The sequence below is a fragment of the Martes martes genome (assembly GCF_963455335.1).
Source record: "Martes martes genome assembly, chromosome: 18".
NCBI classification, from domain to species: Eukaryota; Metazoa; Chordata; class Mammalia; order Carnivora; family Mustelidae; genus Martes; species Martes martes.
Window position 1 is genome coordinate 38,926,176 of NC_137906.1, and position 136,254 is coordinate 39,062,429.

A 136,254-nucleotide genomic window follows, 5' to 3' on the forward strand; every position below is an offset into this window, starting at 1 on the left:
GAGGCTTAACCCACTGAGCCACCCAGGCACCCCCAACTTTGTTCTTTTTCAGGATGGTTTAGGCTGTTCTGGGTTCCTTCTGTTTCTAGGTGTCATATTCTAAATTTTTAAAAAATATTTTATTTATTGATTCATTTAGAGAGAGAGAGAGAGAGAGACTGGGAGGAGGGGGAGAGGGAGACAATGTCAAGTTGACTCTGCACTGAGTGAGTGCAGTGTAGGACATGGGCTGGATCTCTCCACCCCCAAGATCATGACCTGAGCAGAAATCAAGGGGCTGAAACTTTTTGTTTTTTTTTAAGATTTTATTTATTTATTTGACAGAGAGAAATCACAAGTAGGCAGAGAGGCAGGCAAAGAGAAAGGGAGAAGCAGGCTGCCCGCTAAACAGAGAGCCTGATGCGGGGCTCGATCCCAGGACCCTGAGATCATGACCTGAGCCGAAGGCAGAGGCTTAACCCACTGAGCCACCCAGGTGCCCCTCAAGGGGCTGAATCTTAACAGACTCAGCCACCCAGGAGCCACTCTTTTCAATCCTTTTGAAAACAAATCTCTATTTTAAATTTTACATCATTGATGGGGCGCCTGGGTGGCTCAGTGGTTTAAGACTCTGCCTTCGGCTCGGGTCATGATCCCAGCGTCCTGGGAAGTGGTTTAAGCCTCTGCCTTCGGCTCGGGTCATGATCCCAGCGTCCTGGGATCGAGCCCCACATCGGGCTCTCTGCTCAGTGGGGAGCTTGCTTCCTCCTCTCTCTCTGCCTGCCTCTCTGCCTACTTGTGATCTGTCTGTCAAATAAATAAATAAATAATCTTTTTAAAAAATTTACATCATTGAGAAAACACTGCACAGCAATTATTTTCGTGGGTATCTGCCTTTTCACTAAACTCTACATTGTAAACCACCCCCTATTGTTATAGTATTTCTATACCATTGGCTACACAATTTAGTTCTTTTTTTTTTTTAAGATTTTATTTATTTATTTGACAGAGAGAGATCACAAGGCAGAGAGGCAGACAGAAAGACGGAGAAGCAGGCTCCCTGCTGAGCAGAGAGCCCGATGCGGAACTCGATCCCAGGACGCTGGGATCATGACCTGAGCCGAAGGCAGAGACTTAACCCCGTGAGCCCCCCAGACGCCCCTAGTTCTTTTCTTGGTGGACGTTGCGGTTCTAAATCCCGCTATTACAAATACTGCCGCGTGGCTGGCTTTCTTCCTAACATTTGGGAAATCTGGGTGAAGAGCAGATAGGAATGTTTTTGTTTTTGTTTTTGTTTTTTTTTAAGATTTTATTTATTTATTTATTTATTTATTTATTTATTTATTTGACAGGGAGATCATAAGTAGGCAGAGAGGCAGGCAGAGAGAGAGAGAGGCAGAAGCAGGCTCCCCGCTGAGCAGAAAGCCCGATGCGGGGCTTCATCCCAGGACCCTGAGATCATGACCTGAGCTGAAGGCAGAGGCTTTAACCCACTGAGCCACCCAGGCACCCCCAGATAGGAATGTTTTTACACGTTTTGCAATTTTCCCATAGGTGTGAAATTATGATAACAAAACGGCAGACAGGGGTCCCTGGCTAACACAATCGGTGAGGGGCTGACTCTGGATTTCGGCTCAGGTGGTAGATCTCAGGATCCCGCGAGACCCAGCCCCTCCTCCCTGGCCCACCGGCCCCTCCCTCGCCCACCAGCCCCTCCTCCCTGGCCCACCGGCCCCTCCCCCGCCCGCCGGCCCAGCCCCACCCACAGCCCCCCCGCGCGGGACGCCTGCGGCTCTCCGACCGCCTGGTGCGGTGGGGACCCAGACTACAGCGCGGAGCTGCTTTCCTGGACACTTGGCGGCAGGCGGCCCGAGCGGCCCCAGCATCAGCTCAACTGCCGCCAGGTGGCCCCTCACCGGCCCCAGGCGCGGGGACGCCCCCGCCTCCACACGGCGCCCCGGGCCCTCTGCTCACCGCGACCCTTGCCAGGCCCGCGGGGACCCCTCGATCCGCCCGCTCCCCTTCGCCGGGCCGGAGCCCGCCGCCCTCCGGCTGCGCGACCTCAGCCTTTGCGGAGCGAAGACGCTGCCCCTCTCCAGAAGCCCCCGCTGCCCCGACCCCCCCGCCCCTGCGCCTCCCCGCTGTTGCCCTCCAGCTGCTGCGGGAAGTACCGCAGCCCCCGGCTCCGGGCGGCTGCAGGTGCGGGTCTCGTGGGGCCGGCCGGTCCTCCGACGCCCGGCCCCTCTCTGTTCTCCGCCCGCCCCAGACCCGCAGGGACGGCTCAGGGACCCAAATTCACAGAGACCCCTGCTCGGGGGCGCGAGAGCTTCTGTCGGGGGGAGCGGGCGAGCCGCAGTGGGAACCGTGAGGGGAGGGCTGTTGCGTGGGCTGTTACAGGCCGTGCGTGCGACGGGGAGATGCGACCCGGGGATGCGACCCGGGGGAGGGGGCGCTGCAGGTGGTTGCGCGGGAACCCTCGGGGCTCGAGCGCCTACGCCCAGCGCTGCGGAAGGCAGACGGGAGCCGCGGCGCGCCGGTTCGGCGGGGGAGGCTGGGGGATCGCAGCCTCCGGGCCGCGCGCGCCCCCTGCCGGCCGCCGGCCGCCGGCCGCCGGCCGCCTCGGCCCCGGTGCGCGCGGCGCAAACGCCCGGAACCAGCGCGCGGAGGCCGTGCTCACCCGAGACGCGGAGCGTGCAGCGGCTGTCGCACTTACGACGACCATCTTCTCGGTGACAGCGCCGGCGCCGGGGGCAGGGACGCTGGCGGCGGGCCCTTCCGGCCGCGGGGAGCATGGGAGTTGGTGGTCCTCCCCGTGCGCCGCGGTCTCCCTTCTAGAGCTTCGTCCCAGGAAAATCCGGGGCAATTTACGGGATTGCTGACCAGCTGGAGAGGACCGGGTGCAGCCGGCGGCAGGTGTGCGGGATGCATGGGCTCCCGTCCCCGTAGCGGCGTGCTGCAGTCCGTAAAACCGGGTTGGAAACACATTCGTAATGGATTAAGAGAAAATGACCTGGATCATCCCAGTTTTCTGAATATGAAAAATATCATAGGGGCGCCTGGGTGGCTCCGTGGGTTGAGCCTCTGCCTTCGGCTCAGGTCATGATCTCAGGGTCCTGGGATCGAGCCCCGCATGGGCTCTTTGCTCAGCAGGGAGCCTGCTTCCCCCCCTCCCCCCCCCCGCTTGTGACCTCTCTCTCTTTCTGTCAAAGAAATAAATAAAATCTTTAAAAAAAAAAGAAAAATATTATAGACTTATATCTAGATGAGTTACTGGAGATATCTGTAATATATTTTTCATAATCAGTATGTATTTATTTCAATGAACATGAATTACCCTTTTTTTTTTTTTCAGCTTGAAGACCAATACATTATGTCTGGAAGGAAGTGTATAGTCATCCTATTTACCTTTTTTTTTTTTTTTTTAAGGGGAGGGGAGAAGGGAGGGTAGGGGAGAGGATCTTCAGCTCACTCCACGCCCGGTGGGGCTCCATCTCATGGCCCTGAGATCATGACCTGAGCTGAACAAACGGAGCCTCACAGGTGCGCTGACTCTTGACTAAGTCCCCTTCGTTCTATAATGAAGACCCCCCCCACGCACAGTGCAGAGACCCAGCGCGTACGTCACTCTGTGACCTCTGAGGATCTTCTGCTCTAACATCTGAGGGAACCACTCTTCACAGGAACACATCAGCTCTCCTGATTGCTGACACTGTCCCTCCCAGATGGGACAACCGGTCACTGACCCAGCGTCAGGTCTTGCCAGCACCGCGACCTCCCCTATCTCCTCTCCCTTAAGGCTGTGGTGGCTTCCTTGCCAGCCTTTCAGAGCCCACGTTGGTCGTTTCCAGTCGGTTCCCTTCACGGTGCCTGAGAGCTTTGTAAAGTGAGGCTAACCCTGTCCCTTATCTGTGTAAATCCTTCCCCAGCCTCCCACTCCCCATCATGAGCCTGGAATCCTCCCTATGGGCTCCAAGCCCCCAGACTCAGAGCCACTGCCCACCATGTCCTGCCAGTGGCCAGGACAGCAGGGACAGCAGGCCCAGCCGCACCAAGTCGCCCCTAGCCAGCCCCCCCCCTCACGCCTTCTTCACTCTGCCTCCAGGGGGCGCCCCCCCACCAACTCCTCTGGCATTCTTGTCCTCTGACCACCAGCCCACCAAGGGGATGACCCAGAGCCACAGGAAAGGAGAACCGTGGTGGGGAGTGGGAATCTATTTAAATATCAAATGAAGACAAAGGAACGTTTCAAACGATGGTTACAGAATATAAATGTAACAACCGCGCTGGAGGGATACAGGGATAACCGACCGAGGAGCTGGGCCAGGAGGGGGCTGAGGAACTCACTTTGCCTAAGAGGGGTCCATAGATACAGGCTAAATTCGGGAAAATGATGTTCAAAAACGTAAGGCCTCTGGTCTCAACTTTTTAGAAATAATCCATCTGTTTCCTTTGCCTGATGGCAGTTTTCACAAAACGAAGACCATGCAAGGTGAGGGAGGCTGAACGAATCCTTTCCTGTTGGGGGGGCCTCCAGGGGTGACACCCAAGGTGAATGGAGGGGAGGGGCTCAGGTGCCCAGGAATCTCAGCCCCCAAAACACCCAGAAGGAACATGGTAGGGGTATCATATACTTCTGTCGGGATCTGCCTGCCATACTGCAGGCCCACACCCTCCCTGGCAGAACCCCGGGCAGCCACGAACACAGGCCCCCATGAGGGGTGGGGGAAGCTGTCAGGTGGTGGGCTTCCTGGAGGAGGCGAGCCTCCTGATGATCCGGCACCAGCAGGCTGAAGCCTCCTGGGAACAGGCCTGGGAGGGACGATCAGGGAGGGGCCAGAAAGCCTGCCCAGGGGCTCAGGCCTGGGGGTCCCACTGTCCCCCTTTCAGACCAGGAGCAGCAGGAAGGGGAAAACTCAGAGACCCTACCTAGTCTCTGGGCCAGCGATGGCTCTCCAGGCGGAGGGGCTGGGGTCCTGGGAAAGGGCCCTGGGAGGGCTGGTGGGGTTGCAAGTGGGGTCTCAAAGGACCACAGAAGGGTTTAAAACCTGTCCATAATGGGACCTAGCATATAGCTTCTTTGATCCTTTTTGAGGTTTGGTTGTTTTTTTTTCTGTTTATAAAAGTAATTTATGCTTGATTTGGAAAATATTACACAATGTCTGAGAGTGAAAATCAGTTGCAACTGGGTCCCCAGCGGAAGTCACAGCCAAGTTCACTGACCCAGTAAGGGCATACCCGTGCTTGTCAGAGTTACAGGAGCGTGTTGGGCATGACGGCATCTGCGGTGGGCTCCTCCCCCACCACCTCGGTCCTGGGGGCAGACTGCCCTGCCAACCTTCCATCTTCTTTTCCATCTGGAAGAGAAAGGAGTGGGTCAGGCTGGTGTCCAAGGAAAAGGGCGGGTAGGGGGGGCGACCCAGGGCCTGAAGCTCTCAGCCCAGCCGGGGATGTTGTGGGATGCTATTGGCTGACTTTCAGAAATCAGAGCTGATTTCAGAGACATGCTCCCCACGGCCACCAGCCCAGGGACAAAGAGGCTGTTAAAGTCATTTCCAGGGAACTTTGGGCCAGATCTGGGCTGAGAATGAGAAAGCCACTGCTACCCCCACCACCCGGCCAGGAATGGTGTAAGAGGTGGGAAAGTCTGGGGACCAGGCCTGGAGGCAGACGCAGGGCGACAGGCTGACGGGGCTGTTCACTGCCCAAGAGCACCTGCCTAGGGGAGTCTGCGGGGCTGAAACGGAGTCCTTGCTCTGCCCTTCAGCCCTCTAGCTGAGGACAGGTGGCTTCGGTGCCAAGGGGCTGGGCGGGTGGGTGGGGCCCACGTGGTCCAAGAGCCCAGGCGGATCTGAGAAGTGTGCAGAGGTCTGAGACGGGGTGGAAGGGACCAGGGGATGGCCCACCCCCCAGCTCCCGGAGAAGAACGGGCTCTGGCCTGGCGCTCCCTGCTCCAGCCTCTGCCGCGAACAGCTGGTGGCCTCAGAGTGGTGACTTAGCTCTGTGAGCCCCGCCTCCGCACAGATCATGGGGCCCGCTCCCTCCACCCCTGGGACTGGTGGGAGGCAGCAGGCGCACTGGGAGCAGGACTGGCCAGCAGGAACACTCAAGGGTGAGCTGGACGGGCTGCAGCGGGGCCTCCAGCTCTGGGGGGATGGAGTCCCCCGACTCCTTGAGCGTAGCTCCCGTCTAGCAGTTGAGGGAAGCTGTGGGCTCCCTTGGGTCCCCCGAAAGTCCAGGGGAAGCTGTGGGCTCCCTTGGGTCCCCCGAAAGTCCAGGGGACGCTGTGGCGCTGCCCCCCCAGTACTTCAGACCGCTCACTCCTACACTTCCATCAGCACGTGGGTCCCCCTGCACTGCCCAGGCCGAGTGCCCTGGCTGGCTCCAAGGGGGCCACCTGTTCACAGGCAGCAAATGGTGGTTTTATGGTCCCCGTCTCCTCAGGGCCCAGCAGACCCCATTTCCAGCTGGGAAGAAACCCAGCTCATCTCTTCCCCAGCCACGGGGCAGCCCCTCCCTTAAGCACCCCTCAGGACCCACGCTCAAAGAATGCATCCATGTTCCAGTGTCGCCTGCAGGAAGCCGCGGCAGGGGGTGGGGGGGGCGGCCGCCTGGGGCCTCAGAGACACATAAACACGTAAGGGCAGAATGGACAGAAATAGGCCCAGGATCCACACAGACACACCTGGAGGGATACACAAGCTCACCCTCCCAGGCCAATCCACACACAGACACACGTATGTGGAGGCCTACAGACACACAGGCCCTACACTGAGGTGTAGTGTGGACAACACGTGCACGCCATCCAGAGCCAGCCCGGCCTCCGGATCCCAGGCTCCCGGGTGTCGGGGGACTTCCGGCCCCGGGAAGGTCTCACACCGTGCGCGCTATGACCGCCCGGGGCCTCACCTATGTCCAGCTTGCTGCGTTTCTGCTCAGGCTCCTGGGGGGGTGCCTCGATGGCCCTCTGAGCCTCAGGATGGATCTTGAGGAGGGCTCTGGCGAGGGTGGCAGGGGCGGGCACCCCCAGGGACATGACGCAGTGCACTCCTTTGCGCTTGGCCCCTGCCACCTTGGCACTGTCCTTAGAGGCCGTCAGCAGGACCAGTTTGGAGAACTTTCTGGGCTTCCTGGGTGCAGCGGGGACGACATCTGTGCTTGGCTGAGAGGACTCCGGGGACGGCTCCTGGCCAGACTTCACACTCTCGCCCTCTTGCTCGCTGGGCTCCGGCAGGGGCATTCTGGGATGATGAGTTGTCCCCGAGACCACGCTCAGGACCCAGCAGGTGGAGTTCTCGTCCTCCTCCTCCTCCTCCCTGCTCGGGAAGCTGGCAGTCCAGGGGCTCCGTCCTAAGGAAGGAGGCAAAATCTATGAAATGCAGAGCCAGGAGTCGGGTCGAGGGGGTTCCAGAGCCCGACCCCACACAGGACCTGGTGTGCCTCGTCCAGGATGACGATAACTGGCCTTCTTGAGCACCAAGCTTCATAGACCAGCACGCGGGTCATGGGCTCAGGTCCTGGACCCTCCCAGGATACCCAATGTCCCACCTCCTGACACTGTGTCACAGGGAGACCGAGCCGGGCACCCGCGGGCGCTCTGCAGACCACAAAGGGGACGCCTGGCTCCGAGAGGTGGGATTGTCTGGACTCACAACCTGATCTGTCCCCCAGCCTGGGCCGGAGGCCCTGAACCATGCAGCACTCGAGAGATGCCGGGACGCCCGGAGGGCAGTGACCTTGTACCTGAGCCGGGGCTGGCGCTGCCTCAGCTGGGAGGGGACGGGACAGTAGAGGTGTGCAGAGAATCCACAGTCACTCCAGGATCCTTGGATTCTGGGCTGGAGAAGCAGAAAGGACGTGTTACAGGGGCCCCTGGCAGGGCAGTGTGGAGTGGACTTTTGTCTGGTGGGGGCACCTGAGTGGTGGGCAGATGGCAGGGTCTTTCTCAGCGTACAGTGTTTGCCCAGAAACAAGACCTCATCCTTAGCAGGCATCTCCCCCGCCCTTCTCGGTACCCCAGCAACGGCAAGGCTCACCGATACCTACCGGCCCCCGACCCAGTTTATCAACCCAGTTTACGGTCCTCACCGTTTCCTGGAACCCTTCCCAACACACATGGCCTGAGGGGGCCATGCCCCGATTTCCGAAGTTTTCCAAGACCCCATCCATGAGAGGAGTCAGGGGTGCGATGCCAAAGAGGGATTAGGGTGCCTTGTCCCCTGCAAGCCCTCATCCCCAGTCCCTTGGCCACTAGACATAAAAGCAGAGACCTCTTGGGCTGTGACAGACATGGAGACCCGCCCCCACGGTGGGTGAGCCCTCAAGGAAATCCACCTGGTAATGGGTCACCTGACCAAGGCACCCCTGGGATCAGTGTCTCTGTATCCTTCTTGTCCCCAGCCCCCCAGTTCAGCCCTAGGACAAGCCAACCTCTGCTTCCCCAGCACAGTCCTTCCCTGCCCTGCCCATCCTGTCCCCCAGTGTGACATAGCAGTCCTGGAGGAACATGGGGACCAGCCATAGAAAAGACACCGCCAAAGCCTCCCCTGCTAGAGCCGCTCTGGGCAGAAAAGTTGATGGCGGAAGCCCCAGCCCAGGCCGTCCGACCCAACCCACACACAGATCGGCTTCAGGGCACATCTTCTAGAGCCAGCCCGCTCTTCCGGCTTGCAGGCTCCCCCTGGACCTGGGGATGCAAGCCCGTAGCGTTGGACCCCTTCCTCACACCATATACAAACATTAACCTTAAAATACTCTTAAGGAAAAAAAGGAGAGAGAGGAGTAAATCGTCATGACCTTAAATCAGGCAAAGCTTTCTTCAACATGACATGAAAAGTACATGCGACCAAAGAAGAAAGAGATAAACCGGCCCCCACCAAACTTTAACACTTTTGTGGGAGGACACCAGAGGATACCATCCAGAGGCTCCAGACAGCCGCAGAGTGGGGAAGAATTTTTGCAACTCCTTTTTCTGATGAGCGAATCGTATGTGGAATTTATGAAGAACTCTTACAACTCAGGAACAAAAAGACCAATAACCCAATTTAAAAATGGGCAAAAGCGCTGAATAAGCCTTTCTCCGAAGAAGAAATACAAATGGCCAGTAAGCATACACGATGCTCAATGTCGTTAGTCGTGAGAGGAACACCGGGTAAAACCACCATGACATACCGCTTCACACCACCAGGATGGACATAATAAAACGAACACACACACCCACCCGACAAAACAAGTGTTGGTTTGGATGAGGAGAAACTAGCAGCCTCCTACACCACCAATGGTGGGGATGTCAGCGGCTTCTCGAAACACTGAGCACAACGTTACCACGTGACCCAGCAATTCCCCTCCAGGCACACGCGTAAGGGAACCAGAATCAAGCGTTCACATAAACACCTGTCCACGAGGGGCGCCTGGGTGGTGCAGTCATTTAAGCGTCCGGCTCCTGGTTTTGGCTGGGGTTATGATCTCGGGATTGTGAGATCGAGCCCACATCATGCTCTGTACTCAGAGCAGAGTCTGCTTGGGATTCTCTCTCATTCTCCTTCTGCCCCTCCCCCCTACACTCCCCCTCTCTCTCTGAAATAAATCAAATCTTAAAAAAAAGTTTGTTATGGGTACCTGGGTGGCTCTGTCGTTTAAGTGTCTACCTTTGGCTCAGGTCGTGATCCCGGGGTTCTGGGATCAAGTCCCGCATCAGGCTCCATGCTCAGCAGAGAGCCCTTCTTCCTCTCCCACTCCCCCTGCTTGTGCTCTCTCTCTCTCTCTCTCTAATAAATAAATAATCTTTTAAAAAGCTGTACATGAATGTTCACAGTAGTATTAGTCACCGTCACCAAAAAGTGGAAACGATTCAATTACCCATCAACACCTGAGTGGATAAAAGATGGCCTATCCATACAATCGAATATTGTTTGGCAATTAAAAAAAATTATGCTACAACATGGGTGAACCTTTAAAAGATTATGCTGAGACAAAGAGGCCAGTCATTAAAGACCATGTAGTTGGGGCGCCTGGGTGGCTCAGTGGGTTAAAGCCTCTGCCTTCAGCTCAGGTCATGATCCCAGGGTCCTGGGATCTAGCCCCGAGTCGGGCTCTCTGCTCTGCAGGGAGCCTGCTTCCCTTCCTCTCTCTCTGCCTGACACTCTGCCTGCTTGTGATCTCTGTCTGTCAAATAAATAAATAAAATCTTTAAAAATAATAATAAATAATAAATTAATAAATAAAAAATAAAAAAGACCATGTAGTATAGGATTCCATGTACATAAAATGACCTAGAGACCAGACAATCCGTAGAGTGGAACTATCTGTCCTTGGAGACAGTAGCTGTGTGGTGGGATGGGGGCAGGGGGCGGGCGGGGGGGGGGGAGCAGGAGAATGAGGAGTGGCTGCCAGCAGGGAGAGCTTCTTCTTCTAAAACAGACCGTGGCGATGATTGCGCAACTTTATGAATACATCAAAAGCGGCTGAATTGTACCTGGTGAGAGAGGGAGCTCCACAGGATGAGAATTAGCTCCATAAAACTGTTAGATATTAGGAAAAAGGGAAATGAAGTCTACAACCAGTGGTCCCCCAAATTCACCATGAACAAATGCACACTCCGGAACCACTCCCCCCACCACCCCCACTCGAGGTGTCTGGAGACGGGCTTGAGAACCCACATTTTTTTTTTTTTTTTACCAATACCCCATTTGGCTCTGATACTTCGAGAGCCATAGGCCCTTCTCGTGGGAAGTCTGTAATTGCTAGTTCACAGGCTGAACTTTTGTCCATCTCTCCATGAACAGGAGCAGACATGTCCTTCTGGCTGGATCAGCCTCTTTTCTGGAGTCATCCTTCCAGCAATTTTCTAGGTGTGGAGGGAAGACCTGAAAGGTATCTATTTTAAGCCTAATATATATTTTTTGAAAGCTAAATTTCACTCAGTGAAAGCTCCCTGAAGGAACAGAATTTTCATTTTATTTTTTAATAAGAAAATAAAATAAAAATAAAACACAGGGGTCACAACCCTGAGATCATGACCTGAGCTGAGATCCAGAGTTGGACGCTTAACCAACTGAGCCACCCAGGCACCCCGAATTAACAGAGTTTTTTAAAAGCGATGTAGAAATGAATTAAAAAGAGCAAAGGTATTAATAGTGCACTCCCCTCACTTGACACCCTCCCCCTAACTGTGAAATCCCATGGTTTGAAATCACCATTGACCTCCAGTCACCCACTCATCCTAACCCGATGTCATGACATGGGTCTGCACAAAGCCGACCCAGAAGTGTCAAGATGGCTCAGTGTGAACCTCAAATCATACAATGTTAGGAACTGGCAGGAGGCCCTGAGACACTGGGAAGCAGAATCATGGCTTAATGGTCCTAATCCCTGGAACCTACAGGGCAAAGTCTTCAGATGGCATGAAAGTTACTGAAGCAGGAGAGCAGCTTGGACAACCCTGGTGGGTCCAATCGCAAGGGTCCTAAAAAATACAAGAGGAAGGCAGAAGAGAGAAGGAGAAAGCAGGATGGAAGCAGGGTCAGAGAGCCTGGATGGTGCGGGCTTCGAAGGAGGAGGGAGGGGGGGAGTGGCAGGCTTCCTACTGAGGCGTCCAGGAGGAAGAAGACTAAGAAGCACATTGTCTCTCCTGGAGCTTCCGGGAAGGGACATGGCTCAACGGGTATCTGGTTTTGACCCCATGAGACCCACATCAGACTTCAGACCTCCAGAACTATAAGACTGTTACAAAGCTGTGTCACTTAAGGCCACTAAATTTGAGATTATTTGTTACAGCAGCAATAGGTAACTAATACAAAGTCCGATCCCTTGTTCCTGAGACTCTGGAAGGCGTGAACTCTGCCTGGCCACTGACGAGGGCTCAAGAGAAGTACCTCCACACATATGGGAGGAAAATGCCACCAACATCCACCAGCATCTGTGTCCTCACCACGACAACAAACCTGTTACCCTCTCCCGGCTGGTTCCCCATGTGTCATGGGAACAGTGGCAAATTTGGCAGGGGTTCTGAATAGCAGGTAGGCAAGGGGATGCTCTTAGCCAACTCCTGGGGGTGCTGGCAGCTGTGCCCCAGATCATCGCTGTCCCACGCGGCTCCCAGAGGACTGTCTGTGACCGGGCTGCTGGTGGGATGATGGGACCACTCAGGTGCTCCAGTACACATCCTTACAGGGAGAGTCTCAAGGCAGCAGTGATCCAAAAAAGGTCAAGGGCTGCTAGTCTGTGGTCCACAGGGGAGACCCTGCCCACCGTGGGAATTTCAGGTAATGCCCCCTCCTTCCCCTCAGCGCCCTGGCCCTTGGGTAGCTGTACTCCTCGCACATTGTAATTTGTCATCAGACCTGTCCGTGCGGTACCCAAATGGCCCCTCCCCCACGGTTAGTACCAACACCTCGTCAGCAAGCCTCCGGGGGGGTCCCCCCCCGCCCCTATATCTCACAACTCCAACTGCCAGAGTGGGACGAGGCTGAGGGTGGCTGCTGGGAGGGGGACAGTACTGGGTGTGGTCAAGGAAAGGCAGACCAGTGCTGGCACCCTTGACTGGGGGCGTCAGGGCTCAGTCCGGAGCGGGGTGGGATGGGGGAAGGAAGAGCCAGGAGGAAGGAGGCGGCCTGAGCTCCCGGACGCAGAGCCGGGTGACCCCCCTCCCAGCATCAGCAGCCCTCGGGACCCCCGGGAGGGCTGGGCACGCCGTGGGGCCCGGGACCCTCCCTGGCCGGCTGGGGCCCGTCCTCACCGGGCACGGCTGGACGGCGGCGGCAGCAGAGCCCTCCCTCTCCGGCGACCGAACCACAGCAGGTCCCGCAGCCTCCTGCTTGGGGACACGCCTCGGTTCGGGCCGTCACCTCAAGCTGGGGTCACCGAGCGAGCATGCGCAGCAGGGCTGGGCGGGGGCATTCCTTGGGCGAATTTCGCCGCTCCGGGTCTTCGCCGCGCGGAGCCGAACTGGCTCTCTGACCAATCCGCGTGCGGGGGCGGGGTCACGGCTCGCGAAGGGGGCGGGAGCAACCCGGGTTTGGACGGCAGCGCCCGGGGGCGGAGCGCCAGCGCGCGGCCGGCCTGGAATCCAGCGCTGGGCGGGGCTCTCCCGGCATCAGAGGGTGGCTCTGACTGAGACCCCGGGGTTCTCCCGGGGTTTGACGCCTGCTAGCGGCGAAGGAGATCAGAGCTTTCGTTTAAAGGCCTCGATCGCGCCTGTCACTTGCCTGAGCGAGCGCAGGCTGTCGTGCTCAGTGACACCGCTGGCTCCGCTCAACCCAACGTCCTCGACGCAGCCCCTCCTCCCTGGCCCACCGGCCCCTCCCCCGCCCACCAGCCCCTCCTCCCTGGCCCACCGGCCCCTCCCTCGCCCACCAGCCCCTCCTCCCTGGCCCACCGGCCCCTCCCTCGCCCACCAGCCCCTCCTCCCTGGCCCACCGGCCCCTCCCTCGCCCACCAGCCCCTCCTCCCTGGCCCACCGGCCCCTCCCCCGCCCGCCGGCCCAGCCCCACCCACAGCCCCCCCGCGCGGGACGCCTGCGGCTCTCCGACCGCCTGGTGCGGTGGGGACCCAGACTACAGCGCGGAGCTGCTTTCCTGGACACTTGGCGGCAGGCGGCCCGAGCGGCCCCAGCATCAGCTCAACTGCCGCCAGGTGGCCCCTCACCGGCCCCAGGCGCGGGGACGCCCCCGCCTCCACACGGCGCCCCGGGCCCTCTGCTCACCGCGACCCTTGCCAGGCCCGCGGGGACCCCTCGATCCGCCCGCTCCCCTTCGCCGGGCCGGAGCCCGCCGCCCTCCGGCTGCGCGACCTCAGCCTTTGCGGAGCGAAGACGCTGCCCCTCTCCAGAAGCCCCCGCTGCCCCGACCCCCCCGCCCCTGCGCCTCCCCGCTGTTGCCCTCCAGCTGCTGCGGGAAGTACCGCAGCCCCCGGCTCCGGGCGGCTGCAGGTGCGGGTCTCGTGGGGCCGGCCGGTCCTCCGACGCCCGGCCCCTCTCTGTTCTCCGCCCGCCCCAGACCCGCAGGGACGGCTCAGGGACCCAAATTCACAGAGACCCCTGCTCGGGGGCGCGAGAGCTTCTGTCGGGGGGAGCGGGCGAGCCGCAGTGGGAACCGTGAGGGGAGGGCTGTTGCGTGGGCTGTTACAGGCCGTGCGTGCGACGGGGAGATGCGACCCGGGGATGCGACCCGGGGGAGGGGGCGCTGCAGGTGGTTGCGCGGGAACCCTCGGGGCTCGAGCGCCTACGCCCAGCGCTGCGGAAGGCAGACGGGAGCCGCGGCGCGCCGGTTCGGCGGGGGAGGCTGGGGGATCGCAGCCTCCGGGCCGCGCGCGCCCCCTGCCGGCCGCCGTGGCAGGGGTGTCTTAGGTCGCGTGCGCAGGGGCACGGAGCTAGTCAGTTCGTCCGGTCGTCACCGGAGTACTCCTGTTTATTTTTTCTTTTTTAAAGATTTTATTTATTTATTTGACAGACAGAGATCACAAGCAGGCAGAGAGAGAGAGGGGGAAGCAGGCTCCCCGCTGAGCAGAGAGCCCGACGCGGGGCTCGATCCCAGGACTCTGGGATCATGACCTGAGCCGGAGGCAGAGGCTTTAACCCACTGAGCCACCCAGGCGCCCTAGAAGGGCCTCCTGTTTAGACGTCCGACTTCGTTTCATCGCAGTGTCGCTCCTTGACCTACTCCGAAGTGGCACGGATTTAGCCACCAGGCTTTTTTGAATTATTTATAAATAACAGTGAAGCAAATGTGAAGTGAGTCGAGTGTTCATCGAGTGATGAATGATAAACAGATGTCTGTGCGTACAGTGCAGTGTCATTCAGCCAAAGGACGAATCTTGCCTGATTCCACTGACAATCGGTAACTCCATCTAGACACGAAGTGTATTAGTGGTTGCCTGGGGCTGGGGCGGGTTGAAGGGACTCACGGACTGTTAATGGGTGTGGACTTCCATTCTGGTGTGATGAAAATGTTTTGGAATTAAATAATGGTGAGGGCCGCATAGCCTTGAGAATACACGGAAAATCACTGAATTGGCGGCACCTGGCTGGCTAAGTGGAGGGACCTGTGATGCATTTCAGGGTCCTGAGAGCTGCACGGTTGGGGGTAGAGGTTACTTAAATAAATAAACTTTGGGGCGCCTGGGTGGCTCAGTGGGTCAAAGCCTCTGCCTTCCGCTCAGGTCATGATCTCAGGGTCCTGGGATCGAGCCCTGCATCTGGGGCTCTGCTCAGCAGGGAGCCTGCTTCCTCCTCTCTCTCTGCCTGCCTCTCTGCCTACATGTGATCTCTCTCTCTGTCAAATAAATAAATAAAATCTTTTAAAAAAAATAAATAAGTAAGTAAACTTTAAAAACCAAACAAAACCTTGGAGGGGTACCTGGGTGACCCAGTATGTTGGGGACTGCCTTGGGCCCAGGTCATGATCCCAGAGTCTCAGGATCAGTCTGCACTGGGGGCTCCCCACTCAGTGGGGAGTCGGCTTCTCCTTCTGACCTTCCCTCATCCCATGCTTTCTCTCTCAAATAAATAAATAAAATCCCTTTTAAAAAAACTTTATTTATTTGACAGAGAGAGACACAGTGAGAGAGGGAACACAAACAGGGAAAGTGGGAGAGGGAGAAGCAGGCTCCCCAGTGAGCAGGGAGCCCCGCAAGGGGCTTGATCCCAGGACCCTGAGACCATGACCCAAGCCAAAGGTAGATGCCTACCAACTGAGCCACCCAGGCGCCCCTAAATAAATAAAATATTTTTTAAAAGGGGCGCCTGGGTGGCTCAGTCAGTTAAGTTTCTTTGGCTCAAGTCATGATCCCAGCGTCCTGGGATCAAGCCCCCTGTGGGGCACCCGGCTCACTGGGGAGCCTGCTTCTCCCTCTCTCCCTCTGCCTGCCACTCCTCCTGCTTGTGCTCTCTCTCTGTGTCAAATACATAAAATCTTTAAAAGAAAAAAACCCCGGGGCGCCTGGGTGGCTCGGTGGGTTAAAGCGTCTGCCTTGGGCTCAGGTCATGATCCCAGGGTCCCGGGATCAAGCCCCACATCGGGCTCCCTGCTCAGCGGGGAGCCTGCTTCCTCCCTTCTCTCTCTCTCTGCCTGCCTCTCTGCCTACTTGTGATCTGTCTGTCAAATAAATAAATAAAATCTTTAAAAAATAAATAAAGAAAAGAAAAAACCCCACTGAATTGTACACTCTAAAATAGTGAATTTAAAGCATGTGATTTAAATCTCTTTTTTTATTTAAATTCGATTTATTAACATATATTATTAGTTTCAGAGGTAGAGTTTAGTAACTCATCAGCTGCATGTAACAGTGCTCATTCCATCACCCAGTTACCCCATCCCCCCACGCCCCTCCCCTCCAGCAACCCTCAGGTTGTTTCCTAGACTTTCCTAGTCTTTCACAGTTTGTCTCCCTCTCTGATTTCATCTTCTTTTTCCCTCTCTCCCCCTATAATCCTGTTTTGTTTCTTAAATTCCACATGAGTGAAATCACTGGTATTTGTCTTTGACTGACTAATCTCACTTAGCATAATACCCTCCAGATCCATCCACGGCATTGGAAATGGCAAGTTTTTTTGATGGCTGAGTAATATTCCATTGTATACATACACCACACCTTCTTTATCGATTCATCTATGGATGGTCATCTGGGCTCTTTCCATAGTTTGGCTACTGTGGACATTGCTGCTATAAACATTGGGGTGCAGGTGCCCCTTTGGATCCCTACATTTGCATGTTTGGGGTAAATACCTAAGAGTGCAATTGCTTGGTCATAGGGTAGCTCTGTTTTCAAATTTTCAAAGTTAAATCTCAGTTTAAACAGAAGACATGAACAATCAAAATGGCAGCTTCATTAAACCTGCTCCCTCAAAAATGGGTTTTTACTGGGTAGGTGGATGGGAGAACGGATGAAGAAAATAAAAGATCAGAGGCACAAACTTGTGTTTGTAGGTGCTGAGCATGAGAGGTACAGCACGAGAAACACAGTCAATAATGTCGTAAGAATGTTGTTCTTTGCTTGTTGGGGCACCTGGGTGTTTCAGTCAGTTGGGCGTCTGCCTTCAGCTCAGGTTGTGATCCCGGGGCCGTGGGATTAAGTCCCCTCTCCCTTCTCCCTCTCTCTCTGCTTGTGCTCATGTTCTCTGTTGAATGGGTAAATAAAATCTTTTTAAAAATAAATAATAGGGGCGTCTGGGTGGCTCAGTGGTTAGGCCTCTGCCTTCAGCTCGGGTCGTGATCCCGGGGTCCTGGGATCGAGCCCCATGTCGGGCTCTCTGCTCCTTGGAGAGCCTGCTTCCTCCTCTCTCTCTGCCTGCCTCTCTGCCTACTTGTGATCTCTGTCTGTCAACTAAATAAATAAAATCTTTAAAAAATAATAATAATAAAATAAAATAAAAATAAAAATAAATAATAAAAAAAAAAAGAAAAAAAGTTGCTTGGTGACACTGAGCATAGGTATCCTGGTGAGCACTAATGGACGGAATTGTTGAACCAATATAGTGGACATGTAAACTAATATAACATTGTGTGTTAATTATATTTCAATTTAAAAAAAAGAACGCAGGATGTAGAGTAAATAAGGTGGACTTGGGGACGCCTGGGTGGCTCAGTTGGTTAAGCAGCTGCCTTCGGCTCAGGTCATGATCCCAGCGTCCTGGGATCGAGTCCCACATGGGGCTCCTTGCTTGGCGGGGAGCCTGCTTCTCCCTCTGCCTCTGCCTGTGCTCGCTCTCTCTCTCTCCCTCTCTCTCTCTGACAAATAAATAAATAAAATCTTAAAAAAAAAAAAAAAAATAAGGTGGACTTGGGATGTCAACCACAACACTTAGTTGTATGACCTTGGCCAGCAACTAATCTTTATGAGCCTTAATTTCTTTAAAAGAAACTAGAATTTTTACTTTATGAGGGGATGTTGTGAGGATTCAGTAAGATTCGTATAAATCGTTTAGCACATGTCTGGCACAAAAAGGGCTCAATAAGCGTTAACCTCTAACATGCCATATGTAAATACATCTCTTTTTTAATCTTGTATCCTGTGAGGCTGTTATTATTGGCCCATTTTATGTGTGAGCAGATGGAGTCTAAAAGAATTTGAATTAAGCTGATCATGGTAAGAGAGCTAATGATAGGCAGAGTCAGAAAATAAACCTGGGGAAAAACCTAGGTTTATCTAGCTAAAAAAATGTTTTGCACATCCACAATTTCATTTATGTATTATTTTTTTTAAGATTTTTTTTTAAGATTTTATTTTCCAGGGTGCCTGGTTGGCTCAGTGGGTTGGCCTCTGCCTTAGGCTCAGGTCATGATCTCAGGGTCCTGGGATGGATCCCCCTACCCACCCACCCCCCCCACATCGGGCTCTCTGCTCAGCAGGGAGCCTGCTTCCCCTCCCCCCTCACTGCCTGCCTCTCTGCCTACTTGTGATCTCTGTCTGTCAAATAAATAAATGAAGTCTTCAAAAAAAATTTTATTTTTCAGGGGCACCTGGGTGGCTCAGTCCTTAAGCATCTGCCTTTGGCTCAGGTCATGATCCCAGGGTTCTAGGATCAAGCCACAGGTCGGGCTCCCTGCCTGGCAGGAAGCCTGCTTCTCCTTTTCCTACTCCCCCTGCTTGTGTTCCCTCTCTCGCTGTGTCTCTCTCAGTCAAATAAATAAAATCTTTAAAAAAAAAAAGATTTTATTTTTCAGTTATCTATATACCCAACATGGGGCTTGAACCCACAACCTGGAGATGAAGAGTTGCCTGCTCTACAGCCTGAGCCACCTGGGTACCCATCAATTATTTTACATAATTACAGTTTTTAAAAAGATTTTATTTATTTATTTGACAGAGATCACAAGTAGGCAGAGAGGCAGGGAGAGAGAGAGGGGGAAGCAGGCTCCCCGCTGAGCAGAGAGCCCGATGTGGGGCTCGATCCCAGGACCCTGAGATCATGACCTGAGCTGAAGGCAGAGACTCAATCCACTGAGCCACCCAGGCACCCGTATAATTACATTTTAAATACTGGACAGCGAAATTAAATCTCTTTTGTTCTTTGATTTTAGATGTGCATTTTCTGCATAATTTCATTATCCATTTCACACTGAAATCACTAATTGTTTAAACAATACTTACAAAGGTAGTGCTCGCTTCGGCAGCACATATACTAAAAAAAAAAAAAAAAATACTTACAAAGGTCACTGATTTATTTTCTGTTGATCCTGACCTTATTGGACTCAGTGGCCACTGGCTGCACTGTGCAGTTTTCAGTCAGATGTTACATGTGTTGAAAAAGTCATCCTCAGGGTGCTTGGGTGGCTCAGTGGGTCATGATCTCAGGGTCCTGGGATTTAGCCCCACATCCGGCTCTCTGCTTAGCAGGGAGCCTGCTTCCTCCTCTCTCTCTGCCTGCCTCTCTGCCTACTTGTGATCTCTGTCTGTCAAATAAATAAATAAAATCTTTAAAAAAAAAAAAAAAAGAAAGAAAGAAAAGAAAAGTCATCCTCTTTCCATAGACAAAGAAGGGATGTGAACTCCAGCTGGTGGGCTGATGGAATCAAATTACCAATGTGCCTTAAATTCAGGCACACGTATTCACATGAAAGGGTTCTCATTCCTAATGTATTTAGTTTCAATCTGGGGATAAATATAGCTCGAATTTTTGTTGTTGTTTTTTTTAATAGCTTGAAATTTAAGCCAAGCTATTGTTGATGTGCAAGCTAGCAGATGAGGCCGCACACCATTCAATTTCCTGGTTGATATTTTTCAAATCATGCAGGACGGATGAAAATTTGGGGTCATGTGATTTAATGCATATATGATTTAAATTGCTAATGTTTGTAAACATATTATCATTGCTGTGATTGATTAGTGGAGGCTAAGGAGACCAGACACGTAAACGCCTTGTTAACATAGGTTAGATCCTGGACCAGAGAAGGACATCGGTGGAAAACCTGGCAAAATTTCAGTGAAGTTTAGATAAAGAGTGGTGCCTGGGTGGCTCAGTGGATTAAAGCCTCTGCCTTCGGTTCAGGTCATGATCCCAGAGTCCTGGGATCGAGCCCCACATCGGGCTCTCTGCTCAGCGGGGAGCCTGCTTCTCCCTCTCTCTCTGCCTGCCTCTCTGCCTACTTGTGATCTCTGTCAAATAAATAAATAAAAACTCAAAAAAAAAAAAAAGAGTGGCTCGGTAATTAAGCATCTGCCTTGGGCTTGGGCCATGATCTTGGGGTCCTGGGATCAAGCCCCCTGTTGGGCTCCCCACTCCACAGGGGGTCTGCATTTCTGCCTCCCTCTGCCCCTTCCCCACTCACATGCACACTCGCCCTCTCTCTCTCTCTTAATAAATAAACCTTTAAAAAGTTTAGTTAGGGACGCCTGGGTGGCTCAGTTGGTTGAGCAGCTGCCTTCGGCTCAGGTCATGGTCCCGGCGTCCTGGGATCGAGTCCCACATCGGGCTCCTTGCTTGGCGGGGAGCCTGCTTCTCCCTCTGCCTCTGCCTATGCTCCCTCACTCTCTCTCCCTCTCTCTCTCTGACAAATAAATAAATAAAATCTTTAAAAAAAAAAAAGTTTAGTTAAAGGGACTGTATCACTGTTCATTCCTGTGGTTAATTACACTGCTCTGTTAGACTGTAGTGTTAGAAAAAACGGGGTGAAGGATGGAAGTCACGTGCACCCCACCCTACCCCAGCCTGCTGCGGGCCGCCCCCGAGCTACTCCCAGGCCTGCTCTGACCTACTGCAGGAGCCCGTGGTCTCTGCAGCAGTGGGGCCCACGGCAGGAAACACACAGAGGGCTGCAGTGCAGACCCTGTGGGCGGGGGGGGACACACAGTCACGCCGGGGTGACCACACGATCAGACAGGGAGGGGGCTGTTGGGGCTCAGAGTCCCAGGCTGATGGGGGCAGGAAGCAGAGAAAAGACAGGGACCCCTGAGAGAGCCTGTCCCTCCAGCTCAGCGGGAAGAGCGGGCTCCAAGGCAGATGCCGGGGCTGCTGCACCCTCCTCGGTGACCAGCTGGCGGCCTCAAGGTGGGGACTTGGCCGCTTCAAACCCAGCTTTCCGCAGGTCCTGGGGACCGCCGCTCCACCCCAAGGCTGGTGGCCTGCGACAGGTGGCCCACCTGGTGGAAAGACTCACAAGGCGAGCGGGGCTGCTGCCGAGGGGACGCCAGGCTCTGGCCGCAGGGTCCCTCGGGCTCCCCTAGCACGGCTCTGGCCAGGCCTGGGGCCCCCCAGCAGGGCTTGGGAACCAAGGGGTCCCTTGGGTCACCCAAGAGCGCCTGGCCTATCGCTGTGAATGCCCTATCCTGGGGGTCCCGGGGTCTCAGCCCGGGGAGACGCGATGCCCCTCCGCACAGGCCCCCTGTGGGCCTTCGGTCATCCCAGGTGCGCCTGCTCAGCAGGGGAAATGACCAGGGCCCTGGGATCAACGCTGGGCGTGGCCAGGCCTGGCTTAGCGTGGGGGACCTCTTGGGTCGCACCATGGTAACAGCCACCTCGGGGACTCCTCCTGCCGCCATCATCCCAACATGTCAGAGCTCAGCCCCATGGGAGGACACCCCACACTGTCTTCCTTCCTACACACTCCGATCTCCTAGACCCTGGGTGTTCCCCAAAGGCCAAGACCAGGTGTCAGCCTTTTAGCATGAAGGGCGCACCTGGACAAGAGATCAGGGTGCTGGCAGTTCTGGAGCCTGCGCTGCTGCCCCAGGCCCATTCTGGGGTGTGGGGGGATGTGCTGTGGGGGTCCCATGACCTGCTGGGCCTCTGACTGCAGGCCTGGGGGTACTCAGATGCCCCTCAGGACTCTCTGCAGGGGGACCCACTGCCTCACAGCCCTCAGGCCCAAGTACACCAGGAGCTCTGTACCCACCCCACATACTATTCTGGGGCCCCGGGAGGGGTAAGGGGGCGGTAGTGGCAGAAGGCGGGAGCCTGAGAGGAGGGAGGTCTGCCTCTCCTGCCTAGGGATGGTGACCACTTCTCCTGGGGTCAGCTCCCTGTCCCCTGACCTATCTGGGGAAACTGGCCTCGGAAACTCTAGTGGCTGCCAACCCGTTCCCCTCCCTTCTACAGCCACCCGCTGCCCCCCACAGCTTGTAGCCTGAGGCTTGGCCGGTGGGCCCCTCTCCTCGGCTCCCTGGGTCATCTGGGGACACCCGCCAGTGTGGTGTGTCCCTGCTCACTAGGCAGTTTCCTCTAGCTGTTCCTAACCCTGACATCCTCCCAACTCACCCCTCCCAGCGGGCATGGGGGGAGGCAGCCTCAAGGGGATGGTCTTTTTTTTTTTAAAGATTTTATTTATTTATTTGACAGACAAAGATCACGTGTAGGCAGAGAGGCAGGCAGAGAGAGAGGGGGAAGCAGGCTCCCCGCTGAGCAGAGAGCCTGATGCGGGGCTTGATCCCAGGACCCTGGGATCATGACCTGAGCCTAAGGCAGAGGCTTTAACCACTGAGCCACCCAGGCGCCCCAAGGGGATGGTCTTGATGAGGAAGCAGAAGGCCAGCTTAGCACAAAATATGAGCTGATACCCTGCAAACCCGCCCCCCCACCTGCCAGGTTGGATACTTGTGACATTCCTCAGGTGCTGCCCTAAGCTGCCCTAAAGCTAAGAGAAAAAGAAACCAATGGTTATCTTGTGGACGTTACAGTCCAATCAAGACCGGAGTCTCCCTCAATTTCCAAATGTCTTAGTGATTTACAAGAAAAAAGCTTTCTTATCAGTAACCTGACTTCCAGAAGGAAACTCCCAACTGTTTCAATGTTCATATTGCCGTGCTAGAGGGAAAAAACTACTTTTAACTCTGACAATGGCCAGGCCTCCACTATCTTGTGGGTCCTCTTTAGCAGAACGTGGGACTCGATCCCAGGACCCTGGGATCATGACCTGAGCTGAAGGCAGCGGCCCAACCAACCGAGCCACCCAGGCATCCCAGGAAAGTTCTTTTTGAGAACCTCCCTTTTCCTTACGTTCCCCCAACTCCCAAGTACAAGTACAAGTCACCCCTTGCAACCCCGCAGCTCTTTCTGACCACGAGTCCTGTCCCTTTAATAAAACCAGCTTTTTGCACCAAAGTCGTCTCCAGAACTCTTTCTTGGCTGTAGACTCCGGACCTCACCCCACCAACCTCACCTACCTCAGTGGGCGAGCAGGTGAGGTGGCTGGCGTGGGGGGCTGGGCGCAGAAAGGACCACCTCAGGCCCTCCCCCTGCTGACACTCCCTGCCCAACTCGGCCCCCCACCAGCCAATTCCAGGCACACAGTGCAAGGCCAGGACGTCCCAGCTGACCACGCTCCTCACCCCTGCATCCCCTCACCCCTTCTCTCTTCCACCTAGGTCTCCCTTGGCTGAACACCCCCTCCAGACGCCACCTCCCGCCCCAGAGACCCTGCTCATTCCCTGCAACAGGCCCCCCCACCCCTCCCCGTCTGGATGGAGCTGGTCTCCCGCCCTGATGCCCTGCCAGGCCGCCCGTTGTCACCTTGAGAAGGGCGCCGAGCTCCCTCCCCACAAGTTCCCTCAGACTCTGGCTGGGCCAGACCCAGAAAGGGACTTGGGCTCCTCCCTCCCGGAGCTCCTTAGAAAAGCAGGGGTTTTGTCCTTTCTCGTGCTCTGAAATGAAAGCAGCTGGAATGTTCCCAGTGTGTCAGACAACCAAGAACTCCACGTGTGAGTGAGGCAGAGCGCGACAGGGGGCTCCTGGGCAGGCTCACCAACACGGCTGCAGGTGAAGCCCCAGGCAGCGGGCCAGGTGCTGGAGATGCTGTAATACTGGCCATCTCAAACGTTCTCTGAGCTCGTTGTACAAACCCGGCTTCAGGTCCGGCCCGTGAGTCCAGTCCCTGTCTCCCAGTCTGCAGCCCCAGCCCAGTATTCAATATAATCCTTGGAGTCAAAGTTTTTTTTTGGAGCCAAAGTTTTTAACTAAAGACCCTTTCCTCGGGAGTTTGCGACCTAGAGCCTTCAGTCCTGGGAGACTTCCTGGAGGAGGTGACCTTGGGCCTGGGAGGGCAATGACTGACATGCCCCTTAGCAATGACCATCAGGAAATTTTAAGGAAGAAAAAGTGTCCTTACTTTCTGGACCTGGAGGTTCCTTAGCACACCTGGGGGCCACGGAGTGAGGTAGCTGGGAAGGAGGCAGAGGGAGGAGGGACGGGGGAGAGAGAGAATGAGAGAGAGACAGCACGAGAGAGGGTGCTCATAGACAGGCCTGGGGTTGGGGAGTAAGGGCCAAGGATTTTGCAGACTCCCTCTATTGCTGAATTTATAACATAAGGGCAAGAATTTAAAGTCAGGTGAGGGGTGGCCCGAATGGTGGGCTACTGAAGCCAAACTCTGAAACAGAAGCTCAAATGGGAGGCTGAGTGGGGTCGTTTTCTAGGGTGGCCTGTAACACGTTTATTCGAGATGGCCTTTGAGGTCGTGCCTCTTTGAAAGCAATCAAAGTTTCAGTCAGGCACTTGCATCACAACAGAGGAAAAAGCCCATCAGGGCTCACGCTCTGATCCACACTCGATCGCCCCCAACTCAGCTACTGGGGTGGCTGGCTTGCTGCAAGTAGGGTCAGCACGTTGCCACGCAGAAAATGCATTTCCACATAGGATTATGGTAGCAAATCCTATAAAAATTATAGGGGCAGTAGTCTGGAATGTCGTCTGTAGCCATTGTCCCAAACTTGGGAGGGCCTGGGGCTATGAAAACAGGCCGGTCAGGTCGTCCTGGGTGGGGGTGGGGGGCAGCTCAGGGGATCTGTTCAGGGATTTGGATAACACTACGAGATATTTTATTTTAAAGATTTTATTTATTTGACAGAGATCACAAGTAGGCAGAGGGGCAGGCAGAGAGAGAGAGAGAGAGGGGAGGAAGCAGGCTCCCTGTTGAGCAGAGAGCCCAACATGGGCATGGGGCTCGAACCCAGGACTCTGGGATCATGACCTGAGCTGAAGGCAGAGGCTTTAACCCACTGAGCCACCCAGGTGCCTCCACTGCTCTTTTAAGTCGGCTTTGCTGGAATCTTTCATAAGAAATCTCAGATTGAGGGGCGCCTGGGTGGCTCAGTGGGTTAAGCCACTGCCTTCGGCTCAGGTCATGATCTCGGGGTCCTGGGATCAAGTCCCACATCGGACTCTCCGCTCAGCGGGGAACCTGCTTCCTCGTCTCTCTCTCTCTCTCTCTGCCTGCCTCTCTGCCTGCTTGTGATCTCTCTCTGTCAAATAAATAAATAAAATCTTAAAAAAAAAAAAAAAAGAAATCTCAGATTGAACTTGGAAAAGCCTTTCCAGGCTAAGAAGCCAAGCCAAGAACTTTCTGTCCGACTTCACCTGGAAAGCCTACAGATCTGGGTGAATTCCTTTCTTCTTCAGGCTAAGAAGCCAAGCCAAGAACTTTCTGTCCGACTTCACCTGGAAAGCCTACAGATCTGGGTGAGTTCCTTTCTTCTTAGGTTCCTGGGCCTGTCAGGAGGCCGCCTTCCTTACTCACATGATATGGCTGTTGGGAATTCCCTTAGCAAGGTTATCAGGCTGATTTTCCCAAGGGTCTTTATTGGCTCCATAAAGTCAACCTTAAGTTCCTAAAGCTATCTGTTCATATCTGAGTCTACGCACATCTTTCTCAAATATGAAATTCCAGTCAAAGCCTTGGTGATATGACCAGTGTTTCCAGTAGTGTCCTGAAACAAGGGGAACAGATTCTTTTTTTTTTTAAGATTTTATTTATTTATTTGGCAGACAAAGATCACAAGTAGGCAGAGAAGCAGGCAGAGAAGCAGGCAGAGAGAGAGAGAGGAGGAAGCAGGCTCCCCACTGAGCAGAGAGCCCGATGCAGGGCTCGATCCCAGGACCCTGAGATCATGACCTGAGCTGAAAGCAGAGGCCTTAACCCACTGAGCCACCCAGGCACCCGGTCATAGCTAGTTTAAGAGGTTTCCTTAAATCTGGAAAACAAAAGATTAAAGAACCAGCAACATTTCAAACAAAAGCATAAAAATTTATAATCATCCCCATCAGTTCCGTCAGTCCCCTGAAATTAATTCCTGTTGATCTTGATCTTTTGCTGATGATGTTAGGAACCTAGGTTTTCTTTCGAGTTGTGTAAATTCTTTCACAGGTGAGTGATGTGATCTCAATTATCAGAAACCTGTATTCTAGAGAGCTGGTCGGTCCTTTCCAGGAATTTCTCTGAAGATGAAACAGTTTTGCAAAAGCATCCGAGTACAACAATAACTTTCTGTTTATGACAAAAGACTTAAAAACTGCACGTTTGAAGATCTGATGAGAGTTTGTTACAAGGCAATTGACAAGAAAATTTGGTTATTTTTGTGACATACAACATTTTAAGACGATAACTGGAATACAGACTGGTAATATACATCAGATTTTTAGGAGTTTCATATAATTTCTGGAAAACATATATTAATAACATACCCATATAAGGATATTAGTAAAGAACTTATAGCATAATTTTTTATAAAATCTTTATAAGCCACCCAGGCACTCCTAAAGCCTATTTTTATTTTTTTTAATTTTTTTTAAACACTATTGATATCTTTCTTTTTAAGATTTTACTTATTTATTTGACAGACAGAAATCACAAGTAGGCAGAGAGGCAGGCAGAGAGAGAGGAGGAAGCAGGCTCCCTGCGGAGCAGAGAGCCCGATGCGGGGCTGGATCCCAGGACCCTGGGATCATGACCTGAGCCGAAGGCAGAGGCTTTAACCCACTGAGCCACCCAGGCGCCCCTGTAAAGCCTATTTTTAAAGATTAAAAAAATTGGGGGTGTGTACCTGGGTGGTTCAGTTGGTTAAGCATCTGCCTTTGGCTCAGGTCATGATCTCAGGGTACTGGGAGGAAGCCCCATACCGGGCTGTCTGCTCAGCAGAGCGCCTGCTTCTCTCTCTCTCTCTCTCTGCTCATGCTCTTTCTCAAATAAATAAATAAAATCTTAATTTTTTAAAAATTAATCTCTACACCTAATCTGGAAATCAAGAGTGGTAGTCTCCGGAGACTGAGCCAGTCAGGCGCCCCAAGCCTATTTTTAAAACCCTTATAATAGCCATTCCATTTTTAGCCAACTGGACCATACAAGATCTCCTGCCCCCCAATTTCTCTCTCTCTTCTCAACTTTTTTTTTTTTTAATTTTTTAAGATTTTATTTATTTGACAGACAGAGATCACAAGTAGGCAGAGAGGCAGGCAGAGAGAGAGAGGAGGAAGCAGGCTCCCTGCTGAGCAGAGAGCCCGATGCTGGGCTCCATCCCAGGACCCTGGGATCACAACCTGAGCTGAAGGCAGAGGCTTTAACCCACTGAGCCACCCAGGCTCCCCTCTTCTCAACTTTCTATGTGCATAGTTTGTTCTTTATTTTCCCCTTTCTCATTCTGAAATAATCAGCTTTACTTTAGGACAAAATTACTCTTGGGACACGTGGCTGGCTCAGTCGATGGAGATTGTGACTCTTGATCTTGGGATTGTGAGTTCGAGCCCCACGTTGGAATCAGAGATTGCTTAAAAACAGGGCCAAAAACCCGGAAAAAAAAAACAAAACAGGACAAAATTGGGGCACCTGGGTGGCTCAGTCAGTTGAGCATCTCCCTTTGGCTCGGGTCATGATCGTGGGGTCCTGGGATTGAGCCCCACATCGGGCTCCCTGATCAGCAGGGAACCTGCTTCTCTGTCTCTCTCTGCCTGCCTCTCTGCCTACTTGTGCTCTCTATCTCACTGTCAAGTAAATAAATTAAAAAAAAAAAGACAAAATTACTTTCTTTTTCCTTATTATTTCCAGTAGTTTAAATGGCATACGGTAACTAAGTTCTTAATCCTTAGAAAACTTAATTTCTACTGCAAACTAAGAAGTATGCAATTGTGAACTGCTACACAGTATCTCTTATTTATTTATATATATTTTAAAAGATTTTATTTATATAACACAGAGAGAGATCACAAATAGGCAGAGAGGCAGGGAAGCAGGCTCCCCACTGAGCAGAGAGCTCGATCCCAGCACCCTGAGATCATGACCTGAGCCAAAGGCAGAGGCTTAACCCACTGAGCCCCCCAGGCAGCCCATACACAGTATCTCTTAGATTGTCAAACTTATGGCCTTTGTCATGTTTTCCCTTTGGTGTGGCCACTGGTTTCCAGGTGCAAGGCTCCACGACTCTTCTGGTTAAGGACGCGTAGTCCGGGCGTGGCCACAGACTCGTCTCCTGTCCTGCTCACCGAGGGGCACCTCTTCCTTGCGCTTTCAGCCCTAGCCTCCCCTTGGGCAGGGCCACCAGCCTTGTGATCCAGCCACCCTAGCTCTCCTCGGCCTTGAGATGTGGAGCACCGTCACGCACATTAAGTCAATTAAGGCCTTTATAATTAGTGGTCTCATCATCTCGGCAGACCACAGGGCCTTGATCACGATCATCGGATAATTATGGCAGCTGTGACCTTTTGGGGTTGGATCCTGCAGGCAACACATGACAGAGGCAATTTGCAAAAACACAAAACAGCATGAACCACTGCCAGCAAGTGGTGCAAGTTTTCCAGGTGGCGCTCCCCACCCGAGCGAGTGAGAAGGCCAGGCGGCTGCAGGTGAAGACATTCCCCTCAGCGGAGCGCAAAGGCCATCACGCAACCTGCCAGCTTCCGTTGTTCCGGTTGCTACGCGTGTGGGTCGGAGCTGATCAATGCCCAGTGTTGTGGCTGCACCAGCCCTTGAGGTTCTTACCGTGATGCAAGATAGTCTCCGGCCACCACCCATCAGGAGCCTGCGGGGTGGGGGGAGGTTTATTCCCTCAGGACCAGGAAATCATAAACACCCCTGGGGCCATGCAGCGCCGTCTCTAGGCTCACAGGCCTGGGGTTCTGCTTTGGCTGGGTCCACGGTGCAGGGGTGCAGGCCTCGGGGGTTTGAGCTTACTCCTTATTGCTGAATTTAAAACACAGTTGGAGGAATTTAAAGCCAGGGGGCAGGGGGCATGGAGAAGTCGTCAGGGTCAGTTACTGAGATCAACCAAACTCTAAGCCTCAGCTGGGGGAGGTGGCCTGGCTCATTAATTCGGCTGGAACCGTGTTTGAGATAACCGGGTCTTTTTTATTTTCCCAAGCGGTGCCACTTTGAAATGGATGCTTTGTCAGGCACCTGCATTACCAAACCAAACCAAAGCGGGCTATCCCCGCTGACACTACAGAAGCATGTAGGTTTTCCCCATCTTTTTGTATTAGAAATTGTGCCGACAGTGTACTTGGAAGCTCTCCTCAGCTGGACCTTCAGCCGCAGGCAACTCTGCGGCCCCTCCAGCAAGTGGTTCCCTAGTGGCTCTGGGGGCTCTGCAGGGCGGGGCTAAGGTGTTGCCAGGTGGTGGGAGGCCATTTTGTATTTTCTAATTTTATAAGTGATGGGATTTGGCTGATCTTTCACCTTTCAGTGTTGTGTTTTTTTTTTTTTTTTAAGATTTTATTTATTTACGAGAAGGAACACAAGCATGGTGGGGGGCAGCCGGAGAGGGAGAAGCAGGCTCCTCGCTGAGCCTGATATGCGCCTGGATTCCAGGACACAGGAATCAGGATCTGAGCCACCCACTCGCCCTCCCGGTATTTTTAAATACAAAAGTGCTATACCTGATAGTCATAATTCACCTGAATTTTCATAAAACAATCCTAAGAAAATAAAGTTACTGCTTTTATTTCATTTTTTAAAAAAGATTTTATTTATTTATTTGACAGAGAAATCACAAGTAGGCAGAGAGGCAGGCAGAGAGAGGGGGAAGCAGGCCTTCCCGATGTGGGGCTCAATCCCACAACCCTGAGATCATGACCTGAGCCAAAGGCAGAGACTTAACCCACTGGGCCACCCAGGCGCCCCTTCATTTTATTTTTTAAGTTTATTTTATTTTTTTTTAAGTGATCTCTCTACCCAACATGGGACTCAAACTCACCACCTGGAAATCAAGAAGTGCATACGCTTCCAACTGAGCCAGCCAGGCACCCCTAAAGTTATTGCTTTGATTTGATTTATGTATTTTTAATTTTTTTTAAAGATTTATTTGAGAGAGAGCAAGCACGTGGTCACATTTGAGCAGGGGGAAGGGAAGAGAGAGAATAATCCTCCAGCAGACTCCCCAGGTAAGCGTGGACACCCATGCAGCATTCAACCCCAGGACCCCGAGATCACAACCTGAACAGAAACCAAAAGCCAGATGATCAACCTACAGCCACCCAGGTGTCTGAAGTTATTGCTTTTAAAGCTGCAGAAACTCCCAAAGTTTAGACAGTGTTCATTCGAAGGAGTGGTGGGGGGACAGTACGGACCCGGGCCAGGGCGTGCTGCACAAAGGCTGCCACGTGCAGCAAAGGAGGCAATGCCCCAGACGCTGCAGACTGGGACTGTCCCTGCGGCCTGCGCCAGGACTTCCCCGGTCGGGCTCCATTAAAATTAAAAACCTTTGTGCATGAAAGGATACTATCAAAACAGGAGAAACAACCCACAGGATGGGAGGAAATAGTCACAAATCAGAAATCTGATGAGGAATTAATACCCATGATATATAAAGGACTCCTATAACTCAACAGTAAAAACAAAACGAGCCTCCCCCCAAAACCAAAAAACCCATTTAAAAAAATGGACGAAGGACAAACAGACATTTCTCCAAGGAGATATTCAAATGAACAAAAAGCACAGGCAAAGAGCCCCTGAGTCCGCAGAGAAATGCAAATCGAAGCCGCAAGGACACCCACTGGCATGGCCGGAGTGGAAAAGACAGATGGCAAGTGTCATGAGGGTGTGCAGCCTGGGACCCTCGTCTGCTGCCGGCGGGGATGTGAAACGGTGCGTCCCCAGGGGAAACCAGTGTGGTAGTTCCTCAACAAGTTCAATGTAGAGTTCTGTATTGCTGGGTCACCTAATCCTAGCTGCACACCCAAGAAGTAAAAACACGTGTCCACACAAAATTGTATGCCGGCATTCATAGAATTATTCACTATAGCCACAGTGTGGACACCCAAACGCCCATCAGTGAATGACCGGACACACAGTGTGGTCGGCCCGTGCAATGGGATGCGTCGGGCCGTGAGAAAGAATGAGATTCCTGACACCCGCCACGACGCGGACAACCCTTGAGAACACGATGCTAAATGCAACGCGCCAGACACAAAAGGAGAAACACGGTGTGATTCCATCCATGGGGTACCTAGACAGGCACACTTATAGGACAGAAAATAGAAGAGAGGTTACTGGGGCTGGGGGAAGGAGGAAGAGAGGAGTTATTGTTAACAGGGTCAGCGTTTCAGTTCGGATGATGAAAAAATTCTGGACACAGATGGTGGTGATGGCTGCAAGACACTGTGACTGGCTTAAAGGCACTGAACTGGATGCTAATGGTTAACACGGTATATTTTATGTACATTTTACCAATATACTGAAATATCGTTTCTCACATTACGGTAGCAGAATTTGGAAAGTACAGCAACCCATTTTGCTGGCGAGGCTGTGGGAGAGCAGGCCTTCTCATATTCTGCTTCTGGAAGGAAGCTGTCATTACCAAAAAAAAATAAGTGTCCTTACCTTTTTTTTTTTTTCCCTTTTTTTTTTTAAGATTTTATTTATTTATTTGACAGAGAGAGAGATCACAAGTAGGCAGAGAGGCAGGCAGAGAGAGGGGGGAAGCAGGCTCCCTGCTGAGCAGAGAGCCCAATGTGGGGCTAGATCCCAGGACCCTGAGATCATGACCTGAGCTGAAGGCAGAGGCTTTAACCCATTGAACCACCCAGGCGCCCCAACCTTTTCTTTTTTTTTAAGATTTATTTATTTTACCACCTAGGTCTACTCACCCACTGTTCCTTGCACTGGCTGAGTGACACAGAGAGAGAGAGAGAGGCTGTGTGTGTGGATAGTTGGCCGACAGAGGAACAGGCAGAGAAGTGGACCCACCACTGGTGGGGGTGGGGAGGAGCCTGCCTGGGGCATAACCCTGAGATCAGGAATCAAGCCAAAATCGGGAGTTGAATGCCCAACCCACTGAGCCATCTAGGCACCCCCTGTGTCTTTACCATTAGCCTTAGCAATGCTAATTCCAGAAATTTACCTTGAAGGTACGTCCTCAACAACATGAAAATGCCTCTGACCTGGTTACTCATGGCAGCTTGTGATCACAAAATCCTGGAAACAATTTGGATGTTCATACAGGGAAGCGCAGTTGAATGAAAAATCCATCCACACAGCTCTGTGAACTGATGTGGAATGATTTCCAGGCTCTGTTGCTAAGCGAGGAAAGGGAAGTGTGAAGGAGTATCTACAACGTGCTACCTTTGTGTACAAAAGAAGGGGAATTAAGAAAATAAACATTTGCCTCCTCACTGGAGTATAGAGAAAGCTAGGAAAGAAAACCCAAAGAGGACCGAGATTGATTTCAGAAGGCAGTTGGCAGGACTTGAATGGAGAGACAGAATTCGAGAGAAGCCATTTCTCTGAATAGACCTTTTTGTCCAGACCTGACTTTTGAAACTATGTTATCATTTTACGTATCTCAAAAAATAAAATAAAATCTTCAAGGATGGGAGAAAAATAAATCCCCAAATTTAATACAAACAGAAACAAATAAACCAAAGCATTCTTTCAAATGAATAACATAAACACACTCAAGGCTGAGAAAGAACAAAACCAGTAACTCAAGTAACTTTTGAACGTAGTATTTGGAGCCTATGCCACCGGGCTAAAGACAAAAAGAATGTAAACAAACACTTGGTTCTAACTGCAACTGGGAGGCTTCCCCCCCCCACCCCCCAAATACAGATGAAAAATTCTGAAGCTACTTTTTGGAATTCTGGCAAACTGAACCCACAGATAAAGGAAACCAAGTCCCTCGGGACTGGAAAGTGGGGTTACAAATACTGAGTGGGAGAACAAAGAATGACCCTACAGGACTGGGTCGGGATTAAAGACGGTGGGAACTCGTGCATGTGCGCATCCCATCCATTTCCCAGCTCTGTTCTGCAGGAGGTAATGATGCCACAGCTACTCCGAGCGCACAGCAGAGAAACCACACTGACCACCCTTCCTAAACACCTGAACACCGGAAGGCAGGTACCTTTTCACGCTATGCAGGGAACAGAGCATCACTTCCGTGGTCCCTCCTGCCCAAAGCGTGGAACCTGACATCAGGCTAAACATCAGGCAGGTCCAACTTGAGGAACAACAGTTAAATCAGGTCTGCGGGCTACTGTACCGTTTCAGTCTTATTCTCCTGATACTGGAAACTGGGCTGTGGACGCGTTAGGGAATTCACCCCTCTCGCCACAAAAAAGGTTGACCGCTTATCCAGGGGTGGTCCCGAGCAGCCAATCAAACGCGCGGATGGACACAATTCAGGACAGAACAACGGGTGAATGCAGGCAAGGGTCATCACGGAGACGAGAGCTCACTGGACAAGGTGGGTTCTAAGACACCGCCAGCTCGGGCGCAGAACTAGGCTCCGCCAGAGTCCCCTGGGTCACTCGGAGGGGTTCCGCTCATGCGGGCGGGATCCGCAGGTGCCCAGGGTTCTAACAAGGCCCCAGGGGCGGCCGGCGCTCCCACACGGACCGGCGGGCCTTCCTATTCCAGCTCCCGAGATCGGGCAGGTTAAAAAGGAAATTTGCTAACAGCCAACACAGAGCCCCAAACCCAAAGGGACTGCCGCCCACCGGGTCCCCGAGAGGGTGCCAGACCCCGCCACCATGACCGGCACCGCCAAGGGCGAGCCCAAGGTCGGCGGGCAGACGGCGGGGTCTGAGCCCGGCTGCTTTCGGCTCTGCTTTGAGACAGCACAGCGGGTTCTCAGCCTAAAAAAACCCGGTCTCTAAAAAGGTCACGGGGGACATATTGCATGGGGTGAAAAATTAAGGGTGTTTGTGATGTTTCTGCCCTGACACGTTGAGGCCGATGCGGGTTCTGGAGAACATGGCGTCGCGGCCCGGCCGCCTTACCCGGAGGTACTAGCACGAAAATCATCCCCAAGGGCAGCCAGCCTGGTCCGGCACCGTCCGCAGCGTGGAAGCTGCCAACACCTCGGCCAGCTGCTGTGGCCTTCGCCTCAGGCCCTGGCCCTGAACCTGGGCTCTGAAGTTAGGTGTCGGCCCGCCGCTTGGGGGTCTGCGGGGGCTTCTCCCGGGTGCGGAAGGCCGGGTGCGACGCGGCCGCGGGGGTGCCGTGCTCACACCGAAACAGCTCTGTCGCAGGCCGCGGACCATCAACTCCAAACATGGGGAAACAAAATGGCGGCCGTGTCCCCGGCCGAAGCCACATACGGGCTCCGCGGCACACAGGACCTACAACTCCCAGAGTGCTCTGGGTCGAAAGTGAGGGGGCTGGGAGCGCGCTAGCGTCCCTCGATGTGGCGCGAAGCTCTGTGCCCCGCCCCCTCCCGGCGGAAACCCTCTGGAATACGTGGCCTGCTCCGGGCCGCTCACCCGCCCTTCTTCGCACTGGCCGAAGGGATTCGTAGTTTATTGGTAGCGGCGTTGACCCTCTCTCGGGTCTTAAGAAACTACAGTTCCCGATGTGACTTCGGCGCTTGCGCACAACGCCGCAGGGCGTACTACGGTTCCCGGCGGGCCCTGCGACGCGCGCGGGTGCGTGCTGACGCGCTTAGCTGGTCGTGCTGACGTGCAGCGTGGCCCAGGCGGGGTGCGAGTGGCGCAGTCGGAGCCCGCTGCGGCCCCTGAGGAAGCGAGGAGGCGTCGGTGTCGGCTGAGGCGGGCGGACCGGCGAGGCGAGGCGGCAGCTCCAGGCCCTGAGGGACTCGGGAGCTTGACCAGCGGCAGCGGCAGCACCTCTCCCCCTCGGAGGCGGCGGGCGGAGGCGGCGGCGGCGGCGGGTGAGAGGGTGAGGGAGCGCGCGAGCCGGGTGGGGGAGGGGCGGCGGCCCCCGGCGCGAGGCCAAAGCGCGCGGAGAACGGTCCAGGCCGCCGCGCGCACGCGCGCTCGCCGCCCCTAGCTCACGCGGACGCCCTCGCCTGCCTGCCTCCCCTCCCCCTCTCGCCTTCCTTCGGTTCCTGTCGCGCGCGGGCTTTTACTGCTCTTCCCCTCCCCCATGGCAACGGATCGCGCCGCCGACTGCTCTCGGGTTCGCGCGCGCTCGCGACGAGGAGGGGGGAGCGCGCGCCTCGGCTTCTCGCCTCCCCCACGCGTGCGGCCGAGGCGGCTCTCCCGCGGCTGCCCCTTCCGACATTTTCTCGGCGGGGAGGCGGCGGCGGGGCTCTGTTCCTGGATCTCTTCCCCCGAGTCTCGCCGGCCTCTGGCTTCCCCGTCCCTCCCGCGGGCTTGCGGTCCGGCGCGGAGCCTCCCAGACTCCTGGGCGCCACGCAGCCCCCTCCCCCATGCCTGAAGGCCGAAAATAGGCCTTGGCGGCCCCGCCGCTGCAGGGAGGCCTCGACTCGGTGCCCCGCGTATTGGGGCCCTTCAGACTCGTTACTGTTTGTCTCGAACCGGTAGGGCGAGGAGAGCTCCAAACCTTGGTTTGGTTTTGTTTCGTTTTTTTTTTTTTGAGAGACGTTCGGCTCAGGTACGTAAAGGCAGACTATGTGCTGCTTTTCTTAATTTTTAAAAAAAATTTCCACTTTTTATCGTCGTCTTGAAAGTTGTGCTAAAGCCGGGGAGGCCGTTGGAGCCCTTCCTTGGGGAAGAAAGCGCTGGGTCCCGATGTAGGCATTACTTGGCACCCAGCTCTCCGGAGCGGAGCCCTCGTCCGCGCTCACGGCTTCTAAGATGTCGTCTGTGCCAGAAATTCGGGAAGAGCGTCTCGTTGCCTTTTAAGTGTGTGGTTGTGGGTCTCGTCTTGAACTACTATTTCAGATTTGTGGGGTTCCCCCAGCGTCTGCCCTGCTACCGAAATGCCCTCTTAGGAGCTTCCGTATTAGGTCCATTTTCCCGCACACCCACGTCCTTGTTTCTGGTGCGTTTGTTGAGTGTCTCAGTATTGAATTTCCAGATTGTCTTCTCTCTCTTTGTTAGTTTGGCGTCGTGATTTTAACTTCCCAACAAAAGAAATCCTGTTGTCTTGCTTTGCAGCTTATTTTTATTTTCTGACTTCAGCCTGGGTGACTTGGATGCTCACAGTGTGGCACCGAGTTAAGAATGCCTGTTTTATAAAGTTAATTGGTTTTGGTGATTTCTCTGTGTGTGGGTGTTGCACTTTGGTCCTTTCTTTTAGTGTTTTGAGGACTGCATCGGAAGCAGTGGGCTGTTTTTTTGGGGGGTTCCCTAAAAGTTCTCCAGTTCGTTGTGTTTTAATACCCTTTTAGCAGCTAATGGTTTTCCCTTCTAAGGGAGTGGGAGGACTTTTGTGTGAGGTATGGAAGTGTGGGTGAGTGGTTAGGCTGAGGAAATAATTGTCAGCATTCTGTAAGGGAGGCAGAAATTAGGTGGGCTTTAGAGAGGCAAAGAAGGACCTAGGTTTAGGGTAGGGAGGATTGGTAGTTGAGAAAGCAAAAGGGAAGGTTGGAAGGTACAGAAACTGACTTTTGTGTTGTAAAGAGATTTTTCTTATTTTGTGCATTTCCATTTTCTTTTCCTAGATGAAGCCTTATTTGTGACTACTTTACCTTAGTGTAGTTTTCTCTTTGTTTTCAGCCCTCTTGAGTGCTACTGGGGTTGGGCAAGGATCCAGCCTTTAGAGTTTGGAGATAGAGATACAAGCAGTTCTGGAATTGGGCAATTTTCCTTCCATTCATTGTCTCCCTGTACTTAAATTTTTGTTGTTGTTGGTCTTAGTTTGTTTTTCCAGGTGTTTTTATGGTGTTTTTTTATTCTGGAGTTTTCAAAACATAACGTTTCTTTTTTATCTAATTTTATCTCTTTTAATCTCTTCACTTGTTCCTTGGGGTAGTCTTCCCTCATGTTTATGCTTTGTGAAGCTGTCTACAACAGGGTGAGATTGGGGAAGAAACAAAGTGTATATAGTAGGGAAAAGGGATAGAGTATGTGTAAGTAAGAAACGTAACCAGAAGAATGGGGGCTTGAGGGCTCATTCCGAGCCATGCTGGAGGTTGGGACAGGTTGAGAGGAGAGAACGTGGTAGAAGGTGTGGAGATGAGATGAGAAGGTTAAGGCAGGGCTGGGAGAGAAACTCTAGGAAGTGAGTGAGATACAGGGGTTCATAGGGAAAGCTGACATTCGTTAGTGAAGGGGGAGTATAAAGAGTGGGGGGCGGCGTCTGAATAAGTTTAGGGCAAGGAGCGTAGACAGTATGGGAACAGTTGGAGCAGAGAAGGCTGATTTGATGTATTCAGAGCATTGAGTTAAAAACAGGTGATGTTTAAGAGGAGCTAATGAGACTTGGGTGAGCTGCAAATCATGTAAGAGATCCTGTTGGGAAGGAAATCAAAGGAATAAGATACAGGTGGGTTAGTTGATAGGTGCTTGTAAATATTTGGAATCAAAGAAATGGTCCCTTCCTTCTGGGAGATAAAGTAAAAGAGGATTATGTATTCTAGGTTCATGTGTTTCTGATATGCATACCGGCCTTTATTCTTCAGTTTGAGGCTGTACAGGACATTTGACTTATATGAGGAGCCAGTCAGTCCACCTGGTCAAGTACATAGGGGTCGTTCAGTCTGTTTTGTTTTCATAACAGGGTAGTCTGAAATTCTCAGGTCTGCTCTTAGAAGAATCTTTGAACTTGGACCGTGGGCCTTAGTTGCCACAGATCTGTGGTGGTGGTGGTTCCCTGTTTGGAGGCCTCAGACACCAGATGTTAGGGATGAGATTAGTTGGTGGAGACATCTCTTGTGCTATTGGGGCTGGAGAATAAAGAGGCAATGTGGAGAAATTTGAAAGAAACAGGTTTCTTGTTTCCTTAGGGTGGAAAAGAAGAACATCTAGGTGCAAATAGAAATGGAAATAGCTCTTGCCCTTTGGGGGAAAAGGCTGTAAGAGCTGGGCTGTGATTTTAATGGAGAGTATGGGAAGGGTGAGGAAGGGTTTTTGTTAGGAGACCAGGAGGATTATGCAGCTAAAGGAGGTTTAGCGAGATTCATGCTGAAATAGGGATGAAGGAGAACAAGGATTTGGGTGGTGGTAAGTGGTTAGTTTGGGGTCAGGGGCCTGACCCGTGTTTCCCCGCTCCCCCTCAGGAGCGGTGGTGCCCCCCCGGGCACGGGGCCATGTACAACGGGATCGGGCTGCCGACGCCCCGGGGCAGCGGCACCAACGGCTACGTCCAGCGCAACCTGTCCCTGGTGCGGGGCCGCCGGGGTGAGCGGCCTGACTACAAGGGAGAGGAGGAACTGCGGCGCCTGGAGGCTGCCCTGGTGAAGCGGCCTAATCCTGACATCCTGGACCACGAGCGCAAGCGGCGCGTGGAGCTGCGATGCCTCGAGCTGGAGGAGATGATGGAAGAGCAGGGGTGAGGGGAGGGCTGGGGGAGAGCCAAGCACTGAGTGAGTGCAGAGCTGGGGGAAATTAGGTGGGACGTAGGGCGTTTAGGGCTGGTTGAAGAGGCCTGGAGAGGAGTTGAAGGAGGGGAGGAGATAAAGGAGCTAGTGAATGGAAAGGAGTTAAGGGACAGCTCAAGGTGGGAGATGAGGAAACTGTGACAAGAGGAAGCCTCAGGAAGTCTGAATTATTTAGGTGGAGGCACATGGGGAAAGAAGGGAGTCAACAGAGAAACATAAATGTGCTTTAAGGGGAGAGGTGGGGAAGCAGGTACCAGGGAGGAGAAGAGTTGAGGTATAAGCTGACAGGTGTTGTCATTGGTAGAGAAGAGGAAGGTAAATGGATCTAAGGATTGAGGCCTTGGAACGTACTGAAGGCAGGAAAACAGGAATTGGAATAATATCTGGATAAGAGGAGATCATGGGTTCAGTAGGGAAGTGAAATTTTGGAAAGGGGGTGCAGTCAGGCAGAAGACCTTTTAGAGCAGTGGTTTTCAAACTTGAGCAGTGGCACCCTTTTTACACAATGTACTTTTGGAATCTCAGGAAATACCTGTTGTTGAAGTTGGGGAGGAGCACCTAGAACTCGCTTAACTTTCCTCTTTTGGCCCCTGGAGTGTGGCATGTTTAAAATCCACTGTTCTAGAGGCTACAGTCAGTGGAGAGGAGAAAGATAACAGGAAAAGATCAGAAAGATTTAAGAGAAAGGCCCTTTGGGTGACAGTGAGTGAAAAGCTTTATGTGTGCATGGAAAGGGAAGGGATCCTCCTGGGAATGAGGAAACTGTAAACCTGGGACTGGGGAAAGTGCTTAGTCTAGTTTTAACCCTGAAGGGATTTGTTCTTTAGGTACGAGGAACAGCAAATTCAGGAAAAAGTGGCTACTTTTCGACTCATGTTGCTGGAGAAGGATGTGAACCCTGGGGGCAAGGAAGAGACCCCAGGACAGAGGCCAGCGTGAGTGTTTTCACTGTCACTTACTTCCTCTGGACTACAAGTAGTTGTTTATATTCTCCTCCTTATCTTGTACTTTTTCCCTGCCCTCATCTTCTTTCCCAGTCCCATTGAACTCCCTACAGTTGTGTGAATATTACTCTGCTCTTCGCTAATTCCTTCTGACCTTTGCCTTATTTTTCCCCTAGGGTAACTGAGACTCACCAGTTGGCAGAACTGAATGAGAAGAAAAATGAGCGACTCCGTGCTGCCTTTGGCATCAGTGATTCCTATGTGGACGGCAGCTCTTTTGATCCTCAGCGTCGTGCTCGAGAAGCTAAACAACCAGCTCCAGAGCCCCCTAAACCTTACAGGTACTTAAGGCCAAGACACCCATGCCAGCTCCTTTTCTTGATTCTGAGTACTCTGGTTTTTGTTTTTGTGGGGTTTTTTTGGACTGTTTCTTATCAAACTGTTGAGATTCTGTTGTTTTGAAGTTGAAGTGTTTAAAATTTGTTGTAGCACTTAACCCTGCTTCATTTTGTCTTTCCCCAAGCCTTGTCCGGGAGTCCAGCAGTTCCCGCTCACCAACCCCAAAGCAAAAGAAGAAAAAAAAGAAGAAAGATAGAGGACGGTAAGTTAGTTGGGAAGTTACTCTAATAGCCAGAGAACCAATCCTGTCATTTTCTTTTCTCTTTCTGGAAATAGAGAGTTCTTGGAAGCAGGTGAGAGTTGTCACATAAATCAGGGAAGATGGGGGGTGCCTGGGTGGCTCAGTGGGTTAAAGCCTCTGCCTTCGGCTCAGGTCGTGATCTCAGGGTCCTGGGATCGAGCCCTGCATCAGGCTCCCTGCTCGGCGGGTAGCCTGTTTCCCCCCCTCTCTCTGCTTACTTGTGATCTCTCTCTGTCAAATAATATCTTTAAAATAAAAAAAATCAGGGAAGATGCAGTTTCCATTCTGATTTGAGTTGGGGAATGAATATGTATGTTTTTTCGGTGTGGAAAGGTTGATTCTGCATTTTTGTCAACTAAGAGTTAACCAGCAATATCTTAAATTGTATTTTCTTCATTTTGAGATTTGTTGCTTTATGCTAGAGAGATGCTTCTTGGGGAGTAAATAAGTCTGCGAAACTGGTGTGCCTTTTTTTTTTTTTTAAGAAGCCTCCTTTGGGGGTAATTGTAAGTGGGAGGGTGAGGGAAGGAGCTGAGCAAAATGACTTTGTTTTTAAACCCATCTTTAGCAGGTCAGAGAGCAGCTCTCCTCGACGGGAGAGGAAGAAGAGCTCTAAGAAGAAGAAGCACAGGTATGAGGTGGGAGTATATGGAGTGATTGGAGAGGCTTGATTAGTCCAGACAGAGGTATTGGTTCATTTTTTTTTTTTTCTTTTCTTCCCCCTCTAACAGGTCAGAGTCTGAATCCAAAAAACGGAAGCATAGGTAAGAGTTTTTTGGGGCATAAGGGGCATAGTGGCATATGGAATGGTGAGCCCCATTGGCCTTGCCTGTTCTCCAGGGGGTTTCTTGAAATATAGTTCAATTTTTCGGTCTTGCGCTGTTAATAACTTCCCTGATTCTTGCCATTTCGCTTTTGGCTTTATTTTTAAATTATTATTTTTAATAATCTCACTTATATTGTCAGGTCTCCCACTCCAAAGAGCAAACGTAAATCTAAGGACAAGAAGAGGAAGCGGTAAGTGAATTTGTGTGGATTGGAGGGTAATTAATAGGCCTAGCAAGTAGATAAAGGCTACCTGGTGGGGGATAGAGAAGAATTAATTATGTCCTTGACTGATGGTGGAGGGTTGAGAGATGGATGAGGAGAATCCAGTACAAGTGTGACAGTGAGTTGTGGTGACCTTCCTTCAGGTCTCGAAGTACAACACCAGCCCCCAAGAGCCGCCGGGCCCACCGTTCAACATCTGCTGACTCTGCTTCCTCTTCTGATACTTCCCGTAGTCGGTAAGGGGTGGTCCAGGAGGAAGGGAGGGAGAGGGACTTGTGGGTTAATCAATTTAATATTTATTGAGCGCCCACGGTGTGCTAGGCGCTGCACAGACCATTCGGAAGACACGGTCCCTGCCCTCTAGGAGCTGACAGGCTAAAGCAACAGGATGGACAGACATATACATTTCCCCTTCTCTTTTTTTTTTTGTTTTTGTTTTTGTTTATTTTGTTATTTTTTGTTTTGTTCTGATGTATATGGACTGCCAGAATAGGGGGGGTGGTGGTTTGTTCGTGGTGTCTGGGGGAGGAAGGAATCCTTACCCTGGCTTCCTTAATCGGGGAAGGCTTCCTGAAGGAGGTGGGCTCAGAGGTGAGTTGTGAATGAAGTGGGTAGGGAATGGGCAGGGTGGAGGGTTTGGGGAGGTTGGGGGAGGTGAGTAAAGGGGTAGAGGGAGAATGTTTTTTGGGGACTGTTTTGGGAAGAAAAAGACCAAAGTGAATTGGACTTGAATTTCCATACGAGTGATTGGAGTGATGTGTGTAAGAGAAGGCTTTTTGGAAGAGGGTTTGTACAGTCAGGAAAGGTGGATGGGAGCTGGGGAGGGGGTATTTTGTTCTCCCCTGAGCTGATTTCCTTCCTCTTCCCTGCCCTCAATTACCTTCCTCAGGTCTCGAAGTGCAGCAGCAAAAACCCATACAACTGCCTTGACTGGGCGAAGTCCTTCCCCCGTTTCAGGGCGGCGAGGGGAGGGAGATGCACCTTCTAAGGAACCAGGTACCACCAACACAGGGCAGCCTAGCAGCCCGGAGCCCTCTACAAAGCAGCCTAGCAGTCCGCATGAAGACAAAGAGGTATGTTAGTGAGTTGATGGATGTTTATTGGGTTGCAGGTTTAGGATGGGTGTTTGAAGTAGAGCAGGGAAATGAAGTTTTTGAAAGTGAATTTAGTTCTCTTCTTTTGTGCATTTCTCATCAAGTTCTTTTTTGCATCTGCGCATTCTTTAAAATTAGTCTTTCAAACCTGAGTGCTTATTAATAGGTTTTATGTCAGCATTCTTCTCTAATTTATGTTCAGTTTGGGGAAAAAAAATTTTTTTTTTTTTTTTTTAATTTAGCCTTACTCCTTGAGATCTCTCTAGTTTTTTATTTTGCTAAATGCTGGTTGTAGCTAACTAAGAGTTCTCAACCTCCTGGGTTGCAGCCTGCAGTTTGAAAACACTACTACATTTGTCTTCAGTACCTGTCATTCTGTGGTTATTCTCATTGAGCCTTAGTCACGATGTTTTCTTGCTATTACATAAATTGCTCTTTGCTAATAAATTCTTTTTTGTCCGTTTTCCATGTCATCCACAGTTAGGATTTAAACAAGGTGGATCACCAGAAAAATTTCTTTTATATTTAAAAGTGTTTATAATTTGGTTGCCTGTCTGTTTTCTGTAGTTCACCATCTTCTTATTTACATAAATCTTGTTCTCAAATCTTTGCCTTTGTTCTTTATTTTAGTATTCTTTTTTTTTTTTTTTTAAAGATTTATTTATTTATTTATTTGACAGAGATTACAAGTAGGCAGAGAGGCAGGCAGAGAGAGAGAGGAGGAAGCAGGCTCCCTGCTGAGCAGAGAGCCCGATGCGGGGCTCGATCCCAGGACTCTGGGATCATGACCTGAGCCGAAGGCAGAGGCTTTAACCCACTGAGCCACCCAGGCGCCCCTATTTTAGTATTCTTTTTTAAGGGTGAAATCAGATGCCTCCCACTTTGGGAAACCGCTTTGTTTCTCCATTTTTAAAAAGTACCCTTTTTTTTTTTTTTTGGTGTTTCTATAGCATTTTGTTATGGTTGTTATACAGTGTCATGCATTAGTTGTTTGTATTGTGTTTTTTCATAGATAATAAGACTTAAAGTGACAGCTTGTCCATATTTTTGTGTTATCTTCACTGTCTTTTTATATGATTTTCTGTTAATGAATGATGGCTTGTGGTGAGGAAAGGGACCAGTTGGTGTAATAAGGATGTGTAGAGAAAAATTTCATTGGGAAGGACATTGCGCTTTTACAGGTGATAGGAAGTTTTGGTGCTTACATTCCTATCCGTACTTTTTTTCCCACTCTTAGAAATCTGCAGTTCGACTTAGCCCCTCTCCGGAAAGGAGCAGCACAGGCCCAGAACCACCTGCTCCCACTCTGCTCCTTGCTGAGCAACATGGCGGCTCCCCACAACCCCTTGAAACAACCACCTTAAGTCAGGAGCCAGTGAACCCCCCATCTGAGGCTTCCCCACCCAGGGGCCGTTCACTACCTAAGTCTCCTGAGAAACCAGCCCAGTCTTCTTCAGAGAGCTGTCCACCATCCCCTCAACCTACCAAAGTTTCTCGACATGCCAGCTCTTCCCCTGAAAGTCCTAAACCTGCACCAGCTCCTGGGTCCCGCCGAGAGATTTCTTCTTCTCCCGCATCCAAGAGTCGCTCACATGGCCGGGCGAAGCGGGATAAGTCACATTCTCATACCCCTTCTCGAAGGGTGGGGAGGTCCCGTAGCCCTACCACTACTAAGAGGGGACGCTCTCGGTCTCGAACCCCTACCAAGAGAGGTCATTCTCGGTCCCGGTCCCCTCAGTGGCGTAGGTCCCGGTCAGCACAGAGGTGGGGACGATCCAGAAGCCCCCAGCGACGTGGGCGCTCTAGGTCTCTTCAGCGACTAGGCTGGTCTAGAAGCAGAAATACCCAGAGAAGGGGCAGGTCTAGATCAGCGAGGCGAGGCAGGTCACACTCTAGATCCCCAGCCACTAGGGGCAGATCTCGTTCTAGAACGCCAGCCCGTCGGGCCAGGTCTCGCTCTAGAACACCAGCCAGGCGGAGATCACGATCCAGAACACCCGTCAGGCGTAGGTCTCGCTCTAGAACACCAGCCCGGCGGGGTAGGTCTCGCTCTAGAACACCTGCTAGGCGCAGATCTAGGACCCGATCACCAGTACGACGGAGGTCTCGTAGCAGATCACCAGCCAGGAGAAGTGGCAGGTCACGTTCTAGAACCCCAGCAAGACGTGGTCGGTCACGTTCTAGAACCCCAGCCAGAAGAGGGAGATCTCGGTCTAGGACACCCGCAAGACGAGGTCGGTCTCGGTCTAGGACACCCGCAAGACGAGGACGGTCTCGGTCTAGGACACCTGCAAGACGAAGATCTCGTAGTAGAAGTGTAGTTAGACGGGGAAGATCACACTCTAGAACGCCACAAAGAAGAGGCAGATCTGGTTCATCTTCAGAGCGGAAGAACAAATCCAGAGCATCACAGAGAAGGAGTAGGTCTAACTCAAGCCCAGAAATGAAAAAATCTCGCATTTCTTCAAGGCGGAGTAGGTCTCTCTCTTCACCACGGTCCAAAGCAAAATCTCGCTTGTCTTCGAGGCGAAGCCTTTCAGGGTCCTCCCCGTGTCCTAAACAGAAGTCTCGGACACCACCGAGGCGCAGTCGCTCTGGATCATCCCAACCAAAAGCTAGATCTGGAACACCACCAAGGCGAAGTCGTTCTGGTTCTTCTCCTCCTTCTAATCAGAAATCTAAAACACCATCAAGACAAAGTTGTTCCAGTTCCTCTCCTCAACCTAAAGTGAAATCTGGAACACCACCAAGGCAAGGGTCTGTAGCAAGTCCCCAGGCAAATGAACAGTCTGTAACACCACAAATACAGAGCCGTTCAGAATCATCACCTGACCCTGAGGTGAAATCTGCAACCCCTTCGAGACATAGCTGCTCTGGGTCCTCTCCTCCTAGAGTGAAATCTAGCACATCTCCGAGACGGAGCAGATCTGGGTCATCATCTCCACAACCCAAAGTGAAGGCAGTCGTGTCACCCGTCCGAAGCCATTCTGGCTCCTCTTCTCCAAGTCCTAGCAGGGTGACATCTAAAACACCTCCAAGGCAAAGCAGATCAGAGTCTCCTTGCTCCAAGGTGGAAGCTAGATTGTTGCAAAGACACAGCCGTTCTAGGTCCTCCTCACCAGATACCAAAGTGAAACCTGGAACACCACCAAGACAAAGTCACTCAGGGTCTACTTCGCCATACCCTAAGGCCAAGCCCCAAACTCCATCCGGGCACAATATTTGTGGATCAAAGTCACCATGTTCCCAAGAGAAATTTAAAGACTTAACGGCACAAAGTTCTGGATCCTTCTCTTTGTGTCCAGGAGTAAAGGCTAACACACCACCAGGAGAGCTGTATTTTGCTGCCGCCTCTTCGCAACAGAAAGGACAATCTCAAACTTCACCAGACCCTAGGTCTGATACTTCAAGTCCCGAAATGAAACAGAGTCACTCTGAGTCTCCATCTGTGCAGAGCAAATCTCAGACACCTCTTAAAGGTGGCCGGTCCAGGTCCTCATCTCCAATCACTGAGCCGGCCCCCAGATCTCCGGCAAAACAAGAAAGAAGCGAATTGTCAAGTCCTAGGCTAAAATCTGGAATGTCTCCTGAGCAGAGCAAGTCTCAGTCTGACTCTTCCCCATATCCTGCAGTGGACTCTAAATCTCTTATGGGGCAGAGTAGATTGGAGCCTTCTGAATCGAAAGAGAAAACAGTCTTACTCCTTCAGGAGGAGATGACTGCGTCCTCTCCTAGACCAAGAGACAAATCGAGCCCTCTTCCAGTGCAGGACAAGCCTGATTCCTCACCAGTACTCAGAGAGATGCCTAAAACCCCATCAAGGGAAAGAGGCAGTGGTGTTGGATCATCTCCAGATACGAAAGACCAAAGTGCGTTAGCTAAGCCAAGCCAAGATGAAGAATTAATGGAGGTGGTAGAGAAATCGGAAGAATGCTCAAAGCAGGTCCTCTCCCATTTGTCTCCAGAACTTAAAGAAGTGGCTGGGAGTAACTTTGAATCATCTCCTGAAGTAGAAGAAAGACCCACTGTGTCTCTGACTCTTGACCAAAGCCAGTCGCAGACTTCCTTGGAAGTAGAAGGTCCTGCAGTGCCTTCAACTTGGAGTGGGCCACATTTTTCTCCAGAACATAAAGAACTGTCTAACTCTCCCCCAAGGGAGAATAGTTTTGGATCACCTTTAGAATTTAGAAACTCAGGTGCTGTTGCAGAAATAAATACTGGGTTTTCTCCTGAAGTCAAAGAAGATTTGAATGGATCTTTTCCTAATCAGCTGGAGACAGATCCATTTGTAGACCTTAAAGAACAATCTACAAGGTCTTCTAGACGCAGCAGTTCTGAGTTATCCCCAGATGCAGTGGAAAAAGCGGGAATGTCTTCGAATCAGAGTGTTTCCTCACCAGTACTTGATGCAGTACCCAGAACACCGTCACGGGAAAGAAGTAGCTCTGCCTCTCCTGAGCTGAAAGATGGCTTACCCAGAACCCCTTCACGGAGAAGCAGGTCTGGGTCTTCTCCAGGACTTAGAGATGGGTCTGGGACTCCCTCAAGACACAGCTTGTCTGGGTCCTCTCCTGGAATGAAAGATATACCTAGAACACCATCCAGGGGGAGAAGCGAATGTGATTCTTCTCCAGAACCAAAAGCTTTGCCTCAGACTCCTAGACCAAGAAGTCGTTCACCGTCGTCCCCGGAGCTCAACAACAAGTGTCTCACCCCCCAGAGAGAGAGAAGTGGATCAGAATCCTCAGTTGAACAGAAGACTGTAGCTAGGACTCCGCTTGGTCAGAGAAGTCGATCTGGATCTTCTCAAGAACTTGATGGGAAACCAGGTGCATCCCCTCAAGAAAGAAGTGAGTCAGAGTCCTCTCCAGATTCTAAAGCTAAGATACGAGTGCCGCTCAGAGAGAGGAGTCGCTCTGGATCATCTCCAGAGGTCGAGAGCAAATCGCGACCTTCTCCTCGGCGCAGTAGATCTGGCTCATCTCCTGAAGTTAAAGATAAGCCAAGAGCAGCACCCAGGGCACAGAGTGGTTCTGATTCCTCTCCTGAACCCAAGGCTCCTGCCCTTCGGGCTCTTCCCAGACGAAGCAGATCAGGTTCATCAAGCAAAGGCAGAGGTCCTTCTCCTGAAGGAAGCAGCAGTTCAGAGTCATCTCCAGAACACCCACCCAAATCCAGAACTGCTAGGAGAAGCTCTAGGTCCTCACCAGAGCCCAAGACCAAGTCCCGTACTCCACCTCGCCGTCGCAGCTCTCGATCGTCTCCTGAGCTGACCAGGAAGGCCAGACTTTCTCGTAGAAGCCGCTCTGCGTCGTCCTCACCAGAGACCCGTTCTAGAACTCCCCCAAGACGCCGAAGAAGTCCTTCAGTGTCTTCCCCAGAGCCAGCTGAAAAGTCGAGATCCTCACGCCGCCGGCGTTCAGCTTCATCCCCACGTGCTAAAACAACCTCAAGGAGAGGCCGTTCTCCTTCACCAAAGCCTCGTGGGCTCCAGAGGTCCCGTTCCCGTTCAAGGAGGGAGAAAACCAGAACAACTCGACGTCGAGATAGGTCTGGATCTTCTCAGTCAACCTCTCGGAGAAGACAGAGGAGCCGGTCAAGGTCTCGGGTCACTCGTCGAAGGAGGGGAGGCTCTGGTTACCATTCAAGGTCTCCTGCCCGGCAGGAGAGTTCCCGAACTTCTTCCAGACGCCGAAGAGGCCGTTCTCGGACACCCCCGACCAGTCGGAAGCGGTCCCGCTCACGCACTTCGCCAGCCCCGTGGAAACGTTCAAGGTCTCGGGCCTCTCCTGCCACTCACCGGCGATCCCGCTCCAGAACACCTCTGGTCAGCCGCCGTCGGTCCAGGTCTCGAACCTCACCAGTCAGTCGGAGACGATCAAGGTCCAGGACATCAGTGACTCGACGAAGATCTCGATCCAGAGCATCCCCAGTGAGTCGAAGGCGATCCAGGTCTAGAACGCCACCGGTAACCCGCCGTCGTTCGAGGTCCAGAACACCGACACGCCGGCGCTCCCGTTCTAGAACTCCACCAGTGACCCGAAGAAGGTCTAGATCTAGGACTCCACCAGTAACCAGGAGGCGATCACGAAGCAGAACATCTATCACTCGCAGAAGATCGAGATCCAGAACTTCCCCAGTTACTCGTAGGAGATCTAGATCTCGCACGTCTCCAGTAAATCGCAGGAGGTCCCGCTCTCGAACCTCTCCAGTGACGCGCCGCCGATCTCGATCCCGAACGCCTCCAGCTATTCGGCGCCGCTCTAGGTCTCGGACCCCACTGTTGCCACGCAAACGTTCTCGAAGTCGCTCTCCACTTGCCATCCGCCGCCGTTCTAGGTCCCGTACTCCACGAACAACTCGGGGCAAACGGTCCTTAACAAGATCTCCTCCTGCCATCCGAAGGCGTTCTGCATCTGGAAGTAGTTCTGACCGTTCACGTTCTGCTAGTCCTCCAGCAACAAGGAATCATTCTGGTTCTCGGACACCTCCAGTAGCACTCAATAGCTCCAGAATGAGCTGCTTTAGTCGTCCTAGCATGTCACCAACACCTCTGGACCGCTGTCGATCACCTGGAATGCTCGAACCCCTTGGCAGCTCTAGAACACCCATGTCTGTCCTGCAGCAAGCTGGTGGCTCTATGATGGATGGTCCAGGTCCCCGAATTCCTGATCACCCAAGAACATCTGTGCCAGAAAATCACGCACAGTCAAGAATTGCACTTGCCCTGACAGCCATCAGTCTTGGCACTGCTCGGCCGCCTCCATCCATGTCTGCTGCTGGCCTTGCTGCAAGAATGTCCCAGGTTCCAGCTCCAGTGCCTCTTATGAGTCTCAGAACAGCCCCAGCTGCTAGCCTTGCCAGTCGGATTCCTGCAGCCTCTGCAGCAGCCATGAACCTGGCCAGCGCCAGGACACCTGCCATACCAGCCGCAGTGAATCTGGCTGACTCGAGAACACCAGCTGCAGCAGCAGCCATGAACTTGGCCAGCCCCAGAACAGCAGTGGCACCTTCTGCTGTGAACCTTGCTGACCCTCGCACTCCTACAGCCCCAGCTGTGAACCTAGCAGGAGCCAGAACCCCGGCTGCCTTGGCGGCTTTGAGTCTCACCAGTTCTGGGACACCCCCAGCTGCTGCAAACTATCCCTCCAGCTCCAGAACACCCCAGGCCGCAGCCCCTGCAAACCTGGTGGGTCCTAGATCTGCACATGCTACAGCTCCTGTGAATATTGCCAGCTCAAGAACCCCTCCTGCCTTGGCACCTGCAAGCCTCACCAGTGCTAGAATGGCTCCAGCCTTGTCTGGTGCAAACCTTACCAGCCCCAGGGTGCCCCTCTCTGCCTACGAGCGTGTTAGTGGCAGAACCTCACCACCGCTTCTCGACAGAGCCAGATCCAGAACCCCGCCAGGAGGCCCAGGCTCCAGAACCCCACCGTCTGCCCTGAGCCAGTCTAGAATGACCTCTGAGCGGGCTCCCTCTCCTGCCTCTAGGATGGTCCAGGCTCCCTCACAGTGTGTTCTCCCTCCAGCTCAGGATAGACCTAGGTCCCCTGTGCCATCTGCTTTTTCTGACCAGTCCCGAGCTTTGCTTGCCCAGACCACCCCTGTAGCAGGGTCTCAGTCCCTTTCCTCTGGGACAGTGGCCAAGACCACGTCCTCTGCTGGTGACCACAACGGCATGCTCTCTGGCCCTGTCCCTGGGATGTCCCATCCTGAGGGTGGGGAACCACCTGCCTCCACTGGGGCCCAGCAGCCTTCTGCACTGGCCGCCCTGCAGCCGGCAAAGGAGCGGCGGAGTTCCTCCTCCTCCTCCTCCTCCAGCTCCTCTTCGTCCTCGTCGTCGTCCTCGTCGTCGTCGTCGTCCTCCTCTTCTGGTTCCAGTTCCAGCGACTCAGAGGGCTCTAGCCTTCCTGCTCAACCTGAGGTAGCACTGAAGAGGTGAGGGGCTGGGCTCTCTGAACTGTTTCTACGGGGCAGGTTTTGGTGGTGGTTGGTTGGGGGGAGGGAGAAGCCCCATCCAGAGATTCTCTGCTCTTTGAAGGTGTGGGGACCTTGACCCTTAAGCCGGGGGTAGAAGAGAATGCTGGGGTGGGGGCAGTGGGAGGGGGAGGAGGAACGGGTCAGATAAAAGTCTCCAAAGGTTCATTCTCTAGAGGATAATGATGAGTTTTCCGTCTCTACAGAGGACAGAACTAGAGGAAATGGACTTAATTTTACAGCAGGAGGGATGGCAGTTAGACCTCAAGAGGAACTCCCTGGGCTGGAAGGATCTTCAGAGGTCATCCCGTCCCTCTCCCTGCCTCCAGGCAGGACGGCCCCTCCCCCAGCCAACCCGCGCACACGCAGGGGCCTCCCCAGACGGTGGCTCTCCGTGGAAGGAGACCACCCAGCTCGACTTCCACACCTGAGCCCAGGGGCCTTATTCCTCCATCAGGGACATTCTTGAGGTTTAGCCTTGATCCCTTGTGCTGCGGGCCCCAGCCTGTTGCTTGTGTTAGCAGAGGTTGGGTCAGCTCGGGGCCACTGCTCTCCAGAGAATGCACTCACTGGCGCTCAGCTTGGACAGCGCGCAGGGCCTCTCTGCGGCACCCCTCCCCCACTGCCATTCCTCCAGGCCAAGGAAGGTAGGGTTGGGGCTGGGGCGGCTTGTCTCCTTGTGACACTCTGCTTCTCCCGCAGGGTGCCCAGCCCCGCCCCAGCCCCAAAGGAGGCTGTTCGAGAGGGACGTCCTCAGGAGCCGACCCCAGCCAAGCGGAAGAGGCGCTCTAGTAGCTCCAGTTCCAGCTCCTCCTCCTCTTCCTCCTCTTCCTCCTCCTCTTCCTCCTCCTCCTCTTCCTCTTCCTCTTCCTCCTCCTCTTCCTCCTCCTCCTCCTCTTCTACTTCCTCCCCCTCCCCTGCTAAGCCTGGCCCTCAGGTCTTGCCCAAACCTGCAAGCCCCAAGAAGCCGCCCCCTGGCGAGCGGAGGTGAGTGCTGCCCGGCTTGAGATGGAAGGGTGGGGGGAGACCCTGGGTGTGCAGTCCCTGCTGGGAGTCTCAGGCGGACTGTGGTGTCTGGCTCTGTGGGAGGAGTTGGGCTCTCCTCTCCCTGCCACCTTCGTGGTGCCCTGCTGTGGCAAAAGGCTGCACCATCCAAGTGGGTACTCTGGTCCGAATTGCGGAGTCCTAGGTTCCTTCCTCTCCCTGCCCCTGACATGCCGCCCGTTCCGTGCTCCGAGGTCCCAGGGATACTAGCATCTAAATCTCCCCGTTGCTACTGCCAGGGCTCCGGTCTGGCCACCGTCATCTTCTCCCGACTCTGTCCACAGCCTCTTCCCTGTCTCCCTGCCTCCACGCCATTCTCTTCCACACGTAGCCAGAGGGATCTTTCTAAAACGCACATCTGGTTACTTCCCTCCACTCCACAAATCCTTCCGGGACGCCCTGTGGCCTGCAGGATAAAGCCCCACCTCTGCGGGAATGGCGTGTGAGGCTCTTCACCAACTGGCCTTGCCTGCCCTGTGTTCTCCTCTCCTGCCCGCCCCCACACATGCCCTGTGCTCCAGCCACACCCAGCGCCTTGCAGTCTAAGGAGAGCCCCATGCCTTTGGACATGCTGCTCCTTCTGCCTGGAATTCCCTTGTCCGCCTGGTGAACTCCTCGTTCTGCAAGACTCCGCTCAAACAGCACCTTCGAGAAGACTGCCCTACCCCACATCCCTCCCCCCGGGTCCCCAGCCCCACGTACATCGGTCCTTGTGGGGCTGCTTCCCATACACGGGGCCAAGTGGGCCTCCCTTGGCCTTCCTCCGCCACCAGACCGAGCCCCTCCAAGGGCAGGGACTGTCTTTATCTTTGCCTCCCCCGCTGCACCCCGTGCCCTGCCCACTGGGGCACTCGGTGGATGGTGTGCGGGCGGATGGGTGAGTGAGCGGACAAAGGTGGGTCTGAGGCTGGCCCTGTGTGGTATGAGGTTTGGTGGTCAGGACCTGGGGGGTGGTCCTGAGTGCCGGCTGGTGGCTTTGGAAGACGGAGGTGCTATGGGGACTTACTCTGCTCCCCAGGTCCCGTAGCCCCCGGAAGCCAATAGACTCCCTCCGAGACTCTCGGTCCCTCAGCTACTCGCCTGCAGAGCGCCGCCGCCCCTCACCCCAGCCCTCGCCACGGGACCAGCAGAGGTAGGGCCTCCCGTCAGACCAGCGCGGCCCTGTGAAGAGTTTCGAGGCTCAAAGGTGCCCGAGGTTGGTGTTGCCTCGCGTGCGGTCTGATGTCATTCCTGTGTCGTTGCAGCAGCAGCGAGCGGGGTTCCCGCAGAGGCCAGCGTGGGGACAGCCGCTCCCCGGGCCACAAGCGCAGGAGGGAGACGCCCAGCCCCCGTCCCGTGCGGCACCGCTCCTCCAGGTGTGTCCTCCTGGCACGCCAGCGCCAGGTTCCCTTCTGTGTGCCCCCGTGCTGGCTGGTCTCAGCACTGACTGTCCTCTTTTCTGTTGCAGGTCTCCTTGAATCTTTCTGGGGGGGAATTCCACCACACCCTAAGTTCTGGAGCTGCAGGGAGTGTCCCCTTTCCCCAGCAGAGCCATGGGGAGGGGTCGTTGTCTGCCCCCCTTTGAACCCTGGCAGCATCTTGGGGGAGGGCTCTCTTTAACCTCCCCCCTTTTTTCTTTGTTCCTGTGAAATGTTAATCTCTGTGAGTTTTTCCTGGTTCACGTTTTGGGGGGTTTGGGGTGGGTGGGAATGAGAATGGGAGTTGTGGGAGGGGAGGATACAGTTGGGGACACCCTGGTCTTGAGTTAGAAAGGGCCTGGGAGGCAGTGATGCCCCCTTTTAACCCTAAGTTCCTGGGGGGCAGTGGTTTGGAATCTGGGAACTTGTGTGAGGTATTCCTGGAAGCTGAAGGGGCAGGAGTGGAAATGAGTTGGCCCCTGCTGCCCCCCCCCCCCAGTGATGTCGTGGCCCCTCCCCCAACTTTTCTTCACGTTTCTTAAAGGCATTTTGGTTTTTTAAAAATCTGTACAGCAAGAGCAACTTTTTCTGTCAAATAAAAATGAGAAATGCAGGAATTGGGTCTATAGATGGTTTATTAGGGGTGAGAGCTGTTCTACTGACCGCCCCCACCCCCGTGCATTCTCACGGCCTCTGAGGACCCGTGTTGGGTGGCTCTAGGCTTCGGGTCCTCTGTGGAGCCCGGTCTGACGCCAGTGCACTGGCTCCAGCTGCCTTTTGCTCCTGGCTTGTCCTTATCGCTCAGAAGCTGTCGTGAGCCCGCCTACTGGCAGGAACTCATGAAAGGAACAAAGCCTCAAAGCTTGGGTCTCCAGGCTGAGCCAAAAGCTGGCCTGTGGGCTCTGGGTTCCTCCCAGGCCCCTGCGGTGGCCTCGGAGGGGCAGGCTGGGGCGGGGGGCCGCGGATGGCCGGGACCACAGAGCTTGTGGTCTCTGAAGGTGGCCTTAGCAGTGAGGGGCTGAGCTTGGGTCTCTCAGGGGTGCGGACCCATCCCAGGGAAGGTGACGTCTGCAGCGGGAGGAGGTGCGCAGAAAAAGGCAGCAACCAGGCAGACACCCAAATCTCTTTTATTGGGGGGGCACTGGGGTGGGCCCAGGGCCCTCTCACTGCACCGCTTGTTCATTGGCGCTGCTTCCTGAGTCCTGTGGCTTCATCACATCGGGCAGCTCAGGTGGGCTGGAGAAGGGCTCGATGCGCAGAGCCTCAAAAGCTTCATCTGGTGGACAAGGGGGTTGAGAGAGCTGGAGAGAGCAGTTAGCACCAGCTTCCGGGGTCCTCCGATTTCCCCACCTCTGCAGAGTGAGTCTCCTCCCTGATCCTACTAGAATTGTGTCCCCTCCCTTCATGCCCAGCCCGGACTGCCCACCCGCCATCCCCATGCTTGAGTCCTTTGCCTCACCCTTTATGCCCACTAGGGACGCTGCGGGACCCCTGCCCATCTGTCTCCTCCGCCCAGAAGCTCCACCATCTCCCTGTCCCTTTCCCTCTCTACCAAGTACAGATTTTTAGGTTCAAACCAGACTGTTCTTCCTTGTGTAAAGCCTTGCAGTGGCTTCCCATCACGCTCTGAATAAAATCTCTCGAGTCCATTGCCCTCTGTCCACTTGTCTCCTGTGTTCCCACATCAAGCTCTCTCCTGCCTCGGGGACTTTGTATTTGCTGGGCCCAAGCCTGTCACTCTGGCTGGTTGGGGGGATTCAAGGGGACAACCCAAATGTCACTCATCAGAGAAGCCCTCCCCAGCCTCTACGTAGACCGTCACTGCATCCCAACGTGTGTCGCTTCAGCAGCACTTACCTACCACTTTGCCAAAATGGCCTTGACCGACCAAGCTGCTTCCCCCACTGGAACAGTAGCTCCAGAAAGCCCCCCCCCCCCGCCGGTTTCTGTCACGTCAGCAGAGCAAATAAGCCCCACTTCCAGCCTCGCCTGCACTTTCTTCCAACAGGGAGACTTCTCTCCCCCTGGCTCAGGGTTCTCAACCAGTTAGGCCGCCCAGGACAGCTGCCCACGTCCGGCAGCAGTTCTGGTTGTGACGACAACTTGGCCGAGTGGGCAGAAGGCCCTCTCTCCTAGTGGCCAGAGATGCTAACCACCCTGCCGTGCACACCCAGTGGCCTGACCCCCCGAGGTCAGCAGTGCCGAAGTGGACCCTGGCTCAGCTTAACTGGTTCATCTTCCAAGCCACAAATCTGCACTGACCATTCTTGGCTTCGTTCACAATTCCGTTTTTGATTAGCTAAATCTGGAAACCGCCCTTTAACACTTGATTTGAGCAGCCAGTTTGCGCCGGGAAGTTCTGTCTTGTCCTTTCAAAAACTCTAAGGAAAACAGTTACCCACGCAAAGAGCATTTTCGCAACAAAAGTAGCCCAGAGGAGGAACGAAGAACATCTAGTCTGGTCCACAGTGTCCTCTATCAAGACAACAATCACCTTTCCCGGTGGTGACACCGCCTAGGGGCTAGTCACCCCCATATTCAATGTTCTAACTGGGGTCATAGGAAAAACCTGCCCTCCCTCTGTTCTGAGCTCTTGGCGAACAAAACAGGCCCACGACATCCTCCCAAGAGTCCCTACGAGCCTGCAGGAGACGCCTGCCCTTGAAAGGCAGGGGACCCCCGGGGAAATGCAGCCGAGCCCCGGCTTAGAAAGCAGAATGGGAGATGCGCCGTCCCCTCACCTGCCCCCCTCCCAAGCGCACCCTTATACAAAGTCTGCAGCAGCTGTGCGCCTGCCTTCACGTCACCGAAAGGGTCAGAGGACACCCACGGGAAAGGCCCCTTAGATACGCATCTGCTGAGCATCCTCAGGCCAAGGCCCGGGGTGTGTGGGGGCTCGTACCACCCGAGAGGCTGGCCTGAGTGCCACACGCTGCTCTGGAGATGGGAACTCTGGCCGGGAGGACGGGAGGCATGAAGTAGGCGCCCAAGGACACAGCTGCTGAGGCCCGGCACGGTGACCCTCATGAAATCCGACAGTGGCTAAGGTGGTACGCGCCTTCCTCTGCCCTCACTACAGTTTTCTCCTAAGAAGCTAAAAAAATCACTACTTATCACCTGAGTCTATGCAGCCATCCACACAAGCCCAAGTCCACGGCTGTGAAAACAACCCCTGTTCAAGTTCCTAGAGACAATAAAATTCAGACCTCTTTTTCTTGGAAGAGGGTGTACTGGAGGGCAGTGAACCACCCTCACCCTTGGGTTTCTAAACACTGGGCAAGGAGCATGTGGTTCACGAGAGCACAGTCCCTGGGGCAGGCAGGGACATGAATTTCAGATCTGGCAGCAGTGACCTCACTTCCTCAGGCTCAGTTACTCATCCTTAAAATGGGCACAACACAAGCATGCGTGCGGTGATGCTGGAGGGCAGTGATGGCTGCAAACACTGCCTGGCACGGTGCTCAGCTCAGGCCAGGTCCCCGCAGTCTGCATCTGGACCGCAGCTCCCCAGGTGAATGCCTCGGTTTCCAGTCTCCAAAGTGGGGACTGAGTATTAAATGGAAAAATGGAAACAGAACGCGGACTACAGGACCCAGTACTCACGAAGACCTCTGCACGCACTCGGACTGTTTGAATCCTTCGTGAAATAAGCTTCAGCTTCTACAAACGTCTCCTCTGCTTTTTTTTTTTTTTTTATAATCTTGCTGAGAAACAAATACTCGGTCACAAGATACTGACTGTGCTTTGTGGCCTAGGAAGACCCTGCCCTGGAGGCTGGGAGGAGCAACAGCGGGTTCTCCAGTGACCCCTTCCTCTGGCTGTCCTCACCCGGCCTGGCGGCCCCGCTCACCTGCTCGGAAGGCCAGCCCTACAGTGGCCGGGGCCTGCGGCCGGGCCGTCTGACTGGTGAAGCCGCACTCTCCCAGTGTCTTGCCGTCATCCAGAAGCTGGTCATCCTGAGAAGAAAGGCAGGGTGTTGGGAGAGACCCCAGGAGGGGTGGGTCCCAAAGACTTCCCTGGTCAGCAATTACCCTGAAAATCAGAAGAGGGAAGATAGATGGCCCCAAGTGGGGCCCACGACCACCCCCAGAACATAGCAAACACAATTCACAGGGCTACACACAACACTTTCCAATCAGAACCTTCCAGGCTACCGCTGGGGAATCTCTTTTTCCCTCCCAAGTCTCCAGGTGATCCTAATCCAAGTCTCCAGATGATCCTAATTTCAAGAGTCCGTGACCCACAGACCGTCCACGGACAGACCTCATTTGAATCCCAGCTCTGCGACCTTGGACAAAGTGGTCAAGCTTTTTGATGTGCAGTTTCTTTATTGGTAAGATGGGAATTACCGGAATTCCCAACTTGTCGGGCACCCCGGAGGTTCCAGCGAGTGAGGCACCCCCAGAAAACACGGAAGGCAGTACGTGGAAGGAGCACAGGCGGCAGGGAAGCGTCCCTGGACGCCCGGCAGAAGGGGCTTTCAGAGACGAACCCAGGCTCGATCTGGAATCAAAGGCCAGTTTCCCACTTCCCGCTCTCCAGCGAGAATCAGACCAGGGCCCTCAGGTGCGGGGCGCCACGCTGCTGGACGACCGAGTCGGGCCAAGAGGACGGACTCCCCCATGGAAACCCGAAGCCCCAAGCCGTCTTCGCCACTTAACTGCAGTGGGTTTGAGGGGGGAAGGACGGGCTTTCAGAGCACCGGCAGGAGCACGGGGACCAATGCGCTCGTCGGTGGAGGCCTGCTGGGCCGCTGCTCACTCCGACCCCCTGTGCTTGTCGGCAGTAAGGAGTGGGGCTGAAGGGGTGCGCTTCCGACGGGCCCATGGAGCCCTAAAGGCAACGGGGTTCAAACCCCGGCTCTGCTGCTGACCTTGGGCTTAGCGGCCGCCTCGCCCAGCCTGTTTCCCCAGCCCTCCGCCGCGGGGATGAGACGCGCCGCCGGGCCCCCGCGCGACCCCCGGGGCCGCCCCTCCACCGAGCGCCGGCGCCGCCTGGCCTCCACGCGGGGGAGTTCCGGCCACTGTTTACACCAACGACGCGGCCGCCGCGCAGCGCCCGCCCCCGCCCGCCCGGGGCCGCACCTTGTACAGCCGCTGCTCGTCGGGCGGCCGCTTGAGGATGCCCTCGACGATGCGCTTCAGCTCGAACACGGTACTCGACTCCTTGGCGTCCGTGAAGATGGTGGTCTTGTGGCGCCGGATCATGAGGAACACGTCCTGGGGGCGGCGGGCCGGCGTGAGCGCCGAGCCCGGCCCCCACCCCCCCGCTTCCCCGCCGCTGGCCGTCCCCACCCCCACCCCGCGCGGCCCGCCGCCCCCCGTCGACCCCCGCCGGCCCCGGCCCGCCGCCCCTCCCCCCGCACCCGCTCACCATCGCGGCGGCTGCCTGTGCCCCCTCGACGCGCCGGCGCGGCCGCGCTCCGCCCCGTTCCCGGCAGCCCGCGCGGCTCGCCCCAGCGTGCCTCGCGCCCCGCCCCAGCGTGCCTCGCGCCCTGCGGCCCCGCCGCCGCCGCCGCCGCCGCCACCGCCCCCCCCCGCCGCCGCCATTTTAAGTGATGCGAGCCCGCGGCTCGATCCGACTGCATGTCCGACCGCCATCTCGGCGCCGTGGCCTGGTGGGCGTGCGGCCGGGGTCCCGCGCGGCAGGTGGCGGCGCCATCTTGGGAGTGGCAAAGCTGAGCCCCACCCCCACCCCCCGGTAGCAGTGAGGGGGTGGTCTGGACGCAGCACCGGCCGGATGGCGGGGAACGTTGGGGACTGACGTGGCGAGTGTATAGTAGCCCCACATCCCAGGGAGGGTCAGTGAATGCTGTGCATCTTGGTCATCGGGGCGCAGGACTTTCGTGTCTCAACGACGCCCGGGCTGGTGTGTGTGGGGAGGGAGGTCTCCTAATTGAGGGGCTCCCTGGCCGCCATTTTGAGGGGGTGATAATTCTGGCTCTTCCGGCTGCCCCCATGGGTGGGCTGTCCTCATTTCCACGGCCAGCCTTGCCTGGGCTTTGTGGCCGTGAAGGACCCTAGGAAGCTGCCCGTGGGTGTTGGGGGAGGGGGTGGCCTGGAGGAACTCCCAGGGAAAATGTCCTCAGGCTCCGGGGGACTGCGTGGCTCAGTAGGTTAAGGTCTGTTTTCTGCTCGGGTCATGATCCCAGGGTCCTGGGGTCCAGACCCCCGACTGGGCTCTTTGCTCAGCGGGGGGTCTGCTGCCTCCGCAGTCTCCCGCTGCTTGTGCTCTCTCGCTGGCTCGCTCGCTCTTTGACAAATAAAATCTTTTTTTAAAATGCCCTAAGCCTTTGCCAAAGTTGGTGCTCGCTCCCCAGGGCAGGAGGAAGGAGGAGCCCTCCAGCCCAGGGGCCTTGGCCGGCTCCCTGCACTGGGGTTCTGGAAGGACCCCTAGACTTGGTTTCCCTGGCTGGCTGTCCTTGCAGGGGGCTTCCCTACCAACAGCGCAGGCCTTGTCCTTGGGTCACTGTTCTGCCTTGCCCCAGGTAGCACTTACACTAGAGCGAGGGCATGAGGTGTTGTCTCTCCCGTAGCCAGTACTGGGAGGGACAGAGCCTCAGCTGGGTGGCTCACGGCTCGTGTCAGCCATGCCGGGGCACCCAGGGAGCTGGTGGGTGGCCCTGCATGCCAAACAGCGCTGCCGATGTTGGGGGCTGCGATGTGACAATTCTTGAGAGTGGTTAGAAGCTGAAGCTGCTGCTGCCTTGGCCGTGAATCAAGCTGGTGACTAACAACTATTACCCTTAAGAAAATAAAGCTGCCGGCTGTTTTACCAGCGCAACTGGGCTTACCTGGGGAAAGCGGAGAATTAGGAGCCAGGACGAGCAAGCTGCAGCAAAACCGAAGGCAAGTCGGCAGAACGAGGGAGAGAAACTCTGATAACAGAGGAAAGGCGAAGCCGGGAGGGCTGTTGCAAACGAAAAAGTTAACTGGAATAAAGTGAGTTCTAGTAGTGGCTTCTCATTGGCTGGGCTGTTGCCTTCCTCCGGCTGGGGTAGTCAGGTAGCGTGCACCTGCCGGCGGTGCGACTCCCCCGGTGGGGGCCGCAATTGATGAGCGAGAAAGCTGACAGCGCCCCCTGCTGGCCTCCCGACTGCGTTCTGAACGAGGTTTCTTTGACTAATTTTCACCGGGCTGGGCTTGGCGTTCAGACCACCGGGGGATTCAAATCCTCCGTCCGGGTGCAGCCTGTGCCGCTTTGGGCAGTTAAGGTCATGAAAGCCCAGTTTTCTCGTCTTTAAGAGGAGAGAACAGCTGTTTATAAAGTTCATGGATTTGCACCAAGAATCGGTACTGGGGGCACCTAGGGGGTTCAGTCGGTTGAGCGCCTGCCTTTGGCTGGGGTGGTGATCCCCGGGGTCCTGGGATCGAGCCCCCTGCTCATTGGGCTCTCTGCTCGGCGGGCAGCCTGCTTTTCTCCTTCTGCCTCTCCCCCCAGCTCATATTCTCTAATAAGATCTTTTTTAAAATAAAGAATTGGTACTCAGTAGGTGTTTCTAAAACTATAACCAAAATTGTTATTTTTGATTTCTAGCCTCTGCCTCCTCCAGAGCCCCCTGAAGTCCTTTCCCCTCCTGTGACTCTTCCCTCCCTGATCAGTGGCTGTGGCTCCCCGCTAAGTCCCCCGCCCCCAGGTCACCTCAGGAGGCTGTGGCGCGTCCTTGACTCAGGCCAAAGATTCCCATCTTAATCTCAGCCTCTGTGTGTATAGAGATTTGGGGGCTTTAAATCCTGTACTGCTGAGGAAGGAGAGCGCGCGGCAGGGGAGGCGTGGGGACCGTGGGGACCGTGGGGGCCAAGGAGGTTCTCAGAGGCATCCAGCCAACGTCCCGGAATGAGACAGGGAAAGATGGGAGCCCAGGGGTGTGGGGAAAGGAGGGGCCTCCTCTCCGCCCACCATGTTCTGTCCCAGCTGCACCCTGGCCCGTTGTCCCTAACGTGTGCACTCTTGCCACCTAGACACCTGCCTTATTAGGTTTGTCCGGCCGGTATCACAGCTCAGGATGCCTACCGGGAGTCACACTGAGTGGGCCCACACACCATCGCTCCAAAGGTCACGTCTGTCTCCGCCCACCCTCCAGGAGGCCGTCTGGGTTCAAACATCAGCTTAGTAACTGTGATCTCCGGCAAGGCACTGAGCCTTAACCTGCTTTCCCGTCCACGAAGGGGATACACAGTTGGACTCTGCAGGGCACTTGGGGGCGTTACGGAACTAAGACACACACAGCCCATTGCTGGGGTCTGGGTGATGACTGGTGTCTGATTACAGCAGTCCCCGCTGAGAGGTCACCCAGCCTAGGGGAGGTGGTGAGGAGGGTGGGGGGCCTGCCCAACATGCCCCTTAACCTCTCTGGGCCTGTCCCCCCCGTTGGCGAAAGTGAGCAGGAGGAGGCCCCGTGGGTGTTCTTAGCGCAGCCAGGACATGCCCGACGGGTGGGGGCCCTTAGCCGTCTTCTCGGCCCTCCCGGCCGCCACGAAGTCAGAAGACAGGAGGGGACGCCGAGGCCACGTCAGCGGTCTTGGGAGGGCCCAGGCCCGCTGGCTGCCGCATCACCAGCTGGAGCAACGGAGCAGCTGGGAAATGCCTGCCTTACAGGGGAGCCCAGCGTCCCCCTTGCCCGGGACTCCCCAGGACCACCCTGGGCGACCTGGTGCTCCCCTCCTGGGGGCACAGCCTCCCAGCCTGTCACCTAGCAGGTCACGTCATCCCCCACGCCCCCCAGCACCCCCACTGACCTTGCGGACAGACGCACAGCAGGAAGGAGCTGAGAGAAAGGGGGCCCCCCGGAGCCCCTGCGCTGTGGGGAAGCAAGTGGAGAGAGTGAAGGGGATTGGAACCTCCGTCCGCCCTCCCATCCCCAGCTGCCCACAGAATCAGACGGCCTGGGCCAATCCCAGCCTACCATCTACCCGTTGCGTGACTTGGGGCCTCAGTTTTCTCGTCTGACTGATGGGTATCAGGTGATTTCCCACGCGGCGGTGCTGCAAAGCCCTCCGCGTGGCATCTGGTAAGGGCTTCATGAGAAGCAGCTGATGCGTTCGCATTTGTGGACCCTCCCCTCCAGCCCAGCTCCCGCCCCTCCAACTCCGGACTCTCCCGTCGAGCTCCCAGGTCACCCTTCCGAAACACGGGGCCCTCTGAATGCGGACCCACTCCTCAAATCGCAGCAGGTCCAAGGCTGAGGCAGACTGGCTCCCAGCCCCTGGCTTGTGCCCATCTCAGCGCTTCGGGGGGCATCCTGGGGAAGGTCCCTTAGCTGGCTGCAGGCTGAGGGAGCGAGCGAGGACGGCCAGCATCACCCAGCAGGGGCCACCGGGGTCCCCTTGCGGACGTGCCCGTAGCCATGCCCCACTCTGGACACCCTGCTCCCCGATAACCATCCCCCAAGGACAGTGGAGCGCTTCCCGGGAGGGACGGCCCTCGGCCGCGGGGAGAATGCAGTCTGGAGCCCTCTTGTGGCCCAAGTCTGTGGGCCCACCCTGCCCGCCCGGCCTGGCGCGCCTACCTTCTCTCCTGGGAGGGAAAGGAGGCGGCGAGCATCGGGCCTGCGCTCCCCGCCCACCCCTGGGGCCGCATCTTTGATGATGGCCTCCTCCAGGTCGCCTGGCCCCACTGACCCTGTTAGCCCCAAAGATCAGGCTTTGGGGTTCCCAGGTTTTGCTCAGTTTCTTGATCTTTCTGCAGACACTGAGCGTACCTACTGGGATGGTCGGTCTTCCGCCTGCCGATGAGCAGCGGGCAGGGAGGGGACAGGAACCAGGTCCCAGGCACGCAAGGGGGGGCAGGGAGCTGCAAGGGGCCTCACCTGGTTTCCAGTCGCAGATGGCAGGGGGCGGTCCTGGGCGTGGGGGCCTTCACCACAGCTGGGACACAGCCCCAGACTCTCCCCAGCAAGGGGCCCCACCACAGAAACTAGCACGGCTAAAGCTCCGGCCCTGCCCGGGTAGCGTGCATGAGGCTCGGCGTCCCAGGCTCCTGAGCCTTTTAGAGCCTAGGGCTGGCCTACTCAGACCTCGGGGGCACCTCCCCTGCAGGGGGCGAGGTCTATACTCGTTTTCTATTGCTCTGTCGGAAATGACCACCACTCACAGAGCAGCCTGCAACACCCACATTTATTAAGTCACAGCTCTAGGGGCCACGAGTCTGGGAGGGCTCCACCGGGTTCAAGGGCTTGGCCTGTGGGGTGGCCCGATGGGCTCTCAACTGGAGGCCTGGGGGCAGTGGCGGGGCGCTGGGTCCCAGGTTCATTCAGCTCCTTGCGGTTGTGGCAGGGAGGGGCTTCCCCGCCGGCTGTCAACTGGGGGTCCCCCGCAGCCATGGAGAAGCATCTCCTGGGCCTGAATCCCTCTCATACTTTGTCCCCGACTTCCTCCAGACAAACAGACAAATGGGGGCCAGAGGCCAGCTGACTTGCCTGTCTCTGGGCACCCAGGGGCTGGAGCTGAGAAGGGTAAATATGAGCGGGAAGGGGAGGGGAAGGGAGGGATTGTGACACAGCACCCTCCCCGCGCCCCCTCCCCCGCCACGGGAGGCTCCTGGAGGAGGGCTGGCGGCTAGGGCTTGGTGGGCCCTACAGAGGAGACAGGGATGGACAGGTGGACGATACCACCCGTGAGCCTCAAGTCGGAGGTGCAAGGCGGGGGTACTGTGCAGGTCCTCAGAGGGACCCCAGCCTCTGGCTCCAGGTCAGTGTGACTGCATTAGAGGCTAAGGCGAGCCTGAATCCAGGGGCTGTAAGTGGCCACATTGGTGTAGACCCCTGGACGGTTGGGCAGGGCACAGCCCTTGCCCCAGCTCACCACGCCCACCAGAAACCAGCGCCCAGATCTCATGCACGTCAGGGGTCCCCCAGAGTCACCCTGCAGGAGAAAGGCAAGCTTAGATCTCAGCCCTTTGAAGATGTGGGAGGCCAGTCCCAGGGCTCCAGTCCCCGAGGTGTTGCCTCTGGGTTAGGGGCCAGGATGGATGGCCCCTCGGTCTTGGCTTCCAGGGAGGGAGGGAGGGTGGGTGCCAAGCACAGGACCTAGACTCCAGGGCTCCAGGCAGCTTTGCGCACCTGACAGGCGTCTTTGTGGCCCTGCACGTAGCCCGCACACAGGTTTCCCGGCAGCACGATGCGCTCGGTGCCCGGCACGTCGGTGCCCACGTGGTACAGATGGTCACACGTGCGCCTGTCCAGCAGCGGCACCCTCACTCCCTGCAGAGGTCGCCAGTCTGGAAGTGGCACTGGGGTCGGGGCGGGGGTGGGAGGAGGACTTCTGAGAGCTGGGAGAGACCAGGGCGGTCGAGCCCGACCCGGCGGGCCAGGCACGACTCCCCGTCCCACCGGGAGGAGGAGGACAGACAGGGAGGCCCTCCCTAGAGGTCGCACCGAGTCCCGCACTGGGACAGCGCGGGGCTGGGGTTCCCGCTCAGAGGGTGATGGAGAGGAACCCCCGCCCCCGGCCTCACCTCCCGGGTGCAGGCTGCCCCAGCCGGTGACCCAGCACGGTGTGCCGGTGGGCGGGCGGGCCCCGGGCTCGGGCAGGCACACGGGCTGGACGCGGGCGCTCAGGGGCACCGGGCGGCGTAGCTGCAGCAGCGCCAGGTCGCCGCGGGCGCCGTCCTCGGAGAAGTCGGGGGGCAGGAGCACCCTGCGCACGGGCGCCGAGAGCGCGCGGGGCGAGGCGGGGACCAGGCGCAGCGCCCCCAGAAGCACGCGGTACTCGGACAGCAGCGTCGGCCTGCACGACCGACCGGGCCAAGCTGGCGATGGAGCCCCGGGCCCCGCCCCCCGCCCAGGCCCCGCCCCCACCCGGGGCCCCGCCCCCACCCGGGGCCCCGCCGCCGCCCGCCGCCCGCCGCCCGCCGCCCGCCGACCTGGGGAAGCAGTGCGCCGCGGTCAGCACCCACTGCGGGGCGATGAGCGAACCCCCGCACACGTGCGCCCCGCGGTGCTGGATGCTCGCCTGCCACGGCCACTGTCCGACCCGGGCGTCCCGGCCTCCCACGATCCGACTCGACACCTGGGGCTGCCCGCAGGCTGCGGGGGACAAGGGGGACTCGAGGGAGGGCGGAAGACAGGGGTGGGGGGGGGTAGGCTGCGAGGTGGGTGGGGTCGGGGAGACGCCAGGGCCGGGAGGGCAGGGACTCTGTGGCGTCCTGACCTGCGGCCTCCCGCGTCGCTGTCCCAGCAGCTCCTGGAGGAGGAAGCAGCAAAGGGAGCGGACCGGATTAGGAATTTGGTGTCAGATAACGGGGTTCGGGGGAGGGATGTCGGAGATTAGGAAGGAGGGCGGAACATACTTGTCACACGGACCAGGTGCCAGGCTTTTGTGCAATCACCACACTGGCCTGGTTACCTGATTTAACCCTCCCCAGGGCAGCCTGATGGGGGGGGGGTCTCACACGCCTACACACAGGAGCACATAGGAGCTCAGAGAGCCCACGGTCGGCAACAGGGAGAACGGGAACCGGTGAAGCCAAGATTAGGGTGTCCCCGAGCGCTCTAGGGGAACCAGGCCAGACAGGGGTGTGATGGGACATCAGGGACCCCCCCAGCCCTTGACCCCCACTCACCCAGCAGCAGTAGGACCAAGACCCCGAGGCAGGAAGCCCCCCTCATGGTGTCTTCAGGGCTGGGCCTGGTAAGGGTGGCACAGCCTAGGGTGGGGACTCTGGTCAGAGCCTGCAAAGAGATGGGAGGAGGGTCCTAGCCCAGGCCCCAGAGGCCCTCTGTCTTCCCTCAGCCCCTGGTTGGTCCTGGATCTATCCTGGGTCCTGGGGCTGGGGGCCAGGTCCTATGCATGGCCCTCTGCCCACGCCCCAGGGACCACACCTGTCCCCCCAGCTCCCACAAGATTTGAGCCCCCTTGGCCTCCCCAGGCCCCGCCCCACCACCTTAGCCCCTCTGCCTGCCGGCCGCCCTCGCCTACCCCGGCAGTCCCCGAAGCCTGCTCTCACCCTCTGGCCGGTGCCCTCCCTGCTGACTGCGCAGGGGAGGACCTGGGGGCTTAAAGGGCCAGAGGGGGTGGGGGCCTGGCCGGGGGGCGATTAAGGAGCCGGGGCGGGGCTGTGGCTTCACCAGGGGAGCCTCAAACAAAGATGCTTTGAGCAGCACTTTCAAGGTGGCAGGAAAGGGACTCCTGGGTTTGTCAAAGGACACCTGGCTTGGGCCACGGTCCTGGGAGCTGGGGGTGGGGGCCTGGGCTCGGGCAGCCAAGGATAGGGGCGGAGGGCTGTGGTCAGGCCAGGAAACGCTGGAGAATCCCTGGCAGCTCATCTCTGAACCTGATCCCGGCTCCTGGCTGCTGTTCGTGCCGGTCGCGGAGCCTGTGAACACCACCATTCTGTCCGGAAATCCCAGCACGGCCGCCCACACGGAGCTCTTCGCAGCTCCCCGCTCTGCACTAATTCAACACGGGGGACGGCTGGTTCAAAGCCGCCAGCACTCCTTGCTTGACCAGCAGCAGACTTGACCCTGCGGAACAGTCCATTCTTGAATTTGGTGTGGCCAGAACAGCGAGGTTGCTGGCCTCCGTGAACCTGGTCGACGCTGGGAACCAGGGTTGGGGGGGTCGGGCCTGGACTGTGTCTACCACCCAGAAGTCTCTGGAGCTCTTTTCTGCCGACTCACCTCCTCCTTATCCCGCAGCGGCCTCCTGGGGCGCCTTCCTGCCCAGCCCTAACTCTGTCCCAGGCGTGTCACTGTGTGCGTTGACATGTGATGGAGGAGGCCTGATTCACGGCTGTTCATCACCTCCCTGGGAGGTGAGGTCTGGGTGTCTCCGCTTAGCTGCCAGAACAGAAGAGCACACTGAGCCCCGAAACAAACATGTCTCACCACTCAGGAGGCTGCCACACCCGAGCACAAGGTGCTGGCAAGTGGGTCCCATCCAGACACCTCTGTTCCTGGTGCCTAGGCCCCGGCTGTCTCTCCGGGCCCGCCTGCGGGGCCCGCCTGCCGGCTCTTCCTTGCCTCCAGGAGGGGAGGTGTTGGGACGCGGAGGGAGCTCTCGGACGCCTCTTATAAGAAGGGGCCTAGGGGACCAGAGCCCCGCTCTCAGGACCCATCTTAACCCTGGCTACTTCCATAAAGGGCCGGTCTCTAAATACAGTCACGCGGGAGGGTAGGCTTCAAAACGTGAATTTTGGAGGGGACAGAGACATTCCGTCCACAGCAGTCCTCGAGGGCCAGAGCAATGTCCCGTGCGCAGAGCACAGCCGGTGAGCCGGAGAGCGCGGTGAGCGGGGGCGGCGGGCAGGCAGTGAGGGCGGCGGCCACGGGAGGGGGTACTTGGCGCTGCCTGGGATACGGATGGAGGGAGGGATGGAGGGAGGGAGGGAAGGGAGGACAGCCGCAGGACTGACCCCGGCAGCCCGCGCTCCAGCCCGAGGTGTCCGACACCGGGCTGTGTCCCGCTCTCCCTGCAGTCCCCCCGAGTCGCGGTCTCCTCTCCTGTGGGAGGCCGTTGGGAAGAGCGGGGTCCGCCCAGGCGCCACCAGGGAGCCTGGCTCGGTCAAACGCAGTAAATTTCGAGGAGAATAAAAGCAGCTCCTTCCTGTCCTCCCCGGGCTCCTGACCTTTTATGACCTGGGGCTCAGTGGCCTCCCGAGGGCTTGGCGGCAGTGGGGCCGGAGGTGGTCCCTGTGGGGCAGCTGGAGAGCCCAGTGGGAGAGTGACAAGGGACCCTGGGGACACAGCCACCTCTGAGGGCGTGGAGTGAACTTGAGGTGCGAGCTGGCCAGTGCTAGTGTCCTCCCGGCAATTACCTTTCTGGCTGATCTAACCAGAGGGGGTCCTGTGATTTGCCCCCCAAACTTTTCAGATAGCACGGAGGAGGCTGAGAGGCAAAGGGATGACCTATTCCAAGCGGCGAAAGAACAGAACCGTCAACCGACAATTCCGTGTTGGGCAAAACTACCCTTCAGAAAGCGAGGGAGCGTTTAAGAGATTCTCCGAGAACCAGATGCCGAGAGGGGGCGTCAGGAGCAGACCCACCTTGACACGGAACGCGAAAGGGAGCCGTTCAGGCTGCAAAGGACACTGCACCCTTTCATGGGAGGAGAGACGGCGCTGGTAGAGGTGTTCTTCCAGTCTGGGTTTGTCACTCCTCTTTTCTCCTTGCATAATTGAAGACACATGCATAAAGCAATTGGACGTCTCTGCTCATGCTTGCACGACATGGAAACTGGATGCTAACAGCTTAACAGGGAGGAACAGAGTTGTACAGGGGCAGAATTTCTGTATACTACTGAAGCTGAGCCAGTATTGATTCAAAATAAATTGCTATAAGGGCACTTGGCGGGCTCAGTCAGTGGAGAATGCAACTCTTGACCTCAGGGTTATGAGTTCAAGCCCCACGTCAGGTGTAGAGATTACTTAAAAATTAAAAAAAAAAAAAGAAAATCTTGAATAAAGCAAAATGAAGTAAGTTTAAGTTGTTGATTGTCATCCCCGGGACAACTGCTACAAAAACAGAACAGGAAATGGGAAGGGAATCAACACAGGACACTAGTAAAACTCAGTGAAACAGGGGTGCCTGGGTGGCTCAGTGGGTTAAAGCCTCTGCCTTCGGCTCAGGTCATGATCTCAGGGTGCTGGGATCGAGCCCCGCATCGGGCTCTCTCCTCGCCAGGGAGCCTGCTTCCTCCTCTCTCTCTGCCTGCCTCTCTGCCTACTTGTGATCTCTGTCAGATAAATGAATAAAATCTTTTTAAAAAAAATCAATGAAACACAAAAGGAGGAGATAAAAAAGATCCAGGACACAGACATAGCTATTACACACAAGATACAGGAAGCAAACAGAACAGCGGGAGAGGTCGGTCCTTACTCATCAGTAGTTAATTTTAATGTAAATGGACTAAATACTCGGGAGGAGCCCAGTGGCAGGGTGGGTCACAAACACTGGACCCAACCACATGCTGCGCGCAAGACATTTTAGAGTCGCAGGCACACGGAGCTGAAAATGGAAGGTGGGGGAAGACAGGCCATGCGAACGACAGCCACAAAGGAGCAGAGGTTGTGTCTGAGCGTCAGACAGACTTTCAGTTAAAACTTGTGAGAATCAGACAAGGACATTCGAGACTGATAACTGTCAAACTCATGAAGAAGACAAAATAATGACCAACATCTACACTCACACCCACACCCAAAATACATGAAGCAAAATTGACAGAACGAGTGGGAGAAACGGTTCTGACCACCGTGGGAGGCTCCATATGCCACTTTTAATAACGAGCAGAACCGCCAAAGAGGAGGTGAGCCGGAAGACGGCCGGAGGGTGCTGGGGAGTAACTAGATTGAACACACATTGACAGAACAGCCTGCCCGGACAACCGGCAGAACACACGTCCCTCTTGGGCACGAGGGACACCCTGGAGGACAGACGGTAGGTCTGGTCACAAAATAAGCTGCAAGAAATTAGAAAAGATTGAAATCATACAAACTGTTTCCCCAGGGTGCCTGGGTGGCTCAGTCGTAAAGCGTCTGCCTTCCGCTTAGGTCATGATCCCAGAGTCCTGGGATCGAGTCCCACATTGGGTTCCCTGCTCAGCGGAAAGCCTGCTTCTCCCTCTCTCCCTCCCGCTGCTTGTGTTCCCTCTCTCGCTGTGTCTCTCTCTGTCAAATAAATAAATAAACTCTTAAAGAAAAAAAAAAAAAAAAAAAGAAAAGAAAAGTTTCCCCAACCGCAGGGGACTGAGGCTGGAAGTTGCTAACAGAAGACAAACTGAAAAATTCAGGGGTGTGTGGACATGAAATAGCATATTCCTTACCAGTGGATTGAATTTAAAAAAAATTCACAAGGAAAATGAGAAAATGCTTTGAAATGAATGCAGATGGAAATAAGACACACCAAAACTAACAGACGCAGCAGGGGCAGCCCTCAGAAGGAAACTTACAGCTGGGAACGGCGACGTTAACACCAGAGAAAAATCCAATGTGCTTGGATTTACAGCTTCAGGAATGAGAAAAAGCAGAGCGCACTGACCTCAATGGTAGAAGAAGGAAGGACGTCATAAAGAGAGGAACAGACAAAACCAAGCTGGGGGATAAAAGGAGAGAGGAAATCGACGAAACCAGAGCTTGCTTCTTTGAAAGATGTACAAAATCGACGACAAAAGTGAAGACATTATTACTGACCTTACAGAAATAATGATGACTGTAAGGGACTATGACCAGTTGTACCCCCAACAAATTAGATGACCATTGCAATGAGAGGGACAAAATCCTAGACCCACAAAAACTACCAAAACAGAATCAGGAAGAAACAGAACATCTGAACAGAGCAATTAACAGACTGAATGTGTGCTGGGAACTTCCCAGCAAAGACAAGCCTGGACCAGATGCCTTCAACGGTGAATTCCACCAAACATCTGCAGAAATGAACACCCATCCTCCTTAAACTCCTCCGAAACATAGAAGAGGAAGGAGCACTTCCTAACTCATTCCCGGGGACTAGCATTATGGTGAACCCGACTCCCAGACAAGGCACCCCAAGAGAAAGAAACAATAGATCGATAACACTTAGGAATGCATGTGCGCAAGTCTTCACCAAATCATAGCAGACTGAACCCAGCACATCTCAGAACAACCGTACGTCATGGCCAAGTGAGATCTGGCCCATGAATGAAAGTGTGGTTCCACAGGGGGAAATCGATCAGAACGATGGACTTTATACACGAACAAAAAGAAGGGAAGAAACCACAGGGTCAACTGATGCAGGCAAAGCACTTGGCAAAATCCAAAACTCCTTCGTACAAAAACCCTCGATAAACGGAACGGAAGGGGTTTCCTCAGCATGATAAACGGTGTCTGTAAAAAACCCACAGCTAACATCATCCCGAATGTCCAAGACTGAAAGCCTTTCCTTTGGGATCAGGAAGGAGACAATGAGGCCAGTTTCTGCCATTTCTATTTGACATTTTACTGAAAGTTCTCGTCAGGGCAGTTAGCCCAGAAGAAGAAATAAAACACATCCAAATTGGAAAGGAAGAGGTGACAGTATCTCTATTCATAGACGATACGGTTTTATATATAGAAAATCATAAACGACACACAAAAGAGGACTACGTTAATAAGTGAAGTCAGTGAAATCGCAGAGTCCAAGATCGAGACATGAGTCTGTTATACCACCAGCGAACAATTCTAAAAGGAAATTTATTATTTTTTTAAAAAGATTTTATTTATTTATTTGACAGACAGAGATCACAAGCAGGCAGAGAGAAAGGAAGGGAAGCAGGCTCCCTGCCGAGCAGAGAGCCCAACGCAGGGCTCGATCCCAGGACCCTGGGATCATGACCTGAGCCGAAGGCAGAGGCTCAACCCACTGAGCCACCCAGGCACCCCTAAAAGGAAATTTAATAAGAAATTTCACTTACAAAGCATCAAAAGTAATAAAAAGGGAATAAATTTAACGGGAGATGAAAGACTTATGCACAAAAAAAGCTACAAAACATTGCTGAAGGAAGTTGGAGACCTAGAAGCACCTGGGGGGCGTCTGGCTCTTGATTTCAGCTCGGGTCATGAACTCAGGGTCGTGAGATCTAGCCCTGCACCAGGCTTTGTGCTCAGCGTGGAGTCTCCCTGAGGATCTCCCTCTCCTTCTCCCTCTGCCCCCCGGCCCAGTTTGCATGTTCTCTCGCTCTCTCTTAAAAAAAAAAAAAAAGAAAGAAAGAAAGAAAAGAAAAGAAGAGAAGAGAAGAGAAAGAAAAAAAGAAAATTTTAAAAAGGATTTTATTTATTTGAGAGAGATAGTGAGAGAGAGCACAAGCGGGGCGGGGAGAGAGGGAGAGCAGGCTCCCATCTGAGCAGGGAGCCCCAAGTCGAGCTCCATCCCAGGACCCTGGGATCATGACCTGAGCGAAAGGCAGATGCCTAACAGACCAAGCCACCCAGGGTCCCCGGGAAAAGGAATTAAAGACCTAAACATATGGAAATATATCCCACGTTCATGGATTGGACACATAATGAAGATGGCAGCACGCCCCAAAGCAATGCACAGATTCAGCGCGAGGCCTCTCCACATCCCAAAGCTCCTTTTAGCAGAAATTGACAAGTTGATTCGGAGTCAGACGGGCGGAGCTCGGTTCTCCCAGCAGGGACCTGCCTGCCGGGGACCCTCCCGTGAGCGAGCCCAGGGGTCTGGAGGTTTTACTGTCCGGCTTCCACCCCGTGAGCACAGAGCCCCTGCGGCGACATCAGCGCCTCCAGAGGTCCCCAGGGCACCGGGTGGCCCTAGACGCTGCCGGCGGCCGCACTATTAGCGTTCACTATCTGGAGGGGCACAAGGCTCACGTCTACAGAGACGCCCTTGTCAAGCAAGACATTCCAGAGGCTCAGAGGTGATTTCCTAGGAGCTGGTCGAGGGCCCCTGCTTTCTTTGGCCAGTGCCTGGGGGGAGCGTCGGCGGCCTGGCACTAGTCTGTTAGCACCGCACAACCACCATGGACAAAGCAATGTTCGCGGAAAGCCCATGCGTGCACCAGCACCGTCTGTTTGAATCAACGGCACCGCCTCCCAGGAGAACCGGGAGATGACGTGGAACAGGAGAGGACTTGGAGGATCCTAGCTGCTGTCCCCAGGAAGCTCCTCGGCCGTGCGGGCAAACGCGACACAAGGGGGTTTGCAAACACGACACAAGAATTACCCAGGGAAAGAGTGAGCAGAGAACAAGAAAGGGCAGACCTTGAAGGTGCTGTTGGGAGCGATCGTTTTGAGGCAAGGGCTGGATAACAAAATGGATGTAGCTAAAGGGTGAACCGGCAAATTTGGAGAAAAGGTAGAGAAACCTGTTCAGACCTCAGAGCAAAAACACACGAAGATGGCAGGACAGAAAATAGTGCCGACAGGGAGGGACACACGAAGTCGGTCCCACAGCTGACAGTCGTCTACGCTGGGTGACGACTTGTGTTTCCTGTTCTCCTCTAATCTGTGTATATTTAAATTTTTCCGTAGCAAAAGTGTTTTAAGTAAAATAAAATCAAGGGTTGAGAGCAAAGACGAGGCTCTAGATGGCCGCGAAGGTCAGTGGACCGTCAGCCCGACCGTGTCCCCGGCCGTGTGCCTGGCCTCACTTGGAAGGCTGCGGGGGGAGCTGTCTCTCCACCACCCTGCTCTGTACATTCCTAAGACAAGGTCAGGAGACACAAGGGATGGCGTGAGCCCACACCGAGGAAGAGGACTGTGACATCACTTCTGAATCAAAGGCTTTGCTGGGTGACCTCATCCACTTGGGCTGCTGTGACAAAAAACCGTAAAGTGGTTGGGAGGGTCACAGATAACAAGCATTTCCTTCTCATGGCTCGTGGACTGGAAGTCTGAGGTCAAGGTGTCTGGTGAGCCAAGTGGGAGGGGCGGAGGGAGAGGGAGAGAGAGGATCTCAAGCGGGCTCCGTGCTCAGCCTGAAGCCTGACCTGGGGCACGATCCCACAACCCTGAGATCATGACCTGAGCCAAAATCAAGAGTTGGGGACCTCACTGACTGAGCCCCCCAGGTGCCCCAGGGCTAGGAGTCTTAAGAATGAAATATACGGATATTTTACATTGACACAAGTTACAAGTCGCTGAAAAGATTATGCCTCCAACAACAGAGCTTTGAAATACGTAAAGCAAAAAAAAAAAAAAAAAGTTCCAAATACTCAAGATACAAATAAATCCACATTTTTCTCAGAAATCAAGAGAACTGGTAGATGGAAAAAGCAATAACACCAGAGTACTCAACTGAACATGCTTTGGACCTAAATCAAGTATTTGGGGCTGCTCAGAAACCCACCATGCCCCCCGGAGGGAATGAGCCCCTTGGAGGGGGAGCTGCCTGGAGGCTGGGTTGACCGGGGCATCAGAAAGGATAGGTATTCCTGGAGAAATAGATAAAACTTAGGACTCAGGGAAAGTGTCCTGCACCCCTCCCCCGCCAGATAAGGTAAGGCCAGTGCAGGGCAGTGGCCGTCCAGGAGCTCGGGGGAGAGGGAGCAGGGCCGTGCTCTCCGGCTGCTCCTGGAGGAATGGTCTCCTCTCACTCTCCGGGCATCTTGGCCCCACCTTAGGCCCCTCAGAACCCCAGAGTGAAACCGGCAGCTGAGAGAGCAGAGTGGAGTGTGTCCTAGGGTCGGCAGTCCCCTCCCCGTGCCCCTGCCCTGGGACGCCGAGCACGAGGTAGAAATATCTGCCTTTTCCCCTCTCAGGCCTTGGTCAGGTCATTCAACCGCGGGAGTTTCACTTACTCTGCTGTAAAATGGGGCTCGTAATAGCTCCCGGGGAGCAGAGGCATGGTTGACCTCGGGGGGCACACGCTGGGTGCCCCAGATGTGGTGGGGGTGGTGCGTGCTCTGATGCCAGGGCCGGGGCCGGGGAGGGGAGGGCAGGTCCTGGGGGTTTGGCCAAAGACGTGGAGGTGGCCGAGGACCCTGTGCCCAGCAGCAGTCTGGTGGCCTCAAGGACGAGGCAGGCAGGTGGCAGCCCCACCCCGGGGCAAGCCCAGCACTCGGGCTACACTGCAGTCGTCCTCGGCTCCTCAGTGTGAGGACTCTGCTCCCGGAAGTGGCGGCTGGAGCGCACCATGGAGCTGGCCCTTGCGGCCACCCTGCTCTCCCTCCTCCCCACGGCCCTCCAGCAGAGCACTCCCCTCCCAGCCAACCTCTCTGTGACCAGTGCCTGGGCGAGAAGCCTGGATTCAGGTAGGACAGATCCTGGGGTGGGGGAGACGGCCACGGCAGGACAGAGAGCCTGGAGGCTGGGTTGACAGGGGCGTGAGGAAGGATGAGTCCTTCTGGAGAAACGGACAAAACTTAGGAATCGGGGAAGCGTCCTACATTCAGGGGGCAGATCAAGGGGAGTGTGTAATTCCTTCCCTGCCCCTTCTACTCTGTGCTGGGGCGGGGCCTTCCTCAGACCCCGCCAGACCTCAGCCCCTTCACCGTCCTGGCCGGCCAGGCGCACAGGACGTGGCGGGCACCGGGCCGAGGACAGGAGCCCTGGGCCAGGGGCTCCCAACTCCCCTCTTCCCTCTGAGCCTAGAAAAATTACCCAGCCCCCCAGGTCCCACTTCCCCCCACTCAGTGGCTGTGCACCCCGCCCTCCCAGGGCCACCAAGTCCTTCCCTCCAGCAGAGGGTCCTGCGTCACAAGGAAGTCCACCTTGGGGAGGCTGGGGAGGGACCAGGTGCCAACCCGTGAGTGGCAGGGATTGGCGGGGGCCGGTCTGCGGGGCCAGGCGATCCCGGGCGGGACCACGCCTAGCCGGCCCATGGCTCCCCTTGCAGAGTGTGGACGCCCACACGTGTCAGGCCGCATCCTGTCCGGGCAGGACGCCACGCTGGGCGAGTGGCCGTGGCAGGTCAGCCTGAGGGAGGAGGGACAGCATGTGTGCGGGGGCACCCTGATCGCTGAGGCCTGGGTGCTGACTGCGGCCCACTGCTTCGACCAGTGAGTACCTCCAGGGGACGCGGCTCTGAGCTGGGGGTCGCGCTCCCCGACGCCCTCCCTTCCCCATTTGAACCACAGCCTTCCACGCATCTGGAGCTGTGTGAGGGAACATCCTGCTGGAGCATCGCTTACCCGCCAGGATGGCCACCGTCCTGGGGCCGGCGCTGGGGAGAGTGGGGGAGGGGACAGACCCGGCCCGGCTCTCCCTCACTGGTGAGATGATTCGTTTCCCAGAGACCAAAGGCTCCCATATGGGGATCTCTCGAGCTGAGGCCTCCCGTCCGCTGCCCACCGTCTGGACGGCACGTGGACAGGGGACCATCTCTCAAGCCTGATTCACACTCACCGGACAGACGGGGTGCTGGGGTCTGTGCAGGGATGTCTTGAGGAGTAAACGGGGTCCTTTTCGTTTCTGGCATGGGCTCCGCTTGCAAAGCTACCTATAACGTCAGGACCCTCAAATCAAGACGGTCCCTTCCCCCCCCCCGTGAAACCCGGCACAGCTTCCCTGACACCCCCCCCACCCCCCGGACTCTCTCACCTCCAGGAAGCACCTGCTGTCTGCCTACACTGTGCTGCTGGGTTCCATCTCCTCCTACCCCCAGGCGGAGGAGCCCCAGGAGCTCCGAGCGGTGGCCGAACTCATCATCCACCCAGAGTACTTGCCGAAGACCAGCAGAGCGGACATCGCCCTGGTGCAGCTGGCCTCCCCTGTCACCTACAGTGACCTCATCCTTCCGGTCTGTCTCCCCAAACCTGGAGACCCCCTGGATCATGGCACCTGGTGCTGGGTCACCGGCTGGGGGAACATCGACTTGAGTATACGTAAGGACACCCGGGCGGGGAGGAGCCCCATAAAGGGTGGCCACGGAATCCGCACACACTGTCGTGAGCGCGGCAGAGGGGAGCCCCGGAAATGCGGCCCCGAGCGCGAACAAGCAGCCTGCCACCCCAGACCCTCCCTCAGGCTCCCCAGGCCGCCCTCCCAGCACACAGCACCCCAAGGATGAATGCTGGCCCAGACTGGGGCCCAGGCCCTACTGACGCGCCCCATATCTGGTTGGAGAATGCGACGCACGCACCCCCACCCCCACCATCCTCGCCGCACGGGAACCGGGGCCAGACTACCTGGCCTTTGTCCTGGCTGGGTGACCTCACCGGCCTCAGACAAGCAGAGCCTCCAGGGGATGATACATTTCAGGTGTGTTCCACAGGGCGGGGCAGGAGCAAGGTCCACGGTGTGGCGGGCCGTCGAGGTCACGGTCGGCACCATCACCTCTCATCGGTGTCCTGGGCCACCACGACAAGCCCGCACAGGCTGGGGGGGCTTCAAACCACTGAAATGTAGGCTCTCACGGTTCAGGATGGCACGAGGCTGAATTCAGGGTGTTGGCAGGGCCGGGCTCCCTCCGGAAGCTCCAAGGGAGGGCCCTTCCTGCTCCTTCTGGCTTCTGGTGGCTCCTGGTGATGCTTCGTGTCCCTCGGCTGTGGCTGCGTGCCCCCGCCTGTCCCCTTCTTCACACGGCCTCTCTCCTGTGTGCCCCTACGTGTCCCCTCCTTTTCTGTCCTGCTGGATCCCACGTGACTTCATCTTAATGAACCAATCTGCAAAGCCCCTATTTCCACCAAAGCTCCCATGCTGTGGTGCGGGGTGGGCTTGAATTTTTGAGGGGGGCGCTTCGACCCGTTTTTGGCCAGAGCCTTGGAGAGCCACAAACAGTCGGGTCATCGGGTGGAAGTGACTTGACCACACTCCGTGGCCAGGGCCAGGCCCTGACACTGGGTCTTGGCCCTTGACCAGCACCCCAGTGTGTCCCCAGCCCGCCTCCCCCCAATCCTGCCCTGGCCTGGGCACGGGGAGGGCAGCCAAGCTCGAGGGGAGCTCCGCACCCCTGTGCACGCCCCGCCAGAGGGAGGACGGGAACGGTTCTTCCTTGTGCTTTGAATATTCAACGCGGGCTCACCTTGGCACCGGGGCTCGTGGGTCAGGGACTCCCGAACACCAGTGCAGGCCCAGGGTCCTCAAGAGGCAGAGCGGCGGAACGCTGAGAACAAGAACCGGCTTCTTGTCATCAGTCCCGCTGCGCGCGGGGGAGCAGGGATGGGCCAGCGAGAGCCCGTGGACAGTCACCTCCCGCCTGAGCGCTGCTCTGCTCCCCACCCCAGCGCTGCCCCCGCCCTTCACCCTGAAGGAGCTGTCCCTGCCCCTCATCGATGCCCCGACCTGTGACGGCTACTACCACGAGAACTCGGACACCCCCATCCAGGAGCCCATTATCCTCGAGGACATGCTCTGTGCCGGCTTCGAGAGTGGCCAGAAAGACGCCTGCAGGGTGAGCAAGCACCCCCGGGGGGGGGCGGCAGCAGGATCTCCCACTCCCCAGCACCCCCGGGAGCCCCCCAGGGTGGAGGAGGGCAACGTTGCTTTAAATACCAGAGTCAATTCCAACAGAAATCACGTTCTCCCCCCACCCCCGTCTCCCTTTAAATGTGTCACCTGAAAAGCAAACGGTGACCGTATCCTTATCCCTACAGCTCTTCTTCGCGGCCCAGACAGGCTTTTTTTCTTTCCCAAAAAGAACTTCTAAGGCCTCGGAGCTGATTGCCCCAAGGACCAGGTCACTTCTGGGCCGGGTTGCTGTTGTCTTTCCTCGTCTGCTTTTACAGGCAAAATGCACGTTATCTCACACGCCCTCTTAGCATTGTTTTATCAGATTTTCTTCATCCCAAACGAAGCAAACAGCATTCTCAGCAACACCAAAGTGCCCCCCAGCCCCTACCCTGACACACACAGTTGTATCTGGAGAACGAGGCATTCCCAGGCCACTGCTTCTCCCACCTGCCAGACATTTTGCCCAGAATTCCCAGACCTCTGTTGCCTTCCAGAAACATCCAGCCCCCCGATCCTCCGTCCACCAGACTTAGCTAGCTGAGCTGCGGGGAGGTTGGTGGGCCCGGGGAGACCCCTGGGAACTTCCTTCCCCTCGCAGTCCCTACACTTCTGGACTCCTCCTTTGTCCCTAGGGTGACTCCGGGGGACCCCTGGTCTGCGACGTTGGTGGAGTCTGGGTCCAGGCAGGCGTTGTGAGCTGGGGCTCTGCCTGCGGACTTCCTAAAAGGCCGGGAGTCTACATCAACGTCAGCACGTACGCCACGTGGATTGCCAGCACCGTCCCGGGCTCAGACCTACACACCGAAAACTCTTCTCCACGTCTTGCCGGGCTCTTCTTCCCGCCCGTGCTGCTGGTTCTGGGGCTGCTGGGACTTCAAGGCCTCTGAGCTGATTGCCCCAAGGATCAGGTCACTTCTGGGCCGGGTTGCTGTTGTCTTTCCTCGTCTGCTTTTACAGGCAAAATGCACGTTACCTCACACGCCCTCTTAGCATTGTTTTATCAGATTTTCTTCATCCCAAACGAAGCAAACAGCATTCTCAGCAACACCAAAGTGCCCCCCCTCCCCCCTCCCCCCTCCCCTGACATGCACAGTTGTATCTGAAGACCCTTTGCCCCCCCCCCCCCCACCGCCCCGCCCGAGGCTGGCCTGACCAGGCAGCCCGCCCTGCAGACTCAGCCTCTGCTGTGGAAACTCAGGCCCTTTCTCTGGGGTCTGCCAGCATCTGGCTGGAAACCCCTCCCCGGGCCCTCCCAGGAAGGCCCCCTTCCACCTCCCTCCCCAGCCTCCACCCTGCAGGACCAGCTCTGGCCCCTTCCCCTCCCCCATCTCCCCTACTTCAGACCCCACGGCCCTCGGCCCAGCCCCACCTTTCGAGTGTCCCCCATAGGCCTAAAGCTGCCCTGACCTTCCCTGCCAGTCTGGGAAGCCCTGGGGACAGAGCCTGGTTGTCCTGCCCCTCACCCACCACCCAGGTCTGAGTCCCAGGGCGCGCACAGGCTCTGGGATTCCTGGGCGGCTTGGGGGACTTGTGGAACTGGGGTTTCCAGCCCCCAGCGTGGGGCGGGTGCCTTTGCAGGCCTGTCTTATGTGAGAGGCGATAACGAGAAGCCGGCAGGCAGAAGGCCCTTCCTCCCTGCGCCTCCGGGCCCCGGAGGGTGTCCGGGAAGGCATCTCCCACCAGGGTGCCGCTGGGTGCTCGCAGCAGCCCCGAGAGGTGCGTGTTACTCCTATTTCCAGTTTCTCAGACGGAAACTGAGGCTGAGGGGAGCTGGGTTTATAACTGGGCAGGAGATGGGAGGAGAGGAGGGCAGGCTGAGCCTGTTCTGGTAGGAGCTTCAACCCCCGTCCTGGGACAGCCCCCACCCCGGCCTATGCCTGGCTCTCCCACGCACAGGTGAGCCGAGTGGTCCCATCCTTCAGTGGCCTCCTCTGCCCCCGAGCAGCAAGCTGAGACCCCTTCACCCTCTGGAGCCCCCAATTACCCCTCCAGCCCCTTCTCCACAGCGTCCCCGGTCCCTGCTGCCGAGCCCACCTGAACCCCATGCTCCCCTCTCTGGAGCCTTCTCTGCACGCACAGGGCCTGTGGGTCCCCATCAGGGCTGTCTCCCGATGGCCACATAGCCAGGGAGCTGCCCCCATCCCCAGCGCTGGGCTTCTCTGGGAGGGGGAGCCGCCATGCAGGTAGGATGGGGGGCTGCGGCGAGGGATGGCCTGAGCGCTGAGCCACAGGTGTCAGAGCAGGCCCCCTGCGCTGCCCGCCCTGGGGGAGAGGGAGCCCGTGTTAGATCTCCAGGATCATCTGGGGCCCAGACCACAGCTATGGGCTGACCACCAGGGTCACGGCCGCAGCAAACACACCCCTGAGGCCCCACACGCGTTTCCAACAGTGCCAGCCAGGCACCCCAGGGAGGAGTGCGAGCCCCTTGTGCACGTGAACGACAGACACGAACTCTGGCCGCTGCCGCCCGCCTAATCCCGGCGCTTCCCCTGGGGGCACCTCCGACCGTGACAGCACGCATGAGGGAGCGAGAGAGGAGGACAGGCTACTGCCTCGCCTACCAAGAGGGGTCTCAGTGACCTGAGCCTTGCACACCCTGCCTCTCCATCCCCAGGAGCTGACAGCCCCCAAGGAGCTCCAAGGGGACACCTGATGAAGCCCATGGCCGGGGCCACTCCTGGGCCACTGATGTCCCCCCTGTGCTCCTCCACACCACTCCTCCCAGACCAGGAGACCTGGAGGCCCTCAGGGAGGCAACAGCAGGGACCCCGAGAGCCAGGGCCCCTCCAACCCGGGAGATGCTCTGCCGTCCGCATCCTTCTCTCCCTCCAACCCTCCCTCCTTCGGCTCTCCGTCAGCCCTTCGAGTCCACATACAGTAAGCCTGTCACACAGAGGTCCTGGAGGCCGACCGCCAGATGCACACGTGGCCAAACAAGATCCTTTTGGATATTGCTAACTTCTAGGAAGAATATACAGGGGGGCAGAGAGACGGGCAGTGAGGCAGACAGTTGGGCAGCGGGAGGGGGGCATGGAGCTTGCTGTGGTACCAAGATCCAAAGTCTGCAGGGAGACGTCGCCCCAGGCTGGAGCACGCTCGGGGTGCGCTAGGAAAAGACAGCCGGGGAGGGGAGGGATGCAGGAGGAGGAGGGCCCTGGGTGAGCCTGGACCCGCAGCAGAGAAGGGACGGCCTGGGCTCTCTGGGCAGCACCAGCAGGCGCGGGCGCAGCATGCCACACGGGCTCCTGCCCCAGGGAACTCGCAGGAGACTGGCCAGTTATGGTGCTGTGGTGCCAAGGGCCACAGAGGGGGACTGTCGCAGGGAAAATCTTGCCCCCTTGCCGTGCCTGGGGCCCCCGTCCCAGCCGGCGATGGCCTCCCACAGGGAGCTGTTCAGTCCCTGAGTCCACCTGGCTGAGCCCGTGCCCGTCACCCCTCACTCTGCAGGTGATGTGATGGGGGGCACACCAGGGTGCAGAGTCAAGGGGGTCTGGTGACAGGCCAGCTTCCATACCTGGCGAAGGTTTCAGGGTCACCAAGCACCCAGTGTCTCTCACCAGTGTTCCCCTCAGTGTGCCTGGACTGAGGGCTCCGGCGGAACTCTCCTGCTCGCGCCCGTAGGGGAGCCGGCCTCCAGGTAGGCTGCTGGCTCTCCAGGCTCCTGCCTCCAGCGCCTGATCCCTCGGCCACTCATCGCCCAGGCCCAGCTGAGTGTGTTGTGGGGCTTGGCCCACCCCCCAAGGCTCCCACAGAGTGGACACCTAGGGACACCCCTGCCAGGCCAGACGGGCTCCCCTGCCTGGAAGGACCCCAGAAGCTGATGCTGGGAAACTCACAACTTTGCCTATACCACCACAACCCCGATAGCGCTCAGGACACAGACAAGGACACCAAGGAGTCCCAGCCCTCCCGGAAGCCCCATTGGGAGAGTCACTGGTCACAGGGACCCGAGATGGATAACCTCCCGGCGTCTCTCTCATTTAGGCCGTTTTATTCCCCCAAGGACCCCACGCAAGAAAGTAAGTTTGCTAAAGGTGGTTTCAACCTCCAAAATGTAAACTGAAGGAGGCTGAGGAGAGCTGCGGCCCGCCTTGCCGGCTCCTGGCCTGGAGTGGCCTCAGGGCGCGACAAGACCCGAGACTACCACTTCCCCCAAGAAAGGGAGAAAGGGATCTTCTCTTCTTGGCTCGGCCCCTTACTGCCAGGCCCCCGACGGGCGCTCAGGGAGCTCGTGTCAACGTGTTCTCCCCGGAGTCCTGGCCCTGGGCCAGCCGCGGCCCTTCCCGGAGGAGGGGGTGGCTGGAGGAACGGGGACAACTCGGGGGGCGGCCAGGACCCAGGGTCGCTGACAAGCAGGACTGCGCGGGCGCACGCGTGGGGTGGGGGACCCAGCCCAATTTGGGGCTCCGAGCCCGGCGCCCCGAGGTCCGACGTTACTGGACCACGGGCCCCTCCCACCCGGCGAGGCCCGAGGGGGCGGGGGCCGGGAGGTGGGGGCCGGCGTGGCGGGCGCTCCCTCTCCCCCAGGGGGCGCCCGGCCCGGCCCCCAAGCGGGCGGAAGCGGAGGGGGCGCCACGCGGCGGGAGAGGAGGCCATGGACGCGCGCGTCGGGGCGCTGCTCCTGGCGCAGCTGCTGGTGCGAGCGGAGCTCGGGGCGCAGGGTGAGCTCAGGCGGGGGTGCCGGCCGCCCAAGGGCTGGGGGCGGCGGGGGGCTGCGGCGTGTACAGACCGGGCGGAGCTCACCCGCCCCCCGCCCCCCGCCCCCCAGAGTTGGAGGACGAGGACCAGCTGTTTGCAGGTAAGGCGCCCAGGACGCGCGCCTCCCCGCGCAGGCCGCGGAGCCGCAGCGCAGACGGCGCCTCATCTTCTCCTCTCCCCCCCGCCCAGGTTTCGAGAACTCGTCGTTGCTCACGTGTAACTGCCGGGCCCCTGGGGGGAGGGGCGGGCGCCCGCGGACCACGCGGGAAGGGTCCCGGGGTCCCCCGGCCCCCCTGCGGCGGGTCCCCCGTCGTGCGCCCTTCCTTGTTGCCCGGGAGCCCCTTCCCTTCGCACGGGCGGTCCTGCAGCTCAGCCGCGTGTCCCTCTGTCCGTCCCAGGGCCCTGCGGCCAACGAACCGTTTCGACGCGCATCGTGGGCGGAAAGGACTCGGAGCTGGGGCGCTGGCCGTGGCAGGGCAGCCTGCGCCTGTGGGGCTCCCACCGCTGCGGAGCGAGTCTGCTCAACCGCCGCTGGGTGCTCACGGCCGCGCACTGCTTTGAAGAGTGAGTCTGGGGCAGGCGGGCCGGGTCATGCTCGCCCTTTGGGTGCGGATATGGCCTCCCTGTTCTCCTGAGCTCCAGGCCTGGCTGTAGGCACGTGAGGCAAACCCTGTTCCCCTTCTTCGAGAATGTTCTTCAGAGCATTCACAAGCACTTTTGGGTCGTGTTCTTTTCTGTCTTCTTTTCTTCCCAAATGACAGCACCGGGCGTGCCCTTCCTCATCCCAGGTCCGGGTGGAGGTGTACCGGGGGTGGCAGGAGGTGGGTAAGTGCTGGGCCTGTCCTGTGGCGAAGGCGGTGCTGGAGTTCTCCACCTGCTCTGGTCCTGTGCATCCGTTCACTGTTTTTTAGGACGGCTGCGGGAGGTGACAGGCTGGCTGAGTGGCCAGACCAGGCCCCCCGGGGGAGGCATCCTGCTTCCCCCCACCCCCGTCCTCCCCCAGGACATCAGGCGTGCTCAGGGGCCGGGCCTCCTCTGAAGACCCTGCCTGCTCTCTCGTCCCTGCCAGCCACAGTGATCCGTTCGAGTGGTCCGTCCAGTTCGGCGAGCTGTCTTCCTCACCGTCTATCTGGAATCTGCAGGCCTACTACAACCGGTACAGTGTGGAGGAGATCATTTTGAGCCCTCTGTATCTGGGGGCTTCGTCCTATGACATCGCCCTGCTGAAGCTGTCCTCCTCCGTCACCTACAATAAGTACATCCAGCCCATCTGTGTTCTGACCTCCTCCTCTGAGTTCCAGAACCGGACCGACTGCTGGGTGACTGGCTGGGGGGACATCGAAGAAGAACAGGGTAGGGCTGCGGGCAGGGGGCCGGGGCGGGGGGAGCCTCACGCCCCACCATCTGTTCCGTCCGCCCCTAGGTCTGGGTGCAGCTGGGTCCCTCCTGGGGCCGCTCGGCACTTGTCTCATCACCTGCCTTCCCTCCTGCTTCCCCTGAAAGGACAGACTTCCTGTCCTCACACCAGCTTCCTTCTCCCTTCCAGAGACTGTGAGCCAGAAGCCGCAGTGAGAGGGAGGCCAGCTGGGCTCGGGCCTGCACCCCCCAGACGGCAGGGGTGTTGGGGTTGTGGAAGGGCCTCAGGAGGCCTCGGGCATCGACTGATTTAGCCAACCACTCTTTCCACGTCGGCATGGATGCTCAGCCAGCACCCAGCCATCCCCACCCTGGCTCTCCCACACCTTCTCCATCTCCCTGCCTTGCTTCCTTGCCGGGAGCACTGAGCCCATGAGTCTGCTCCCGCAGTTTCAAGCCATCCACAGTCCTCGGCTTCCCACCCAACTCTCCGGGGGTCCTTGAGCCGGCATGAAGTGCCACCTGCATACCTCTCACCATGAATTCCCCAAAACTGCTGGGCACAGCCTCCCCGGAGGGGCCCTGGGCCTGGACTGCCCCATACACAGCTCCCCGGCCCAGCCCGGCCCGTTCCCCCAGCACCCTTCCCACAGCAGCGACAACACACAGCTCCTGGCGTCTGCTGTGCACCTGGCCCTGTTCTAGGCTCTCGGGACTGAGGAATGAGCAGGGAGAGGTCTCTCTCCCTTCTGGACCTTACCTATGAGTGAGGCTGGGAGCATTTTTATACCTGCTTTACAGATGAGGAAAGTGAAAGAGGTAGGGAAATGGCCCTAAGGCCCCAGGAGGAGCCAGCGGAGAAGCTGGGGTTCACTGGCCGAGAGGGTCATGTGTCCATAAGGTCACACATCTGGAATTGGCGGCGGGGGGGAGGGGCTTAGAGTACTCAACACCGGCCCCACCTTCCTCGAGCGCTGGGGTCCTGGATCGACTGTCCCTGCAGACCTCCCCTGGCCCAAACCGCCGAACGGGTGTGAGCCAAGCGGCCCAGGCCCCAGACTCCCTGACCCCGGGCAGACGGGTAGCCCCGACCAGGCCCAGGCTCCCCCTTCCTTCCGGCAGGTAGGAGGGGGCTTCTGGACCCCACCACCTTGCAGGTGTCAAGCCCAGCTCAGCCATGTGCCAGGTGGGAGACCTCGGCCACCTCATGTGGAACGGGGTCATCTTGGCTCCCACCTGCTAAGGTGGCTCAGAGCTTTGAAACTGTTCATATGGAAGGGCCCAGGCGAGTGCGTGGGAGGCCACCCCGACACGGCAGCTCTCGGCGGCGTCAGCCCTGTGGCCGTCCCCCGGCTCGGCTGGTGGCCTGGGCCTAGACTGCGGAACTGCACGGGTTTGGCTTCACAGCCGCTCAGGCTCCCCGCGGTGCTCTGTGGGGGGGCGGGGGGTGGCGGCGGTAGGGGGGGGCAGTCTTCCCTCTGTATCTTCCCTTACCTGAACGAGGGTCATGGTGGCGCTGTGTCCCAGGAGGGTGCCAGGAGCCCAGAGAGCTCCGCCGGACGTTCTGGAAGCCTGGGGCTGTGTGAGGGGGGAGGCCACGCGGGGAGGCCACGGGCTGGCCCACCTGCTCACGCGCCTGACCGCCCCCTGCCGAGGCTCAGCGGCGCCAGCCCCGCCCCCTGGGCTGCTCGCCGGCCTCCGAGGGGCTGCTCTCTGCCTGCAACGGAGGGGAAGCTGCATGTCGGGAAGGGGCGCTGGCCGCCCGCCGTCGCCGCAGTGGGCTGCGTGCTGGCCCCGGGGACCCTCTCCCCCACCCCGTAGCCTGGGCCAGTCCTCCTGCCCAGATGGCAGAGGAGAGGCTCAGGGTGCCGTCTTTGTCTCCCCCCGCCCCCCAGAGCTGCCGTCCCCCTACGTCCTGCAGGAAGTGCAGGTCGGCATCATAAACAGTGCCATCTGTAACTACCTCTACGCGCAGCCCGTTTTCCGCTATGACATCTGGGGAGACATGATCTGTGCCGGCACTATCCAAGGCGGCAAGGACGCCTGCTTTGTGAGTGTCCCTTCCCAGCCCAACCAGGGGCGTCCGGGGCCTGGCAGGCCACCGCCCCAGCCCCAGGCTTGAGAGCCACCTGTATCCCTGCACCTCGTTTGGTCCTTGTGTCCCCCTCAGAGGGTAGAGACCATGGCTCCACTTTGCAGATGCAGAAACTGAGGCTTGTTCACTTCCGGGGTGGGACATGGGGTTTGCACCCGGTCTGCCCAGCTCCACACCCCCCCCTGCTGTCCTCGCCTCTCCACTGGCCCCTCAGCCCCCCCACCCCCAACACCTGGCTCTCCCACGCTGCTCCCCAGGGTGACTCAGGCGGACCCTTGGCCTGTGAAAAGAAAGGGCTGTGGATTCAGGTTGGAATCGTGAGCTGGGGGTCGGGCTGCGGGAGGCCCAACCGGCCCGGAGTCTACACCAACGTCAGTAGGCACTTCAAATGGATGCAGAAGCTGTTGGCCCGCAGCGGCGTTCCCAGGCCAGCCCCCTGCCTGCAGCTGCTGCCCCTGGCTCTGCTCGTGCTGGCCTCCCCTCTGCAAATGGCCTCCCCCCTGCAGATGGCCTGAGCACACCGGAGCGCCTGGGAGTTGGGGCCATCTGCTATGCCAGGCCCCATCCCCCACTGTCCTTCTGCTAATAAACACGTTCATGATGGAGTCTACGCCTTGCAGAGGCCTCTGCGGCCCGGGGGGCTCCCCGGACGCACTCCGCCACCCAGCGGCGCCCCCACTCCTGAATCTTGCTCCGGGTGTCTGCACTCTTTGGGTTTGAGGGGCAAATCACAGGACCCCCTCTGGTTAGATCAGTCAGAAAGGTAAGTGCTGGGAGGACATTAGTAGCCCCTGGGGAGACGAGGGGGGGTTGCCGGGAGGAAACGTCCTGAACCCCCCCGGTGCTCAGGCCCCCCACCACACACACGGCAGACGCTCCTGGTCTGACCTCTTTCCCCGAGGCTGACCTGGGACCGGGACTGGAGTGCAGGAAGCTGATTTGGGAGGTGATCCCAGGAAGCCCCAGTGGGGAGGGTCCCGCTGTGGACAACTGAGGCACAGCCCCCCTGGGGCCTGTGAGAAATCACGGCGGCACGTCTCAGTGTCAGCAAAGCCAACCTCCCTGCTCACCCATGATCCTGGGAGACGGGAAGGGGGTTCGCTTCCCCACATGGGGGTGGTCGAACGCTGGTGGGCTGCCGCAAACAAGACCAAAGTCCTCCCCACTGGGCAGCAGGCCCCCAGCCCGCTCCCTGTCTCACCAGCTCCCGCAGAGGCCGCTACTGTGTCATGTGCAGGCCCCGGTTTCTGTTTCCTTCCTGCCCTCCCCCACAGCGGGAGGAGCTCCCCTCCACATGCAGCAGGGCCGGTGGCTTCCCCGGGCTCCCGGCCGGCGGGGCTCCCCACCCCTGCAGGGACCCTGCCACCTCCTGTCGCCCCTCGCCCTTCTCGAGACCCCACCGCACTGTTACGTGGCGCCTGTGTGACCGGCTCTGACCTGACTTGGGGTCCTTGCAGGCACCGTTCCCTTGGTCTAGAATGTTCCCCCTTTCCCTGTTTGAGCCCCGTTGTTCTCCAGGCCTCAGCTGAAACCTTGCTCCTTCCACTCTGTCATCCTGCTCATCGCAGTCCTTACGGTTCCTCCTGCCAGCTCTCTGTCGGTCCCTAAGTGGCCTTGGCCATACCTTCCTGCGTGGGCGGTCCCGGAGCCCGCGTGGCCCAGCCATGACCATGCAGCCCTGTGCCCTTCACGGTGGAGATGCCCCACCACCCCACCCGCAATCCGTGACGGGCTCTGGGAGGTCTAGCCACGGCCCCCCGCCACCCCTTCATGTGGCGCAGGCCACACTGGATGTTTCCGGGCCCAGAGTGGAAGGGAGCTCCAGGGGACTGTCTACACTGCACCCCGGGGGTCATCGTGGGGCAGCGTTGGGTCCCTGGTTTACTCACCCCGTAGTGTCCCCTGCCTTTGCTCTCCTGAGATAGGCCGGAGATGGTGAGAGGTCTCAGCCATCCTGGGAAGGGAATCAGCAGCTTCAGGTGGGCAACTCGGGCTCATCACTCCACCACCCGTCCCTACCCCCTGCAGCATTCCCGTTCCCAGCTGTCTTCCAGGGAAGACAACGACCCTGCTGCAGAGAGAGGCCTTGTGCGCCTGGGCATGTGTGGTCCAGCAACCTCCAAGCTGATGTTGGGACCCCGTGACTGACCAGTGGGCCTGACCCGGTGGCCATTGGAGCCGCTTGTCCCCCCGCAGCTGGTTCAGGGCATGCCACTGCGCTGTGGACAGCTCAAGTCACTCTGACTGCTGGGGAGGACAGGCGTAGTGAGGACATGGGAGTCCTGTCTGGTGAAGATGTTGGAGGCTGGGGGGGGGGGTCCCCCAGACCATAAGTGACCACTGTCCTATCGTGTGCTTTCCCACCAGCCAGTGTCAACCGAGAGGGGGCCTTCCCTTGTGGTCAGTTCATGGAGACAATTAAACCTGCAACTTTCACCTTTAAGGACATCTTCAGCTTGGAGTCAAAGTTTTTTCCTTGTATCTTTTCTTTTCGCTTTCTTTTCTTCTTCTTCTTTCTGTAGGCTCCACGGCCAGTGTGGAGTCCAGTGTGGGGCTTGAACTCACAACCCTGAGATGAGGAGTCAGACGCTTAACTGGTTGCCTGAGTCCCCGAGGAGCCCCTGGAGTCCAGACTTTCTGAACATAGTTTTCATACAGCAGATGTTAGCTTATGACGCTAATCATTTTTTCACTCCTATTATGGGTGACGCTGCCAACGTATTTTTTCTTTTCCTTTTTCTTATTCTCCAAAAAGTTGTAGAAGCCAGAGCAGATATTTTAGGTAGCCACTAAGATTTACTATTTCCTTTATGCAAACAAGAATAATTACGGAGTTGGGCTGTCTGGGTGGCTCCGTTGGTTAAGGGTCTGCCTTTGGCTCGGGTCATGATCTCGGGGTCCTGGGATCGAGCCCCGCATCGGGCTCCCTACTCAGCGGGGAGTCTGCTTCCCCCTCTGTCTCCTCCTGCCTCTCTGCCTACTTGTGATCTCTCTCTCACTCTAATAAATAAATAAAATTTAAAAGGAATAACTATGGAGAAACAGAAGTATTTTGGATGGGTTCTATGCATAACCACAGTCCAGAGCTTCGTGCATTTCATAGCGTGTGGAGAGTCGGGTGCAACTAGGGACACACCGGAGTGTCCACACTTGTCACCCCTGGGTGACAGCCGTCTAGGCGCTTACCATCCTTTTAAGCCTTTTCCAGATTTCCTTCGCAACCCCTTTCCTATCGTGTTGTAATCAGAAAACAAAACCAGTAAGTGCATTTAAAGACCAAACAAGGGGTGCCTGGGTGGCTCAGTGGGTTAAGCCTCTGCCTTCGGCTCAGGTCATGATCTCAGGGTCTTGGGATCGAGCCCCGCATCGGGCTCTCTGCTCAGCGGGGAGCCTGCTTCTCCCTCTCTCTCTCTCTGCCTGCCTCTCTGCCTGCTTGTGATCTCTGTCAAAAAAATAAATAAAATCTTTAAAAACAAAACAAAACAATAGTGCTAAAGACCAAACAAGAATCCAGTTGGTTGGGTGTGTGGACAGGTGACATTTTCTCAGGTTTATGGAGGAGGGTCTGCTGATGCACTTTCAAGCCACCTGCCTGCCACTTCCAAGGACACACGCCAGGACTGCCGCTATCAGCAACAATAGAATAGCTACCAAGATTCTGGAACAAGAGCGAGAAGCTGGTGCTACGGGGTCTTCAGAGATCGGAGACAAAGTTATGAGGGTTTTGAATTCTAGATCCGCTAACAACCAGTCAAGGGGGAGAGCAACATGATGTCATCCTCAGGCGGGACGGCTGATGACGGGGACCTCCCGCCTGCCCTTCCCCAGGGAGGTCCCTGCGGCAGGGAACAGAGTGGAGCCCAAGGATGTCAGCGTCCTAATCTCCGGAAACTGAGTGTGTCACTCTAGGTGGCAAAAGACGCTCTGAAGACATGCCTGAGCCAGCGGTGTGACATGGGGAGGTTGTCCTGGATTGCCCCGGTGGGACCGGTGTCATCACTGGGGGCTTGAAACCTGGGAGGATTCGGAAGAAGCAGTTCCTAGAAGTGGCGCCCGAGGACGAGGCCCGATGAGGCAGCGGACGCAAGGAAGAATAAATAAGAGATGCCAAAACGGCAGAAATACGGTGTCGATGTCCCATTCCTACTGGAAAGAAGAGAAAAAAAAGGCAGTCAGGGGCATTAGGGGTGAGGGCAGCAAACCCAAGAGCCAAAATTAGCCAGTGTTCCCCAAACTGACCCGATCATGGAACCCTCGTCTTGGGGGGAATTTCACAAGAGACCTGGAAGACGCTGCCCCACGTCTCCAGGGCCAAGCTGGGCCCTGGCAGTCCTCTGAGCCCCCCCTCTCCTAGGAGCCCCTGATCTGATACCCTCCATCTCCTGGGGTGCATTTTCCTCCAGAAAGCCCTCGGCGCTTTCAGCACGTGTCTCTGCCATGTGCTCCCTCTGACACAAGGGGGCACTGCTGAGCTGGAGCGGCACAGGGGCTCCTCTAGGGGGCAGGCCAGGGCCCTGGGGCTTGGTCCCTCACGGCCTGTTTGCTAAATAAGCAGGTAGCTGAACATGCAGGTGACTTGGGGACCCGAAGCAATGTTTCTGTCCCCTTACTTATTTGTATGGGATGAGGACCCCGCCCCCCCCCCATGCCTCCCCATTGCCATCCTGTGTCTGCGGAATCCCTTCCCTCCACCCTCAGGAGGTGTCGCCCTTTTGGAGTGCGAGGCCAGGGGCAGAGCCAGGCGCCCACGGGTCTGCCCACGGAGCAGGCTGCGCTCCTTCGCATGTGAGAAGCGGACGGTCACCCGGAGACTTTGCATGTACCCTGCGCGGGGGACAGACCTACTTGCAATGTCCAAATACCCTCACGATGGTGATTCTAAAATCAACGCGTCCTCCTTAGAACGTACAAGTCCACAAAAGGAGCATAAAGAAGAAACCCTTAAAGATCACCAGAACCGAGGGGCGCCTGGGGGGCTCCGTGGGTTAAAGCCTCTGCCTTCGGCTCAGGTCAGTATCTCAGGGTCCTGGGATCAGGTCCTGCATTGGGCTCTCTGCTCGGCAGGGAGCCTGCTTCCCTCTCTCTCTCTGCCTGCCTCTCTGCCTACTTGTGATCTCTGTCTGTCAAATAAATAAATAAAATCTTTAAAAAAAAAAATCACCAGAACCGAACTTTGACCTAATTTCTTCAGGTTGGACATCCGGATTGTTGACCAATGTCCTTACACACGACACGTCTGGGGCACCTGCGTGGCTCGGTCAGCTAAGCATCTGACTGGATCTCAGCTCAGGTCTTGATCTCAGGGTCGTGGGTTCCAGCTTCGAGCTCGCTCCGCACTGGGCATACAGCCTACTGAAAAACAACAAAACACGACATCTTCGGGGAAATCTTTATAAATCTCAGCACTTGCTCCTAATCACTCCTTTGGGTAACGTGTCTACAGGTGCAGTGCTTCCGTCAAATGGACTCCGTGTCTTCAAAGGACTTTAAACGAGGAGGACGACGACGCCAGGGCTCTCCTCCAACAAAGGAAGAGGGACCCACCTCCCAGCCTGTTTTGACCCTGAGGGCGTCCACTTTCATATCTTTTGTAAACTTATAGGTTAAAAAAACACCTCTCAGGGGTGTGGGTGGCTCAGCGGGTTAAGCCTCTGCCTTCGGCTTAGGTCATGATCCCAGGGTCCTGGGATCGAGCCCTGCATGGGGTGTTTCTGGTTCAGCCAGGAGCCTGCTTCTCCCTCTCCCTCTGCCTGCAGCTCCCCCTGCTTGTGCTCTCTTGCTGTCAAATTAATAAAATCTTTAAAAAAAAAAAAAGCTTCTCAGTTTGTAAAAGTGGTACAATCTAACCAAAACCACCAAAAAGTCAAAGCAGTAAAAAAAGAAAAAATACAAAAAAGGACAGGGAAGGGAGAGCTATCCTAAATGCCCTCGTCTGGAAGTAAGCGTAGTTGCTTGGACGATGCTGCAGAAGTCTGGGCAGGCAGGCGGAAGGACGGGGTAGGGTGTGCGTCAGGGTGGGGTCCCGGACCCCAAGACCTCTGAACTCCAGGAAACGAGGAGACGTTTACAAAGGGAATCCTTCTCTAAGTGTTGGACCCCTGCTACAGGGCGGGCCTCTCAAAGCAGAGAGGCAGATGGGTTTGAGACGATGGGGGTGGGGGCCTCAGTGGGCCTCGGGGAGGGGCTCTGGCCATCTGGAGGTGGGACGCACTGGCTCTGGGGTTCGGGAGAGGCTCCCAGCCAAGCCTCAGGCTGGCTGGGTAATGTCCTGTGATGGGTTAGATCGTGGTCCCCCAAAAAGGATATGTCCACCCAGGACCTCTGATGGCACCTTATTTGGAAAAAGGGTCTTCACAGATGTAATTAAGGTAGGGATCCCGAGACACTCCTGGACAGAACGGGCCACGAATGCAACACCAGCCGTCCTTACAGAAGACCGGAAAAGAAGCCACAGACACGGGGAGCAGCGCAGGTGAGGGAGGAGGAGAGACCGCAGGGGTGTCGCTATGAGCCGAGAAGCACCCGGGCCAGCAGGCAGCCAGCAGAGTGGAAGAAGCAAGGAACGTCCTTCAGAGATTTCGGGCTGAATAAGGATTTATTTATTAGAGAGAGTGAGCCCGAGCAGAGGGCAGAGCAGAGGGAGAGGGAGAAGCAGGCTCCCCGCTGAGTGCAGAGCTCGCCCGGGGCCCTGTGAGGGGCTCGATCCCAGGACCCCGAGATCATGACCTGGGCTGAAGTCAGACCCTCAACCGACTGAGCCACCCAGGCGCCCCGTGGAATTGGAACTGCGTAAAAGATTAGACAAAATGTGTGGTTTTCCAAAATAGAAGTTGCATTTCTCTGGGGAGAAGTGGAAAAAAGGCTTAGCGCAGAGCGGGGCATCAGTGAGAACCGGAGGCTTTCTTGTCTGCTGCGCCGCAGGCTGCAGGGCACAGAGGGGCCTCCCCAGTCCCCACAACCAGACGGGAGGGAGACCCGGCCCAGCGCCTCACCTCTGCTGGGAGAAGGCCGCATGGCCTCCGCTCCTGGCAGCGAGGTCTGAGCACGCGCTCGGTGGATTACGGCCTCGCAAATCCCCTTGTGGGGAGCCCTCGCCCTGACGGACAAAGGGCCTGTGTTGAGCCTCCCCAGGGCCAGCACCGCGCCATGGGGGATGAGGGGAGCCCCTTGGCAGGTGTGCGTGTGTGCGTACGTGCAGGTCCCGTGCAAGGCCCTGTGTGTGGAGAGAGCCGGGCAGGCGTGCGAGCTTGAGGGTGCGTCCGAGTGTGAGCGCACGTGTGTGCATGTGCGTCTGCTGTAACCACACTCCGGCCCTCTGAAAATGTCCCTCGTGCGTGCTTTTTGGCGCGTCCTGGCACCCCTGTCATCTAGGCAGCGACTGGCTCTTCTTCTAGTCAAGCCCCTAGGCAGTGCTCCCCTGAATTCTACTCCCCAGGTAGGATCCCCAGAGTTCTACCTCCCAGGCAGCGCTCCCCGGGGTTCTACCCCCCAGGTACTGCTCCCCGGGGCCCACCCCCGCCCCCCAGGCAGCGCTCCCTGGGGTTCCGGTTCTCACAGATTCTCCTGGGCGCAAGCCCAGCCAGCCTGGCACTAGGAAGAAGGCACCTGAGTTGGCAACGACAACCACAAAAGCACCCAGCGATTGAGTGGGGTGAGAAACAGAGCCCCCTTTGTGCAACCCCCATCCCCTCCTCCCAAGCCACGTCTGCCAACGTCCTGGGCCTCCGCCCCCTCCACTGCCTCCGCCCCACAGGAGGCTCTGGGGCCTCAGGAGGGGATTGGCTGCCCCTGCCCCTTCCCTCAGTGGGCCCGAGGGCCTCTGGGAGGGGCGAGGAGCGTGGGGCCAGGTGGGGAGCCCTTGGCTTTCAACCTGAGTCAGCGGGGGGTGGCTGAGCCATAAGGGGCCTCTCCAGAGAGACCAGCGCAGGCCCAGAAGGGAGGGCCCTGTCCAAAGCAGCCCTCGCTCTCCCCACGGGGGGCTGGCTGGGAGATGCAGTGGACGGGACTGCCTCTCTTCCAGACTGGGGACCAGGGAGGCAGCAGGATTGCTGACTTTGTGGGTAAAGGGCCAGAGGACACACGTGGCAGGTTTTCTGGGTCACAGAGTGTCACAGTGGCCCAGCTCTGTGGGGAGACAGCAGCCCCAGACGACGTGCCCGTGAATGGGCTTGGCCATGTGCCTGGAACGCTTCCTTTGGGCCGCGCCAGGAGAGTGTCACAAAGTGCTATTCTTTTGAATTGTCTCTAACCTTCGAAAACTAAGAAGTGTTCTTAGCTCTTGGGCTGTGCAGCATGGGGGTGGGGAGCGGGATGTGGCCGCAGGCCGTGGTTTGCTAACCCCTGGCCTGGGTACCTCGGAGGCACGTGGGGAGTGGAGGTCCCGTGAGACAGGGTCTGCACGCCGTCCCCAGTCCCCCAACACCGGCATCCCGGTGAAAGCAGGAGGGTGAGCCCGCGCTTCCAGACTGGGTCTGCGCACACAGAAGGCCGTTCTCAGCACCCACTTCTTGTGACCCGATGGGACCTTCCTGAACACCCAGTCTGTGCCGAGCCTGGCTCCCGGCCCAGGCCACGCATCCCTCCTTCCTTGAGCCCACCGAGTGCTCCCCTGTGCTGCCGACACCATCACGTACGTGACCCGTCACCAAATGGACAAGCGTGTTGTGTCTGATCTGTAGCGATTTCGGAGGACACGGCCCAGGACGACCTTGTCCACCTGGCAGCACAGATGAGAGTCCTGGATGGTCGGGCCCTTGCAGGAGAAGGCCCCCCCAATTCTCGTAACGCCCACGAGGAGGCTGTACCGCAGCCCACGGACAGCAGATGACCCGATCACCCGCTGGGGTGGTGGGAGCCCCGGGCAGCAAGCCCAGCACGCAGGGCAGCCAAGATCTGGACCCAGTCTGGCTCCAGCGGCGGCGCTGGCAGGGGCCGCAGACCCACAGCCCTCGACAAGTGGCCCGTTACCTCCGAGGTATGTCTGACCCTTAAGCCTGACCTCAGGAGCCCCCAGGGGCACTGGCCTAGAGAATTGCCCTCTCCCCAATCCTCTGCGCCTGGGTCATCCCAAGGCCTGTTGCAGCCAGCCTGTCCTGCCTCCATCCGCTCCGGGCACAAAGGAAAGACCGTCACTGTCTTCCAAGTGACACACCACGAGGGGACCAGCCCCTGGGGTCTCTTCCACCTGGAACTGGGCACAAGGTCCAGCTCTCTCTGACGGTCCGGGGGCAGCTGGGCCTGAGCTCCTGGAAGCCCACGAGACCCCAAGCTCCACAGAGGCCTGAACGAGGTCCTGGGGCCGGTTCTGCACAAGGCAGGAGCCCCGGTGGGCACCCGACTGCAGCTCCCCCATGGGGTGCAGACCTGTCTGGCCAAGCTGGTGGCGGGGTCTCAGCAACCCCCCACTTAAAGTGCCGCTCTAGTCCAGGTGCTGAGGAGGGAGACCCGGAGGTGGCAGAGAAATGCTCGTCACTGTCCCATTTTGTTTGTGTAGGCCACGAAGCCAAGATAATAAACACAGCGTGTCCGGGAGCCTCCCCCAGGACGGCTCTGGGATTTCCCCAGGAAGAGCCCTCACCGCCGTTCCTTCCTGCTCCCCCCCGTGGCCCTCACTGCTTCCTTCTGGATGGGGGCCCACAGGGATGGGGTGGGTATAAAGGGCCGGGGGCAGAGTGCCCAGGCACAAGGCATTGTGCCACCAGGACTGGGCGACAGGACTCACGGTCAGGTATGGTGGCGCTCCCCTCCCACGACGGGGCCTGGCGAGGTCCGACGGGGCCCCCCTCAGAGGCAGGGGCCTGTCCTCTTCCCTCCAGGAGCCTTGACTCACCAACCAGAGACCATGCTGCTGGGGCTGACCCTCGGCCTCCTGTGGAGCGCCACCTGCTGGGCAGAGCGTGAGTCTGACTGGGTCTGACCCCCCAGCTTGCCGCCCACGGGGGGGGGGGGGGGACATCCTCACCCCCGCCCCAGCCCGTCCCCCGGGGGGCCACGCTCACCCTTCGCCACAGACCGACGACTCCGGTCGCGGGGCCTCGGGCTGTCTGGAGGGCTGTGTCCAGCTCCGCGCAGGGACATGCTCCGCGTCAGCCTGTGGTGTCCCTCTCTTCCCCACCTGGTCCCCTCCTGCATCTAGAGATGTATGGGGTCGGAGAAGGCACATATTTCAGCACCTCCAGTGACTGCGAAATCACCGGAGTCCGGGTGGCCGTGGGTCTCCTTGGCCCGGTGAAGAGGTGAGTAGGAGCGGGCCCGGAGCCCCATCGCCTGGAGCCCCATCGCCACGGCCTTAGCCGCCGGCGGAGGGGGCTTCGCACCTCGTCCCCGCGTGCCTGCGCTGGGCTCGGGATGACCCTGGGAGTTCCGGAGCCGGCAGCCACCAGCTCCCCGCTTGTCCCCGTTCGGCGCCCCCTCCCCGGCACGTCAGCCCCTCCCGTTGTCTGCAAGTCCCGCCCCAGGCTTCCTGGGCTGATCTAAAAAGAGGGGGAGATGATGCTCCTCCCTCCTTTCTCCCTTCAACCCCAAACAGCCTCTCAGTCCGAGGCTTGAGATACTCTGCTCCAGATGCCCGATGGGGAGCCCAGGGGCGGCCTGTCCGGCGGCGGGGGGCTGGGGAGTGTTGGAGGAAAGGCAGGGACGTCAGAAAGGACGCTGGCGGACACAAGTCAGCAGAACTGTGTGAAGGCCCAGAGCTGGTCCCTGCCCTAACCTCGCTCCAGCCCCGGGCGGATCCGTGGTGTGCACACCCGGGGTCCTGGCGAGAGCCGCGGGTGTCAGAGGGGACAGAGCGCGGGTGGGGCCAGCGCGAGGAGGCGTGTGGAGGGAACAGGGAGGCCCGAGGAGCAGAGCTAGTGGGACTCCCCCACGTGACTACGGGCGTCGCCTGCTTCTCAGGCCTGGGACCTGGTCTAGTCAGTAACTGGGGCTCAAAGTCCAAGCTGGGTCTGGGGACAGCTCCCCACCGTGTGCAGTGACAGCAGCTGGCACCGCCCGAGGAGTCCCTTATGAATGATCTCGCTGACTGCCCCCCAAACCACTTTCAGATAAGGAAACGGAGGCCCGGAGAGGCTGGGTGACCAGCCCAAGCCACAGGGCCCAAAAGCATCGGAGCAGGGGTGTGAGGGCGACAGCTCCGACTGCGTGCTGGGGATGTTTACCGGCAGTGAGGGGAGTGCTGTCCTCGCAAGGGGATGGAGTGCCCGGGAAGCGGGGGGCCCGCCCGGCTCTGGCCTCCAGCTCTTCCCCTCACCCCGTCTCCCAGCATCCAGGTGCGATGTGGCGACTTCTGGGGCCCGGTGTTTGGCGTCTCCGGTGGGACGACCCAGGAGTTCCTCCTGCAGCCGGGAGAACACATCGATACCATCTCCGGCTCCTACAGGATGTATATCCGGTCCCTGCTCATATCCACAGACTGGGGGCGCTACGCCACGTTTGGGCAGATAAGTGGCAACACCTTCCTCACCGGTGGAGGGGGGAAGGTGCTCACAGGAATCTGTGGTCAGCATAAGATTTTAGGCCTTTCGGGCCTCTGCTTTCGCTGGGAATACCCTCCAGAGGAGGAGGAGGAGGAGGCCACTGTACCACCCCGTACCACAGCTGAATGCAAGTAGGGCTCCGGGTGAGCCGAGGGGGCTGAGGAGAGCTGAGTCTGGACCTCAGCTGGAATCCGGCAATAAATAATGCTTCTGCGAGAACGGCGGCTCCACGTGTGGTCCTTGGGTCCGGGGCGAGACTGAAGCTTTCCCGGCTGGCGGGGACGGGGCTTCCGGGGCCGAGGTGCAGGGTGCGGAAGGAGCGGGTCTGACGCTCCAGGCCTTGGGGATTCTGCCTGTGCAGACCTTGGGCCTCCGAGATCTCCCATCTTTCGGGAGTCTGGGCTCCAAGGACGCCCCCTACCCCGTCCTGACTCCAAGCCCGTCCAGCGGGCCTCTGACGGCCCAGGCTCAGTCCCACTGAGTCACCCACTGAGTGGGCGACAGGCCTCAGGGAAGCCGGCCATTCACATCCCCGCTCACTGAGCGCACCTCTGCCGGGGCCTGGGCTCCCCCAGCCCCTCATGGTTAAGAGAAGAGGCCGGGGGTCCGGGTGAAGGGTGCCCTGTGGGGGGTGGAGGCAGAAGCAGGCGGCGGCAGCTGCGTTCACGGGGACACACGCAGGGCACTGAGTCTGGCACCTGAGTAGAGGCAAAGGAAGGGGGGGGCGTGCTGCAGGGACCCTGCCTCCAGGGATCCTCCCTCCTTCAAGGGGGGGGCCCTACCTCCCAGTGGCCCCCCCACCCCTTCCGAAAGGAGGCAGCATCTGGGCCTGAGGTGGAGGGACACCTGGCCCGGTGGAGACAAGGGCCGGAGGGCATTCCGGGCGGAACGACCAGTGGCGGGCGAGGGCAGCTGAAGACAGGGCTCCTGGAGGTGTGATTGTGAGAGCAGCCTGGGAGCTCACGCAGACCCCGGACCGTGCCCGCTCCTTGTGTGCCCCATCCCGAGCCCGGGATCCCACAGGAGTCCCAGCGACCTCCAGCGACAGGGCTTCCAAACACTGGGGGATGGTGACCGCAGGAAGGCATGTTCTGCACCGCGCCACCGAGCACACACACAGCCAAGGCGGGCTGCCGGTGCGGGCTGCACCCGAGCGACCCCGTGGGCACAGGCCTCCAGCGGCTGCTGTCTGGAAAACGAGCAAACTAAGGCACAGAGAGCCCAGCAGCCTGGCCTGGGCCACACAGAGGCGGGCAGCAAGGCCGGGGTTCACTTGGGCGGGAACCCCAGTCCCTTGCTGTCATTTTTCGCCGTTCTGCTTCTTACCCTTTAAAAGGCTGCTTGGGACCCACTTTGTGGTTCTCATCTGGGGTCCGTGGGCAAATTTCAGAGAATCCATGAACATGGCTGGGGGAAGGGGGAAAGATACCTGTTTATTTTGGTTGTTTTCTACTGGAAATTTGGTGTTTCCTTCACGTGTGCGTGTGACCACACCAAGCTCATCAGCAGTGCCCGTGACCTTGACAACGACATTCGTCCCGACTTCAAAGTTATAGGCATTTTTAGACGAGCCCCGTGATCTGTCAGTAGTAAAGGGGATTTGGAGAATAGGTGTGAGGACACATTTTGAGGAGCTCACCTGACTGTTTTCCTCTGGTGTTGTAGAAAAGCCCCTGGGCTGGGGCTCCCCACCCTCCCTCGACAGCGGCTCCTTGGTGCCCAAGGTCAAGCTCCAGTGCGTCATTTCTTGCCCCTGGATTGCTCAAAGGAAAATCTGTTTTCAGTAGGAGACTCCTGACCGTTTCCACAGGGACTTTCTTGGGACTGGCAGCTTCAAGGGGGGGACCCTACCTCCCAGTGGCCCCCCCCACCCCTGTATGGAAACAAGGATGGTCAGAAACGGGACGGTGCTGCCGAGGGAGAGCAGTCGCTGCCTCGTGACCAGATCAGACAGGAAGGGAGGATGGCGGGATAGAACGCAGGAGCTGGAGGAGGAGGAGGAGACGCAGACAGAGGGGCCGGCTCAGGGCAGTCAGACCCACCGACTGCAAAGCACAGGCCGAGAGATGGCCCGACGGCCGCCCAGCCATGCTCCGGAATGCTCCCGGCTCCTTCCCGCTCTGATATTCCCAGACGCCTCTCAAGGAGGGTTGCCAGATACACAAATTTCAGCATTTCAGATAAATAAATAATGTTTTACCGAAGTAAGTATCAACCGTTGCATTTTTTAAAGTGTAACTACATCCTAAATATATATATATATATATTTAAAATATAAGTATATCCCAGACACTGCGCGGGATATATGTATACGAAAGATTTTTCTGTGTTTATCTGGAATTTAAATTTAACTGGGGGTACTGTAGTTTAATTCGCTGGATCTGGCAACCCTAACCCAAGACACGTCTTGTGCTGCCGGAGGAGGGGTCCTTAGACAAGCCAGTGGGAGGTCAGGAGTGGAACCGGGAACATGGGCCCGTCTAGGACAGAGCAGGGGACCCGTGGAGGGGGCGGAGTTGCGTGTGACGTGAGTGGAGACCCAGGGAGGTCTCTGGACTGAGTGCTCGCCTGAGGGGGCGCCTGCCGCTGACTTCTGAGGCCCTGAGGCCCCAGAAAGAGGGGATCCTTCACTCGCTCCCATCCCGATGCACCCCCCCCCCCCCCCCCCCCCGCTTATGATCCTTCCTAAGCTTTTAGTGCTTTTATCAGCCGCCTGCCTCGAAGCCTGTATCCTTCCCTCCTCCCTCCAGCACCCCAGGGCAAGGCGGGGCAGGGGGCCCAGGTCAGGGAAGCACTGCAGAGTCAGCACATCTGGGGACCCTCTGGAGCCCCGAGTTTTGCTCAGCCCTTGCCTAGATCCGGATCCCTGGCTCTCCCCTACTCTACGCTGCCCCATGTATGCATGGGAGCTCCCTCAGCGCCTCTCAAGGGCAGGTGTGTCTGGAAGGCGAAGTCGAAGTCGGGTGGCGGGGGGTGGGGGTGAGGGTGGGGGCAGGGGGACAGAAAGGAGAGATGGGCGGGGCCAGCTCTGTCACAGGGCAGGTGTGCCGGCCTGCCCGCAGGGAGGCCGGGGGAGGGGCAGGGAGGGGCTGCAGGCAGGACCGGAGAGGCCAGGAACAACAGCCTGGCTTCCAGGAGGCACATGGGACTTAGGCCTCAAGGTCAGGAGCAACAGAGTGCAGACTGAGCTCCCAGGAGGCTCTGCAGAGGCGAGGTTGGGCGGGAGGGGTCCTGGAGGCTGGGGACGAGGACGTGAGGGGAACCCGCGTTTCCTACAGGCTTCAGGGACCTAATGAGAAGATGGCACCCAGGACAGTGTCATGGGGTGTCACCCACACAGACGCACAGAAGGGCCCCGCCTGGCTGGGTGCTCTGACGTCGTCATCCTGAAATTCTTGACAGCGTGAATCAAGGAGCCCTGTGTTTTCACCATACGCTGGGCAAGCGAAGTACGCAGCGGGTCCAAGGAGAGACTGTTTCCTGAGGCCCCTCTCAGCCCTGCTCCCTGAGCCAGTCCCCAGATGGGCCAATCATGCCTCCCCTTCCGCTCTAGCCTCGCCTCCCAACGCCATGCGGGTCCCGCCAGCTGCAGGTGGGCTGAGCCCCTAGCCCGGGTGCTGCCCAACCGCCCCCACCGTGAGGGGCGCTGAAGATGGCACCTCTGGCACGGACACTTGCTGTGTTCAAGCTCCCAGCCCCCAGAAAGTGAGCCCTGCAGCCCAGCCGAGCCCACAGGACATGGGGAGAGCAAAGGAGGGGTGGGGAGGGATGGTCACCCATGGTGACATTAACCAACTGAGGCTACGGATGGCCCAAAGCCGAGGGGCTTGGCTTGTGTTGGCTCTGAGCACCCGAGCTGCGCCGGCCGAGCCCTGGGCTTGGGGCGAGGAAGAAAGCAGACGGGTCCTGCCTGAGATGGGCCCTTCGAGGGGCCAGAGACATCGAAGCATCTGCCTAGAGCAGGAGAACACTTTCCGCCCCAGCCTTTCCTCGAGCGGGGGGATTTACTTGCCTAAGCTCTTCTGCGGTCCCCTCCCCGCTGCACCTTCCGGGGACTCATAGGCGGCCTGCTGTCCCAGCACTCCCTCGGCCCAGGCCAGACGACGTCACACCCCTGCTGCATTCCCGTCTCACAGCTGAAGAACGGGCTGTGGACACATTGAGCTCCTTCCCCGAGGTTGCTGGGGGAGTCAGCGGCTGAGGCCAGACTCAATCCCAGGGACAAGTCGTGAGCAGGACATTCACTGCTGCTGCCCATCCCATCCCCACAGACATGCCAGAGGACAGACACTTGACACCAGGCTCCGGGCGCCCCTGGGCTCCTCGTCTCTCCCAGCCAGCTCCTGCCCCTTCCCTGGCCCTGCTTCTCCGGAAGGTCTCCCAGCGCGCGGCCGCGTGCACCTAGCTCCATCGGACGCGCCAGCGCAGGGGCATCGCCCCCTCGTCCCTATAGGATATGCCCGGGAGCTCCCTGCCCCTGGCACTCCTGGCTGACGGGAAGGGGCGGCCAACCCTGGGGAGGGGGCCGGGGTGGCGATGGGCAGCCTCCCCCCAAGGCCTGGGAGAGACTCCCCGTAGGCCTGGGATGACAGGAGTGGGGGCCGAGGGCTGGGCCCCAGAGGGGCCAGCTAAGCCCTCCAGCGAGCTGCTCTCGGGGAAAGGGCACCCGGAGGCCGCTGACAAAGGGCTCGTGGTTCCATAGCCGAGCCCCAGGCTGGGAACCCCTTTGCGGGTTTGGCTGCCCTTTCAGGTTCCTTCTTTCCGCCTCCCGGAGGCACCTTCTGGGAAGGAGGGAGGGCGGGGTGGAGGGCTGGGATCTAGTCTGGCCTAGTCCCGGGACTGCCCCAGGGACCAGGCAGCCCGAGCTTTCTTTATGGTCACCACTGCCCCATCATTGAACCGAGCACTGGGCTATCACCTCATCGGATCCCACAGCGAGTGAGCGACGTTCATTCCATTTTACAGACGAGCCGACGGGGAGCCCAGGAGGGGAAGTGAGGCCTCCACACGCGAGAGCTGGGATCCCCGCAGACAAACACGTGCCCGAACACGGCCACAGACCCGAGCTCGTGGATGAGGCCAGAAGCCCACAGCCAGCGGCTCCCACCGGCGAGACGCTGGGGTCCTCGGGGACTGGCCTGCTCGCTGTTTCCAGGGCCTTGTGTCCATCAGGAGGCTGCAGGGACCCGTCCAAAAGGACCAGCCGGTCACAGGGACTTCTCTGGTGACAGAGGGTGATTCGGTATGAAGCTCTGTTTTACAGACGGGGCCCTCCTTCAGGGAGGACCGGGACGGGGCAGGGCAGGCCCCTGACCCTGGGGAGACTCTCCGTCCGAGAACTCCGCTTCATGGAGAGCCACAGACTGTCCCACGGCTAGGACCACCCCCCTCGGCTTAGGGCCATGGTTCGGTTCCCACTGGGGGTGATGGTGCCCCCAGGAGACTTCCGGCCATGTCGGGAGACACTTTGGGTTGTCACAACCGGGTAGGTGTCACAGACCTCGTGGAGACAGAGGCCAGGGACATCGGCACACACAGGATGGCCCCCACAAACACAGAGGCAAAAAAGAACTCTCTGCCCCCAAACTGCGGGAGGCCAAGGCTGACAACCATGGGCTAGTTGCTTCGGTCTGTCCCACAGCCTGCTCCCTTCCACCTCACGTGAGTCTGACGGCGTCCAGAGTGGGGTCCGTCTCCCCGGAGCTCCAAACCTCACAGCCGGAGGTCTGAGCCCCCATCCCGGCGTGCCTTTGGGCCCGGAGTATCTTCTCTGTGGTCTCGCTCCCCGACCCTGTTCCCCATCGCTCTGGGCTTTCCGGCGAAGGGGGTGCTCGGTGACGCTTTCCCCATCAACTCACGGCTGCACGAGGCGGGCAGCTACTTTTATTGTGGTGAAAGACACATGAGATTTGTCACGGAAGCCATTTTAAGCACATGCTGTGGCGACACTTAGGGCCTGCGTTGCCATGTGGCATCACCACCGTCCCCCAGCCCCAGAAGCTCCTCAGCGCTCTGACGGGGCCCCAGACCCCAAACCCAGTCAGCGTTCACTCCGGGTACTTCCCAGCTGTCTGCCGGACCTCAGACCGGTTGCACAGAGAAGCCTGCTCCCTGCCGTGGTGTCTGCGGACGGTTTTGTCGAGTTAGGTCTCGGGCCCGCGACGGTGCTGGCGGTCAGCCGCGTTCCCTTTGAGTTCTCCTGTTCTGGTTTCCCACTCGAAGTGCACGCAGTGAAACGCATCTACATTCGCAGTGAAGTTTGATAAAAATTTGACGGACGTACCCACCGGCGTCACTGCCACTACGCTCAAAACGGAGAAAGTGTCTGTCACCGCTGCAGGGCCCCTGGAGCCCGTCTTCTCCCAAATCCAGGTCCAGAGAACCGCTCATCTGGTTTGTTTTGTCCCTCTAAAGTGTGTTGTCTTCTCTAAAATTTCAAATCAGCAAGGCCACATGGTACGTGCTCCTGTATGTCCGGCCTCCTCTGCCCAGTGCTCTGGCTCGGAGGTTTGTCCCTGTGACGCGGACCTCACTGGTTCCCTCCCCGTCGAGCACTGTGTCGTGTGCACCTGTCCGCGGACCAGCGGACCAACAGTGGGGCGGGCTGTCTGGGCTGTTACAAATAAAGCTTCCGTGGATGTGCGTGCACGGATCTTTGGGACACACCGTTTCCATCGCTCCCGGGGGAACGTCCCGCAGTGGGATCTATGGCTTACGCGGTCAGCTCAGGTTTAAGTTAAGAAGAAACAGCAAGGGGCACCTGGGTGGCTCAGTGGGTTAAGCCTCTGCCTTCGGCTCAGGTCATGATCCCAGGGTCCTGGGATCGAGCCCTGCGTCGGGCTCTCCGCTCCGCAGGGAGCCTGCTTCCTCGTCTCTCTCTACCTGCCTCTCTGCCTAGTTGTGATTTCTCTCTGTCAAATAAATAAAATATTAAAAAAAAAAAAGAAGAAGAAGAAGAAGAAGAAACGGCAAGACAGTTTTCCAGGGTGGCGGGGCCACTCTGCACTCCCAACAGCAGCAACCGCGCCCTCCAGGCGCGCCGCACCCGTGTCAGCACTTGGCGTTGTCAAGCTCCCACGTTTAGGCCATTCCGGCACTGCCGCCACGGAACGTCTTTCTGTACCTCTGTTGCCCGATCCCTGGTCTTCCTCCCTGACGTCTCACACCGTCTTTGCCCAGTTGTTTGATATTTTATACCGAGCTCCCTTTTCCTCTGGCTGTCATCCGGTGCATGAGGCGAAGGGAGGAGCGGGTGACTTGCTGACGACTCAGTAAGGAGCGCTCCGGCCCATTCCCGGCTTCACCTGCTGCGGCCTGGGTGCACCCTCGGGCCCCCCAGGGACGTGCGCCCGGCGTGTCTGTTCCGTGGAAGCATTTTCTCTGAGGCCTCACTTCAGGTGTATAAAGGGTTAGTGTGAAGAACAGGACGCCTGGTTACAGGAGCTGGCGTTAGGGAAGAAAGAATCTGGGGCCAAAGAGGTCCAGGAGAAAAGCTACTGGGGGCGACCTAGACCGCGACAGGAGAGACGAGAGAAGCAGCCCCAGGTGTCGGCAGGGGATCGTGTGGGAGCTGAGGCTCGGGGGTGCCGGGCAGGGGCGCCGGGCAGAGTAATTCTGAGCCGGAGGCCACCGGCCCCCAAGTGCACACGTGTCCGTATGGATCTTTCTCCTGGAACCAGGGGACTGGCCGGCGGACGCACGGAGGAACACCAACATCCATCATGCACCTGCTCGGGGCCAGACCCGATGCTCAGTGGCTTCCCAAGTGCTCCCGCATGAACCCCGGCACACACCTGCGGGGCGGGCACTACACTCCCGTCTTCCTGGGGCTTCCTGCGCCCCAAGGGCCCAGGGCTTCAGCATGCCACAGCACGGGGTTCTCGCAGGCTGGTTCCCCCCACCTGTGAATTCCTTCTCTGTGACTCATGACAAGCTCAGAGATGAGGTCCCCGCCAGACCTGAGCCTGGGGTCCAGGCTGAAGGAGGGGCTGTTTATCCCGTGCCGGGGTCCTCTTCCTCACAGCTGGCTTTCGCGCCAAAGTCAGCCTTCAGGAACATTCGAGTAAATGTAACTACTTCCTTATCCACATACTGGATCCACCCCCACACGAACCGTTTCTTCTTATACAACACTGAGCTGTGCAGCTCCTGGCCCTAACGAGTCTCTGGGAGGTGCCCAGACTCGGCCCAGGGCCTTCCAGGCCCCCCAGGGTCCACCAACTCATCAGTCATGGCTGGGGAGCGCCCCTCCATGCTGGCCTCCCGCCCCGCCTCCTCAGGGCCAGGACTCACCCGCTCCCCTCACCAGGCTCCAGGAGCCCCTATGCTCCTCCCTGGGCACAGGACAGCCTACCCCCACCCCGCCAGGCACCAGGACCCCCTACTCCCACCCCAGGCACAAGAGACCCTCCTTTGTCTGCTGCAGTCAGTGGGCGTCAGGGGTGGGGTGTTACAATCAGAAAGGTCAGTCTCCTAAATCCTCCCCACACACCACCTCTGGGGGGGCCCGGGGGACAGAAGACAAAGGGGCTTGTGTCTGGGCTGCAGTGGTAAACAGCTGGAAAAACGTTTTCTTCCCATAGGTTTGGTGGCGGGTTTGGGCTCCTTCCCTCTCACTGGCCTTGGGAGAGGTGGGAGGCCGGGGGGTGGGAGGCGTTGGCGGGAGTCACCTGTGGGGGCAGGAGCTGAGTAGTCTCACTGCCTGCCTCCCTGAACATTTGGGCTCCCAGGAGCACGCACAGACCTGCGCACACGTGCACACACATGGACACACATGCACACACATGCATGCCCATGATGAACACGCGCAGGACACGGGGCACGAGGCCCCGGGGATAGGGCTGCGTGGCACCACGGCCCTGGGCAGTCGGCGGTCACCTGGGAGATGGGGCCTCGGCCCTGGACAGTGAACTTCAGCTCCTGGGTGGTGGGGATGGTGCTGGGACGCGGCCATTATCGAATGCAGCAAAGAGGCCGAGGAAGTGAGGGACGCTACCTGTGATCCTCCCTGTCCTCTCCTCACTGCTTTCCGGAAGGGCCTCGTGCAGAGCGAAGAGCTGGAGGTTTAACGAAAGAGCACAGAGAAGCGATGAGCGAGAGGAAGTCACGGGAGGGACGGACTCCGCAGGGCCTGGAAGCCCCGTCCAGGAGGCAGAGAGAAGGGGGGCAGTGGAGGGGCAGCAGAGGAGAAGCTCTGAGGGGCACTCGGCAGGGCCAGGGAACATTCCAGAACATGCCCCGTGTGTGGCTGAGGCAGCAAGCCTTCTGGGCAGCTTCCCCGAGGCTGCTGGGGCTGGTCTGGGCCCCAAAGGGCCGATGTCGCAGGACCATCCCGCGTGCCTGCCCCTCGCTGTCCTCTCCCTCCGCCAGGGCTCACGACTCCAGTCAGCCCCGAGCTCCTGACACCGACACCGACACCGACACCAACACTGACACCGAGCTCTTCCGCAGAATGTTTCAGACACACCCCCAGGGAGGGGCGGGGCAAGGGGACACGGTGGCTGCCCTCTCCCAGCCCTCTGAGGACTAACTGGACTGAAAGCGGGTCCCCCTTGCCTCAGAGGCCGAGGGAGCTTATCCGGATGGAGGGTGTGCGAATGCCCAAACCCTGAGCTGGCTCCCACAGGTCTGGCTTTGTCCCTGCTTCCGACACACATTGCCAAGCTGGCAATGATTGCCAGGGCCCTGGGGACAGCCCCTGGGTCACTGGCAGGGAGGGTGGGAGGTGGTGGTTGTGCCACTGGCCAGAGCTAGGAGATCCAGTCCTAAATGCCCAGCTGGCAGCTATGGTGACAGGGCGGGGGGTGCAGAGACTGAACACCGGGGGGCTCTGAGAGGCCGGGAGCCCTTGCTTTAGCTGAGTCACTGCTGGGCGGACTGCAGAATTTCTCCAGCTCTAAGGACACTTCTGGGAACACGGATCATGTTAAGAAACAAAATCCAGAGGAGGAAATGTGAAGACTGGCTTGTTTTACCAGCGATGTGCGGGCCCGGGTGGGGAGCTCTGGGCTGTACCAAATGGAGACTGTTTACAAGGGGGCGGGCAGGGAGCGAGCAGCAGCAGGAACGACGGCTCCGGAGACGGTCGCTCTCCCTCCGGGGCAGCACAGGGGTCTGAGGTGGCTTTCCATACCTTCTTTGGGGGATGGCCAGGCTTGGGAGGGCAGATGACCTCAATAGTGCCTGCCAAAAAGCTCCCATCCACCACTTAGACCATGTTTCTGGGGGTGCCCGGGTGGCTCAGTTGGTGAAGCATCTGCCTTTGGCTCAGGTCACGTTCCCGGGCTTGGGATCAAGTCCCGAGTCGGGCTCCCTGCTCAGTGGCGAGCCTGCTGCTCCCCCTTGCTTGTGATCTCTCTCTGACAAATAAATAAAATCTTTAAAAAAAAACAAAAAAAAAGACTGTGTTTCTGGGGGAGCCACGCACGTCAGGTGTTAAACTCCAGGTGGGAGACTTGGCCCAAGTGATGCCATTTGGAGCCTGGGATTTCTTTTTTAAAGATTTTTTTTTTTTTTTAATTTATTTGACAGAGATCACAAGTAGGCAGAGAGGCAGGCAGAGAGCGGGGGTGGGGTGGGGGTGGGAAGGAGGCTCCCTGCTGAGCAGAGAGCCCGATGTGGGGCTCGATCCCAGGACCCTGAGGTCATGACCTCAGCCGAAGGCAAAGTTTTTAACCCAATGAGCCACCCAGGCGCCCGTGGGATTTCTTTTTAACAATAATCCCAGCAGGACAGGTGTCACTCTAGACTGCCCCAAGCAAGCCTAGGGTGGCCTCCCGCACGTGCGGGAGAAATGCCTCTCAAACTCCCTGGGGTAAAGGACTACCATGGTCAGACGCTGTCCTGACCTGCTCAGGCTGCGACTGCCCAGACGGGGGGGGGGGGGTGCAGACAACCAGTTGTGTCCCCTCCATTCCGGCTGCTGGGAGTGGGAGGCGCAGGCGTCGCGGGGACGGGCTGCTCTCTCTCCCACGCCCTCAGGCAGCCTCTGCTTCTGTGCGCTCACGTGGTCCAACCCATCAATGCGCTGGGGAACGTGCGTGTTTCCCCGAGCTCTGTGAGCGGCTCTAGTCCACTGCGAGGGCTGGGGAGGAGGGACCGAGGGGGGGGGGGACCCTCCACTCTGCAGGCTGTGATGGGAAGCACAGGACTGGGGACGGGCGTCTGGGGACGGGCTGGGGCTGAGTCATCACCTGTGGGGCTGCTGCTGTCCCTGCGTGGACAGTGTCACGACTGGGCTGAATTCCGGGCACCCCCTGGTATCTGAGGAGCCCCACGCCTGCCACGCTAGAACCGGCTCTGGGAACCTTAAAAAGATCATGGCATATACTTTTGTAAAATACAATAATATAATTATAAACTACAATAAAACTGAGTAACTAACAAATAGGAGGGGGGGAGAAGACATAAAACACATACCTACATTTTCTATAAAAATAAAAATAGGGGGTGCCTGGGTGGCTCAGTGGGTTAAAGCTCTGCCTTTGGCTCAGGCCATGATCTCAGGGTCCTGGGATCGAGCCCCGCTTTGGGCTCTCTGCTCAGCGGGGAGCCTGCTTCCTCCTCCCCCACTGCCTGCCTCTCTGCCTACTTGTGATCTCTGTCGAGTAAATAAATAAAATAAATAAAATCTTTTAAAAAATTAAAAAAAATAAAAATAGATTCTACAATATATAATTGCTCTGTGAAAAGATTTATAGCCAGAATAAAGAAGGCCTACCCTTCAATAACCAGACCCCAAGTTTTCAAGCGGGAAAATGATCTGAATAGGCAAATCACAAGAGAAGAGATGTGAGGGGCCCAGGAGCCCAGGAGCAGCTGCCCCAGGCCACGAGTTGTCAGAGTTCAAAGTGAGACCACCTGAGCCACCATGGCAACACCCGCCCCCCCACCAGGAGGGCTCTAACCAGGAGGACAGGCAAGAGCAGGTGCGGGTGAGGACTGGAGGCGCGGGGACCCTCTCCTTCCACGCCGCTGGGGGGTAGGTGAGACGATACCATCACTTTGGAAAGGAGCTGGTGGTTTCTTTAAAAGTTAAACATACACAGGGGTGCCTAGTTGGCTCAGTTGGTTAAGCGTCTGCCTTCAGCTCAGGTCATGATCCCGGGGTCTTGGAATCGAGACCCACATCGGGCTCCTGGCTCAGCGGGGAGCCTGCTTCTCCCTCTCCCTCTGCCTCTCCCTGTCTCCTGCTTTGTCTATCTCTAATAAAGAAATAAAATCTTAAAAAAAATTAAATATACACATAGTTTATAGCCTAGCCATTCCACTTCCGGGTGTTGGCTCGGCGGAAGTGAAAACACGTCCACATGTGAACATTCCAAGTGTTCACAGAGCTTTAGGGGAAACAGCCAAACCCAGAAACAACCCAAGGGCCCATCAACACGAGAACGGGTGAGGTCTCCCAGCGCCGTGGCCTCTCGGGAACACCCGGGCACACCGCCGGCATCAAGGGCGCGCCGCCGCCAGGGTGGCCCCCACGGACATCCCGCTGAAGCCGAAGAAGCCAGGCCCAAGACAGGACTTGCTGGGTGACTCCGTTTACCTAAAATACCAGGAAGGACAGAAGGCAGATCAGTGGTCACTCGGGGACTGGGAGGTGGGACAGGGGAACTGACCAGGAAGGGGCACAGGGAGGATTTTGGGGTGACTGAAACGCCCTGCAACATAGTATGTTAAACAGTAATACATGTCCCGGCGAAGGAACGAGCGCAAAGGAAGAAGCAAGATGGGAGGGAGGGAAGGCTGCTCTTGTAAACAGGATGGTGACATGGTGGCATTTGAGCGCAGATCTGTAAGAAGTGGGGGCAGGAGCCTGCAGTCACGTGGGGGAAGAGGAGACTGCAGGTGCAAAGGCCCTGAGGCAGGAGCATGCCTGTGGTGTTCCAGTGCACACCTGGGAGCCCTGCAGCTGCAGCTCCCGGAGTGAGGGGGAGGGGGCGGGGAGGCCAGAAGGATGACGTCATTTCCTCTGAGTGAGGTGAGGAGCCCGCAGAGGGTTCTGAAGGGTGGCGTGAGACTCGGGCTTGGAGACAGCCGGTCTCAGAGCTGTGCAGCTGTGCGGAGACGAGGCTGCTGGAGCCAGAGCAGAAGCAGGGAGCCCGAAACGCAGGACCTGGTGGAGAGCAACCAGGCCGGTGGAGGAACGAGTGGACATATCTGGACATATTTCCCAGATGGAGGAAAACCAACAGGATTAGCTGATGGTTTGAGTGTAGACCAGGGGGGCAAGAGAGGAGGCAGGGGGGCCCACGGCAGCCACTCATCTGCAATCCGTCCCTGCGGCCTGGCCGGTCCCCTCGGCTGGCTCTCTGGGCGTCTGCAGGCCTCTCGAGCCGTCTGCTCCTCTCAGCTGCTGAGCAAATTCTCCCGACTGATCGGGCGCCGTACAGTGTGTTTTCCCTGACTGCCAGCTGGAGGGCATTTGGGGGGGCTGCACTCGACATGGACACTGGTGGGTTTGCCAGGACCCCATCAGCTGGGGCAGCGGTGAGACCCCTTCAGGTGCCTTGGGGGGCGGCAGCACTGACAGAGACTCGAATCAGGAAAGAGAAAGGCCTGTTCTTGGATAAATTCTTTACATCCTGGGGATCCCTGAAACAACATGGGGGGGATCCTCTGCAGGTCCAGGATTCTCGTGGGCAGGTACGAGCTCAAAGTCTTCATAATTTGGATAATTCATACGTGCAGGGCTCCTGGCCGGCTCAGTTGGTGGAATGAGCAACTCTTGATCTCAGGGTTGTGAGTTCGAACCCCATGCTGAATGCAGGGGTTACTTAAAGATAAAATCTTAGGGCTGGCTAAGGGGTAGCTCACTCAGTTAAGCATCTGCTTTCAGCTCAGGTCATGATCCCAGAATCCCGAGATTGAGTCCCGCATTGGGTTCCCTGGTTAGTGAGGCGTCTGCTTCTCCCTCTGCCCTTCACCGTGACTGTTCTCTCACTCGCTCTCTGTCAAATATAATTTAAAAGATCTTAAAAAAAAATAAAATTTAAAATTAAAAAAATTAAAATCTTTAAAAGAGAACCTAAATGTGACGTGATTGACGAAATCTAACATTACCGTTTTCATGATAACAAAAAGAGTTTTCTGTAAAAAACCAAGAAGTTTTCTACGACTCTAAAACTATTCTAAAACTACTGTAAAACAGATGGTTTGAAGCAGGTGTAACAGCTAGGAATGCAATTAGCGGCAAGTAAAAGACGATGGACCGACAGCAGCTTAGAAGCGCACGGGCGCATGGACGGAGGCAGCTGTCGAAGACTGGCTAGCGGGCCCACCATGTCCTCACACCCACAGCTCCTGAACTTTTGCTGTCATTTGGTGTAGGAGCTTGTCACCTCATGGTGATAAAATGGCTGCTGATGTTTAAGCATCACATCAACATCCAAGACTAGAAGAAGGAAGTGGATGGGAAAGGATGCTGGCTGAGTATGTCCCTTTTACCAGGAAAAAGCCATCTTCCCAAGAAACCACCCACCGGACATCTGCTTCCCTCTCCTGGACCAACACTCCAGTGACCTTGCAGGAGATTGAGGAATTGAGCTTTTCGCTTTTCCAGTCCCTTCAGAGGAGGAAGCAAGGGAGGGGCATGGGCTTACCTGGCACGGAGGCTGCACAAGAGCTGGGCTCCGTGCCTGTGTGCTCGCTTGCTCTGGACGTGCGGGCAGAACCGTGGAGTCCCAGGCGTGGGGGTGCACGTCTCATCAAGGGTTAAAGACCTGAGGCGAGAGCATGTGGAGGGACAGACTGAGCAGCTGCAGCTAAGGCAGCTCCTGCTGGAACGACATTTGTCACCTTGGGGAGATCAGGGGAGCTCTGGGAAGGGCTGTTCTGTGTGGGAGGCTGTGGCAGGTGGAGACAGCTGCCCCCTGGGCCCCGGGACTCTGTGGTCCCCAGAGGCAGGTGGGGTCCATGGAGCCAAAACAGCCAGTCCTCCCCACCCAGAGTGGTCCAGATTTGGGGGGTGTTCCTAGCCCAGCTCCAACCCAGGAGCAAAAGGGCTTCTCTGCTGACACTGGGCGGACTCAGTTTACACCTCCTGGATGCCCCAGCCCTGAGCAAAGAGGGGTCATTGCATACGGTGTTGCGGTGGGGACCCAGGTGCTGGTTCCCCACTTGGCACCCAGCCTGCCCTCCCAGCCAGCCATCCAGCTCCTCCAGGAGGGTGCGCTGGGGGCTCCCTAGAGGCTGAGAGTCCAACTCAGAGAGAACACGCCCCCACTGGAGTGTCCTGGCAATACCCCTACCCGTTCTCTCCCTCATGGGCTTCCCTTCCGTGGGGGATCCTCTGTTAGAGGAACAGAAGACGAGAGGGGAAGGAGTGAGGAGAAGGGGCGAGGGGTGCTGGGAGAGCTGGAGGACAGAGGGAGGAGGAGGCACAGCAAGAGGGGGGCGGCCTTCAGCGGGAGAGGGGGCAGGGGGAGTGGCAGGTAAGGAGGGGACTGGGTCACGAAGGGAGGGCTCAGATTTGGATGTGGCGCTCACCTGAGTCACTGCTCCCTGCCCAGGCCGGTTCCCAGGTGAGTCGGCCAGGGCCCTGTTTGTTTTTTGATAAAACCAACCCCAAGCCATCTACTATGATCTGGTAACAACACAAGGGTCATCAAAACAACACGAACCAATGCTTGAGAAGCTGCTCCTTAGAAAGGGGGCCAAAAAGCAAGCCAGCCAGAACCCCGTGCTGCCTTCTCAGAAACTCGCTTCATGGGCAATTTCTAGCTGGAGACACTTTGTAAGCAGTCCGCAGGCATGACCGCAGCGAGCTGCTTCTTTGACTTTTAGAATGAATCTCTGCGTGTGAACTACCATCGGGTTCGGCCTCCTGAAACCAACCACAGAGGCCTCAGCTGGCACCTCCATGGGTCGCAGGGAACCCCAGGTGGGTGAGGATGAGGTTCTGGGGGGGAGCTCTGGGGGGCAGGCCCAGGAGGCCAGGGCCCCCGCTGCAGAGGAGAGGGCTGGAGAGGGGCGGTCCCGGGGGAAGGGGGTTAGCTGACAGACCCTCTGTGGCCCAGGACTTGCCCCCCCACCCCCGCCGCCATGGGCTCAGGCCAGGTGACTCTAGCCCACCGTGTCACCAGGCTTAGAGACCTCCCATCTCATTGTTTTGCTCCGTCCTTGTAGGACTACTCACAGAATCAGCAGTGAGTCACTCCTGAGTCAGCTCCTGGGGGTGCAGAGGCCCTTGTTGCCTCAGCCCAAATCCGGGAGACCTGGTTCTCAGGGGAGGGAGGGGACACCCCACTCTCATATGGGCGGGTTTTTCCTCGCTAGCCCAGTTTTGGAAACCCAACAGGCAGGCTGGGGGCCTGGACTGGCCCTGCAGCCCGCTGGGCCTCCCGCCTCCTCTCTCTGTGGCCTTCCGGTGGGAGGGGGGCATAGGAAAGAAGTGCAAAGGCCGGGGGTCGGAATGCTGAAACACAGGTGCACAAGACACCTGGTCCCTGGCGGGGCCACCACAGAGTCACACCCATCTGCCCCATTTTAATCCCAAGTGTACCCCTGCTTCCCAATGTCCCCACACCTGGGAAAACAGGAACAGGGGAATAAATAATTTATTGAAATTAGAATAAATAAGATATGCGGGCAGGGCTACAAATAACTGTAAAAATCGTTAACATATATACACACACAGAAAGGCGCTCCCGCGGGCAGGGCGGGGCCTCGCTGCAGAGGCGGCGGTGCCGGCACGCGGGCGCCCCCCGGAGGCAGGTGGCTCACTTACAACGGCGGCCGCCCATCTCCCCGGATCCTAAGGCGCGCGGCCCGGGGAGGACCCGCTCCCCTGCGAGTGCCCGCGGAGCTGCACCCCCTGCACGATCCGCATCACCCAGGAGCGGTGGGCGGCCAGGCTGATGTAGACGCCGGGCCGGTCGCGCTCTGCGCAGCCCTCACCCCAGCTGATGATGCCCGCCAGCAGCCAGGTGCCCTCCACCTGGCACATGAGGGGGCCTCCGGAGTCACCCTGTGGAGAGGAGGTGAGGTCAGGGATCCACGTGGGTCAGGGCTGGGCAGAGCCCAGGACCGACACCGCAGGTGGCAAGGGTTTCCTTGTCGGGTGGGGGGTGGGGGTGGGCTTCTCCGACCTGGACAGGCACTCGGGCTCACTGCTGGTGAGGGGCGCTTTTTGACCTCGGCGCTCACAGCCCGAGCCACACCAGCACCCCGGGTAGCAGAGGAGGAACCACAAGCAGGATCTAGTGTCCGAGCCACCCACTGTATGGAGCTGGAGCTGGTTCTGGGGGCCAGGACGGAGGAACCCCCTAAGGCGGCTCCCAGAGCGGGGCCCAGCACCCCAAGACACTCAGCAGAGCTTTGGTGTACGGCCTGGAGGACGGGTGCCTGGGCCAAGCAGAGGCCCGGTTCTGTAGGCATCTCGGGAACTCGCGGGTCCCAGCTGACTTGGGGGGGGGGTGGGCAGCGGGCAGTGCTGGGAAGAAGGTGGGAGCTCACCAGACAGGCATCTCGCTGCCCTTCCAGGTAGCCCGCACACAGCATGTCCTCGGTGATGGCCCCCTGCCCTGCTCCCCTCCAGTACAAGCGGCCACAGATTTCTGAGTCGATGATGGGAACCTCCAGTTTCTGCAGGGTCTGAGGATGGGGCAGGGGCACTGGGGGCAGGGCACAGGGCATCAGGCTTGGGAAACCCTCTCTTCACTGTCCCCACGGCCCCCTCAGTCCCCCTTGGAGGCAGATCTCAAAGGCTAACGGTCAGCTCTTGTCAGATTCTCCCAAACGCCTATGGAAAACCCCAATTCCCAGACTCCACCTCCGGATCTACTGAACACGAACAGGAGTGTGCATCCTGAGACCCTGAATTTTTGGAGATTAGAGATGCTCACAAATGGAGAGAACCACGGGTCCCAGCTTGTCCTGCCTCAGGCATCGCCTTGTCCAGCGTGGGGATGGGACAAGGGAAGTGGTCAACACACCATCGCCCCATGCTGGAGGCTATCAGGACATGAGAGTCCCCCCCGGGGGACTGGAGGCCTTGGGGATGGTCTGCAGACCCTCCCCAGCCCACAACTGTAGTTCTTGGAGGAGCCCCGCAGGATGACTATGGGGAGGCTGCCCGCAACCTCCGACTCGGGGACCCCCAGGCACCCAGTGTCACTTCTTGTACTTCTTTTGGAATCTGGTTGAGGTCCCGTTTTTCTTACCCTTTTTCCTCTCAGCCCCCCTCCCCATTATCTATCCACCTACCTTCCTTCCCTCCCTCCCTTCCTTTTTCTGCTTCTCTGTCTCTCACTTTATCTGCCTTATGATGTTTTCCGGACTCGGTCTGACAACTGTTTCCTGGTTACGGAGACTAAGCCCTTCTGGACATTTCGCCTGCAACCATGGCCCGCTGCCACCGAGGAGGAGCCTGTTTCCCGCCTGGGCGTCGATGCGCAGTCAGCCGGGCCTCATGCGCTCCTTCTAGCCCTTCCTCCATCACTTAATGGCCTCGCCGATGTGGCTGCTGCGGCCTCAGGACATCGCCACAGACCCCTCTTACGGAGAGAGGACCTGCAGCTGTCCTCCCAGCACTCCATGACTCCCCGCCTCTGGACTGCAGCTCACTTTTTGTCTCTGTTGTCAGAAGAGAGTCTTTTTCCTTCTGCTCCGCCTCTGGCCTCGGCCCTCTGCTCCCCACCGTCCCTGTGTTCCCAGTCACCCCCCACCCCCCGGGAGGGGAGAAACCGCACCTCCGTCATGGATGCTCCCCCAGCCTGCGATCCAGCAGCGCGTGTTTGGAGAGAGGTGGACGGAGGAATCAGGCAGGCAGATGGGCAGGACTCGCTCAGAGAAGCGGATGGAGTGCTCCAGGCGCACCAGGGCGATGTCCGCACGGGAGCCCTCTCTCCAGGAGTACACGGGGTGGGACTGAACCCAGGCGATACCCACCTCCTGGGACCTCGGGCCAGGGTTCCCCAGCCGCCAGGCCCCCAGCAGCACAGAGAACTGGGACGGGTTGTTCAGGTTGCTGGCAGGAGAGGAAAGGAGGTCGGGTCACTCGGGTCACTCAGGAACCCGGGGCGTAGGGTGCCAGGAAGGGTCTGGGGGACGACATGCTCGGGAAGGGCCCCGAAGCAGGGTCTCTCTTCTGAGAGGCTCTGAGACTGGACCGAGACACGGAGGCTGGGGCTGAGTGGGAAGCCCTGGGTCTAGGGCAGAAAGCCTGGGCGTCAAGTACGGGACGGGCCATGCGTACCCCTTGAAGCAGTGGGCGGCGGTGACCACCCAGCGCCTGGTGAGCAGTGAGCCCGCGCAGTGGTGGGTCCCGTTCTTCTGGATGCTCACGACCCAGGGCCACTCGGCATCGCTGCTGTCCTCGCCGCCCACAATCCGGCTCAGCTGCTGGGGCTTCCCACAGGTCGGGGGAGCTGGTGGAGGAGAGCCACGTTTTGTCACCCCCGGGGCCCGAACCGCCCGCCCTGCCTATGCCCCGTGCTGTTGCTCGTGAGTGTGGGGGGCCCTTCCCCGCCCTTCCTCTGCCCTCCCCTCAGGCTGGCCTTCCTCTGCGCGCCTCTCGCCTCTCACCTGCTGACGCTGCCCTGCCCTGGGCCCCCTCTCGGCCCTGCCTTCCAGGCCCCCTTTGCAGCCCGCCTTCCTCTCCTGCTCCCCACAGACAGACAGACTCCCCCGCCCCCGCCCCTCAGTGCAGGCCCCACTCACCAGGTATCCTGGCAGCATGGAGGGAAGCTGCAGGAGAGAGAAGGAAGAGTCAGGCGAGCGCAGAGGAGGCCCCCCGACCCCAGTGCCCAGAGCAGCTCCCCAGACCTCCAGGGTGGGGCATTTCCTGGAGCCTGGGTAGGGCTGACAGAAACCTCAGGTGCCCTCTCTGAGGTGCAGCCTTACCCTCCCACCGGCTCCCTGGCCCGCCTGCGCCTGCGCTCCATCCCACCCGCCGGGCAGGGGACGGCTGGCTCCTGGGCACCTCTCACGGAGGCTGGGAGTCGGGAGCACACGCCCCACGCGCTTAGGTTTCCCCCAGACCTGGGTGGGGCCCGAGACTCTCTCTACCCCCAGCCCGAGGCCTGCAACAGAAATGCGTGGACTGGAGAGCGGGGAGGACGACGAGGACGAGGGGGAGAGCGGGCAGGAGGACGAGGGGGACAACGGACAGCTCGGGGAGGCCTGAGGTGTGGTGAGGTCCAGGCGGGGGCGCGGCCTGCCTCGGTGTGTCCTGCGGTCCTGCTGGCAGCCACAGGACACAGCAGAGACGAGCAAGCAGCAGAGAAGGCGAGGGGGAAAGGAACGGAGACCGGGCGCAGGCAGGGCCAGGAGGGACGGCGGGGGGGCAGTGCTGAATAGGGAGCAGGAAGGGGGTGGCTATGGGGGGTGCGGAGGCAGGGCCTCAGAACTCACCTGCCAGAAGCAGCAGTGGGGGTAAGATCCCGAGACCGCCCCCACCCACGGCTGGGGGAGCTCTGGAAACTACCATGGCCAGCAGGGGCACAGGCACGGCTGAGCAGTCCTGCCTGTGACGGGGTGTGTGGAGTTCCCTACAGGTCACCCGAGGTTTTATCCTGGGAGGTGGAATGCCGTTGGACCAGTCCCCCAACTGAGTGAGTGGCTCGGTCCCTGCCACCCGGGGCTATAGGTCACAGGAGGGGTGGGACTGCTGGGAGGAAATGAGCCGTTAAGGGGACTGGGGGCTCTAGCTGAGACCCCTCCCTCTGCCCTGGAGCCGTGGACTCAGGGATCTGGTTTGGGAGCTCAGGACCCCGGCTCCGGCTGTGGGCCCCGGATCTACCCTCTGGAGGAGCAGAACCCGGACCCAGAGGTCTAGGCCAACGGCGCTGACACTGCGAAAGTCCCCCAGTTTGGGTGCTGAATGGAAGGCCTGGGGCCTGGGCCCGCAGCAGCTGAAGGCTAGGATGAGGGGTCTTGGCGAGGTCCCAGGGCCTTGGGGAGAAGGGGGCTGCCCAGAGAGGCTCAGTAACGGCTCCTTCCTCCAGGGGCCACCGTGACTCAGTCAGGAGACCTCACCAAGCCCTGGGCTCTGGGATCCCGTTAACCACTTCCTGGAAAGCTGTGAATCAGGCCCCCAGTGACTGCTTGTCATGTGGGTCCTGCCACTTGGTGGCGAACGACTCACCCCTCACCTGGACTTCGGGGAAGACCAGGCAGGGCCGGCCAGGTGCCCAGGTGGCTGACTGACGCGGCTACCTGGGCAGGGCTGGGTGCCATCCCCCACACTCGGGTCAGAGGGCAGCGGGGCTCCGCTGGCGCAGGGGGTGCCCCAGATGAGACCCGGTGACCCGGGGTCCCCACCAGTTCCTCCCTGACTCAGTGCCCTGATCCCATGATGCCCCCACCCCAAGCAGGAGGGGCAGGCCGATTCCTCTTCCGAGACCCACCGTGTATCTCTGTCCTTTTGTTCATTTGATCGATAAGCCCCATGCGGGGAAGGAGCGCGACACAGTGGGTGCTTATGGTGGGCCCCGCACCGGGCCCCGCACCGCTGCGTCTCAGCGGACGAAACGGGGGCCTGGTGGGGGGGTGGGGTTGGGGTGGAGGGGGTGGGGGAGCCCAGATTTGAACCTCAGTCTGGAGGCAGGTGACTGGATGGGACTCAGCAGATCCTGAGGGATCTCGGTCCAGGGGCTGGATGGTTTTCACCCAAGGGCCTAGGTGCGGGGTTGCTGGGAGTCTCAGGGGCCCAAGGAGGCACCGGACTCTGGCGGTGGCCAGTGAAGGCTGCCCAGAAAAGGAGGGCCTCGAAACAGAGGCCCGGAGGGCAAGTGGGAGTGGGCCGTGCAGAGACTCAGGCAGGAGGGTCCTCGCAGGAGAGAGGGAGTCGGGGCTGGGAGGAGCTGGGGGCCCTCCAGGCCGCCCCTCAGTGCACCCCGCTGGGCACACCACCTCAGCCTCTCTGGCGCTCCCCAGCTTGGCCAACATGCTCCGCCCCCACTGCCTGTGTGGGGGGCCGCCTCCCCTGGAGACTGGGAGTGTCAGTACCAAAGGACCATCGGAGTGTGTTACTGGACCCCTCCCCCACTCCCGCTCCGGTGGGAAGGTCAGGAGAAAACTGGGGGTTAAACTGCAACCAGAATCACCCCTCTCCGTCAGGGCGAGCCCTCCCTCCGCTGCACCCCTCCCTCCGCTGCACCCCGCCCACCCTGAACAGCCCCCCCAGCTGATGCGCTGTTCCCAGAGAACACCCTCGCCCAGCCGCCAAGGTGAGGGGCTGGTTCTGCGGGTGCTCTCCCTCCACACCCGCCTCCAATTATGGGTCACCCCTGTACTCCATGGCTAGCCTCAGGCTCCCCCAAACCACTCCTTTCCTGCAACTAAGGTGGCTGGCCTCCCAGGCTCATTCGATAAGCATTTACTGGGCAACTGCTGTAGGCCAGGCCCCTGTGCTGGGCACTGGGACACAGTGGTGGGAAAGACACAGGTCCTGTCTTCAGGCAGCCCGCATCTTCCCCGCGCTGGGAGGTGGATCACACGACGATGGTGAGTCAGGGACCAGGGCAGAGGGGATTCTAGAGGATTCTGCTGGGCTGAACCGCTTCCAGACTACTGCCTCCCCAGCATCCTCTGTATAACAGCCTTTCCTGACACCTGGGTGACTGCCCAGGTGACCCAAGGGTCAGGCATGGTGTCCTGAGAGGTCACTGTCCCTAAGAGAGGGTAGACACGCCGAGGGCCTCAAGGGGAGGGACCTGGCAGGTGCCACAGAAGCCCTGAAAAGCCAGTGAACTCTGGCATGGGTCCTAAGCAAGGCCCCAGTTCCCAGAGCGGGGACCCTGGCGTGATTCAACGGTCAACCAAAGACCCGCGGTGTGCCTACTGCATGCTGGAGGGACGCCAGGCATGCTTGGCTGGGCCCCTCGTCACCTGGGCACCCGCCCTGCCGCCTACCTATAGCCGTCTATCTGGGGTGCCCTCTCAGGGCCGAGGAGGAGCCCAGAGGTCCGCAGGACGCAGGGCGCTGCGGAGCTAGGCCCGCCACGCTCCAGGCAGAGGAGCGCCCACTAATGCCATCCCCGGCAGGGCAGACAACCGCAGCGGGCCGCGAACTCACCCACAACCCACAACCACCAGGGCCTGCTGGGTGCCGCTGCACCAGCCCAGGACACAGCAGGGAGTGAGAAACCAACCCCAGAGGAAAAACAAAAGCAACAGGAATAAATCATTTAGTCTGATGGACGACGAAGTCCTGGGGAAGCCCAACCAGGAAGGGGTTGCGGCCGGGGAGGGGGTGGCCCTTGTGTCGGGACACAGGACAGCACGCCCTCCAGTGCTCCCTCTCCGTGGAGTCTCACGGGTGCAGTCGGAGGTCATCCCGGCCCCCAGAACCGCACCAGCAAGGGCTCCACTGGCTGGGGCTGGCGGATTTGAGCTGTGGCAAGGAGAGGCACGGGGGGGGGGGGGGGGGAGCTGTATACACGTGACACTGACCTGGGCTCCAGGGAACCAGACAGGGACAGAAGTGGGGAGGCTGTTCCATGGGGAGGGCACAGGGACGGGGTGCTTGGGGGTGCGGGGAGCGGCTGGCAGCTCTCAGCAGAGGGTGAGAGGACCCACGTGGCCCATGTACCTGAGCGTCCGCCCCACGTTCACGGCAGCAGGACCCACAGAGCCCCCACGCGGAAGCAACCCCGTGTGCATCCACGGACGAATGGACAAACAGTGTGGCCTGTCCACCCACCCAACGGAATATCATCAACAGCATCCAGCCGTAACACGGAAAGCAGCGCCGGACACCTGCCTCGGGGGTGGGGGGCGTGGGGCAGAGGACACTGGGCTCAGTGACAAGAGCTGGACGCAAAAGGCCAAATACGGAAGGATTCCACTTCCAGGAGGTCCGGGAGGTTGCAGAGCCACAGCCCCAGGACGTGGAAGGGCTGTGCCGGGGGCCAGGGAGGGGCCCGCAGTTAGGGTTTCGCGGGGGCAGTCCTTCGGGAAGCCGGGAAATGTCCGCGGACGGTGGGATGTGTGCGCGTGTTTAATGCCACTGAGCCGCGCACTCAGCAGCGGGGAAGACGCTCCATCCTGTCGATCTTACCACAACTAAAAGAACAGGGAAGAAAGTCTGAATGTCCCCCTGCGAACCCTGGGTCGCAGCGGGGGAGTGGCCCCGGCCAGCACCTGGTTGCCCGGACGTCCTGGCTCGAGCTGGCAGAGCACTCACGGGACAGGGAAACGGGGGCCCCTCCCTCCACCCCAGGCCTCAGTTTAACCCTCTGTGAGGAGGACCGGCCCCATCTTGCCTGTCCAGGTGCAGGGCCTGGCAGCCCGCAGGGCTCGGCACCAGTGAGCAACACCGGCCACACGTCTGCAGGCAAGGGTTTCTGGGGCACTCGTGGCTTTCAGGAACCATTTGTCCCTGGCTGGCAGGCCCCGGGGACACTCGAGAACATGGCTCACGGGCTGGTGTTCTGTCACTGGGGATGTCCTTCCTCTGGTCTAACCTCACTCTTGAGCTCTCCTAGGAACCCACAGGTCTCCAACCCTGTCCCAGGTCCCAATCAGAGCCCCACCTCTACCCCAGCCCAGCCCCCATAGCCAGAGCCTCCCATTTTCCTCTTCTCTGCCCAGGCCCCTCATGGTCTCCCCGGTTCTGCCCATCCCCATCCTGGCCACAGAGCTCTGCTGCTCCCTTCCACCCCTGCCGTCTTGGGATACTCGGTGACTCGACCGGGGCCTCAAGCGGCAAGCACAGCGAATCCTCTCCCCACCTTCCAGCTCCAGCCTGGCCTGTGTGGTCTGAGCACATCCCCAGACCACCACCTACCTAAAACTCAGGGGAAAAAAGCTTTCCCCACCTTATAATAGCACTGCCTGTCCTTGCAACATCTCCATAAAGTGGAGGCTGAGCACCCCCCTGTTGCCCAACCTTCCTTTCTCTGGTCTTAGGGGTACCCCTGCCCCACTCCCTTCCTCAGTCCCACACTTCCTAAATGCAAAGCCCAGGTGCCTCTCTGAATGCTGGACTGCTAGGGTCCACTTGTTAATTATAGGACTCAGGTACCTCTGTGCCGGCTGGCTAATGTCTTCCTGGAATAGAAAGCGTTGTTAGCTCTTGTGGTCCACTAAGGCCTTCAGGCATCTTCCAAGCTGCACGTAGAGCTGCTCCACTATCCCTTACTGATTTACTGTCTTCTGCTATGGCACATCTCTAAATCAGCTTGCTCTAGAGTTTTCCTTCCATGCCTTAGAGCACTCTCCTAAGTTTTGTTCACAACCATTTCCTCCTTCAGAAAAGCTGGCTGTACACTGGGTTTCTTCGGCTAACCACATTTTCTCAGTGACTCTCACCGTTCTCACGGAGAGGAGGAGGAAAGTGGTCAGTCCTACAGAAATGGCACTGGGCTTGTCCACTCTGGGGGCCAGAAGCCCTTACACCTCCACTCCCTCGCCTACACACCGCCTCTCTGGTTGGTGGAACATCCTTTCTTTTGCCCATACCACCGTCACAAGAATTTTCTCCTTGTGTCTGGGCAGGCTGACGGATCACAGGTAAACTTGCAGCCCCCGTTGCTCTGTTGACCTTTCAAACTGCACGTTTACTAGAGGGATGTGTTCCCACGGGCTCTGACTGGCTAGCAAGAGCTGGCCGTTAAGTCTGCGGGAAGTCTTCAAGTGGCTGACATCACGTCAGTATCCTGAAATCAGGTGAGCACAGCGGGACAATTTACACCACCAAATCAGCAAAGGCCACAAAACAGGCCTTTCCCCCGAGGCGGCGCACCGAGAAGTTCTGACCAGCACGCCCCCGGTGTCCTCCACGTGACCAGCCTGGGCTAGAGCCAGACTCCCAGCACTGGGCACGTCTCCTTCCACCTGGACGGACCGGAGCCTGCTCTCACCACAACACTGACATGGGACCAGGAAGCAGAGGGGAGCTCTAGGTTGGGAAGGCCCAGGGCCGGGCCCAGAGGAGCCTGCTGGGAAGAAGGGCAGACGGCAACAGGCAAGCTGGCTGTGCACCCATCACCAGGCTGGGCAGCTCCCAGCACTCTCGGTGACATATAAGTGACTCACAGACGAAGGAGAGGGGGCAGGACCTCAGAGTCTTGAGGTCAGAAGTCATGGCCAAGGGCTCATGGAAAGGAAGTGAATGCTGCACAGGATCAGCCACGTCTGGGGGCAGGTGCAGAACGAGGGGCCCTCGTCCAGTTCCCGAGGGAGCTGGTCCCAGAGCCGGGAGCGGCAGCACCCCCAGCCTTCCTTCAGAGCCTCCTACAGAGACGTGACCTAGCCCCCCGGGTGACCTGCATAGCCGAGTCATGCCCGCAGAAAGGAAGCATGGAAAACCAGCCCCGGCCTCCCCCACAGGGTGGAGAGCCACCTCCAAGCACGTTCCTCCTCCCCCTCACCCCTCCGGGGCAATGGGTGACTTCGGGTTTTTGCTAATGAATGGCTTCTGGGTTTAGTCAGTGTGGTTTCTCCAGCCTGGAGGACAGACAGCTCTGGGGCATAGGTCAATGGCTGGGATGGGGACCCCAGTCTGTGCTGGGAGTTGGTGGAGGGGGAGGCCCAGTGCACTTAGTGAGGTATGAGGCACCCGCTTCCACTTATCACTGCCTGTCCTTCAAGCCCGTCTGGGTGCTGAGGACTTGGGACCCCCAATGGGCATCCCCAGACCTCAGATCCACTTGGAGGGTCCAGCCCTAAGGCGAGCCATCCCATACTCAGCCTTTGCCTCTCTACCTGTATCCCAATGAAAAGGAAAAACTACTCTGTACACGCAGAATGCTTTTCTAACACCAGCTGTGTGGGACTTTGCTCACCAAGCAGTTCTCCAGCTTTCCGGGGACACCAACTGGACTTGGCGCAGACCCCACAGGGTAAGGGCTCAGCCTCACAAGATCCCCCCGACTCCAGGTACCATCCGACGTGGCTACGAGCCCAGGGTTCCCAGGACCCCCTCCTCAGGTTCTGTAATTGGCTAGGACGGCTCACAGAACTCAAGGGAACACTTATGTTTTCTAATTTATTGTATGATAAAGGAGGGAGGGAACAGCCAAATGAGACGGTACACGGGGCAAAGTCAGGAGGGTCCCGAACACAGGAGCTACCATGTCGTGGAACTGAGGTATGCCGTGCTCCCAGCACGTGGACGCGCTCACCAACCTGGAGGCTCCCCGAACCCCACAGTTCAGGGATTTTCACGGAGGCTCACCCCGTGGGCGCGGATGACAATTCGCTCCATCTCCAGCACGTTCCCGTTCCCTGCAGGCTCGGCCTATCCTAGAGCTACCCAGAGGCCACCGAGAGTCGCCTCCGCACACAAAAGACACCCCCGCCACCCAGAAAATTCCAAGGCATGTAGGAGCTGCGTGGGTGAGGCGCTGGCCGCAGTGTGTATCTGCAGCAGGAGGCCTCACACGAAGCTCTGGATCACAGACCACGGGGCGTCCGTTTCGAAGAGCCGTCTGGAATAAACGGGTCACCAGCTGCGTGAGGAAGCGACCAGTTACAACCAGACAAGGAGCCAGACCGACCCCCTCATGGAAAGCCCTGGGTGAGCTAGGTCACTGGCCCCTGGAAGGACCGCACTCCTCCCTTCCTGCGCCCTAATTCCTGCTCTTTGTTTAAATTCACCAATAAACAGAGAGATCACGAGACCCCAGCCCTCTCCGGCTTGGACCCTAGGAAAGGCAGAGCCCCGGTGGGTGCCCTTCCCCACCTCCTGGCGACCTCACTGGGTGGCCCGAGGGTGAACGGTGGCTTCTCAGGACTTGTAACAAATTTGTTTTGTTTCCAGTTTCCTGACGGTCCTTGCTGAGGTGCATCTTGCAATCAACCACAGGAACCACGAGGGCCTCAACAGTCACGTGGTGTCTGGGGGTCCCGCCGCTGTAGTGAGTGCAAACAGACAAGTGCCCTGAGCACCCCCGCCTAGAGAGAGCAGCACCGTCAACGGGACCCGCAGCAGGCCACGGGGGTCCGGCCGTGAGTGGGGTGTCCGGCCGTGAGTGGGGCGTCCAGGCCCCTCTCCCCTGCCACACAGCTCATGAGCTCTGCCCCGGAGTCGGCAACAGCCTCTTCTCCTCCCAACCAGAGCTGCTTAACAAAACTCACGTTAGATCAGGACTCTTCCTCCTTTACAACAGTGCCGGTGCCCCCTGCCCTTGGGAGGAGCTCCAGACTCCTCCCTCAGGCTCTGCATTACCTGCCCCCTGCCACCGTCTCCCTCACATTCCCTCCTCCTGGCTCATTCCTGCCCAGTCACATGACACGGGGGCCCTCCCAGTCCTCGAAGCCCTCTGCCCTCAGAGAGCCATGTACAGGCTCTTCGATCTGGAAGGTTCTAATCCCGTCGTTAGAGTCCGCACCTTCTCCCACGGCTTAGTTTAAGTGGCACTCTCTCCCCGACTCTCCTACTCGCCCACAGGGAACAGCGAGGGAGATGTGCCCTGGGCCAGTGAGGTAACGGGAACCCCCGATCGGCCGCTAGAGACGAGCTGATCCTACCGGGTGTGTGCCCTACTCGGTCTCCAATGAGGCTATTTACAACCCTGTAGGGACAGAACTTAATTGGCAGAAAACAGACAGTAATGCCAGTAACTCAGATCTCTAGAAAAGCAAGCCACACCCCCCAATGCAACTGTGCTTTTTCCTCCATGTCCTGACAGCTTTGCCAGTTTCCGTCAGTTTGGCGAGTTCATTTCAGCTCCTTCCAGGGCTACAGATGTGTGGTGGTTTGAGCCCTCTCCTGAACCAGTTAGTATCTTACTGGTTCCCTCCTTAACTGATGAAAAAATCTCTGTGATGATCTTAGGAAAGTCATTTTATCTTTCGATGAAAAAATCTGCTGTCAGCGTGTACCTCTCTCTTATTAAAGTCACCGCACGTTTGTTTAGAAACTAGCATGGTGAACGGTCAGTTCCATGAGGACAGGAACTTCTTTGGCTTCTTGGGAAAAACCTTGATACTCTGAAACGCACGAAGAAGGAGCCCGGCTGTGCTCCCAGTGGGGGTTGAGCACAGAGGGCAGGTCCTCCCGAGCTCCCTGACTCGACAGGGTCCCTGCTCTGCCATCTTCAATCGGGCGATTTCACCACGACCTCTCCCCGCTCCTGCCTGTGAAAAAGAGGGTTCTCAGCATCACCCTTTCTTGCTCGACAGGACACCGACCAGTTCCGCACCCAATCAGCAAACTGATTTCAGCACTCCTGATTTCCTATGTATGTCCTCTTCAGATTCCCTTTTGTTTTTTTCTCATTTATTTATTTGACAGTGAGAGGGAACACAAGCAGGGGGAGTGGGAGAGGGAGAAACGGGCTTCCCACTGAGCAGGGAGCCCGATTCGGGGCTTGATCCGAGAACCCTGAGATCATGACTTGAGCTGAAGGTAGACACTTAACGACTGAGCCGCCCTTTCAGATTCTCTTTTAAAAACCAGTTTGACAACCTCTTGGTTTCCTCATTAATGAGTTAAAATTTTTGACACACGCTCATTTTTTATTTATTTGAAAGTCATGCCTTTACATTTCTGAAAATTACATGAAAAAAAAAAAAAAGATTTTAGGGATGCCTCAGTGGCTCACTTGGTTAAGTGTCTACCTTCAGCTCAGGTCATGATCCCAGGGTCCTGGGACCGAGTCCCGCATTGGGCTCCCTGCTCAGCAGAGAGCCTGCTTCTCCACCTGCCTGTTGCTCCCCCTGCTTGTGCTCTGACAAATAAATAAATAAAATCTTAAAAAATTTTTTTTATTTTTAAATAATCTCTATGCCCAATGTGGGGCTCAAACCCACAACCCTGACATCAACAGTTGCATGCTCCACCAACTGAGTGAGCCAGGTGCCCCTTGAAAATTACATTTTTTAATGTCTTACTACTGTACCCTAAGGGCTTGAAAAGAAATGGCAATTTTGTTGAATCAATTAATTAAATGAAATAGTTCACAAATTTATACTTGATAAAGCAGGCTGCAAATTCTGTTTTTTCCCTATTATATTATTTCAATCATGCTATTCCATTATTTAAACCTGCTTTTAAAATTTAACACATGGTTGGGGAGCCTGGGTGGCTCAGTGGGTTAAAGCCTCTGCCTTCAGCTCAGGTCATGGTCTCAGAGTCCTGGGATCAAGCCCCGCATTGGGCTCTCTGCTCGGCGGGGAGCCTGCACCCCCTCTCTCTCTGCCTGTTTCTCTGCCTACTTGTGATCTCTGTCTGTCAAATAAATAAATAAAATCTTGAAAAAATAATCTTTAACACCTGGGCCGCCCGGGTGGGTCAGTTGTTAGGTGCCTGCCTTCGGTTCAGGTCGTGATCCCAGAGTCATGGGATCAAGTCCACCATCGGGCTCCCTGCTCATCGGGAAGCCTGCTTCTCCCTCTCCCATTCCCCCTCCTTGTGTTCCCTCTCTTGCTCTCTGTCAAATAAAAACAAACAAACAAACAAACAAACAAAATAAAATTTAACATATTTTATGGGGCAACTGGGTGGCTCAGTGGGTTAAGCCTCTGCCTTCAGCTTGGCTCATGATCTCAGGGTCCTGGGATTAGGCCCCGCATCGGGCTCTCTGCTCGGTGGCGAGCCTGCGTCCCCCCCTCTCTCTGCCTGTTTCTCTGCCTACTTGTGATCTCTGTCTGTCAAATAAATAAATAACATCTTTAAAAAAAATTTTAACATATTTTGGTATCCCATGTCAGTAAACTACTCATTCGTAACACGACTGTTTGTGCCATGTAATCTTCCACTGTATAATCTACCCGAGGCCATGTCCTCTCATACTGGACATTCATTCTTTTTTACTGTTGTATATAATACTTCACTAAACAACCTTGTTCATAAATCCTTAAAAGACATCTGTTTAGTTCCTCAAGTTATGTTCCTGGTAAGGAAATCACTACGTTATAAACTTATTTGATACGTACTGTTAAACTACTCTCTTAGAAGACTTTTCTAGAGTTGTGTAGTGATTTCTTTCTCCCCCTTCTCTTACCACAGAAAAGGAGAATGCAAGTATTTTCCCTTGTATCCTGGCAGGGTTTGAAGGCTCAGCCTTCCTTGCCCTTAAGGAAAAGAAGAATTAGCTCTCCAGTGGCTAATGATGTGGTGTCCAGGCTGAATTCACCAGCAAGGTGTTGTGAAAGAGGGGAGCACTGGTGTGGAGAGAGAGAGGAGACAGGAAATGTGTCAGCTAGGAACAGGAAAGGGGAAAGATTTCCCCAACTCTAAGATGGGCGGGCCCACAAACCTAGTCAAGTCCCGGGAGGGTGCCCTCAAATGTCCAGGAGCCCCTGGGAGCCTCACTGGCAGACCCCAGCTCTCACCAGGACCCTGTCGATCGTGTGCCAGGGCTTCCCTGCGCAGGCGGATTTTCAGCCAGGATGCTGACAGGGCCCAAACGGAATGTCAGCTACGGACAGGTAAACAGCCACTTCCCTAAGGTCCCAATTGCCCCTAAATGCCCAGCTGCTCCAGCCTTCCCCTAGACCTTCCCAAACTCTATCAATTGAAAAGTTCATGCTTGGGGGCCTCTGGGAGGCTCAGTCAGTTGCACAGACGACTCCTGACCTGATTTCTGCTCAGGTCATGATCTCAGGGTCCTGGGACAGAGCCCCATGTTAAGCTCCCTGGTCAGCAGGGAGTCTACTTGAGGGACTCTCTCTCTCTCACTCTCCCCCTGCTCTCTCTAATAAATAAATAAATCTTGAAAAAAAAAAAAAGTAAAATTTAATGCCTATTGAGGCATGGGGCCTCCCAGCCTCTTGAGCAAGCCTGTTCTCACTGTTTAGAACTAGTTATTGAATATGTTTAATGTCACCCTTGCACCTGTTCTGGGGGATGGGGGTGGGGAGTAGTGTAGGAAAGGAAGGAAACTAGACCGTGCTGGTAGAGTGGTTAATATCCTGTCCACTTCTCCTGTTGTCTCCCAACCTGGTTAACACTCCCAGTCCTTCCCAGCTTGCTAACTCGGGGCCCTGTCTGTTCTAGACCCACAATATGCAGAGCAGCCCACACCAATGATGGTTGACGCTGCTCCAGGATCACGTGGACTTCAGTTCCGACAACAGCTGGCTGCCACACTCAACACGTGGCCTCACTTCCCCCGTACTCTGCTCAAAGCATCGTCTTCCCCACTGTATAGATGAGGAAACGAGCTCAGAGAGGGGAGCAGCAGGGGACGTGGGAGGCCAGGAGTCAAATGCCCCAGGGCCATTTTAAGGTTCTGATAACCCCTGACCATATGGCGTCAATCACAAGCACCTACACCTCTCCCTACACGGTAATGCAACGGACCCGTAACTATATGCCTTGAGTGCTGCTGGCTGGTGAACAGTAATGCTTTCGAAATATTAATAAGCATCTATTCGTTTCGATTTGGCAGCTCCCTTTTCCTATGTGAGAATAAGAACTGTTCTTCAAAAAATATTGTTTTTCAGGACTCAGACATTTTTATGAGCCCCACGGTGCTGCAAAAGGCTAGCACAGGCTGAAACCCTGGTCTTCTCAGGGAATGTCCAGCTCCTGCCCCTCCCCCTGCAATATGATCCCCACTCTACAGGTAAGCAAACCCCATACAGGATTCCTCTGGGTGCAAATAACCAAGGATGGTGACTCACCCGCTGAGGCAAAATAACGTGACTATTATTGGGACTTAACCATGCCAGGAACACCTGCCCAGGGAAACAAAAGGTGCAAATAAACTGACTCTCCCATTTCTCAAAAATCCATTTAAAACCGCACAACTTTCGGGGCGCCTGCGTGGCTGAGTGGGTTAAGCCTCTGCTTTCAGCTCAGGTCATGATCTCAGAATCCTGGGGTAGAGCCCTGCGTGGGGCGCCCCGCTCAGCGGGGAGTCTGCTTCTGCTTCTCCCTCTTCCTCTGCCCCCGCCCCCAGCTCATGCTCTCTCTGAAACAAATAAATAAAACCTTAAAACAAAACAAAACACCCGCACAACTTTCAACAGTTTGCATTAAACAACAGTCGAAGCTCCAAGACTGGAAACCCTCACCTCACTGGGACCACAAATCCTTAACTTTTGTGCCTGACCATGCTCAACTATGTAGCCCGAATCTCACCCAATCCTGATTAAACCCTGCCTCCAAAAGCCCTCCTTAAGCTGGCCCCAAACCTCAGCACCTCGACCGTGCCCTCCCACCTCCTCTCGATTCGGAACGCTTTCCACATCGCGCTCCCCCGAACAAGACAAGCAACAGGTGCTCTCGACGCTGTTCCCAGCATGTGACTCGGTGGCGACCGCGCTGGCGCGAACGTCTCTGCCTCAGAGCACCGCGTGAAGGAAGAAAAGCGGCGTCTGCTGCAGAAAGCGAGGCCCAGCGGGGCGCGGTGCCTTGCCCACGGGCACGAGAACCGGCCTGCGCCGCGGGAGGAGAAGGCAGCCCCCCGGCCGCCCCACCGACCGCGGGGCCCTGCCCTCGTCTGCGCCCCTGCCTGCAGCCTCCTCGCCTCATCCCCCGGGCGCCGCTGACTCAGGAGGAAGCTCCGGTGGCTCGTCCCTCCGCGCTAATCCAGCCGGACTCGGCACCCGGGAAAACACACGCGACTCCGCGGTGACTCACGGACTCCTAGCGACGGAGGACGCGTACTCGCACGGGTTCCTCAGCCGCCGGAAGTGCGGCCACCGCGCGGGGAGCGCCGGGAACGCGGCCGGCCGACTTCCGGCCGCAGGGGCTGCTGGGTGGGGAGGTGTGCGCGCGAGGCTGCCACCCGGAGAGCGGCGGGCGGAGAGATCGGGTGGCGCCCGCGCGGGCCCCGCCCGGTGCGGGACTCGGGAAGGGACCCCGGCCGGGGTGGAGGGGAGACGCCCCCCGACTCGGAGCTGAGGCCTGTGTCCGGCGTGGCCGGGAGCCCCCCAGCTCTTACCTGCCCCCGTTCAAGAACTAGAACACGAACCACCAGGAACGGGGGGCGCGCAGCCGGGCGCGTGCTGCACCGGCTCGTGCCAGTCCCGAGAGCCCCCTCGGGCATCTTGCAAGCCGGCTGGCAAATGCTCGCGATCTTTAAACAGTTCTGCAGACCTACAGCTAAGTTCCATGAGAAACAAGCAAACTGGAAACCCCCTTCCTAACTGTCGTGCTGCTTTTTACCCTGCCCCGTGCTCTACAGACTTGTTGTCTGCATTACGTCCGCACTGCGTGCCGGCGGACGTTTACTCCCGCCCCCACTCGGGGACCTGGCGGCGGCGCGGCCGGAAGCTTCCTCCCTGGCCGGTCCCGGAGCAGCCGGGAGAGGGAGGTTGGGCGGGCTGTTGCAAACTAAACGTCCATTGGAGTAAACCGGGAGCTCTAAGTATGGGGGCTTCTCATTGGCCGCGCTGTGGCAGTCTCCCATTGGCTGGGCTGTTGCCAGGGCAAGAGGAAACCTTCCTCCTGCTGGGACGGTAAAGCAGCGTCCACCTGCGGGGTGTGTTGGGGTGGCCGTTCCTGAGTGACAGGGCTGAGAGTGCCCCCTGCTGGCGTCCTGACTGCCGCCTGAAGGAGGTTTCCTTTTTTACCAATTTTCATAATAAACACTGGGGGACTCTAGAAATCACCCCAACTCCACCCCGCTCCCCCAGAGCTGGTTGTTAAACATTCCCCAGCACATCACTTAGTGACACAACCACCAGGATAGACATTCAAGAAAATAAGGCCCAAGGCTTTTTTGCACCTACCCAGGGACGGAATCAGCCTCCTCTTTATTAAGGCCTCCTGCAGGTTCTGACCATGGTGCGCGCAGGGCGTGTTTGAGGAAGGGAGGGAGGAAATCATGTGCTACCCTGGGCTGTCAGTTTACTTAAGGTCGGCTTGCCTAACCCTGACCCTGACTGTGACTCTCACCTGACCTTTCTCTGACTGTCCTAACAGCCTTCACTGCACCCGTGCAAGGCCTTGAATGCCAACACTCAAAAGATTTTCCCTGGTGAATGTCAGCCAGGAAAGGATTTTGAATTGGGGTGATAAAATCCAAACTTTGCTTTTGGATGAGAATCATGCCCGTATGGAGGACAGCCTGAGGAGAGGGATGAACGGCACTGGGAGACCAGCCTGTTCCTTTGGGACTTTGTTCAGTACCCACTGTGTCAGAACTGCAGAGGGACGGGGCTGTAGAGATGAGCACGAGCCACAATGCATGGCTCCAGGGAGTTCAATCTAATGGGGCAAGAGACAGTAAACAGACAATTACTATGAGTGTGATAAGTGCATTGAAAAACGCAGATCAAAGTGCCAAGGGGTGACTCACTCTTTCTGGAGGAGGTAAGGAAGCTGTAACCCAGCCCGGACTAGTGGGGCTTGTAGGCAGAGGGAAATTGTCAAAAGGAGGAAGGGGGTGGAGCTCCCAGGCTGACAAACTGCCCTGGCAAAGGGCCTTGTTTGTAGAGGGCCTAGGAGTGGACCCAAACAGAGAGGCGAAGGGGGCGGGGAATGGGAGATCGCCCATCAGCTGTTGGGGGCAAGAAGCCAGTCCCCACAGAGTGGGGTCGGGGTGTGTTCTCTATTATTCTCCAGTCATGAGCTCTGTATCTGCAGTGACACTCACCTTTCCAGCTGTATCTCCCACCTTCCTTCTGTGCTCCTGCCAGAAAGGAATACTGTTCGCAGCCTGACTCCGCACCTGGTACCCCCTGCTCTTATGCCCCAAACTCTCTTCAAACACACATATGCTCTCTTTCTCTCTTTTTTTTAATTAAAAAAATTTTTTTTAATAAATATATAATGTATTATTAGCCCCAGGGGTACAGGTCTGTGAATTGCCAAAAGTAGCACTCACCATAGTACATACCCTCCCCAATGTCCATAACCCCACCACCCTCTCCCTCCCTCCTACCCCCCAGCAACCCTAAGTTTGTTTTGTGAGAATAAGAGTCTCTTATGGTTTGTCTCCCTCCCGATCCCATCTTGTTTCATTTATTCTTTTCCTACCCCCCAGACCCCCCACGTTGCATCTCCACTTCCTCATATCAGGGAGATCACATGATAGTTGTCTTTTTCCGGCTCTCTTTCTCTCTTTCATTTACACGCTCTATTTTGTAAATTCTACCCAAATTTGTCTAGTTGAATGTATGACTCAAAATCATTCCATAGGACAAATTAAAAAAATAAAACTGCACAAGCGGGGGGAGTGCCAGGCAGAGGGAGAGGGAGAAGCAGGCTCCCTGCGGAGCAGGGGATATGGGGCCCAATCCCAGGATTCCAGAATCATGACCCGAGATGAAGGCAGTCACTCAACCAACTGAGCCACCCGGGCACCCATTGTTTTAATCTTCATGACATTTGCATTGTTTTTGTATTCCAGGGTTGTAAACACATTCTGTATTTTCTTCCAATATGTTTACAGTTTAGGGTTTTAAAAACATTTTTGCGGATGATGGAAAGTATTTTTATGTGTCAGCTAACTTTTTTCAATGACGCTTCCTGAATAATCATTTCATTCCCCCACTGATCTGAAGTGACACTGAAATAAGACACATCTGCGTGTATCTGTTAGGGATACACACAATAGATACAGAAAGATTAGGGATACAGAAAAACTGTCTGATCTCACTTATATGTGAAATCTGAAAAAGTCATTCACAGGAGCAGAGTGGTTGTTGCTGGGGCTGCAGGTGGGGGAAATGGGGAGACAATGGTCAAAGGGTGCAAAATTCTGGTTATAAGATGAATGAACTCGGGGGGCGCCTGGGTGGCTCAGTTGGTTAAGCGGCTGCCTTCGGCTCAGGTCATGATCCCAGCGTCCTGGGATCGAGTCCCACATCGGGCTCCTTGCTCGGCAGGGAGCCTGCTTCTCCCTCTGCCTCTGCCTACCACTCTGTCTCCCTGTGCTCGCTCGCTCGCTCTCTAACAAATAAATAAATTTAAAAAAAAAAAAAAAAAAAGATGAATGAACTCGGGACGCCTGGGTGGCTCAGTTGGTTAAGCAGCTGCCTTCGGCTCAGGTCATGATCCCATCATCCTGGGATCGAGTCCCACATCGGGTCCCTTGCTCGGCAGGGAGCCTGCTTCTCCCTCTGCCTCTGTCTGCCAGTGCGCTCTCTCTCTCTCTCTCTCTCTCTGACAAATAAATAAACAAAATCTTTAAAAAAAAATTAAAAAAAAAGATGAATGAACTCTAGGGATCTAATGTACAGCACAGACACTGTAGTTAATAATAGTTAATAGTTAATAAAATAGTTAATAAATAGTTAATAAAATGCTTAAAATCTGCTAAGAGATTACACCTCAAGTGTTCTCACAACACACACAAAAGTTACTACAGGAGGTGATGGGTGTGTTAATTAGCTTGACTGTGGTAATCGTGTCACAATGTATACATATATGAGACCACACTGTACGCCTTAAAGATATACAATTTTTATTTGTTTATTTATACTTCAATAATGCTGGATGAATAAATAGACAAATAAATGTTTATAAGAGAGAAAAAGAGAAAGGATGAACAAACTCTACAGTTTAGCAAAAGTGAATCTATTTTTCACATTTTGCAAGGTCATTTCATCGGCAGAATGGTAGATCTGGTTCTTCTGTCCCTGAGTAGGTTTTCTAGAGATATCAGAGAAAACAACTGCCCTTGTTTATGAATTCTGAGAAAATCTGGGCAATCGCATGGTGGACATAGGTGACGGGTCACATGACGTCTGTCCTTATCCTGCAGCACCTTCTCAGCTCACCCAGGTGTGCTCCATTTCTCTCATTAAAATTTCTCAACACCAACCCCCGGCCCGAAGAAAGTCCCACAAGCTCTTAAAAGACCATATTTGACCCTGAGGCTTGGTCTTTTGTGGACATGTTGTGATTTGTTGGATGCCTGTTCAGGATAATGGCTCTGGGGCGATCTCTGAGCACCCAAGTATCCAAAAGTACAAGAAGTTTAGTCCAAGGATAGTCACAGCTATTGTGAGAAAGAGGAGGAGTATATTTCGTCTTCAATGTTTCAGTCAAACAAGGCCTACCTGGGAGATTAAGTGTCGAGGGCCAGTCAGATTGGTCAACTTCCTCAAGTGGCTTTTAAAAACTAGGGCGCCTGGGTGGCTCAGTGGGTTAAGCCTCTGCCTTCGGCTCAGGTCATGATCCCAGGGTCCTGGGACTGAGCCCCGCATCAGGCTCTCTGCTCAGCGGGGAGTCTCCTTCCCTCTCTCTCTCTCTGTCAAATAAATAAAAAAAACTTTTAAAAAAAGCAAAAAAAATTAAAACTAATGGTTGGTTTTACCTCTTTTTTGGGTCAGAGTCAAAGATAAATTACAGGTACACAATTTTTTATACAGATTTTATTTATTTATTTGAGAGAGAGAGAGAGAGCACGAGCAGGGTGAGGGGCAAAGGGAGATGGAGAAACAGACTCCCTGTTGATCATGGAGCCCATGGGGACTTGATCCCAGGACCCCGGGATCATGACCTGAGCTGAAGGTATTTGCTTTACTCACTGAGTCACCCAGGTGTCCCCAGGTACACAATTTTTAAATAATTCTTAGCTAGGGTGGAAATTCTTGTACCAACCAGTGACACCCAGAGCGTTGGGTGTCTTCTGAGAATTTAATACATAAGGTTCCTAATCAGGTATTGGTTACCTGGGAGTTTGGGTTAAATGCATGAGATGCCCGAAAAACAAATGCAAAAAAGTGGAACCTATTAACTTTTCACAGTCTACATAAAGTTCTTGGTGTACCAATTCACGCAAAATGTACAAACTTTGTAATCATACAGGTCATTTTCCTCTCCTTGTACTTTATAGTTGTCATATGCCTTATATCTACATGTTACAGACCCCAAAACATAGTTTTTGCTTTAAATGCTTCTGTATTTTAAAGAAACAAGGAGGAAAAAACCAGTGTTTTATATTTAACTACATGGTTTCCATTTCCGGGGCTCCTTTTCACTCTCTGAAGATCTATGATTTCATCTGGGATCATCGTACTTTAGTCTGAGACCTTCCTCTGGCTTCTCTTACAGGGCAAGGCCTCCGGGCAATCCATTCTCTTAGTTTCATTTATCTGACATTGTGTTTTTCCTCTCATTCTTGGAGAGTATTTTCATAGGACATGGGTTTTATGGGATTCTGGGTGGACAGTATCACCAACGCCACTACCATCATTATCATGGTATTCCAACATGAAGGGGGTCCACTGTCTTCTGGCCTCCTTTACTTCTCAGGAGAAGGCAGCATGTTGTACAAGCTTGAACCAAAGGAAGGCTCTTTAGATTCCCAGCTTTCTACAGATAAGAAACAGGTTGGCAGAGAAAATTTTCCTACTACAGACACAGATGGTTTCCTATGGAAAAGGACAGATGATTCAGAAACCAGAGCCCAAAGCCCGGGGGGTGGTACGGAGAGTCATGAAGAACGACTTCCAGGGACTCCAGACAAGCCAAGCTCCCTGCTTCCAGTCGGAGAAAGTAGCACCATGTGCCCAGCTGGATTTCAGGACTGCCGTGGACCGGTGA

The 136,254-nt window shown here is 56.9% G+C and overlaps 9 protein-coding genes across 12 annotated transcripts; 5 read left to right on the forward strand and 4 right to left on the reverse strand.

Annotated features, from left to right (window-relative positions):
- Positions 1-3,280: 3,280 nt before the first annotated feature.
- Positions 3,281-13,262, reverse strand: FLYWCH2 (FLYWCH family member 2). Of its 2 annotated transcripts, none has more exons than XM_080830165.1 (4): positions 13,182-13,262; positions 7,720-7,814; positions 6,886-7,326; positions 3,281-5,333 (listed from the first exon to the last, which is right to left on the reverse strand). In XM_080830165.1, exons 3-4 carry the CDS (start codon positions 7,214-7,216, stop codon positions 5,230-5,232), a joined length of 435 nt encoding a protein of 144 aa, XP_080686291.1. In that variant the 5' UTR covers positions 7,217-7,326; positions 7,720-7,814; positions 13,182-13,262; the 3' UTR covers positions 3,281-5,229. The 2 variants fall into 2 exon arrangements, with proteins under 2 accessions (XP_080686291.1, XP_080686290.1); XM_080830164.1 differs by lacking the exon at positions 13,182-13,262 and adding an exon at positions 12,713-12,940.
- A 21,253-nt stretch (positions 13,263-34,515) lies between these two features.
- LOC308359465 (serine/arginine repetitive matrix protein 2-like) lies at positions 34,516-41,478 on the forward strand. Its single transcript, XM_080830523.1, has 10 exons — positions 34,516-34,773; positions 38,029-38,300; positions 39,177-39,284; positions 39,470-39,634; positions 39,817-39,894; positions 40,502-40,564; positions 40,665-40,697; positions 40,900-40,950; positions 41,127-41,219; positions 41,305-41,478. Exons 2-10 carry the CDS (start codon positions 38,059-38,061, stop codon positions 41,345-41,347), a joined length of 876 nt encoding a protein of 291 aa, XP_080686649.1. The 5' UTR covers positions 34,516-34,773; positions 38,029-38,058; the 3' UTR covers positions 41,348-41,478.
- A 297-nt stretch (positions 41,479-41,775) lies between these two features.
- On the forward strand, positions 41,776-53,112 carry LOC308359464 (serine/arginine repetitive matrix protein 2-like). 2 transcript variants are annotated; one of them, XM_080830521.1, is made up of 6 exons: positions 41,776-42,056; positions 43,315-50,015; positions 50,757-51,041; positions 52,117-52,230; positions 52,343-52,453; positions 52,546-53,112. In XM_080830521.1, exons 2-6 carry the CDS (start codon positions 44,521-44,523, stop codon positions 52,553-52,555), a joined length of 6,015 nt encoding a protein of 2,004 aa, XP_080686647.1. In that variant the 5' UTR covers positions 41,776-42,056; positions 43,315-44,520; the 3' UTR covers positions 52,556-53,112. The 2 variants fall into 2 exon arrangements, with proteins under 2 accessions (XP_080686647.1, XP_080686648.1); XM_080830522.1 differs by lacking the exons at positions 41,776-42,056; positions 43,315-50,015 and adding an exon at positions 50,220-50,355.
- A 494-nt stretch (positions 53,113-53,606) lies between these two features.
- ELOB (elongin B) lies at positions 53,607-59,542 on the reverse strand. 2 transcript variants are annotated; one of them, XM_080830525.1, is made up of 4 exons: positions 59,289-59,542; positions 57,580-57,714; positions 56,346-56,451; positions 53,607-53,771 (listed from the first exon to the last, which is right to left on the reverse strand). In XM_080830525.1, exons 2-4 carry the CDS (start codon positions 57,700-57,702, stop codon positions 53,659-53,661), a joined length of 342 nt encoding a protein of 113 aa, XP_080686651.1. In that variant the 5' UTR covers positions 57,703-57,714; positions 59,289-59,542; the 3' UTR covers positions 53,607-53,658. The 2 variants fall into 2 exon arrangements, with proteins under 2 accessions (XP_080686651.1, XP_080686650.1); XM_080830524.1 differs by lacking the exon at positions 59,289-59,542 and adding an exon at positions 57,869-57,946.
- A 3,046-nt stretch (positions 59,543-62,588) lies between these two features.
- On the reverse strand, positions 62,589-65,222 carry PRSS33 (serine protease 33). The gene is made up of 6 exons (XM_080830489.1): positions 65,057-65,222; positions 64,645-64,677; positions 64,358-64,520; positions 63,950-64,221; positions 63,555-63,724; positions 62,589-63,357 (listed from the first exon to the last, which is right to left on the reverse strand). The coding sequence occupies exons 1-6, from the start codon at positions 65,100-65,102 to the stop codon at positions 63,199-63,201; spliced, it is 843 nt and encodes a 280-aa protein (XP_080686615.1). The 5' UTR covers positions 65,103-65,222; the 3' UTR covers positions 62,589-63,198.
- An 8,815-nt stretch (positions 65,223-74,037) lies between these two features.
- On the forward strand, positions 74,038-78,181 carry LOC308359651 (serine protease 33-like; the record flags this gene model as incomplete). Its single annotated transcript, XM_080830860.1, has 5 exons — positions 74,038-74,155; positions 74,740-74,902; positions 75,450-75,727; positions 77,069-77,235; positions 77,927-78,181. The coding sequence occupies 5 exons, from the start codon at positions 74,038-74,040 to the stop codon at positions 78,179-78,181; spliced, it is 981 nt and encodes a 326-aa protein (XP_080686986.1).
- Positions 78,182-81,888: 3,707 nt separating this feature from the next.
- On the forward strand, positions 81,889-85,958 carry LOC308359652 (testisin-like; the record flags this gene model as incomplete). Its single annotated transcript, XM_080830861.1, has 7 exons — positions 81,889-81,955; positions 82,063-82,092; positions 82,182-82,208; positions 82,391-82,556; positions 83,062-83,345; positions 85,244-85,398; positions 85,701-85,958. The coding sequence occupies 7 exons, from the start codon at positions 81,889-81,891 to the stop codon at positions 85,956-85,958; spliced, it is 987 nt and encodes a 328-aa protein (XP_080686987.1).
- Positions 85,959-95,052: 9,094 nt separating this feature from the next.
- ZG16B (zymogen granule protein 16B) lies at positions 95,053-97,134 on the forward strand. Its single transcript, XM_080830490.1, has 4 exons — positions 95,053-95,170; positions 95,259-95,339; positions 95,579-95,678; positions 96,704-97,134. Exons 2-4 carry the CDS (start codon positions 95,285-95,287, stop codon positions 97,050-97,052), a joined length of 504 nt encoding a protein of 167 aa, XP_080686616.1. The 5' UTR covers positions 95,053-95,170; positions 95,259-95,284; the 3' UTR covers positions 97,053-97,134.
- A 12,015-nt stretch (positions 97,135-109,149) lies between these two features.
- Positions 109,150-131,586, reverse strand: PRSS22 (serine protease 22; the record flags this gene model as incomplete). Its single annotated transcript, XM_080830862.1, has 8 exons — positions 109,150-110,866; positions 111,518-111,637; positions 112,538-113,883; positions 114,372-114,529; positions 115,607-115,884; positions 116,113-116,284; positions 116,577-116,603; positions 131,490-131,586. 6 exons carry the CDS (start codon positions 131,584-131,586, stop codon positions 113,671-113,673), a joined length of 945 nt encoding a protein of 314 aa, XP_080686988.1. The 3' UTR covers positions 109,150-110,866; positions 111,518-111,637; positions 112,538-113,670.
- Positions 131,587-136,254: the final 4,668 nt, after the last annotated feature.

Bases quoted from the DNA above. Each gene is read 5' to 3' on its own strand.
- FLYWCH2 (XM_080830165.1), bottom strand. From the start codon at position 7,216: ATGCCCCTGCCGGAGCCCAGCGAGCAAGAGGGCGAGAGTGTGAAGTCT. The intron at 5,334-6,885 runs GTGAGGCCCCGG...TTTCTCTTCCAG, and splicing joins ACGCAGCAAGCTGGACATAG to ATGGAAAAGAAGATGGAAGG.
- LOC308359465 (XM_080830523.1), top strand. From the start codon at position 38,059: ATGTACAACGGGATCGGGCTGCCGACGCCCCGGGGCAGCGGCACCAAC. The intron at 39,285-39,469 runs GTGAGTGTTTTC...TTTTTCCCCTAG, and splicing joins ACCCCAGGACAGAGGCCAGC to GGTAACTGAGACTCACCAGT. The intron at 40,951-41,126 runs GTAAGTGAATTT...ACCTTCCTTCAG, and splicing joins AAGGACAAGAAGAGGAAGCG to GTCTCGAAGTACAACACCAG.
- LOC308359464 (XM_080830521.1), top strand. From the start codon at position 44,521: ATGAAAAAATCTCGCATTTCTTCAAGGCGGAGTAGGTCTCTCTCTTCA. The intron at 50,016-50,756 runs GTGAGGGGCTGG...CTTCTCCCGCAG, and splicing joins CCTGAGGTAGCACTGAAGAG to GGTGCCCAGCCCCGCCCCAG. The intron at 52,231-52,342 runs GTAGGGCCTCCC...GTGTCGTTGCAG, and splicing joins TCGCCACGGGACCAGCAGAG to CAGCAGCGAGCGGGGTTCCC.
- ELOB (XM_080830524.1), bottom strand. The intron at 56,452-57,579 runs GTGCGGCCCCGG...CTTTCTTCTCAG, and splicing joins ACGAGCAGCGGCTGTACAAG to GATGACCAGCTTCTGGATGA. The intron at 53,772-56,345 runs GTGAGCGGGGCC...CTTGTCCACCAG, and splicing joins AGGGCTGGCCTTCCGAGCAG to ATGAAGCTTTTGAGGCTCTG.
- PRSS33 (XM_080830489.1), bottom strand. From the start codon at position 65,102: ATGAGGGGGGCTTCCTGCCTCGGGGTCTTGGTCCTACTGCTGCTGG. The intron at 64,521-64,644 runs GTCAGGACGCCA...TGTCCCCCGCAG, and splicing joins AGCGACGCGGGAGGCCGCAG to CCTGCGGGCAGCCCCAGGTG. The intron at 63,358-63,554 runs GTGCGCAAAGCT...TTTCTCCTGCAG, and splicing joins GCCACAAAGACGCCTGTCAG to GGTGACTCTGGGGGACCCCT.
- ZG16B (XM_080830490.1), top strand. From the start codon at position 95,285: ATGCTGCTGGGGCTGACCCTCGGCCTCCTGTGGAGCGCCACCTGCTGG. The intron at 95,340-95,578 runs GTGAGTCTGACT...TCCTGCATCTAG, and splicing joins CGCCACCTGCTGGGCAGAGC to AGATGTATGGGGTCGGAGAA. The intron at 95,679-96,703 runs GTGAGTAGGAGC...CCCGTCTCCCAG, and splicing joins CTCCTTGGCCCGGTGAAGAG to CATCCAGGTGCGATGTGGCG.